This window comes from Scophthalmus maximus, chromosome 2 (assembly GCF_022379125.1).
Source record: "Scophthalmus maximus strain ysfricsl-2021 chromosome 2, ASM2237912v1, whole genome shotgun sequence".
Taxonomy (NCBI): domain Eukaryota; kingdom Metazoa; phylum Chordata; class Actinopteri; order Pleuronectiformes; family Scophthalmidae; genus Scophthalmus; species Scophthalmus maximus.
The window spans coordinates 10933848-11035431 of record NC_061516.1 but is presented as its reverse complement, the minus strand read 5'-3'; the positions used below and the strand labels follow the sequence as shown (position 1 = coordinate 11035431).

Genomic DNA, 101584 nt, shown 5'->3' with positions numbered 1-101584 from the left:
ACACTATTTTTGCCCGAGCAGCCTCGTCTGTAACAGCCTGACCTCAAATGCTCTCGGATACCAGTCAACAGCAACACAGGCAGCTCACCTCTCCCCCCCATTTTGGCTTTGCTTCTATTTGTACAGCGAGGGAAAAACACAATTCCCTTGATGGGAATGTTAGAGAGGTTCTTGAATTCACTGCAGTTGATGATTAGAGTCAGTTTTTTAGTCCTTTCAATGTGTGAATCCTCATGTAAAGGAGATTTTAAAGGCTCTTGATGAAATGTACACTAGTTTGTGATCATAATGGAAGTCTGTAATTCAACTGGTCTATATGCAGCAAGAAAGTTCTGGCTCTTGTACATTGTGATCTTACCTACTGTATTTCTGTTTAGGGGGTTTGTACTGTATCAGACGACGTTGCTCCCTCTGGTGGTGGAAATCAGAAACCAGCGATGAAGAAAGTCTGGGCTGATGCAGGGCACAGCTATCTGTCATTTTGTAGCCTCAACACCTCTAACTCTGAATTTTGATCAGTTCTTCACCACGTTTGCTTCATTCTTTTTCCACGCTGAGCCTCTTTTATATCACTTTTCTTTTTTTTTAAGTTCTTCACCTGAGCTTCATTGCATCTTCCCCTAATTCCTATTAAACATCTCAGGCAAGAGTAGTGTTGGTGTAGTGTCTGTATTTCATTACCTTCCCTAAGCTGAGGTTAATGTGTCTATGTTTCTATGAGGATGGAGGCCCCCCCTGAGGACGGATTAGACACTGGACCCAAGAAACACAACACAGGGGGCCACCGCCGTGGAGCTTTTTGAGCTCCAGTGCAGCAGGAAGCGAGGAGGTGGACAGGTGGGTGTAGATCCCAGAGGACCAATCACAGCTAGACATCAGGTCAGTACTTATCTGCACGCCGACAGGCCAGACACAGATTTTTGGTGCCTCTTTTTTCTCTGGACTGTGTCCCATCTGTGATCCAAGCATGGTAAGAGACTTCACTATGATTAGAGGCCGTGGTGATGAGCAGGTTCCCCCCAGACGTGGGACGTTAGACGGTGGATAATAACCAATTAACTCACATTAGTAATATGAGATCAATCGACAGCGGGTTAGTCCGAGCGCTTTGCTGATGAAGTTAGAATGATCTCTGTCTTTTTTTCCCCTTCCAGACGAGCTACACGGATAAAGGGGAGAAGGTAAGATTAAATTAGCCTCTGAAGATTGTTTCTTTCTTTTTTTAAACAGGACTCTGTGATAGTAGTTTAATGTTTCTGTAACCTTATCAGTTCCTTTTAGTTCTGCAGGAGAACAAATTTCTCTGAAACACAAAAAAAGTGATTCTCTTCAAAAGTTCTACACTGCCTTTTTTCCCCCTACTTACCATGAATATAATCCTTCTGTTGCACTTGTGCCTTTTAGCACACGAGGGGAAAGTTTGTGAGGTTTCATCATATCACCTTCTGGGTCGGCAATGCTAAACAGGTCCGTATGCAAACACTGACATGCCACTTGAACTTCACCTTGTGTGTCGTCGAGGGATTTGGCACATTCTTCATATTTGGATTGAGATGAACAGTTTATGAGACAAAATTGGATTTAAAAAAATATATTTAGAAGAATTATACAAATTCCAGAAACATCTACAGACGTATAACTACATAATAGTTATAGCTGTACATTTATTCTCCATGTTAAATGAGCACAAATTGTTTGAGCGTAAGCCTCTGGAACCCCCGGCCACCTGTGACATGTACACACAAATGACGACTTTAGAAAATAAACATCAAATCAATTGATCCTGATTGATTAGCTGCAGCCCTGCCAGACATAATATGGACAATATGGCAATTTACAAGGTAGGTTGGGTATCATAAACAACCTACGGACTCCTCAGACTACAGTTCAATTGATCACTCTGGCTCAGTACACGGGCCGGAGGACACACAGGTCGACTCACGGTCCGTACGTATGACGGCGCGTCTCACTTATTGTTATTAAAGTTCATGAGAAATGCTCTTCACGTTAAAGACAGTCGGCCCACTTTGCAGGCGGCCTCCTTCTACTGCAACAAGATGGGCTTTGAGCCTCACGCCTACAAGGGCCTGGAGACCGGCAGCCGGGAGGTGGTGTCTCATGTCATCCGACAGGATAAGGTTTGTCCCGAGTAATCCCTCACAAGCCATTGATTTGTTCAGTTTGTCTAAAAACCCTTCTCTCTCTCTCTCTCTCCTCACAGATTTTATTTGCGTTTGAATCGGCACTAAATCCTGGAAACGAAGGCAAGTGTTCTCATTGGAAAGCTCGAGGCTACACACGAACATGACACACAGCACATCATCGCATGTCTGCATTTCTGCATTATTGCGTTTCTGCATGGCTTTTCATCTTTTCCTCAGGGATGGGAGAACACTTGATGAAGCACGGAGATGGAGCCAAAGACATCGCTTTCCAGGTGGAGGACTGTGACTTCTTAATCAAGGTAACACTGATACTGTACAGGGGGCCGGGGTTTGACGCTCATGTGCTGCTGGATGTAGTTGCAGTTTGAGTTGAACTGGCCAACATGCTACCGGAAGTACAACTGGACTGAAATGTCATTGTGAGGGGCAGAAAGAAAAGTTTTTTATTGTTTGCTAGTTATGGCCAGTGTGTTGACCACTGTGTTTCTTTTTTAGAAAAAAATGTACTAAACAGTTTGTACCATTACACCCAGTTGTATATTTACAGTATACACAGGGGCAAAATAAACATACTAATATATACTATATACTAAGATATTTTACTTCAATAAAAGTAGTGATACAATAGGGTGGAAAAGCTCAAGTGGAAGTCCTACATTCAAAACTTCACGAAAGTAAAAGTATTTTAATCAATGAAACCTCAAAATAAAATCGTGCATTGTGCAGAATGACCTGTTCAGAATAATGTTAATTACCAAATCATGATTATTAATCCATACATGTGTACATTACTTTACTTTAATGTTGCATCTGGTGAACATGAGGCAATTTTTTTTATCATATCATAGTTTAATAATTATATTTTTTAATACTATATTATGTTATTATTGTTAGAGTTGTTAGTGTTATGAAATAAATGTAACAAGTAAAACCACAATACAATATTTTCCTCTGATTGGAGTCTCACTGCAGACAAATTCACATGCCTCTGTTGAATCTGTTAAAAATCTCAAAGTAAACTCTGATTCTGTTTCATGTAAACTTTTTCAATTGGATTTCAAAGCTGTACTTGCTCCAATGGGGTCAAAGTGTGTGTTGAAACAGGGGCAAACATCATATTGTGACAGGCTCCGCTGAAGTTCAGCCTTGATGTCAGCCTCAACTCCATTTCAGTCAAGGTCGGGCTGGAGGATCAACAGAACAAGATACAGTTCATAACGTGCACGGTGTAGAAAGATGTTCTGTCCTCCACCACTGGAGGGCTTCCAGGAGCTGTGCACTACAGACAGACAGAGACCATGTGTGGTATGTTGCTGCATTTCCCAACTGAACCCAGTGACCTCTCTGCTGACAGACAGCGAAAGAGCGGGGGGCCGTCATCGTCAGGGAGCCCTGGGTGGAGCAGGACGGCCTCGGGAGGGTCAAGTGTGCCGTGGTGCAGACGGTACGTGAAAGAGTGACGCACACGATGTGAGAGCCTTGTGGCACAATGAACTGCCAATGATTAATTGTGCGTGGTTCAATGTTTGGTCTACAGTACGGAGATACGACGCACACACTCATTGAATACCTGGGACCCTACAAAGGCCCTTTCCTGCCCGGCTACAGAGAGCCTCTGTTTAGGGATCCTCTCTTACCCACACTGTGAGGCTCCCACATTTTATTATAATACAAAATAATACAAAATACATGCTGTACATCCTCTTTTAGTCATACTGAACTTATAATGAAGCTTTTTACTTGAGTAAAAGTGGCAATAATACAGTGTAAAATACTCCACTACAAGTACATTTCAACTAATTAATATATTGGAATATTAGGTAAGCTTAACCCGCACCAAATGGCTAGACAACCATTCAATAATCAATCAAGGAGACGCCTGTAATTGAAAACAACACCAATCATTGAAAAACTTGTCCGGCATCCTGCTTTCGAAAGAAAGTTGCCAGATTTTAACCAAAAACACAAAATAAGGGAATTTTGTTCACATTTCTTGGCAAATATAAATGTACAAAAAGCATGGGAGGATTACCCAGTATGTAGCAGGTATTCAGAATTTTTCTTTCTATTCTTTTATGTGAGTACCATCTATTCAGTGTTATTTTTTTTCCAGTCCACCAGGGGGTTTGAATTTCATCGATCACATTGTGGGAAACCAGCCAGACGACCAAATGGTGCCAGTGTCGGACTGGTAAGACTCCTGTTTGAGCGCACGTAGGCACGGGACAGGCACTGCGGGACACGCGGGGCAAAAGGACAAGTAAACACTCCGCCTCTGTCCCAGGGTGAAAACTTAGTGCAGATGTTAAACTGCTGGAGAGTAGAGGAAGAATGCCGTAATTCATTTCCACATGGGTTTCTTGCTTGCTCATTTGGCTCATCGTCAAACCCTCTCTGTGTTTCTTTTCCAAAAAATGATTACAGGTATCAGAAGTGTCTGATGTTCCACCGGTTCTGGTCCATCGACGACAAGCAGATACACACAGAGTACAGCTCGCTGAGGTCCATAGTGATGGCCAACTACGAGGAGACCATCAAGATGCCCATCAATGAACCTGCCACGGGGAAGAAGAAGTCACAAATCCAGGTGACTTCAGCAGACCAAGTTACTAACAGGCCTCATAGGTGACACTAAAACTTGTGACGCCTCCTCGTATCATGCATCTCCCTCTGCACAGGAGTACGTGGACTACAACGGCGGAGCGGGTGTTCAGCACATCGCCCTCAACACGTCGAACATTATCCAAGCTGTGAGTCTCCCGGGTTTCATTATACCGTCCACAGACTCGGGGCTTCGTCTTTGCACGGCCTCCCTAAATCTACAGGTAGAGGCAAGTTTTGTTTAGATCCCGCTTTCTCACCCCCACCCCTCTTCTGTTTCCGTCTTCAAAACAGATCGTGAACCTGCGAGCCCGAGGGATGGAGTTCCTCTCCGCGCCTGACAAGTACTACGACACCCTGCGGGAGAACCTGAGAAATGCCAAGATCAAGGTGAAGGAGGACTTAGACCGTTTACAGGTGAGGAAGTGTCAAGCCGGCGATGATTTACAGCCTCTCTTCGCCCCGCGTGCTAAGATACAAACCATCTGTGTTTCCCCCTTTGAAGGAATTGAAAATCTTAGTTGACTTCGACGACAAGGGCTACCTCCTGCAAATCTTCTCCAAGCCCGTGCAGGACAGGCCGACCCTTTTCTTGGAGGTCATTCAGCGGAACAACCACTTTGTAAGTGACCAGTTGGGCGATCTACTTGTGTAAAACAGGGAGGGGAACTCTTTTAGCATTCATGCGTCTGCTACGTTCAGCCCCTCACTGATGGGACCCACAGGCCTGTGGTGTTGCTTAAGAAGCCGAGACGGAGCCGCCTGAACACCTGTTCACAGCTCCCACCCAGTGTGAACGGTGCGACAGTAGCCCACTTGTAAAAGCTCAGTAAATCTATCACAGGTACAGATTAAAAGGCTCCCTGCTCCCCGGCGAGGGGGATCTTTGGATTGTGTTGCACCCTGTGGCACTCAATTTAGAACAGCCGGCACCCACTCGGCCTGTCAGGACCTGCGCGTCTTGTCAATCTCCGGCATTTTTCGCCGAGTCTCCAGATGTGGATACAATGCATGAAAGTGAGAAGCTGAATCTGAACCTGCGAGCAAAGAAACCTCCCTCCCGGAGAAAACCGCCAACACTTGATCTTTTTTAGTAGCCGCGAAAAACATTTACACGATTCATTTCGCGGGCTGCCGGCGAGCGCGGCTCCCCGTCAGAGTCTGAGCCCCGTGAGAGTGTTCATCTGTGATCCGAACCTCAAAGTGGTGAGCACCCCGAACGGCGTCTGGCGAGGAGAATCCCCAGAGCCGCGGCGAACGACACAGAAGGAGGCAGATCTCCGGGTAATTAGCCATCTGTGTGTGTCTGTTCTCTCTCCAGGGCTTCGGGGCAGGGAACTTCAAGTCTCTCTTTGAGGCCATTGAGATGGACCAAGAGGCCCGGGGCAACCTCACGGTGCTGACGCCCGAGGGCCAGGCCCAACGCCTGTGCTGAGCCGCGCCCTGCCGCCCGCTGGGCCGCACTGAGACTGGCATATATGGACGCACACTTTCAGAGGCGATCAACCACGGCGGCAGCACATCAAACACATATGCAGTGTTAAATATCATATGTTATATATCAGAGAAGCTCTGAGCTGTCAGTAGATTGCTGTATGCCTAAATAAAGAAAGTCGTGTTCATGGCTGTTTGGCATGTCTGCTTGGGAAACAAGGGTTCAGAGTAGTTGGGGGGAAATTGAATATCTTTCTGAGTGTTGGTTGAGAAAATTAAAACCACTCATGTCTGCAAAGTAAATATGATTTATCATTTTAACACTACCTCACTTTTTTATATTTTATTGCTATAGAGTAGCTGGGTGGGCAGATCTGACCTTTGGAGAAAGCCAGACTAGCAGTTCTCCCCTTGTTTCCAAGGCTAAGCTAAGCTAACAGGCTTCAGGCAGGTGAGAGTGGTGTCACTCTTCCCATTTTACCCTCAGAAATAAAGTGAATTAATGGAATTTCCCAAAATGTGAAACTATTCCTCATACACAATGTTTTAAATGGAGGGATCTTTAGAACTGAAACGTAAGACTTTGAATAATATTTCAAGTCAAAATGTTGTTTTTTTCTACTCTCTATTATTGGCCAATTTACACACACACATATATATATATATATATATATATATATATATATATATATATTTAAAACTTTTTTTTTTACAGAACAAAATGCAGAAAGAGATGCTTGGGGTAATTGTGATGGTGAATGGTGAAACTTTCTAAGTAGATTCATCTCAAACAAGGAGAAAAGATGCTTTGTACCAAGTGTAGCTACTAACTTACTTTCACTTGTCGTCCCTGGGCAGGTGGACAGAAACAATAAAACACAGACCAAAATAACTCTACATCTATAATTAAAGGCAAAGTCTTATAACAAGTAAATAGACTATATTTATATAGCGCTCTTCTAGTCTTATTGACGCATTCACACACTTTCACACACAGCCGGAAGAGCGGTCAGAGGCAATTTAGGGTTAAGCGTCTTGCCCAAGGCCACATTGGCGTGCAGACTGGGGGAAAACTTGCCGACCTTCGGGTTAGTGGACGACCGACCCTTCCTCCCGAGCCACAGCCGCCCTCAGTTGAACACTATAATGTTCCGAACCACGTGAGTGTCATCTGAATGCATACTCCAGTGGAAGGGACACAATGAAGTACACTAGTCAATTCCCCAAATTTGCTTATATTTGATTTCGGAACTTCAAATATTTATACTTTATTTCACATGACATGACTTCTTGTGTTTTTAAATGTGGCGGAACTCTAAAGCTTTCTGATTATTTAAATATTACAGATATTTATCTCTTTGTATCTTCTCAGAACCCTGTAATATATAATCATGAAATGGCCCAGTTATCTTGAATAGTTTGAAATGCACTAATACATGAGGTCACTTTAAGGTGAACTATTCCTTGCTACACTGCCACACAAGCGCAAAACATTTGATACGATTGGATAATGATATAATAATTGTACGCCGCACAGTTTTTTTTTATTTCAAAATAATTTATTTGCATATATACTTGGAATGAAGACAGGTTGATACATCTGCGATGGCACTGGTCAGTTTCCATATAGGAACATTCAGTCTATACAGAAACCACTCTTTCAAACCTGGACAAAATGGATAAATATATTAGTAAATAAATATATTAGTGACGCGTCACTATATTGAAATGTTCTATTATATATAAAATACAACACTATTTCATTTCTGTTTTTCGTTGTTCTCTTTTTGTACACAAAGTATCCAAAATATACTGACACATCCCTTCAAGTTCTGGAGGGACTTTTTTTTTACTCTATTAGAAAAAGGCAGTTTCAGCTCATTATTCTCGCAAAAAAAAAAGAACATGACAAAACAAAAAGACATGAACAATGCAAAGAGAAAGATCTTGAACAGGATGAGATCACATCAGATATTTCGCGGCATTATTTTTTTTTTTTACGTGCTGATGGTTTTGGGATTGTTTAAAGGAGATTCATATTGTCGTCGTCCCCCGCCCCCCAAATCTGCTAAAGCCAAAGTGCTGCTTGAATTCAGTCAGTTCCATCTCAGAGACTTTGGGCGTGAAAAACGTCAGACAAGGAAACTTTGATACTTAAGCTAGAGGACGCCGTGTTGATTCATTCACAATGAGGTATAATTTCTAAGAGAAAGCGCAGGTGTAAAAGTTCTGTACGATTGTCCAAAAATGAGTTCCACTTCAATTCGAGCATATTCCCTTCTCCTCAGTGAAAGTACGTTTAACTCTGAGATTCAAGGACGGGGCTGAAGTCGGAAAAAGGAAGGCACAACACACTGTGTTCAGGATTTTTGCATCTTTGGTTAGACAGGATAAGAGCTTAGCGTGTTGGGAGTTTCCCAATTTTAGGATGAGAGTGAACAGTTTGAAAGAGTAAGGCACGTGGAAGTCTTTAGTATAAGTGCTACCGGTTACATTGCACGTTTGTGCTGCGCTAAACTGGAGCTGCAGTTGGACTGCGGAGAGAGAGAGAGAAAAAAAAGATCCTTTCACATTTTCACTGAGCCTTTAAGGGAAAGTCCACGACAAAGCAGGTTCCTATTCGTCTGATCTCGGATGATTTAGTCGAGAACATGCGTGCACGGAGACGTCTGTGGTGATGGCAAATGTATGGAGAGCCTATTTGATGGCCTGACAAGGCGGGACTTTTATCTACACTGTTTAAATGTTCACAGTCGTGAGCAACGTTTTCTGTCTGTCAGGATGCAAGATGCAAGAGAGGCTAAATGGGAACAGAGGGGCGTCTAGGTAGCAAAGATTTAAACATGGACTTCGAAATCAGAATGTAATAAAAAGCCCTAGCTCATTTCTCTATTTGATTTCTTGAGCTCAAAGGCACTGGAAGGACCGGAAGCGCACATTTACCACGGCAAAGGATTCTTCACCGATCTGGGTGTCAACGCTGTGACTAAGAGGAATCCTTCCCACTTCTCCAGTGTTTCGATTGTTCCTGAGGAAATCTCTCAGACTCTGCCCCATTGCAGTTTGAGATCATGGGACGAGCACGACCAGCTCGCATTAAACTGTTGCGAATGCAAAACAGACTCAGCCGATGCTCGGGGACTGTGAGGTCCACCTAGCACGGCTTTACTCCAGTTACAACATAATCACTATGTTTCTATTCTATGCAAGCAACGTTGAATATTTTTTGTAGAGCTTTACTTGCTGGAAGACGGTGGGAGGATAATGGGACAATGTGATGATTTGAGCAGGGAACATGGTGGTCGTCCTTCTGACGGGGGCCTGTTCACTCTGCACAGATTGGTGGGGGGGGGGGGGGGGGGGTTAACAGCACAGAAGTCACACCTGATGTCACCGACAGCAAAGAGAAATGATGAGAACAAGACAATAGCTTGTAATGACAACGACACAATTCAGTCAAAACGTTTCATTTTGAAAGGTGAAAAAAACAAAAAACAAAACAAATTACAGGCTACAAATGAAAGAAAAAACAAACGGAAAATGATCCAAAAACACAAACGGAAAAAAAAAAAAAGTGTTTTAAAACAGCTGCCATTATTGAAATAATGAAAAGAAAGGCCCATGCACAGCTCAGCAACCTCAGTGAATGCTCATTGTTTGAGGGGCTGAGCACAAACCGTTCTCTCCAAGTGGACAGGTCCGACTGCCGCCGGGACAACGTTTAAGTTGGGTTTACGGGAGCTACATGGATGTGACAAAGAAAAAATATTTGAAAAAAAATAATGATAGTCACTACAGCAGTACCTATAAAAACCTCCTGTGTGAGGCGTGTTTCGGAATCTGAGCTGAGGTAGGCCGGAGAGAAGAGCTTCTCTCAGCTGAGACTGGACTCAGCGAAGGAAGACGAAGAGGAGGAGGAGGAAGTGAAAGTTAAGTACCACTAAGAATAATCAAGTTATTCTGTAATAGAGTGAGCGATGCCGAGATGGAGTCTCACTTCCTGGGGGCTCAACACCCCTAAGCAAGGGTCATTCGTTAGCTGTCACCGAGGAGCATGGAACTTGTGATTTCATGTCAGAAATGAATATTCTTCCTATAACTGACGAGGAGAAACACAGGAAAAAAAAAAAAAACATGATTTCCCCTTTATGGTGTTTGAGTTGTTTCCCCAGCAACTCTCTCTTTCTAAACTTTTAAATCTTTCAAGGTTTTATTTTTGAAATAAAAACACAATCTTATCCCAATCATTTTCACTTTTAATCTTAACCCAGCTGACTCAGCTGGAAAGCGCACAAAGTACGTGTGCTCTGAATCCTGGCTGGGTGGGGGGGAAGCCGTGGCACCGTCTGAATGAAGGCATTGCTGGCGGAATCATGTGGAAGACATGAGAAGCGATTGGCCGATGAGCGGCTCGTCCATTCTGGCTCCTGTGTAGCAGCGTGATGATTGGGGGATGCGACGGAGTTCGTCACACACCGGACTCCTCTTCTGATCCTGTGGAGGCAGAAACAGCTCGAGTCAGACGGGTTTTTAGTAAACAACAGTGAACAAAACTTCTCTGGAAGAGAAAAGAAAAAGTGGACATCACCTCCCACCTGAAGACTATGCTGTGATTGTTGCTGCTATTCAAATAGCTGAATATCAAATGTTAATATTGCACATATTCTATAGCACATAATAATCCATTTGGTTAACTGAAGTGGTTTTGCATGTGGACAAAGTATTTTAGTTGATCTGCTAAATGTTGAGCTTCTTCACAATCACCCCGGTCGTCTGCCCACTTGTTGCCTGCCTGATCTGACTTTGTAAAGAATTCATCCTATATTTTAGTTACTTTAGTGACTGTAATATTATCATAACCAATAGGAACGATGGCCAGGTGGTAATAAATGAATAGATAAAAACCTGGTCATGTTATTTGAGATGAATAAGTGAGACACCCACCCTGATTGTGGTGTAACGTTTGGCAGTATAAACAAATGTCTGTGTTGCAGTCAGCAGCAGGCCCCTGGTGGAACCTGCAGGGTGGCCTGTCCTTAGCAGCCCCAGGCCCCAGGAGTTGGGGCTCTGATCGTGCCTGCGGCACCCGCTTTTGCCACACGACGTGGGCCCCGGCACAGCAAGGCCACTCCTCCATGCCCCCAGAGTCCAGGATGAGGGGCACGGGAAGCAATGCGGGGTGCAGCTCAGGGGGAGAGCAGCAGAAGCCCCCCCTGCCCTGGCCGTAGTGAATGTGGATGCTGCGGTCATCCTGCAGGTCCAGGCTCTGGTGGAAGCAAACGGAGGGGCCATCGAGCACACAGCCACCAACCCGCCCGAGGGGAGCGGAGGGGTGTCCGTGTGCCTGGTGGCAGCAGTGGGGCTGCAGCTGTAATGGGAGCGGGGACATCAGGACAGGAGGTCCCGTGGGACTGCTGCGCTCATGGCTCTGGAACTCGGCCTGTCCCGGGCCGGGCCGATCTGTGGGGTCTGGCTTTGGGCACTGGCAGGGGCTGTGCTTGGAAGGGCACACAGGTAAGTCTTTGTCCAGGACAAGAGCAGCCGGTGCTGCGGCAGCGGAGGCCCCCTGCTCCTCGTCCGAGCCTTTGCTCGGGCCCTGGCTGTGCTCCCCCTCCTCATAGTGGTGGTGTCTGTGGCGGTGGTAGTGGATGTGGCTGAACACAGTCTGTGGCTGCTCTTCAGGACAGCCCGGTTTGTTCACCACAGAATCCAGGGACCTGGGCCTGGCCTGGGCACCGGCCTCCAGGCTGTTTCTCCTGGGGCCCCGCCCAGCACCTGGCCCATAATAAACAAATGGATCGTAGTCACTACTCAGAGAGCTACGGAAGGTGGACCAGCTGCCATAGACTCCCTGCAGGGACACGTCCGTACAGTTGAGGACTGAGTCGCTGGAGGAGCCATGGCAGGGCCCCGAGCTGGAGTCACTTGCCGGCCCGTCAGCCAAGTATCCACTGCGTTCTGTGTGGTAGCTGCCGCCCGAGCAGCTGCCCTCGTCCTGCCGGCTGCGGGCAGCCGCCCCGCGGGTCTGTGGCATGACAGAGGCAGCGTGGTGCAGTCTCGAGCAGGACGCGCTTCGCTGCGTCGGACAGGACGAGCGATAGTTGTGGCAGGATCGACGAGGGGTGTAGTGGTGAGTGGACGTCCTGCAGTTACCTCCAATCCTGTGGGGCCTTCCGGGACCCTCTGCGGGGGGGCGGTACCCGCAGCCAGGGCCAAGTGGCCTGCTGCTGAGGAAACGTAACGTTTGGGCGTCCATGGGAGAAGAGCCGCCGTAGTGGCCCAGAGGCGGATATGGTCCGGAGGGTCCACGAGGATAGTGCGGCCTCATAGAGAAGGGGATGGCATGCTGAGGGAAGGGGTGGTTGTGCGGGCTGCTGTAAGGCTGAGGGTGCAGGAAGCCTTGACTTTGCTCTGAACTCTGCTGGAGTCTGCTCCTCGGAGGCTGCCGCTCGGCCCCTGTGGACCACAGCAGAAATTAGAATTCACACAGGACTGCAGGGTAGTAACAGCGACCTCTGCTTACACAGCATTTATCAAGAGTTAGATCAGAAAAGGGGTTAATCTTCAGGGTTATGTACAAAACACACACACTTTATTGTAGCAACAAAACTGTGAACATACGTCAAATTGAATTCCACATTCCTTTACATATTAGCGATCTTCACATGTTAATGCAGTCGAAGAACAAAAAAACTTAACTGTAACTATGCTTGTCCTCACCCATGATGTTGTGCATGCAGAGGGGACAGGTGCGGTGCTGCAACAGCCAGGGGTCCACGCAGTCTTTATGGAACTCATGAGCACAGGAGATGATCCTCAAATGCTGCGGAAGAAAAACGAGGGACAAGAAGGTAAGACTCGAGGAGAGGCGACAAAACAACGAGCACATTTCTTCAACTTGACTAACGACAGATCTGTTCCTCGCTCTGTCTCCTCTCACCTGCCCGTCCTGGAACTCCTCCAGGCAAATGGCGCAGACGGGGCTTGAGTTGGAGCTGCTGGCGGACCCCCAGGCCGCCCGGTGACGCTGTGAGCCCGAGCAGCCCTGAGAGCTGTAGGTTTTAGTCTCCAGGCGACTAATGGCCCGCATGGTCTGCTGATGGACGGAGTCCTACGCGCACGAGAAGGGGAGACTTTGAATAAAAAACGTTGGAAGACCTCCAAGTGAGCGGCGGTCTGTGCGTATGTTTATATATATTTATTCTCCCAGTGCTGTTGCTTTCACTCACCCAGGTCCTGTTGGACTTGCACTTGTAACGGAAGGCAAAGATTAAGACGATGGTCAGTATAGCCAGGATGATGGTGAGCAGGATACCCACATCATAATGTGGCTGACGGGGGAGAAAAGAAGATGGAAAGAGAGCATTTTTATTATATTTAAAAGCTTGGTATGAGGTTATTAAAGAATAAAATCATAGATCTTGCAAATTTACTCAATTTCCTTCATGGATTTTTATATCATGTCTCCTGTTCTCTCCTCTCTACGCTCGATGGTCCATTCGCATCCCAACTCTCAGCACACAATAGCGTCTGATGTATTTCACACCAACAACAACAACAACATTAAACGCGGAGCCTCGAGAGGCCCCTCCCCTAACATGACGTGTAATCTCCCGCAGCTTCATTTCTGTTCTGCTATATTCCCAGAGGATGTTTTTCTTATTCTCCCCCCAGCCATTAAGAGCAATGCCGCAAGGCGCATGAGAGCTCATGACCGACAGTGTGTGCTTACCCATCTGGACTGCTCCACCAGGATCTCAATAAGAACTTTGGCCTCCTCGTTCTTGTTGACCAAGCCCATCAGCTCCTCGGCGTCCTCGGCCTCCACCAGCACGACTGGTCGGGGAAGGGCGTCTGTTTCTCGCAGCTTTTTTTGTGTCGTGCCGACAGGTTGGTGACCAAAGAGGGAAGAGAGAACACACACAGCAATGTGAGCGTGGGGGGGATTTAAATGAGCGTCATCTGTATGCAAGTTCCCCTAACATATTTATTATTGGATAAAGGAGTAGCTGTGTGTGCGCACTCACCTCAGCAGCAGCATTAGCATCATCACTGACGTCAAAGATTACAGCCTGAGCTCCTTTATCCAGCGCCATGCGAGCCTGAGAGGAGGCAACACACAAGAAAGGGTTGGGGGTTTATTAACTTTTGCAAATGGACAAAAGCAAGTGACAGAAAACATTGCTTCCTTCCGTCAGTTATCTGTACAGTGGTACAGTTGATGAAAATTCACTGTCAGTGGTCTCAGAACCACCACCAGGTGGCGGTCGCGCTCCGAGCCTTGGGCCTCCTCTCAGCACAGAGCAAAGTACAGCTCCTCCTGCCACTTATAGCCACCTGACTCTGGAAGCCGGACAGCGCAGGCACACAAACAAGAAGAGATTGTATGTGTGTGAGTGGGAAGAAGGCCACGGCACAAATCTGCTTCCTCTCTCTAGTGTTGCAAAGATTTTGGCTAAACAAAAGTATAATTTGAGGGAGTCAAAGGAAGGGGGGGGGGATGCCAAGTGATAGAAAACGGGTGAGGCGTTTGCCTACTGTGCAAATAAGGAGCATTTTGTATTCAAACTATAGTCTCTGAAATGTCCTGCAGGTCTCCCCCTCGGTTTCTTTCATTATTTCACTAAGTCAGAAGTTACACAGTGTTACACAGTGTCACACATCCCCTAAAGAAATGGAATAATAACTAAATGGAATTTACTGGATATTTTTTACAACTGAAAGCTGCAAATTGCACATTTATAAAAAAAGTGTAAAAGATGAAGAAACAGAGCAGAGGTGGCTGTTGTTGATAAGCAGGTCAGCCAGTAATTCAAGGAAATTGCAGCGATGATAAAACAAAAAAAAGCTTGTCAGATCGTCAATTTTTATCTGAAAGACAAGAGTGAATTTGTCATGTTTTTATGAACACTTTATTGCGCTGGCTGTGAGTGAATAATACTGATACTGTAGACTGCAAACTGAGCCTGAGAACTTGAGTGAAGAGATTTTGTCATTCGTAAAAGCTGTGGTCCCTACATGCTTTGGTTCATCAGTGTGTATGTGTGCAGCCACTGCAACTCTGTTCAGTCGTTTCTGCGTTGGCGCTGGATGTTGTTTGCGTTGTCAGTGTGCTCTTACAAAAGCCCAGAAATGCTTTCCCCGGTGTTCGCCAGAGGACGGTGAGAAGACAAATAGCAGCCCTTTTCATCAGCGTCTCATCACATGCTCTCAAGCGTCTGGCATCTGCCATTGCCGACTGAGGAGGAGACACAAGTTTAAACACCTAATCACCCAGGTCAAACAGAACGCCAAACAGTGATTCCTGGCCTACTTCCCGCTGTGCACGCACTCAAGACACTGACAAAAGAAGATCAGGTTAAAGTAAAGCATCACTCACTTGATCCATTAATCAAAGTTAATGGGGAACACTCTTTGGGCGGAGTGGTGGCACTGACCTGGGATCCCTTTTTAACACTTCAAAAAGAGAAAGTCGGTGCACGACAAGGAAAAAACTGCCGTTTCCTTTGTATACATAAAATGTCAGAAGCGTAGCCCTGCGTCATTTATTCCCCGAAAGCGGAGTGTACTCTGAATTGCAACCTGTGAATGTGCACACGGTGTGCATGCGTGTTTTCTGCGTAGTTGTGAGTTTGAAATATTGTCCCGTACAACCGCAGTTGGTATTCAACTGTATCCACTGTATCATAGGTCAGGGAGAGGCCGTACGGAGATTTCAACATATCCCCGCTGATCTGGCTTCCAGCTCTCATGCAGAAGCCTTTTTTCCCCTCTGTTTCATCAGAACAGTAATTGTAGTACATGTGTAGGCCAAATGGGGTGTGGTCACATAGGAGAAGAAAAAAAACTAAAAACGAAGCTGCATCTTTGACATGTGGGATTTTGCTTTACCTGGGGTTCAAAAGTTCTTTGCGCTGCCCTGTGCCCATACGTCCTGTAATAAATGCAGAAAAGCCCGCTCTTGTGGTCCAGCACACGCACACGCACACGCACACGCACACACACACACACACACACACACACACACAATGCACCAGCGGAGAGTTTCAAACAGCCTCTACAGTTCAGACTAACAACAGCCAGTTCAAGAATATATCATACTATAACGACTGCTGCTGTGGTCTCATTATATCACAGTATTAGCAGTAGTGGTCGCGGGGACATACGCCTCGACTGGGCCGCAGGCCCGAGAGAGGCCTGGGAGATCTCATTACATGATTAATAGGTGATATATTAAACCTTTAATGCTGCAATGGAACGCACAGGTCGGACGCTCACAACACCGCCAGCTCGTGTTTCAACACCTGAAACACTGAAACAGACATGGCTGTGGTCCGGCAAGCGCCCATCCACCACGAGGTGCAACTCCACACACGTGACTAGTCAATACTTGGTGTTTGAGTTAAAACAATCGAAGCGTCCGGAAATGACGGTGGTCTGCCGAGTCACAAAACAACGCACACGCCGCAATAGGCGAGCTGCTACTTTTGACACGGTCGGGCTTCTGAAGGAGGGAACGTGGGCGAGCGCTCCGCTCGGGGGATTGTTTCAGATGGTGAGGAGGAGCAGCAGGTTCATGGAGAGCTGCTGACAAACATAAACACACCTGAGGGCAGAGAGCCAGGAAGAGGCACCGCGAGGAGGCACCGCAAGGTCACATGCGCGCACACGTTTCTATAATTGTGAGGACACAGACACACACACACACACACACACACACACACACACACACACACACACACACACACACACACACACACACACACACACACACAACACACACACACACAGGCAGATGTATTAACTCGTCAGTTAAAACAGTAGCATTAACAATGGTTCTGTTCCATTTAAGTTTCCCAGTAAGCGATGACATCGTGTTGGCCTGCACAACACCGGGACTCATGGAATTCAGCCATGATGCATTTTCATTCATCACGCGTTTTCTTTTCCTACTGTGACTCGTTACAATGTGTCAAACCTTAAAACCCCCCACTGTTGTATATCAGAAAAAAAAAACACCCTACAGTTTTGCACTTAGTAGAAATAAAGATATGTTTTCATGGTTTTCAAGGAAATAAATGAGCATGGACACAATCACATTTTTTGGAGAGCTATTCTCGGTAAAACTTTACAAACAGGATTTGTGAAAACTTTTTCCGAAGTACTAAAGACTTATTTTGGACTGCGTTGCCCCCATCTGTAATTTGTTTGACTGTAACTGTTTTGGGTTCTAGTACACAGTACACACACACTCAGAACACACGTGTTTTGTAATATGCATACTGACGTCTTTACATAGGCTGATCAGTTCCACTTTAAATCACAGCCCACAGCGTACAGCGTATTTCCTCCCAACTTAGTCGTTCTCCAACCAGTGGTTACATTATTTACAGTATAAGTTCTCTTTATGTTGCACTGTTTGCTCAGTAGGTCACAGTGTGCCCCCGCAATAATGGATTATTTATCTACAGAATAAATTCTTTATAAGTTTCCAGATTGTTATGTCCTCATTTCCTTACTTCACATCCTGTTCCTTGTACTTTACGTACAATGTTACACAAGCATGGAAGAACTATGCTGTAGGTTGTAGGGGATTTTCGAAAGGGTTATTCTTTCACTTTTCTTATTTCTCTCTTGATTTTGTTACTTTTTCAGTATGAGCACCGATCAAACTTCATCATCGATTAATCTGTCGATTATTTTCTCGATTAATTGATTAGTTGTTTGGTCCATTTAATGTCATAAAATGGTAAAAAATGTTGATTGTGTCTCCCAAAACTCCAAGATGATGTTTTCATTTGTCCACACACCAAAGACATTTTGTTTGAATTTATTTAGCTCCAGCTATACGTAAGCTTAACTAAACTCAATCTGCTGATGAAGACCATATGTACGGATCAAAACTCCAGTGGTGAAAACCAAGTGGTTCTCGTTCGTGTGATGTCTAGTTGCCTCAGTTCTCACCAATGGCATCTAAAAAACGTTTGCCATCAGGGTCATTTGGAATCGCATTAAAAACCCCTACTACAACATTTTTAAAAAAGGCCAGTCAAGCCTCTATGTACATCTCCACCTTAGTACAAGCAGCACAGCACGACTCCAGCCCTGTCCTGCAGTGGGTGGCCTGCTCGGGGGGACCAGTCAGCACTGTTTGTTTACAACCCTGTTGAAGTGTGGTGTGTGTGAGCCAGGCCTGGCATCATCACAGCGTGTTCCCCGAATGGACAGAAAGTAAACGACGCCACTGCTGTGATGTCTTTATTTCACATGATGGGATGGGCCAAGCCCCCCCCCCATCGCCTGACAAGATTCACTTTGCTGGGTAACGCCACAGTGTGTGTCGTGAGTTTTAATGCGGTGCGGATGGCACAGGCGGACCGAGCGGGCGGCCGACTGCCTTCATCTGCTGCCATGTTCCAACGTAAGGGAGAGAAACGGGGACGAGGCAATGATGATAATATTACACACACACACACACACACACACGCACACGCACACGCGCGCAGTCACTCTTGCCATGAGAGACACATCTCTTATATTAGTTGCACATCTATGATTACAGAACAAAGTGACCCAGTAGCTTCATAACCTTTGACAAGAGGTTTTATGTGAGTCTTGCACGAAAAAGGGAAAGTGATAGATCAAATCAAACAAATCAATTAAAATCTATAAATTATTCTCACATTGAGCCATTGGGATTTTTCATATCAACCCAGAGGGAAATCATTTAAATTCTTCCAGTGGATGGACTCCCAAGTTTGAAACCACACAGAACAAGATACGCAACATGAAAGTGACCGTGACTAGAAAACTCTTGAAATACTTGTTTTGAACTGAAACCACATAAAAGGCATTTTTTCAGATTTTCCCATAACAAAATTTTCCTTTTACTCTCATGACAAAATGACTTTGTTATGACAGATATCTTTAGCGATGTTACCAGCATGATGAGACATTTCAAACTCACTTTGTGCCAACTTGTGAGCACGGTTGTTTTTTGGTTTGAAAATGTTTATGGCAGTTAATTACAAACCATCACACACAATGACAGAAAATGTTCCTTTGCGCTCTGAAGACTCTTTAACCATCTGAAAACATGGTTGCCGAACTCTATTGAACTAGTTTTGTAGTACTTTTGGGGACCTGGTTGGTCTTATTTTTTTTTTACCCAGCATGACTCTCATTCAGTGCACGAGTAAATTATAGCATGGAATAATATGTGTGGGAATAATGAGTGAGAGTGAAAGAGGTAAAGAAAAAAAAAGAGAAGGACAGCGAGGGAGGGAGAGGAGGGAGAGGAGGGAGGCGAGCGCGCTGTGGTGCTGCTGCATTAAAGCGTGTAATGACAGAGTACAGAGCTCCGGGCCTACAGGTCTGAGGCCGAGACTCTGCTCTGTCATTTCTCCTGACCGGCCTGGCACACTGGAACCATTACTGAGGCACTGGGACAACACCACATGGTTAAATGAGGAGCAGGCTGGGGCGGGGGGGCCAGTGACAATGATTATGGGCACATACTGTAATGGCACATATCAGCTCAGAGCTCTGCCCCACTGTTCAGTTTAGTCGTTTAGTGATGAGAGCATTGACATCAGAGTCATCAGTCGGTGGTCCATTGTCGGCTCAACTCATGTAAACTTCACTCAGCGTTCACTGCCACAAAAAGTGACATGGAGGCAGTTTTCAAAGCTCGTCATTTCACGAGAATGAGCTGCTTTCAGACACTGCACTGAAGACTGATAACATTTTCCGGAACTTTCCCCGTGTGAGAACGCACTCAATGGACTTGAGTCAGGTAAGAACTGAGAGCCTGTGACCCATGATGACCCCTACCTCACATTTGCCTTCCTTACATATAAATAATAAAGCATTCACTCGATTGAGCATTGCGTTAGTTCAGGCAGGCCACGAAGTCGAGCACCGCCCCGATCCAGTGCATCAGCTGACAGCAGAGATCTCTGTCAGTTCACATCTACATATTTAATTGTCAAAGCTCATATTGCACGCTCTATTTAAGCTACTTCAATCTGCCTACTCTTCCTGACTTCACTGCAAGCCACTTCATAATCGTCCTCCACCCCAGCACCTCCTTTCATGTTGTATCTGACCTAATCAATGTCATGTGTTATCATCGATGCCTCTGCCTCACATTTCATGCAGGCTCATGAAAGGGTAGGGATGTGTGTTCTCCCTACCTCCGACTTTCCACCTATGCATGTGGAAAGGCAGGGAGGTCCCAGAACAGAGACATCCGGCCAAATATAACTTATTGCGATTATTTAATTGTATAATTTTGACTACAGTGATACTAGCACCCAACTCAACATTATACATGCTAAATTGACAACTCAAATAGACAACTGAGGACCCATGGATGATTTCGGTGTTTGTGTTTTAACGCTTCAAACCTGATGAACAATCCTGCTGGCGCCAACCAATTGTTTTCTGATACGTCAGTTAATTTGTGCAGTACAGACATGACTTTTTTTGTCAAATGTTGATTCCTATAAAAACCTTGAACCTCAGCCATGTGGATCATCACAGGTATCTTGACTAAAAGGCCAGTTTCAAAAGCAGTACTCGAGGTGTCTCTATTCATATTTGGAATATATTTAAAATGTTATTAGACAATTAACTGGTAAAGAACATAATGAGCAACATTAAATTATTAAGTAAAGTTTAAATTCTCCCAGTGACTATGTTCATTCTACCATTATATATGTTTCTATTCAAGTCCACTTGAAATGAAAAAATAAATGTTGAAATAGTTTGGTAGATAACATCAAAAATAACAAAGCCTTGCTTTAAAAATATTGTTTCCATATCTTTGAAGCTGTATATTTAGGTCTAATTGTGTGTGAATAATTGCTGTATGTGTGTGTGATTGCCGGGTGCTCGCCACTGGAGGAGGGAAGGGTGCGGCCCTGCTGGGTATCCATTACTCACAGGGGTTCTTTGATGTGGGGCCGCTGGAGGGGTGGGCAAGAGAGGGTGGGGGGTCGAGGAGGGGGGCAAACGAGTCAGGGCAGGTGAGCAGATTCTACACTCTCAGGAAAAGTATTGAGCCTGAGGGGGTGGGTCTGAATCACATTCTCCTACTCCTGCTGTCTCCCATTCATCCTGGCTTACACACACACACACACACACACACACACACACACACACACACACACACACACACACACACACACACACACACACACACACACACACACACACACACACACACACACACACACACACACACACACACACACACACACACACACACACACACAATGCACCAGCGGAGAGCACACACACTTGGCCACCTTTCTTGTGCAGAGGAGAGAGAGAGAGAGAGACATACTGGAAAAAGTTATGAACCTGATCTGCCTGTCTGGAGGTAAGAGAGGCCACATAGAGAACTCACAGTATTGAAGCTCACCCCTCCCTCCCTCCTCTCTTTCCCCCTGCACTTCCCTTGTCTCTTGCCCCCCGCCCACACTCTCTCCTTAGAGAGAGGCGCTGGCTGCACTGTGACACACATTTGAAACGCAAAGCACAAGTCGACAGAGGAAGACCAGTGCCATCTGATACGCTATCGTTTGCTAAACACATCCTCGAAACATCAAAGCGCTGCATGGGCAGCGAGCGCCCGCAGCCTGGGGGCACATGACACTGATGTGGCCGCTGGCGACGGTCGCGATGATGGAGCCGAGAGGCCCTCGATCACACACACACGCCAACATGCGACCTTGCGTGTCACTCTTTAAACCCAGCGAGCACAGTGCCCGGGCACCGTCTGAGAGTGTTCACATGTCGAGAAGAAGAAGAACATCCAGACTATAGCAATATGTCAACTATTCAGAGTGGTTTCATCAGTGTGTGAGCATCCTTAACTATCAGGCAAAAAACGAAACAAAAGTAATGCATAGCCTATGTGAACTATGTAGTATGACTGCAGGATAGAAAAAATAAAAAAAATGCAGTGAAGTTGTGTTGAACAGTTTTCAACATATTTCTATAAACAGGGACTAGGATATGAGAATATTATCATAAGAATGGTGATATTATTAACTGTTGGGCTGCAAATACTTTGTTTATTAATGTCATCTCAACATTTTTATCTTGTTTTGTCTGAACAAGAGCTTCATTTATCAAAGTCCGTACACCAATGCACATAATCCCCCACCTTTTTTTTTGCATGTTAATGAAAAATAAACCTGTTTACAGTTAAGTGTGAACTTCTAACACACTGTTTGATTTTGTTATGATATGTGAGACAGCTCTGTTTTAAATGTCTGGCACTGCAAGTGAGGATTTCCCACAACCACAGAGCTGCCTTCTCAAAAAAAAAAAAAAAGAAGAAAAAAAGCAGCTCTCTCCAGAAAGGAATGGATTTGAAAACACCAGCATCAGAGAATGTTTTTCTCATTGTCAGTCCGACAGCGCATTACCAACACCGTGCTGCTGCCTCACCGAGACACCACTATAAATAAACTGAAGCTGTTAAAGCATGTGAAATTGTTCTGAAAAATTAATGACAGTTGGTAACTATCGTGATATACTTTAATTATGGCGGTACTTGACTTTAATAAGTGTAATTAGGTAAACCACCTGGGTGTGATGGCAGGGAGGGAAATGTAAAGAGGGAGTTTGATGGCTGGATGTGAGGACTCTTCTGATCTAGGGCACACATCGAACCCCACCTCTTGACGCTTTCTTCTCACTTATGCAAACAGTGGGCCTTTTTTCTGTCTTCTTTTCTTTTTTTTCGATAAATAAACCGTCCGCTGTGAAAGTTGCCACATGAGAAAAAACCGCGCGATCCCGCCGAGCAGCCGCTATCTTTTTTATTGTTTGTATTGCACTCAATCAAGAGATTTAGCGAGTGGAACAAGACACCCTTTCTGTTGGCTTGGTGTCAGTGTGTCGATACATTCCGATAGTGCTGATGAGAGTACAACTTTAGAGGAGAAAGTGTCCTGAATTATTTCTCTGAGTTTGTGGCTGGCAGAGGATTTTTTCTCTCACCAACGGGCGGCAACACCGAGTCTCAGGGGAAGGCAATTAGAGGGCCTTTCCCGGCCTTTTAAGAGGCAGATAATGTTCTTGTTTTCATAAAGCATCCTGTTATTTAATCAGGCCTGTAAGTGAGAGCCTGACACCCCTCCTATCTTGTACAGCAGCCTCCCTCCTCTCCGTCCTCTCCCTCCCCGCCTCCCTGCCATCATTCCTGCCCTGAGCCCTCCATCTCATTCAACAGCTCTTGTAAGCCTCCAGGAATTCATTCTTGGAACAGGCCATGCAGTAAGCCATGTCTCTCTGCAGAGCAAACACACTACACTACACTACACTACACACACACACACACACACACACACACACACACACACACACACACACACACACACACACACACACACACACACACACACACACACACACACACACACACACACACACACACACACACACACACACACACACACACACACACACACACGTCTGCATGAGGGATAGAAAGATATACAGTTTAAAGACTTGGTTTTAGATGTTTCTACTGTTGCACAACTACAGCAAATCAGTGTAAGGCACATTTCACTTATATCAGAGGGATGTTGGTTTATGAAAATACGGCCTACCACATCTCCGACGTTCACCACCTCCAGGTGCTCCTTCTACATCCCAACTAAATTTTGGCACACAGGTGTGTTTTTATTCTCTCTATTCAAATCACTGAAGGAGCAGAAAGCAGCATGTAAATCGTTTACCGGCACTGGCGGAACACGTGTTCGCAGCCTTTACTTTTCTACACCACAGTGACTGCTGGGAGCAACTGGAAACTGGAAAAAGGATAAATAACTTTAAGAATTACTTCAGTTGGTAACACAATTGAATTAAGTTCTTTTTCAACTTAGCTATAACAAGTTAAGAAGTTTACAAGTTGACACAATTGATAACTATAATTTTCAAAAAAAACTAATTTATTTGTGTGTTTCTAATTGAAGTTGGTAAAATATTAAAGATGCTGCATTCAAGATGCTACTCAAACAAGTAAAACGTACTGAAGTATTTATAAAAACATACTTAAAATGGTACCAAAAATGAAAAGACTATTTACACAGAATCGCCTCAGATCATTATATGTTATTCTATCATTGTATAACCAGTTGATCAATTGAACAACATACACAGAATTATAACACTAAGTGTGACTTAAAAGGCTGATTGGTTACAAACTGGTCTGCTGGCTGTGCAACAGACAGGCCACATAATGTAGGCCTAATACATCAATCACCTTCCACACCATTATTCACAACATGAGGATTTCATTTTAGTTTGTCTGGTTGTTCCTTAGTAGGAATTACTCAAACAGGTATAGATGGATTTGCAAAGAAATTTAATCAAAGATTGATCTCGGGCATGGTAACGGGTGATTACATTTTCGGAGGGAATTTTTTGAAAGAGCTACAGCATACAGGTGGTGGATTGCTCGGCCTTGGTGGAGGTCTGCGCTCTTGTTTCGGACGTTTACTGTGTGTACAACCCACATGTACCCCAGTATAGTACAGGGCCAGAGATTGATTTGATTAATTCAACCTGGCCTCCAAAACACATGTCATTATAAATATCCTCACGAAATGTGGGTCAACAAAAAAATCATATAAAAAAATCTAAAAGTTTCCAATTAACCATACTTAATAGCCACTGGGCATAACACGCCTAAGCATGTCTAAATAGTCTCATTGTATCCTGGTGAATTGCATGGTGTGGAGCGACACTGTCTGCCCTGTGAATCTGTTTTGTCAAACCCCTGTTAAAAGCCAGAGAGGGGGCACTTGGCACAAACCAAACCTGAGTCAGAGTTAAACAGGTTCATACTGCAGAGGAAAAACAAGAACTCACTCCCTCCGCCTGCAGTGTCGGACTCACAAGACCTGTTTGCTGGTTTGCTTTAAACTCTGGGAGATGCCGTAGTGCTCACTTGCTTGCCCGGGGAAGTAGTTATTGGTAACACAAACCTGTCTTCTTTCCACTTCACTTTCAGCAGCGTGCCCTTGCCCAAGCCTGAGGCGAGCCAGAAAAAAGAAGAAAAAAAAGGGAAAGTAAAAGAGACAGATAAAGACAGAAAGAGAGAGAAGACAGAGAGAGAGAGTGAGATAGTGGAGGGTGAAGGGTGAAGGGACGGGGGGGTGAAATGTCTTTTTTTTATGGGAATGTTTCACTTAATCTCATAAAGGCAGCGTGAAAACCTCCATCTGTTTGCCGAGCAGTTCAAAAGAGACTCCACATGCCTCCGCTTGCTGCTATATAAAAACAACATTCTAATGCAGATCTTAAAGAGGGCCAGCGGCTCAGCCTGCACAATGAGAACTGGGATGTGCCAGACGAACCGATGGAGCACGGGAGGGTGGAAGGAGAGCTGGGTGGGTAAACTGTGTGTGTGTGTGTGTGTGTGTGTGTGTGTGTGTGTGTGTGTGTGTGTGTGTGTGGGGGGGGGGGGGGGGGGGGGGGGGGGTGTTGCAGCAGAGGGGGGACCGGCGACGACGAAAAAGGGAGGCGAGGGACGTGAAAGGGGTAAATCAAAGCAACAAATTCTCCTGTCAACAGTCCTGTGTCTGACCTGTAGACCTGACCTTGAAGCGACAGACAGACAGGGCCAGTGTGGGTCGCCCTCCGGCCTCGCCTGCCACTCCCACGAATCAACCCATTCACCTTTCCCACCTCTCCTCTGCCTTCTGTTCCCTTCTCTTCTCCCTCTTCATGTTTCACCACGAGGCTTACCATTCGCCTTTGTCATTAATAGAGGAATGTCCTGGCGCCGAGCAGCGGTTCAAGGGCAGCACCTTCACATTCAGGGTCTGTGAAGATGAAACTCTCCTTCTCAATAAAACCTTCTGCAGTAGGTGGACGGACCACTGATCTCCTTGGCTGGGGAAATGAATGGAAATCCTACACATTAGTTAATAAGTGATTTATTTGATGCTTTCCGAACACTGGGAACCAAGGGTCCGTGCGACGGCAGTGTGATGCTTCTGTAGTCAGGTTTTGCCTCTGCACACCTCCAGGCCACCTCTCCCCATAGCCAGGGCAAGACCAGGCCCGATCCCGTCTGCAGAGCAATTCCGACGAGCCAACCCTCTCAGAAAAACTCCAGGGTTCAAACTGCTGCGTGATCAAAGAAGTAATACTGCAGTAATAATACGTTACTGCCCTATGAACGTCTCATTCGTCAGTGGAAGGCAGTGATATAGTAAAGTTGTAACTGCAGGGCCATTAAGCACTCATCATTTGATTCTCTTTGCCATCCCCGTGTGGACAGGGAGTGAGAAGGAGGGACAGACCTCTTACCAGAAATGTCAAAAAAAAACCAACCTTTCCTGATAAGGCATCGCACAAATGTCCTCTCTGTGACTAACTCTCTCAACTGCTGTCAGAATTCTTCGTGCATCCTTCCCCACCCCACCTCACCGGCGAGGCTGCAACCACACCATCACCGTCCACCCCACACCCCTCCCCTCCCCTCCTGCGGCCTGCTCAGGGTGTCTCCAAACCCTTAGGAATGGCGGCATTTTAATAGCAGCAATTTGGCACAGAACTGTATCATCTGGACTCTGTCTCTATTCATGAGCATGACATGGCATTCTATTTTTAGGTCAGCATTTTCCTCAGATCATCTGCGGCGAGCGCCCGACAACAGTCTGATGAAACCCTGACCTCCGCACGCTCCCTTTGAAGTGACAAGTGAGAGATGTGCCGACCTAATATGAATGCCTGGAGATGCTTTCTTGAATACCACGAGCCGCTCTGCAAGAGGGCGGCGCGCTCACCCTCGGGGAGCAGATAAGCGGCCTAGCGTGCATAGACGCTCACAAATGTACAGTGCGTGTTTTATAGGTAGGTGTGCAAAAACCACAAACAGTTCAACTTTAAACATTTTAGACAATTTGAGTTTACTGAACTTAAAGGTGACATATAAGCTCATATTCAGATTCATGTTTTTAATTTGGGTTTCCACTTGAAAAGTTTGACATGCTCTAATGTTCAGGAAAGGCATCAGTGTTATCATACTGCCCATTCCTGAAGCTCCTCTTTTCACCCACTGTCTGAAACGCCTGGATTTCTTTTAAACCCCACCTCCCAATAAACCCAAGTCTGCTCTGATTGGTCAGCAGGCACAGTCTGTTGTGATTGGTCAGCCGATTTCAAAATGTGTAAGAAATGTCACGCCCCAGAAAAGTGGAGATTCTCAGATTGCAGACGAGGTTACCCCAAAGGAGCCTTTGTGTGGCATTACAGTTGTAGAGAAATCTGAAGCAGTTGTTCAGAGTCAGGCAGAAAGAGTTCAGCCAGCTCACAAAAAAATCCGAAAAACACCGAAAAAGAGATTTTTGCATAATATGTCAGCTTTAAGTTGAATAATTGGAACAAAGCCATCTCCTGAAAATTTAAAAACCTGCTGGGTTAGGTTCACTGATTTTGACAGAACAATGTTCATTGAACTTAAGACGGTTTAACAGCTGAATCATTAAATATTCAGCCACAGTGACAAATGTTACTATTGACTTTCTGCTCCAGTTAAGGAGCCAAGTGTATGCCGATTTGGAATTCATTTACCGCTAATCTTTTACTGTTAGTACTGCTTAATTATTATGAAAAAAAACAAAACTTAAAAAACAACATTTGCTGAAGAAACAAAGTTTCCGCCATCTCCAGGTGGTGCACAGGGCAGCTGAAGGGGATCCGGAGGGAGAGAGGAGAGGCAAAGATGCTGCGTGAGGTGAAAGAGGCAGGTTCACGCAGGTGTTCTAAAACAGGAAGTTAGTTGGATGTTGTCCCATTTACCTCCACAGCATCGTCAGTTGGAGCTTCAGCTCGAGGAGGCAATTAAGGTAATGTCATGTAAGGCAAAGATAATTTGAATTATGACTTCTTAGAGTCATAACTCAATTAAATCTAAATCTGAAGTTTTCTCCAGTATCAGAAAAATCCTGTGATAGCTGTCTGTACACGCATGAGTTCAGTGCAACCATGACCTACTCATACTGTAGCTCATTCATCACACTTATTATAATGGTCCTAGTTTGCCCAAATGCAAACAACACAAGGCTCAAGTTGTAGCCTGCAGCATCACTCAAGTCCAGAACTGATTATCCCCCAAGACAGAAGTAAGACAAAGGATGAAAAGTGTGATACACTACTGCAGACTAAAAAAAACCTTTTAATTAGCTTGCAGCAATAAATTCATTTGTCAGCATTTCAAGCCATCTGAACCCCTTTTTCTAAGTTCTGTTAATTGATTTACTGCAGATATTTAAAAGTCCTTTATGTTTAGAAAAACTACTGAGCGGATATTTGTGAAACTGCTTTGGAAACAATTGCACTTTCTTCGCTTATCATAAAAAAAAAAAAAGGCAAACATATTTTGCATCCGCACATCCGCACAAGCATGTGATATTCCGACAGCTTCTATTTTGGAGAGGTACTTCCCACCGAGTGGCACTGGAGACATCTCACTGTTTGTGTGTTGGATGTTTTTGTGGCGATGCTGCTCCCAAACTCAAAAACTGAGCCGCAGGATCAGAGAATGCTGTGTTCGCTCGCCATGCCTACGGTGGCCGCGCAGTGCCAGCAACAAGGAAGAGCAGGACAGTGAGAAAGGGAGAGCAACAAGCTGCTAATGGCCACCCTGGGAAAAGACTGCCAGCATCTGAAAACATCACCCCTCAGAGAAACACATCTCCCAGATTGTATGTACATGTGGGGAGGACTGTTTGCCCTCAACTCAGAGTCAATGTTTTGCTTAGCAACGCTGGCATCGGGCGAGAAACCGACAAGACATGCGGATGAGAACAGCAGCCGCAGCTAGGGCGTGTTATGCCGAGAATATCCTCAAGGAATAGCACTCTCACCTTTGGGCCAGAGAATTTTTCCACCTATTTAAAGTGACAGGATGAGTGGAGAGTGTGCACCAGAGAGCAGACCCCTATGCAATCACTCACACCTCATTGGTGGGAGTGACGACAGTGCTGAGCTGAGCTGAACGACAGCGGCGCTGCAGGTCAAGGTGACATCTGTTTAGCTGTGACCTGAAGGCCCTTTCCAACCCCTCACTTTCAAGTCTCACCGTGTTGATGAGCCTCTCAACTTGATAAGCCGCAGTCAAAAGGTCCCTTGTCAGCTGCAGGTGGAAATGTGTGTGACTGATTTTTGAGCAAACAGACAAACAGATGACTGCTCGCTTACACCTGTGTTTGCAGCCGCCTTGGGCCAGCAAGGGTGGTTTTAAAAAAATTTAAGGAATGCAGCGGCGAGACGGACCTACCTCAGTGGTAACATATGGCATGTGATGGATTTTAACAGCCTCCCCATTGGCATTAGGTGATTTAACCTGTAATTCTTCGTCTATCTATCTTTGTGTAGACTCACATTGTTGCTCCAAAGGTCAGAGATAACTCACCAAGCATCCCAACCCAATTTCCTTCCCCTCGGCGACAAAATAGGACCTAATACTTTCAATCCCCCGAGATTACTGTAACCACCTGTCTTTTTGTATCCCACCTGCTCACCTGAACAGACGCATTAAATTCTAAATACAACGCTTGTTTTGCCTAAGATAGGTCACCAAAACCTGCGAAATGTAAAGCACACAAAAAGAAAAATTGACTTCCCTGTTGAGGAAGGAAATCAGACCAAGTCCTGTAACAGTCAGGTAGACAAATCAAGTGAACAGACTGTGTTGACAATCCTGCCTACACATCCAAGTCTGTGACCTTGCTCCTTAACCAGCTGGTGACCTTAGCAGAAAACCAAGTTTCCCTTCTGATAACAAGAAAGGACAAGGCTCGACTCCTGACGACAACTAGAGCAAAACAGAACAGTATGAATAAAGCAACTATCTGTACCTAATGAGCAGAATATCATCTTGAACATGTGTACAAGACCTCCTACAAAAGCCAAACCGGACAAGCAGCAACCCAAGGTAATGTTGTCGGCTGGAATGTGCATAACATTCCTGTTGCTCAGGACTCTTGTCCAAAATATTATTTGGCCGAGTCCAATGGGAAAGCGCTCTCCTGCTTGTGTGACGGTAACAGACAAGACTTATCACCCTGTTTTCCTGTCCTTGGACTTTTGACACGGCAGATACTTCAAGAACGTTAGTGACAACAGGCTGCGGGTTTTCACTCTTAAACGTACTACAGTAGGCCACAGCTGCTCATCACGATAATATCTTACTTAGTCATTCTCGATGAATTCCACAAGTAAGAGAGGCCACAGACCAAAACAACTGCGCTTTGGATTTAAAATGAGGAGTGTCCGATTAAAAACATGGTATTGACCTCTAAGAGTAAGTTGACGTCTCAAACGGTGACACGTGGCCTGTTCAGTTCTGTCAGTGTCGGGTCCGTCGTCACACAATCAGATATTACACTGTCACACCTGCTGTGCTAAACAGGGTATTGTAGTATTGAGTATTAAGTAGATATTAACATGAAAGGTACAGGTTAACACTTTCCATACTTCTATTTTCCTAAAGAATTGCTGATACATACATTTCTATTAGACTAAATATATTATAATTTGAAACATAATGTAGAAGACTTCCCTCCAAAAGAGTCAGACTCTTTGAGCGTTTGCTGTGATTTTTAAAGGCTACTATTGATTGTTAACACGCTGAATAATTGATATAGCCTGCTGCTAATACACAGGTATACACACGCACACTTAGTACACATGCGTTGAAACATGTAATTACAGTACAAGAATGCAGCAACAACACTGTCACAACAAACAGTATAAAAGAAGACTGAAGCTGATGTGACCACTGTTTGCCGGGGGTGGGGGGTCGGGCATTCTGCTTGTGTAGGACAGTGTATAAGGGAGCAAACTTGACAATGGTGCCCAGTGTTTGGCTTTTATTGAGAATTCTATAAGTGTGCGTGGCTTCCTTTTTAATATCTGCAACGTCGTGAAAGGGGGCGGGAGAACACTCGAGGGCTAAGAAAAAATAAATCTTCAGTCAGAACATCATCTCGCAGACAAAATAAATAAGGCAGTCCTCAGAGATGGGCCATCAAACTACAAATTACATCATGGGTACAGTAAGAACCATAATGAGTGCACTGACTGAGAGGAGGCAGTCATTAGGGTGCTGGACTCAAAGCTAAGTACTTCCTACTGGGTTATCTTCACATTGTTATGGTGAGCTAAGACAGCGCCTAACTTTAGCAGCAGAGGAAGTGGGAGGGAACACACTTGAGTCGTCAGGGTCAAACAGGCCAAAACAGTGGAACGTGGTAAGTCAGTCCCGTCTTTTTCTGAAGAGAGACGGAATGATGCGGTGCTAAGGGAGGAAACGTGAAAGGCACTTTCCCTAAGCAGCTATAAGCTGGAGGGAAAAAAAATATTTGGGACACAGTGCTTGATGGAGAGGGATGCTTGACAAATTAAAGCCCCAAGCTACTTCTACATCACTTATTGAAGCAGTTGCATTCAAGATGAAATGATCAAAGCAGTGTAAACCGATCTGACAGGGAGCATAAAGAATATGACCCTTAGGATAACAGGAAGAAAGGGCTTGTACCTTTTTTCTTAGAGGAGTGAAAAACAGATTTTGAAATGTCCCCACGTGGTTTGCAAACTTTTCATCAAGTGATTTATGGTTTATCTCATATTGGAAACAGTAAAAAAAAAAAAAAAACACGCAATGGTGTGTGTGTGTTTTCTGTATACCTCAAAGATTAAAATAATAATCTAAGTTGCATGCAGTGGTTTAAGAGGTGCATGGTCATGGCCGGTCGATTAGCAAGGCAAGGCATGGCCGAGGTTGCAAATGTTCGTGTCCAGCTTTGACTCGCAGAAGAAAGACACAGAGAGTCATATTTTATCCTTTGAAGACAGCATGCAACTATCTGGCACAGACAAGCAAATAATGACTTTCCTTGGGAGAGAAATCAAAGTGAACCCAGAAGTCTTCTCACACTGAAGCATTTCATACAGGCCAAAATGTCCATTGTGTACCTGCTGCTTTTTGCATTTGCGCTTAAAAGCCGAAATATCCCCCCTTTTCCAGATGTTCCCCTGTGTTCCTCCTCCTCAACTTTTCTCCGATGAACTGGAGATGTTGGACTCGGCTACTGGAGGAAAAGAAGCCAAAGGCAGCTGCCATTGCATTTCCAGCCCCTGTCTTCGCTAAAAAACAGCAGGCAGGAATAGCCTGAGGTCAGTGTCACCCCCTGCACACAATCAGACATGAGAGGACAAAAACATTGTCATGAGGGCCATGATTTATTCTTCCCTAAATGGGCTTTCCTTGTTTTCAAGCACTTCCCGTCCCTGGGACTTGCACTCTTCCTGGCCTGAAAGTTAGGCCACATTGGATGACGGATTTGACCACAGTTGGACTCATTTTTATGAGTTGCACTGGACAAAGTATATCTATTGTTATTCATTCTTTAGTTACTCATACTGCAGCCTCAGATGGAAGCTTTTACATTTGCTGTTTTAATACTGGCGTCTGTTCCTCGGGAGAAAGCAGAACTCCAGTGGCCATTATAATTCAGATTATGGAGTGCTCTGGTGGCCAAATGGTCAGAGCGCATGCCACATTGCTGCGTGGTTGGATTGCGGCTGTGGACTATTGCTGCTTTGTCACAGTTGACTATCAAATAAAAGGCCAAAATGCCAAAAGAAAGACTCACAAATATAACAGAATACCTTACTGAATAAAGCTATTAAAATATACATAAAAAGTTGTACTTTTATTTTCCAGTTCAGTTTGATTGATTATGTTCATCAATACAATTTTCGTCATGCTTACTTTATAAGAGGGATCGGTCAAAAGTGGAGTGGATGATGTCGGATAAGATCTTATTGTGTTTTGTCATTTTCTGGGCTCCAGGTTTATATTATACATTCAGTACAATAACAAGCCTAGGAGCCTACAGCCATGCTGGTGGCTCTGTGCGGATGCACTTGGTGCAGTGCTTTGTGATACATGCTAACATCATCATGCTCTCAATGACAACGCTAACATGAGGGTACAATGTTTACCTCCAAACCTACAGAATCAGCCTACATCGTCCGCTCTTCCAAAAAAAATCCACATATGGTAATTCAACTTCACGGAGAAGAGATTTCAAGCTGCAGGCTGTTTGGCACAATATTAACAACTAGATCTCTTCCTTTCGTATTAGATGTATGCTGCCAGTCATCTTGTTGAAGAGCAATTACTCCGAGGTATTATATTCAATTTGACAAAACATCGAGCATCATGACGTAGCAAATACTAGACATGCACCGGTGGTGTTTGTTTGCGTCTTGGTCCCTGTGAATGACGCCGTCTTTGGATCGCCACGCTCGCTTCCTTACACTGTGGCCACCTTTCTAATGGCTCGAGAAAGATTTTGGAGATTTGACGTCATGTGATGCAACAACAAGACATACATATGCACACACGCACGCACATGAAAAACCAGAGTTAAAGAAAACAGGATTACTGCACAATTATGCCAAAACCCCTTTTTATCTGAGAGGAGTAGAATCAATAAGCGAGGCCTTCTGTGAGAGTCAACAAGTTTAGACATGGGCCAAAACTTCAATGACTGTAAAGGGCTGCTTTCACAAAACCATGGATTCTTCATGGACTGATGCCATTTCACAGCGCTGCAGTGTGAGTGGCAGAAAGTCGGTGCAGTGTCTCTAAAAGCACATACTTAGAAGTAAGCAAGCCTTGTGCGGAGTTTGGAGTAGCCCTCCTGGCACTGCTGCGATGCTGTTTCTCGTTGAGTCATGTGTCGCTGCGTGACTTAGCTTGAGAACCATTCCAGGGCTTTAGTGTAAACAGAAAAGCCAGGCCGGCTGGTGGAAAGCAGACGGATGGCTTCAACTGCAGCACAACTTGCTGGCAGAGAAGGCCTGTGGCCTCCGCTTGTGTTGTGTTGTGTAATGATGCAAAACCACTGGGGCGGCGGAGGGTTTTGATTCAGGCATTTGCACAGAGAGAGAGAGAGAGAGAGAGAGAGAGAGAGAGAGCTGTATCTGAAACAGAGATCGGTAGGAAGTAACTGTACGACACACAGATCGTTTTCGGATGCATTCCGATTTGAATTTCTTCGGGTTTTTAAATTTAAAAGTCATGTAAAAACTGAATTGACTCAACTTATTTTAGATTCATTAAAAACAAACAAAGATTACAGAGTGCTGCGTAGTTATTTGCAGACCTTTTTTTTGCCCGAGGTGTCACCTCTTAGGTTACTTATAAGCTACTCTACCTTATTGATGGAGGTTGTTTGGCTGTATGCCTGAAAGGAAGAAGACACCTGTAGACTCTGAAGGTGTAAAAAAAATATATATATCAGAAACTAAGATTTAATGTAAGTGAGGTTAATATACTTCTAAAATTGAATTCAACTTAGCAAGGGTAGCAATACTTCTCTTTGATGAAACTCACTTCATACAAATGTGTCAATCTGGGTGAGAGGTTTTCAGAAGAGCAGCGTGTGCCAGGAGGGGGCGACGCACAAATTCAATTTCAGGGTATCTTGAAAAAGTGTATCTTTTCACTTTAAATTTTTAGGATGCCCCGTGCAGTCAGAACCATGTTTAGAGGAGCAGCAGAGACGCCCTAAACCATCAACTCTACCTTCAACTGACCAAGGTTTCCAGAGATACTGGGAGATCCATCCAGTGAGACAAAGAGCATTTGCCAATCAGCAAAGGAATCTCCCTGCGATGCCGGGGGTAGGCACCTCGGAAAACCGAAATGAAAACGAAGGGGAACAATGAAACCTTATCCTTCAAGGTTTTGAGTTCCGCTTTGTTTGGTTTACAGTCTATTCTGAGTGTGCGCGGTGCAACACGAACCCTCTGTGGCCGTCGGAGTATCTATAGATCAGTGGGGCGGGCTGCAGTCAGACTAAACTGTAAACAAGACTCGTTCGGAGAGCACGGCTGACCCAGCACCGCACATCCCAGACCGTCTGATTCATCGTCTTCAAACGGCCAAGAGCAAACTCCTCAACAGCTGCATGCTGAAGTCCCAATAAATCCACCACGACCCGAAGCTTTGAATCTCACTGAGGAAGCAGGGATACAGGTGGCTGGTGTGGAGTTTATTGCAACACATACTTTCCAGGCAACTAAAACAACAAGAAGGACCCCCCCTCCCTCCCACCCGTCCTCCCACCCTCCTTCACTTCTCCTGATTTCAAAGGCGATCTGCAGGGAGGGAGAAAGCCCTCGGAAGCGACGGCCTTTTGTTGGTGGGTTCTTTTGCATGTGGGAGAGGCCGTGTTTTGTTTATGGGACAACACAGTGTTGCCATTAAGGCTTTAATCAAAACTGTTTTCTAGAGTCAGCCTTGAGTGACAGCCCTCTTCCCCTCGCTTGGCTCCCACTGAGGGAGCAACAGGAGGAGGAAGAAAGGAGCGGGGAAGTGTGGGAATGTCTCTACATCGTCGCCACGGCGGGCAGCTCCTAAACATGGCTTTAAATTAGGGGAAAAGAAAACACGGGCTAAAAAAAGCCAGTCGCCTAACTATACTCCTGCCTGCTAATTTGTCACCACTTGAAAAACGGGGAAAAAATAGCAACAGTTTTAAATCATACTACTTTAAAGTTAGGATATACCAGCCAATGTGTATGGTATAATACTTAAACATAAGGGGGGGATTTAGGTCAACTCTATTGCAGTTACATACATCTAAACCATTGTGGGTGGAATCTATGGAGCTCGGACTGCGCTCATATTAGAGGGAAGCAGAAATGGAGAGCACCAAGTGTCTGGTTCTGGCTGGCTGGCTGGCTGGCTGGCTGGCTGGGCTCGGACCAGTGACAGCTGCTGCTTGAAAGCCTCACATCCAAAGCCAGGGCTCACTGCCACTTGCTACATAGCAGCGCTGAGCTAAGCCCATCCCCTCCTGTCCAAGCCCTCACTCTAAAAGATCAGTGTCCCGAACAAAACATTAAGCTCTTGCCAAATAGTTCCCTCTAAAACCATCTTGTCTTTAAAGTCTAAATCCAAGAGCGGAAGGGATACTGGAGAGAAAGACAAGATGGCAAGATGGTTTATCTGTCTGCTGCCATGTCGGGGAGGGGGGAAGGGGTCACGGAAAGGGGAGGTTCCCAGAGAGTTTAATCAGGGAGAAATGCATGACGCAGTTGAAACGCCATGTCCGTGCATACCTTATCGAGCAGCGGCAGACAGCGGGGTACCCTGTGCTCCAGTTTGACGATGGTGATGAAGTCACTCTCTTGCCTTTCATCCTCGCTTGTGTTGCACAGAGACAAAGGGTGATACTGCAAAGAAAAGTGTCAGGGAGAGAGAGAGAGAGAGAGAACAAGGTTATGAAACGATAATGGGGAAAATAACAGATATTTAAAACAACACAAATGTTTCTGGTGGGATCATTTTTTCTGGCCGGGGGGTCGAGGGGGAACAGTGTCCACACTTTTAGGTGTGCAGTTTTTCAAAAGAAGTGCGAGAAGCACGAACACCAAGATACACAAACAGCACGTCTACGTCTCCCTCTACCACGTTACACTGACATATCACTGTGTTGTTCTTTGAAATGGTGAGCTGCTCTGTTCATACTGTCTTCTAATCAAATCAAACACATATGTTTGATTTATGTATAATCTTAAAAATACTGAAATCTTTTTTTACACTAACAGCAATGAAAAGTTATACAAAACCTTATTTTCAAAAGTTTATAATCTAAACCAGCTGACCAAAGTGATGGATCCTTAAGAACAAAAGAACCATAAAAAATAATTGTAGAAAAGTGTGAAGATATTTGTCCTCTGATGGCGGAAGGTAGAGGTGTGTTGAAAAACAAACTGCAGCTGCAAACCAATGAACCATTGAAAGCAGATGACTGACGGGTATCTGCTCAGTCTTTTTTCTTAAGGACATACAGGATATCCCATAGATTTGTACCAAAAAAGAATATATGATATTAAAGATTGGACCCTAACCAAGAATAATATTGGAGACAACTTTTGTAAAAGACAGTCTAGACGGAGAACCAAGAACTGGTTTTCATGCCATCAGAGCACAACATTTGCATTTGATAGCAGATTTTATGTGTTCAATTAAGGCGTTTCCTTCCCAGTCAAAATCAAGAGGAAAAACTTTTGGCACCCAACAAAATCAATTACATGGAAGGTGATGTTCACTCCCACTCGAGAGCCTGGAGGATCGAAAGAATGAGAGATAGTTTTTTGGTAGGAACATTTGATCCCTTCTGAAAGGCAGGAAATTCGTAGCTGCTGAAAGGCTGCATTTAAGAGCTCAAGGGATAGCAGCGGTGTTTGCAAGTCACAGACAAGCTGTCACGGGTAAGAGGGGTTGCACGGCAGTCAAGGGGGAAGCGGACCGCTCCTAGAACACCCCCGTGCATCGCTAATTTGCTCACATGACATCAGTGAGGGCAACCGCCAGTGCAGTGCTCCTGGATGACTCCTGGTTGCAGCTCACAGATTACCCTGCAGCGCCCAAGTCTCTAGGCTCACCCACACGCCAGCGGAGCGGTCCCACCCTGCCCTGCCCTGTGTAGGCCCGTCCTGGCCCGGTTCAGCCCCGGTGGGCCTCTTCATGTGGCTGTGGGCTGAGTTCGACCGGGGCTCCCCCTCATCTCACCCAGTGGAAATCCCTAAATTAAAAAGACCCAAGGGTGACATCAACAGCTGGCACCCCGGGGCCCGGGGAATTGACGTAATGTGCTGCAAAGGGCTGGTGCATGTCCGTCAGGAGGAGAGCGAGGACACAGGGGACCCTGGTGGGGCAGGGGACGTAAAGGCAAGTGAGAGATGTGGGGTCAGTGGGAGTGAAGAATGTGTAGGGTGATTAACAAATGTCGAGTAATTAATATGACAAGTAAAACCAAAACTAATGACGAATCGTAATAACCATGACGATGGTGTACAGGTGTTCATCTAAGAGAGAGGTGGGCGTACATCAGACAGAAAAAGTAGAGAGTATAAACTGGGTCATATGCACTCGAGGTTAAAACAGCTTGGAAACAAATCCAAAATACCTCTCTCTACCCACGGGAAAGGTGAACTAGAAAGCTAACACTTGATTGAGGATTGTGCCTTGAATAATGTTTTTAGACTGTAACGTCTGCTGAAAGGCAGCCCCTGTTCAAGGGGGAGGGCAGGCAGCACGAAAGCATGAACCCCTGGCCTGGGCTCCACGCTGCTCTGCCAGCTGCCTTTACCAGTCTGCATTTACTAGGCCCAAATTAGAGGCCTTCGGCTGAATTTGGCCCTTAACAAAAAGTAAGAGAAATAAAGTTTAAAAGAAAAGAAAGAAATCCTTTAATGACACTATTTCACTGATGCCATGACCTCTGCTCTCTTTTGCTGGAGGTTTACGGGAAATGTTGGGAAAGAGCTACATTCAGCAAGAGGAATCAGGTTTTTACGACACTTATTTGAGTCTTACTTGATTGTGTGCGGTTCCTGTTGCGATATGAAACATGTTGATGCATGGGGCTGTTCAATCATACCTAAAAAAGCAGATAATAATAATCCCAACACTGAGCCAAACAGGCGCAGGAGGAGCGGCTGCTTTTAGCTCCCTGTGGCTTCCAGTGTTTTGTACCATTGACAAGCCTTATCTTCTATTTTAGATATGCCCACACCACTTACAATCAGATGGCTGTGAACACTCTCCGTCAGTGCCATCTACCACTTAGAATCACGCTGCTGCTGGACTACAAACGGCAGCTAGGACAGACTGAAACGTCTTCATTCAATTTTTTTTGTATGGTCCTGAGAAAACGGGGGCCTGGGAAACCAAATCACTGAGTCTCCATTTCACAGGGACTAGTAACCACAGGGCACGCAAACAGTTCCCCACAGACTGTTAACAATGCTCACTCCTCCGTTCCGCCTCCTCCTGCTCATCTGTCTAGATCTGTTGCAAAACTGACGGGGACATGTCCCTCGGTTTCTTTGTAGCCACGATTAAAGACATTCCATTCCAGTTCAATCAGAGACTACCCCAAAAATATTCCGAGGCAAGAATCTAACAGCCTCAAAAACAAATACATGGACAGAAAAAGGGGAAAATAAATAGTAGCTGCGGTGAGAAGTCAATAATATTTTTTTCCCTTCGCTTAGCCCGGCAGATCTTCTTTTTTCATCTGCCAATAATCAGCAAGAGAGTTTTCTAGTTCATCTGCTGCCAGCAGGGAACCAGTCCCAGGCAGTTATGTCAGTGTGTTAGAGGGGCAAGCAAAAGGAGCTTGCACCTCTCATCAAGCTCCACCACTCAATTACCAGACACTCAGGACAGAAGGCCTTCGGTAGAACTATTGGCTGAATATGCAACATTATCATGAGGAAGCAGATTGGTTTAGGAGGAGATGAAAGAAATATATCAGTGTGTGATTATTCTATCATACAGTATAAATCAAGTCACAGAGTCACAGGGGCAGAAGGCTGCTTTAATGGTGCTCTGCCCCGAGGCCTGGAAGGCCTGCCAGGTTAGTGCACATCAGGGATGGATTGAATCAACCCGACCACATGTAAGCATGCAAGAAACACACACACACACACACACACACACACACACACACACACACACACACACACACACACACACACACACACACACACACACACACACACACACACACACACACACACACACACACACACACACACACACACACACACGTGAACTCACAAAAATGCATATACTGTCTGTGTTGCCTGGGCTCTGATTTACAGGGTGACTCAGCCTCCCACGTCTGGACTCTATATCTAATGAAATCTCTTTGTCTCTCTCACTCTTTTGAAACTCCACCATTAAAGACGCACCTGCTCAGCACGGCGCACACACACACGAACACACACACACACATATTGCACACATATTGCACAAAGAATAGTGTGAGAAAAGATATGCTCAAAGGGACGTTTAATATAATATTCTCATAATAGGCCCTGTATACTTATTCCATAATGTAAAACTCAATATTATGAAATACATTTATTTTGAGTCTCGAACAGACAAGTTTTGTCCATATCACATTTTACCGTCTCTGAGGGTGTAAACTTGGCCACAGATTCTGCAACAAGGGCAAGGGGTTTTTTTTAAGCGCAGGAAAAGTGGTTGACAAAATGAGCAACGGGACAGCATGTAATAGATGAAAGAGATTGGAATCTGGTTACCCAGGTTACTGGGCAACACTTAGTCCGGATCCCTGCTAAGATTTGGCCCTGTGTGTGTGTGTATTTGTTATGGGACGAGGGGGCCTGGGGTGAGGTTGAGATACTGACCCTTTGCACACATCAGGTAGCAGCTTCTGCCAGTGTGTGAGAGTTTGTGTAAAGGACGTGGGTTAATGAGTGAGAGCACAGCTATGTATTGTTGCTAGAGGTGCTTGAGCATGTGCTTGCATGTGGAAATACTGTATGTGTGCATGGTGAGCCCACATCTGCTGATCTGTCGGTGCAAAAAAGTCCCCTCTGTGGTCCCGCAGGGTACGGGAGTGTGTCTCTAAATCCTGGCGGTTACTTCAGGGGGGCGCTGAAAGCCAAGGCACCGAGCCTTTTCTCAAATATCATATCCGCTCTTGGACCAATTATTCAAGCAACGCTGGCTTCTGTACGCACATTGTGGTCCAGCTTGTGGTGCCACAGATGACACAGATACACACTCCTCATACCACACTCCTCAATCCAACAGGCTTGTATCTCAGGACCCTACACTAAGTAGATTTACATGAAAGGCTGCTACAGTGATGCCTGACTGCCCGGTGCCAAGGGAGTGGAGCGGAGGGTTTTTCTTCTGTCGGAGCATCTGGAAAAGTGGGCTCTGAGGCCGATCGCCTCTTCTCTCTTTGCAAATGCAAATGAACAGGACGCATTACTGCTTTAGTCCTGTCAAAACAAAAGGCGTGTCATCTTTCCCCCCCGCTTTATTGACAGTGTCAGCCCCATATCCAGTAACGGTTACCACAGAGAATGACTTGGGGAAACGTGATCCCATAATGAGGCCCAAATAATTACCACCAGCCCCAAATTTGCCCGGGTGCTTTCTTTAAGTAGCAGTGCCCCCCCCACCAACTTCAGGCCCGTCAGACTGTCTCTGTTCTATAAAAGGGATTAGACCGAGAGAAAGAACCTGGAGAGGGAAGAGGAGTTGTTCTTAAAGACAGGGGAAATGAGGAAAGAGCTGAGTACTTGTACTGGTGGAATACCACCAATGCGACATACATCAACTAGCCACAGTATTAAAACTAATAACAGGTTTTAACATTGTGGCTGATCAGTGTATTTCTGCAGACCCATATCTTTGATGCATTTCCTCAAATCCAGCTTTGCTTCATTTTTCTTTGCCTGTCTCACCAGCTACTTCCTTTGCTTTTAAGATATGTCAAACTCAGGATTTGTGGCCCAGATTCGGCTTGTGGCACAATTATACGCTGTCCGTGAGATGATTTTAGATTTTCTAATAACACTGGCCTAGTGCTATATTGCCCACAAAGATGATACTACAAGCACAAACAATCCACTGCAATGTCACGTGCTGTCAAAACTGCAGAACACTTGTGATGTCCCTCCTCCTGACAAGCTCATCAGCAGCCTGGACCACTTCCACAGGAGCAGAGTCAAAAACGAGCAGTAAACTGCTTTCAAGAGGTTGGATATAGATTTTTAGAAGTCCCAAGTCAACCCACCTCTATTTTGATGTTTGGCTTTTGAAATACTTCAGCACATTACTGGCTTAAAATGAGAATATTAGCTTTGCTTGGGTTTGCGTGCCAGTGATGCGCATGTATACCGCAGCACAAAAGTTCAAGTGGGAGTAACTTTGAGGACCAGGGCTGGATACAGCCACACCTATGCTTTGATCAGTGCAGCCAATTTTGTGTTATTGCCAGTATTGGAGTTTAGAGCTCAGGTAGTTATGATTGCCTAGGTGGGAAGAAAAAAAGCTTTACATATTTAAAATTGCCTCATCTGCATGTACTTGTCTCTTAAAGTTATTCTATTTCTGCAGGGGAGAGAAACCCTTTGATCTAGCCTGCGAGACAACTTATAAACACAAAATGGCAACTAGTTATTTTGTCATTGCCAATCGCAATCCAAGAGAAATGGACAAATGTTCATTGTTTTGTTGAAGTATAAATGACAAGCCAATGTGCCCAGTTTGAGGACAGACTGGATGAGTTACAAGAACAAATGTGCTTGGATAGTTGAAGCTCGACACCAGAGTTTGGTGCCCAACAAGCAGCTTTCATGAGACCACATTTTGACAGAGACACTGTTAACAAGGCAAATTTTGTGGCGAGCGAGCTGTTAGTTAAGAAGCTGAAACCTTATTCAGAAGATGATGTGAAGGAGCCTTGTTGCAACCGGACAAATTCAAATTGTCCCAATGTGTACATTTTTTTCAGTTGTTTTTGAAGCATCATCATCATTAATACCATCTGACATCAGCCCCCATCGCCAAAGAGAAGGAGTTCCAGTCATCTCATTAGAGAGGTTAGTGTGATATACAGTATGTGTAAAATAGGTTAGAATGGCCCTAGTAAAATAATATAAAAACTGTAATGGTCCCTGATGGGGTAAAGGTTCAGAAGTTCAGCTGCCATAAACATCTTTACCGTATGCTCTTTTATAGAATATTCAGCAAACACACAGTCGTGGAAACAGTCAAACAGGCTCTGAGTGCACCACTGACCTGTATTTAAAATAGTTAGCCCAAAGTTTGACGACACGCAGTAAAGAAACGGCTGAGCTAAACAAATAACTCCGCTTGAGGGCATTAGTACTTTCTCATTATCAGTGTGGCTGCCGCAGCGAGTCCGAGGAGACTGACCTCTCTCTGTGTCTGGTGACGAGGTATTCAGAGTCACTCAACAGGAGAAATGTACGAGCAGCACTGGGGTCGCCATGGAAACGGGTTAAAGATGGAGAACTGTGTGCTTTTCACATTCGCACACACACACACACACACACCTAAACATGCACACAACCAACAACTAGCGCCTCTCCATCAGCCTCGGGCCAGTGTTACACTATACATTTCAAAGCTCTGAGTTAAACATAAACACAGCACTTCCCTGTCAAAACAAGCCAGTGGGTTGGTAACCCAGCAGTTTGTTAGTATTGCAGTGATCCGTCTTCCCCGTCGACACGGGGGCCACATCCACACGTCCTCCAGGCTTCCTCCGGCCTGTCCCTGGCCCGCAGTGCGGCTCGCAACCTCTCTCAGGTTCCACAACATCAGTCAGGGAGAAAACCCACACTTTTCGACACGTCAATCACTTAGGGTCTGGAACTTTAGGTCAGCCACATGGAGCGAGATTAGCCGGGGGAATGAGGAAGGGCGTTCACAGAAGGGAACTCCAAATTAGAGAAGGAGAGACAGAGAGAAGAGACAACAGGGGAAGTGTGATGGGAACAAACAGAAGGGACGACCCGTGTGTCATGAGGTCATACTGTATGTGCCGTACGTACAGTACACACTGTACTAGAGAATTTTTTGGGTTGATGACAGCTACATTTTTTAATTGCACCTCCAGTATTTCAGAGACTAAAACAGAGCAGCTACATATCATGCGGACCATCACATCATATTAGTGACACATTTCAATGCGGGGAAACAAGGCATATCTCTGCCGTTATTCCTAATTCACTTTTCCTGCTCTACATATAAGCACATTTTCCTTCTTGGTCACAAGACTATGGTCAGTGACCAGAGGCACAACCCTGTACCTTGTGCAGTGACGAACAGTGGTTTGAGCTTACCGCTAACGTCGCGCTAAATATTCTTTCTTTTTCTTTCCCACCGTCACCATCTTAGTATAGGGTGACTTTCTTGACAAGTGCCTGCTCATTGTGGGAACTGTTGGGTTTCTCTGTACTCTCAAGTGCCTTGAGACAATGAATGTTGTGATTTGGCTTTATACAAATAAAAATTGTATTGAATTGAATTGACTAATCAGCACACGTTGATGGGACTGTCATTAGCTTTGCAGGTATCCTGTCAGTATTGAATTGTGTTGGGCGGCTGTGGCTAAGGAGGTAGAGATGGTTGTCCACCAACCACGAGTGTTCTCGGGCAAGACACTAACCCTAAATTGCCCCTGTGTATGAATGACGTGCAATAGAAAAAGCGCTGCGTGTATCAGCACTGTGTTAATTCTTTTGACTTCTACTAAAAAGCACTTTGAGTGGTGAATAAGACGAGAAAAGGGTGACCTAAGTGCAGTCCATTCTGATGATGTTGCTTGAGGAAAAGTTGGGGGGATCAACAAAGTCATCTGGATTCATCACCTGGGAACTATGGACATCTGTACAAAATGGCAATCCATCCTCTAGTTGGTGCAGCAATTCAGTCCAGACCAAAGTGGTGGATGGACAGACCACCCTCGAACCACGCTGCTACCATGGCTGAAAACACATGTGACCTACACCCCAAAGCTCATTTAAACCGATGCTGGAGCTGTTCAACATAAAACTACTGCATGAGACAGACGAGTCACGCTCTGCACAGACAGCGAGGGGCAACCAGAGGAGAGTTTCGCTGTGGTTCTATTTAACAAGAGACAGGTGCCTTTTCCTTGGGGGGGGGGTTAACACCCGTCTCTCATTTGGAAATGCAATCCCATGTTCCCCCCCAGGAACCCAACAACATGTCTCTTTTGTAGCTTTTGTAGTTCTCAAAAAAAGAGGCCAGACCTCATCTACGTTCATGAAGCTCTGCGTGAGACCGAAAGTCCTCACGTGGAAGTTTAACTGGGCCACACACCTGCCATTTCAAATCAATAAATTAACACAGAGCATAAATGTGTTTAGATTACTGTAGGCAACCAACATTCCTCTTTTTATCATCAGATTTTGATCTATCACCCTTCCCTTGAATTGTTGGTGACAGTTTATTCAGTTTTTGAAATTGATTTAACAGGCATGTTATATAAATGTTGTGTAATGATTATAATTTATATGAAATATAAACTTTGGCTCGAGGCTCTGTTAAATATACTGTATAATGTTTTGTTTTTATTGTTTTTCACCTCTTCTACAAGTTGGCAGCCGGTGTGGTTCACCTGTTTTGCTGCTGCACGCAATTCAAATCAAATCACTATAAAGGGCTGCAGAGGTTTACGCCGTACATCATTTTCCTGAAATGCCCCGCGAGGCATCCCCGTCCTCCCATCTGCACCGAAAACAAATGATAGGCAGAAACGGACTTCCTCTTTGCTCGCATTTGATTCCTTTAACATCTGTCCCCAAGTATGTACACTCACAATTCACTGCAAAAGATTTCCACACTAACGAGTCGTGTCGTTGCATGTTCCGCCTTGAATCTTGTTTTCCTGGAAAGAAGGATATCTGCCATAAAATAAATCAGATTACTCAACCGGTGTTTAGAAAATAAACACCCAGTGTTGCCCATAAAAGCTTAAAAACATTTTGGGGCAATGGGAGATTTTAGAGCACAAAAACATTATTTTAAATGGGTATTGCTAAGCTGGTGTCAGTACCTAGACTGTCATGGACGATCTCTAATTAAATCCAGAGGAGGAAGAAAAAAACCAGAAACACAGTGAGATATTTCCCCACAGAAGTCAGCGTCAGCCCCCATCCCGCCACTCCGTCCCACAGGGAATCCCATAATCACCTGTGGCCGATGTCGGAGAAATGTAGTCATAAAGGCAAAGAGCAAGTAAACACAACAGCCGAATTAAGGGCTTTCATGTGTTATTTTTACACTTTGCAAATGTTTATGTGACCTTATTGCCCGGGCGCACACACACATGTGGCATCCTTAGTAACCCCCGCCAGTAAACAGTCCAAAAAAACATCAGCAGAAGACTTGTCAGATGTGGCCGCTGACTGCTTGCGACACACCTTCAAATTGGCAGCATAATTGTTTTCTTTCTCGTTGCCATATTTCCCTTTGGCTCTGAGGCAGGCTTCGGAGCCGCCTGATTCATGGTCAGGGTCAAGGAACGCCGCGAGAGCTCTTCAAGATAAAGCAGCAGCGCATGTTTAGCTACAGAGGTTAGACGCAGACTGACATTTATGCGTCTGAATATCTCCAGATGTAGGCGTCCGTCCATCAGTGGATGGGGGGCGATAGGAAGGCTGCGAGGCTGAATCTCCTGCCCCCCTGCGGTGCTCCGGTGCTAGGATCCTTCCCCTCATCGCCTCCTTTTCCCCCAAAGGTACCCTGCATGCTCTAATCCCAGCTGGGTCTTGTGTTGTTTTAACAGTCAAACTGTGTACAGTTGTGTGTACAGAAGCATGTATGTATGGACAGGGGTGGCGGGCGGGGCGGTGGGGGTAAACGTTGGTGGGCACAAAGCCAGAAGCACGGAGCTCCTTGCGGAATGCCGCGGAAAAATGAGACAGTGGAATGCAGACTCCACAGAGCAGTGTAAACAGGCTGGGCTGAGAGAATGCTGCACGCCACTTTGAAGTCGCTTTATCTCCCTATCTCTCATACACACACACGCGCACACACACGTACACACGACCAACAAAGAAAGAATGATTTTTAAATTGTGAACAATAATTTCGGCTATGTTTGGGCGGTGGCATGAGCGCGACCTCAGAACGCAGCTTGTGCAGTAGGTGTGCTCTTCAGCCCTGCTCAATGTCTGCCAGGCCTGAACGTACACACACACACACACACACACACACACACACACACACACACTAACATATACAGGAGCTCACACCTGCTCTCCCTCTGCAAGCTCGACACTTCCAGCCCCGCTGACGACTGTGGATTTTACGAGGCGAGTCCGCCTCCTCGCTCCTCAATACTCCCACCCTCTCTCTCCCTCCTCTGTGCCATCCACTCCCGAGTCCTTACCTCTGCTACAATATGGCCTTTCAACATCTTTGTTGAGCATGCCGCAGTGATATCAGGCTAAGAATGCCTCCAGTGTAGACAGTAGACACACAGGCACCGGAGCCTCTACCTCAGCGTCTGAACCAGCAGGCTGAGGAATCCGCTCAAGTGGGCAGGTAAACAGGGCTGCCCTTTGGAACACCACTCTCCTTTACTACCAGTGTGTGTGTGTGTGTGTGTGTGTGTGTGTGTGTGTGTGTGAGAGAGTGTGAGAGACAGAAACTGTGAACAAAGCTTTATATCAAAACGAGTTTCCATTAGTGTGTGACGGAACAAAAAATTGAGTATTCAATACAGCCACAGCTTTGGGGTCATGGTCGATTTTCTCTCCAGCAAAAAAGCAAACAAACATTAATTTTATCTTATTTTGCAAGACATACATGGACTTTGGAAGGATTTTTTTTTTATGAGTATGCAGATGTAATGTGAAAAAAAGGACAATTTATAGGTCCAATTTAATTATATGAAGTAAATTTTGGTCGCACTGCTCAGAATATGCAACTGGATGAACATCCTTCACTTTGAGCATACTGTATACTGAGTATTGTCACACATGCACTGGGGCAGGTGATGAAGGGGGTGAAGCTTGTTTCAGGGCTTCACTATTTATATATCCTAATTTAAATGAGGGTGTACCACAGCACTGTCTTTGGAATTTGAACCCTTTGTGATTTCTGGCTTAGAAAACTTGAGTAACATTTTGTTTAGTTTTTTTGTTTTAAAAACTGCAGCAACATGAATACTGTCTTAAAAAAAAAAGATGATTTATCCAATGATCGAGAGAAAACATTTCTTTCCAGGAGCTTTTTCAAACCAACACAGTTTCACATGTTCTCACTGCCCAGCACAACCACAGTTTTCATTTCAAACTCAAGGGCAGAGGGGGGTAAGTGCAGCTCCCTGTCCAGATTGATCCTGCCAGTCTGGGGATTGAACCAGCAACCCTCCAAAGCACTGCCTCGTAGTGGTTCGGAGATGTTTCTAAAATATATCTATACCTTTCAGCCCTGTCCTGTCTCGGTCAAGTGCAGGGTGTTTACGGTCTTGGGCTGATTTCACTAAAGGACACCAAAAAACAAAGATATAACATATTACTTTATTATTATTACTATTATTTTAAGCATTGTTGTTGAGATGAATGTAGTGAACTACACGATATGTAATATATGTGCTTTTATTTGGTCTCTCTCTAATTTATTCTCTACTCTCTGTCTTCTCTCTTGCATTTGTCATAAAGCTGATTGCAGCCTGAGCTAACATGACTGATGAACCCTGTTGACCTCACAGCCACAAACCGACTGCCAAAACTTGTTTCTAATTCACTTCACTCAGCTCCTCACCTGTCAAACTCCCCACTGCAATTAAACTGCATTAGATTTGAAATACTGTTATCAGGCTGCTACTCTATCACTTATGGAACAAAGTCGAACTGGCGCGTAATTTGTTTGAACAAATCTGAGTGCATGGCCTTGCTCGCTGATGTTCTCCTCCATCTTTATTTAGTAGCTGCGTTTACTGATGTTAATGAGACAAAGTATTTGGCTCAAGTAGCTCAACGAGGTAGTGAACTTTAAGAATGCCCTCTGCTGGACCACAAGGCGAGCTACTTCAAATGGTCTGATGCACATACGAACTGTAAATTTTAAATTCAAACAGGTCATTAAAGTAAAAATTATTTTCTTTCCATATTTGAATGAATGTTTGAATTTTCTGAATTCATTAAAAGGAAATAGCCCTACTTAATATATGACAAAACACTGCTCATCTTCAGAGACAGCTCCAACAGCAGCACACACTCGACTCCACTACCACACAACACTCAACACATCCATATAAACAGTCATAAAAGTCTCCATAGTGCATATACACATAAATCACTTGTCCTACTTGGAAACAGTGTGTATACAGTACAAACACAGACACTAACAAAGTAAAGTTGAGCCGTGTCTGCTGCTGCTTCTGCTCTCTTGCTATCGGCAGGGATTTCATTTTCACAGAGCCGTGCCACCTCAGTAGTACGAGCCCGAAGGTCTTTGAACATCAGCACACAGTCCCGACTCCGATGAATGAACTCCGCGGCATTCACCTACTGCACTTCGGCCTGGGCGCCAGTGCAAAAGGAAACTATTTAGATAGAGCAACATCCAAAACATCCTCAGAAGGCTCAAAATGGCTCGGTAAAATGGCCCAAAACAAAATGGCTTTGCACAGATGACATTTATTTAGACATCACTCCTCATTAAAATATATTTGGCGCATAATTACAGAAGGGGAAGTGCATGGTGAGCGTATCGAGCCGCACTCAATCTGCCTCGGCCAACAAAACACAGGGCATCCTTCTACCGCAGCGGCGACATTATAGTGCTGTACTTCCTACTTTAAAGAGCAGTCTTCCACTCTCAGCTATGTTTTCTGCGGGATAAAAGGTAGGGGAGCGCGGAACAGAGCACGGCCTGTCATCACCGCTGTTCTGTCATATCATAGGGAAGCTTTTAAATTGGTACTTCTGCTGCCGGGCAGGGTAGGTCTGCCAGTGTTTGCTGGTAGCCGCTAGATAAATCTCTTCAGCAGGGACAGTGTGTCTGTGATTTAGGGGCCAGCCGACGCCACAAGTAGGCACTGCTCCTCCACTGAGAGACCTCATTCAGGTGGCTAAGGTACATAAAAGCCCAGCAGCCGCCCGTCTACCTCAGCCGTGCCTTGTGCTCTCCTCCTTTTGACCGGGAAGCTCTGGGGGCCTGCAAACAAAACATTCCTGTTTTTCTGCAGATTCTTGGCAGCGGTGAAGAAGGCCTCTCAACTTAGTCACAGGAAAACACAGACTGTACTGGAGTTTTGCGTGCATTTTTCCCCTTTTTACTATCATTGGCTGCAATTCATCATAAACAAGAGATTCGGAATCCTCAGTGTTGTGTGCCCCGTTGAAAAGAGAGGGATTTTCCCTCACAGAAAGTGTGCAGTCCTCACTTTGCTGTTGTATTTTAGCCTCTGGCCAATGACTAAACCAGTCTAGGATATGATACAGTGAGCTCCATATCTTTTTCTAAATGTTGCAGAGCAGAACAATGTGAGGCACACATCACAACTTGTTATTTTTTTTGAATACTATTAATCAAATAAAGAATGAAGAAGAAAAAAAATGCTATGATGAGGCTGTTCATAAGATCACGTCAATCTCATGTTTTTTTCTAAGTCCTAAGTGCTGACAGAGAGGACTTAAGAGCTGTTCCACTGTTGCTATAATTTACCTGGAGGCTATCGAGAGAATATTGTTGCATTGAAACAAAAATATATTGCAGCAGACCTGAAATGATTGGAAGGGTTTTAATTGATTGTCTTTAGGCTGTTAGTCAAAAGAAGACATTTGAAGTCTTCAGAGACTGCATAAATGGTAAATGCACTGTATTTATACAGCGCTTATAGACCATTCAAAGCGCTTTACAGTGGTGGTGGGTGGCCGTAAGTATGGATCAAAATTTAAATTCAGTCCAAAACTATGGTCACAAACCAAGTCCTCCAATGAAATTGTTCCTTTGTGTCTCATTTCATTTCACTCCATCATTAAATGCCAGGTATAGTCGGGTGATTTCAAGTGAAGTGGGACAGGTTTTGGCAAATGTCCCTTATATAACATTTAATCCAGTCCAACTAAACACATGTTTTTCTCATTTAATTAGCTGCTCAACATGCCTTCAGTGAATTAAAATTGTAGAAGGGACATCAAAGCTACATGAACGTTCATTCTCTTGTTTACGTAAGACTGGCTGAGCGGGACACTTTTGATAAGGCAGGACATGTACTTTAAACGTTTAAAATAAAAACTACAAAAATATTTCTTCAGACATCCGTGTTTAATCCAAATTACATTAATTTATATGATTCATAGTACTGAGTTGTCAAGTCCCTGCTACTGAATACTGTATAATAATGAATCAGTGGGAAGAAGGAATCATGAATCATCTTCCATATAATCAATCTCTCTCTTTTATTGTCAATTTCATCAGTTTGAATTCTATTTCAAAAACATGCATTTTGGCTTGATATTAGCAACCTCTCTTAGATCCAACTTCAAAGTTAAATCAACTCATCCTGGTTCATTGTCAAAAAATGTCAGACCATGGGGAAAAATTGACAATGTCGTGAATAATTTTGTCCAGTATCTTTTTTCAAGCCAAATATTCATGAATGACATTCCTTTGCAATACAAAGGAATTCAGATTTCCACTGATGCCTTCTGTGGTTAGTGCCCATGGCTAGGTCAGGAGGGTCTCCCACACAAACAAGGACCCTGCTAACCGAGACAAGCACATTCACCTAGACAGATTGACTCATCTTCACAATACAGACCTGGCCGGCCCTGCAACCTGATCTAATATCCTTCCAGAGTCACTCAGCAGCCTCATATTAGACCTTTACACTTCCTCTGCTGGGTCTCCTTCCTCTGGACCCTGGGGGAACGGGGACGGTGGGTATCTGTGAGTCTCTGTGACAGTCTGTGTGTGTGTGTGTGTGTGTGTGTGTTTGTGTGTGCACTAGACACAAAAGAGGGTGACCTCATGTGACATGAAAAGAGACTCGAGAATCCTGTCTGAACTGGAGTCAACTGGAGGGTCCACAATGCTGACACTCGCCTATCAACTGCCACCAGAGTCAAGTTCATCTACTGCCTGCCCGGCGTTCAAAAAAGAAAAAGAAAAAGTCTTGAATCTGGGGTTTTCCTGCATTCTGTCCGACTGAAATCCAATCATTAAAGTTTAGTGCTAACTGAAGGCTGCTGCTCTTAGCAGCAGGCAGGTGACAACAACAATGTGGTAATAACTTGTCATCACCTTTTCCCGCTGCTTGTGGGTTGGTTTGTGGCATTTACTGCCATGTGAGGGGAGGGACTGGAGTGCAAAGTGGAACCAGAATTTCCTGATCCATTTTTTTTCGTGTTGGAACCTTTGTTCGCCAGCCAACACATCTCCACGGTCGATTGCACACACACCTGCCCCAGACGGAAAGGAGGAGGAAAAAGAGAGGGGGGGGGGGGGGGGGGGGGGGGGGGCATGGAACTCAGCTGTAGACCGCAGTAAATAAACGCATAAAATTAAACTCCTGGCAGGGAAACGATAAAGACCGAGGGGAAAGCACAGCATTCCCTCACATAGGTCCATTCAAGCTGCACTGCTATGTGGGTGGGCTGCAAATCAGAACCAGCTTTTTACAGGCCGGTCCCATTGAGCAGGCGGTGCAGTGTGGCAAAGGCCAGCTGCCACTCTGCCAAACTGCATCGCGCTCCAGCTCTCCCCCTTGTTAACCACATCACAGCCAAACCGACAGCGACCATGACCTTCGAGATCACTCATCGCCTCCCAATTGTCACATCCCTCCCATTCCCATTCACACCTGCTTATCATTGCAGGATAATGGTAAAATAACAGAGCTGTGGATAAAGGGGCAGTGCATCAGCGACAACCTCTCTAGTTAAATAGTTCAAAACAACCCTCGTGTCCTGTGGGTGTTCTGCTGATGTTAATGCTAATGCTGGCCTGTCTAGTCTCTCTACTTTACTACTCTGTTGCAAATTATCCTATATTATTATAAAATTAACTGTCTTTAATCTTTTTTTAATCACACTTTCATTGCACTTTGTTGCATGCAAGTCAGAAGACTCCGTATAAAAATCACATGTTTGTTCTGCCATACTACCACATCCTGCATCTGAGGAGGCATTCAAGATGCTGATTTTACTACACACTGTGTGGGGGGAAAAAAACAATTATTGTAAAAATAACTCACAGAAACGCACAGAATTCCTCTAAGGTGACCAAAGGTTAATGCTCACGGTGCGAACATACTATGCCAGCGATTATTTCCTGCTCTACTCTCTATTAAGTTTAATTAACTTCATCTCCCTCTGTGAAGGTGTGACTCATGGGATTTTGGTAAGCTCTGTAATTGCAGAGGAATTAATTCTGTCAAATACTCATCAGGCATTAGGTAAACTGTAGGTGTGCCCCGCCATGTATTTCAGTATTCAGGACAGTCCTGTAGCCTAGAGTGAACTATTAAATCAGTACTATGAGCCGATGTGGATGATTCAGCTGATCTTTAGTCATCCTGACACTCTGCCAGCCTGTTACCACTGCAAGCTTGATGTGAATCATCCCAATAGCACAGACGTTTGTATTGTTTAAGCTAAAGCAGATTGACGATGAACTTATCCCTTCTCTCTCTGTGATTCTTGGTACACAAACACACTTACCAAGGTGCTGAAAGAACATGTTACCCAGGTTAACAAAACAATTATCGTTAGTCCTAATGTTCCTGTTTATTTATTAACAATAGCAACAACAGAATGATATTCTATCAACAGCTAGGTGCTGGATAGAAATTGATTTTAGAATGCTGACAAATTGGAGCCTGCTCTATATGCAAAATGATTTTAAATTTAGCTTTTATTTGAATTCTCTTTTTTCAAAACATATTTTGGAAAATTAATGGTGGACACTACAGAAAAGTGGGATGATGACAAAGACCAGTCTAAAAGAGGTTCTCACGTTGTGACACTCATTGCTGCGTCACCCCAGGGTGTCTTTCACGTGATGGCTGTTTTTATTGGCACCTCTAAATTCCTCAAAGCGGGACAATGGAGAGTTACCAGACACTGATTTATGCTGGAGTGAGGTCTCAACTCGGTCTCATGCTCCCTCTCATTTTAGAGTAATTCATTAATTATTTTTTTCTCTTCTCCTATAGCTCAGGGCAGAATATCAGCCCCACCACAGACCCCCCACACACTTGCCTTGAACGTACACCACTAAAACCACAGCTGCTCAAACTTAATACAGTAGCTCATCATTTAGCTGAATATTTGAAAAAAAAAAAAAAACATATCTGTTGGAAGGAGCCAGATTCAAAAAAAGAGAGGAAACTTTTATGACTGTTTCAAGCTGACAAATTATAAATAGCATGCTCATGTCTTTCTGTTTAATATGAGGCTGGAACTAGCACCTGTTTAGCTTAGCTTGGCGTAAAGACTTGAACTGGTTGGAGACAGCTAGCTGAGCTAGCACCTGTTTAGCTTAGCTTGGCGTAAAGACTTGAACTGGTTGGAGACAGCTAGCTGAGCTAGCACCTGTTTAGCTTAGCTTGGCGTAAAGACTTGAACTGGTTGGCGACAGCTAGCTGAGCTAGCACCTGCTTAGCTTAGCTTGGCGTAAAGACTTGAACCGGTTGGAGACAGCTAGCTGAGCAAGCACCTGTTTAGCTTAGCTTAGCATAAAGACTAGAAACAGGTGGTGACAGCTAGCCTGAAGGTAGCAGGCCAGCTGTCTCCATGTGGGGAGGTTGTTAGCTTCTACCAGAAGAGGAGAAATGCAACGTTATTTAACTCCAGAGCTGTCTGATGTACATTTTGTGTCTTATTATCTGTTTTTTTTTTAATGTTAGCTACTAGTAAGCCTGTATTCAGGTCTCCAATGTGAGGACAGAACTTCTGAAGAGCCGCTGCATGCCGTACAGTGGCGTTATCGTTGGGCTAACTGTTGGCGATCAGTAAACACCTCCAGACTGCTGGCTTTCTGCTTGTCCAACCACAATGTCTCATTATCTATTCCAAGTTTAAAATACAGCATATTTTTAATCTATGGTTGGCTTTAATAGACCTGGGCTCAGTAAAAGAAAAAAAAAAAGAAATGGTTGATGTAACTTACTCATTTTAGCTTTGAGTAATAAGTGAAGCAATCCAATTACTTTTGATGACATGAATTTGTGCTATTGATGCTACTTAGACTCCGACTTCACACTCTGTAGTGAGACACGGGACCATCCACCAATCAATGCTGAGATGTAAGCAAACATCTGTGCCTACAGAGAACTACAACAGCTGCCTACACCACTCTCTCTATTGGTGGTTTACTTTAAATATTCATATGATACGCACATTACACATTTACAGCCACACGGGTTTGAGCGAGCGGTGCATTGTTTTGGAGTGGTGAGGCCATGTTGGCAGTGTTTTATGGTGAGTGTGTGTTTGTCTCACTGTGTGGACCGACTGTCACCTCAGGAGAGATGGATGGGCTCGGAGATCAGTGCAAGGGGTGTGAAAGGAAGGCTGGAAGGGTAGTAGGGGAAGGAGGGAGGGGTGTGTTTCAACATGCAGCCCCTCAGTGCAGACGGGCACTGACATTCAAAGCACTTCCGACCTCGCACTCCCTCCAACGGAACATGTTGTGTTGTTAAATCAGTGGCCCTGAGGTAAACACGCTGGCGTGATTGTTGTTTACCGGGCCCCACCTACTTGGTCACCGAGTTGTTGAAGCAATCGTTTTATCAAACGCTTTCCAGTTTAACCACAGGTGCAAATTAAGTTGTTTCCTTTAAAGCATGTCCTGACTTTGGGCTTGAATGTTTTGAGAGTGCTCGAGAGCAAACCACTTAAAGGAGGCAGCGATTGGGAAATATTTAACATAGCTAAAGTTGAATTTAGTGGAATAAACCATAAATCTCGAGGGGATTATAAAAATCGACTGGCATGTGAAACCCCTGTCGTCTGAGGAGGAAATGGAGCCGGCCCGGGGTGTTTTCCACATTACATGCAGCCCTAATATCAAAGGAGATAACAATTCCAGCTGCATCGCTGTTGCTGCTATACACAGGATCATCTGGAAGAGTCATCCCCCACCGGTGGCTACAGCCCACCATCCACCACCATACAAAATCGCAAAAGCACGATCCGATCCACACGCTCGCATGTGTTCATGCAGAAATGTAACAACAATAAAACCTTTTTTCGGTAGCACCTCTATAAATCAGGTGCACGAAGCCACATAGAGGTTAAAACGGCCATCCTCGCAGCTGGGGTGTGGAACACGAAGGAGGGAAAAAGAGGAAAGAATTGTACACTGAGTTATATCTCTATTCTTAATAAAGGCTGTCGCTCCCTTCAGAAGCTTAATTAGAGGCTGAAGTGGTTGCACGCGATGGATCTGGCCCTTGGCATAGACCTGCGACAGCTGAGCTGCTGTGCTCTTTAGTGAGGATCTGCTAAGAAGCATGCTGTCTACTTGGCCCTCCAGGCCAATCAGGCAGAATGTGGGAGAGGAGTAGGAAGGTAGATCAGGTATGAATCAAAAAGCACGGCTGTCAAGGTGACAGACCCCCAAGGAGAACGAGATTGATGGTGGAAGCATCCTGTTTTCTCCTCACGCATCTGTGGTTCCGTGTACGCCGAATGGCACAGGAGTGATTCAACGCTTAGAAACACAATTAATTGCTTAATTCGTCAAGAGTTAGATGAGAGGATCAACGGCGCTCATGTCTGTGTAACGAGCTGCAGCCAGGAGACATGCCTAGTCTCAATTCACATACTTCCATGCTCACACTTGCTATTTTGAGTGCATAAGTGTGTACACACAAGTATGGTGACACGCAGTGCACTAGCAGTAACCAGATGGTGCAGATGCAGACAGGACCAACAACTTTTTTTTCAACTTTAGGAAAACGGAGGCAGAGGAAGGAGGACACGTCGTCTGAGTTGAGTCAAGCTGTGCAGCGATTTTTATGTGACACGACATATGGGACACACACAACAAACTAAAACATAAATTTTTAGGTCACGTCGTGAGGCAATATTTTGGTGGGCCACAACCACGTTCACGTGTTGCGATCGTCTTTTCCGATGAGTCCATAATGGCCGTGTTTGATTTGCGACGACACTACTCTGTCGTTGTGTACACAGTCCACTACATGTGAGTGCGCTGACTGAATATCCTATTTGAGACAGTGACCAGTGGTTTAGCTCAGCATAAAGACTGGAAACTGGGTGAAACCGATGGCCTGGCTCCTCATATTAAATTAGTCCTAATTATATGTGCGAGTTTAATCCATACGAAAAAGACAAGTTGCTGGGTGCAGTAACTTCCTGCAGTCTTGTCACCATGAAGCTGCAGAATGAATATATACGACATCATGTTTTCAAAAAATTATGTTAAAATGTTTTTCCTCCAGTTATTTTTAAGAGGCTATAAATCTGGCTGATAAAGTCATGAGGGAAATGATTGATTCCATTTCAATGTTGACTTATCAGACAGACCATTAACAGCGCAGGAAATCACATGTAATCACAAATAGTGCATCAAAAGTCTTCTTCGCGACAGGAGGCTGAATTGTGTCACAGAAACTGTACAGCAATTTTTGGGGGGGACTGAGATGGAAGTCAATCCAATTTTCACTTATTAAAAATGAAAACTCTTGGACTAATAAACAGATTTTTGATTGTGTCTGGATGGCTGTCCGATATATTACCTTTTATCAAATGTGGTTTTTGACAATCGAAAGGATTAAAACATGGAGACCAACTGGTCTACAGAGAGAGGGCACCAGAGATCATTCACACACTGTTGCAGGCAGTGCAACCTAAAACCCAGAGAAGAGTACTAGTGGATTTTTGGCCAATAAATGCCTCTGGTTTGCACACACTGCACTGCCGACTGAAGTCATGTTGTGAGAGACGAACAGTATTCTCTGTGAAGGGAACGGTTTAGTGTCAGAGTGTTACAGTACACACAATATGTTGAAGCAGTGTGAACACACATGTCTGTGTCATTTGAGTTGTTTGTAGATGTCTCACAAAAGAGATCTCTTCAAGCTGATCTCAGTTTATCATGAAAGAAAAAGGAAATGATGTAGAGAAAAAGTATGCAGAAAAAAATAATAATTTATATCACTGAAGTAACTTTCAGTAAGATTTTCAAGCCAACTCCTGAGCCACCAAACTTTCTCAAACGAAGTGCAACCCAACAAAACCCACTTTGATCTATATACTTAGATAAATAACATCCTCATTAAGAATTACATTTTGTGCAAAAACAAGGGGAAGGGGAACTCCAGTGATTGAACACATCAAAGTCTGGTTGGTGTTGGGGAGCACGACTGTGATAGAGTTGCATAAAGCCTTTTGTGGTTCCAGAGGGAGCTGTATAAAGTTAAGTTGCCTCAAGTGACATCACTTGAGTCACTGTCAGTGAGGTCCGAAGACTGCAAGTTTGAAAATGAAAATAAATCTCAGAGGGTAGAAAGCAGTGACCTTACTAGACCTCGATAATCTGCTCTTCATCTCTGCTCGACGCCAGCAGCCCGAGGCTACGTTAGGTGCTACAAGCATAACATATCAGAATATATGACCCAATTGTCAGCGGTCGAGTTGCACTGTGGGTATTGCAGGCACCCGGTTTTGGCAAGGGAGGAACATGCGTGGTAATTTAAAAAATGGCTTTCCACCATCAGTCTGACAATGATATAGGAGTGCAAATCAATTCAGTGGAGTATTGATGCAAAACTCCCTGCTATAACTTGTCTCTCAATACAATACAATGCACAATAAGAAAGCATTACAGAAAAGCTATGATTCATGCTGTTTATTTCAGCACAACTTTGATTAATTTAACTTATTATACATAAGTAAAAATGTTACAGGACTGTATTATTGCAGGTGTTTTTGTGCAAGTGCATAAAAGTACAAAGCAAAGAAATATCTGTCCACTTTATATCTGTAACTCTTGGCATCACTGTCCTCATTGTGCCCCTTCGGTTTCAAAGCGTCTCATCTCTCAGTGAGCAGAGAAACGTCACTAATCTTTGGAGCAGAACCTTCTCTCTATGAAGGACTTTATTATGAGGAGCTGTGGAAAAAATAAAAGCATGCCGACGATGGACGAGGGTAAAAAATGAAAGAAAAAAAAACCAACCTGCGCATAAAAGGGGACTGATAAGGCCGATTGCCGATAAGAGACAAATACTGTACATGCAGAAACGCGCCAAGACCAGGGAGATGAGGGCCAACGATAAAACACACCAAGCTGAAGGTGGCGAAACACAAGCGTCTGACACAGAGACGGGAAGGGAAAAAGACCAAGATATGGAGAACAGGAGAATGAGATTAGGGGTGAAGATGGAAGTGTATATGTGTGTGTGTGTGTGTGTGTGTGTGTGTGTCACAGTTGCACCTGTGAGCAATCTTGGATTTGTCAGTGTGCTTCAACAGGCATCTCTGTAGGCTTCACTTCCTCTAAATGGGCCAGATGAATATGTAATCTGTGCTCTTTCACTCTGATCCTTTATTTCCACTCTGGCTACTCACAGTAACCCACTCTCCTGCTGATCAGAGCAGTACAAAAAACTGCATAGACACAATATGCTGTACACGAGCCACACAAAAGACAGGTCGCATGGTCAAATCTCCTCCTGGAGCCAGACAACTGAGCATGATGACGATCTGAAGACTTGCTGGAATTTATGATGCCCATCCCTATATAAAAACTATACTATAAGTATTTGACAGTAAAGAAGAAATGACAAAAAAAAGTAAATTTTACAATTTTCAAAAACAACAAAACAATATCAATGCTGGTAAATACCAATGACTCAACAATTACTTCTCAAAGTGTTCAAATTTTCGTCTTTTAAAAACAACTTACTGTACATCCTGTACTCTGTTTTGGGACAAATAATAAACTCCCCTGCTATTGGAATTTTAAGACTCTCCTAACACACACACACACACAACACACACACACACACACAGACACAGACACACACACACACACACAAACACAAACACAAACACACCAACACTCAATCCATCTCCAACTCCATGAGCAGGAACATTTTTTTTTACAGAATAGTGACACAAGCGTCCAGTTTTGCACGAAATTGTAATAACAAATGTTTTAGATTCTCTGAGATAATGGCTGTTATGTTTTAATAATCAGTTATATGGCCCTGAACAATAAAGCACCTCTGGTTTAAGTCATAAAAAGAAATAGATGAATGTTTCAACAGGCCTCATGATGGAGTTTCGCCATATAAAAGCTGTTTTTGGTCAGTTACTGTCAAATCTCTTGTTTGAAAATACAGTATGACTCTATTGGATTAAATTCCAGAAAAATGTAACTCAAGAGGGGTGGAGGTTGTCCCCGAGGTCTAACAATGCTCCTCAGAGAGCTCAACGGAGCCCAACAAAAGACTCTGTAGATGACTTCACACATTACGTATAATCTGATTTGGGCAAAGTGTAACTTCCAAGACATCACCTTCATCCGGCTAAGCTTCAGATTTACCTGAAAGATGAAGACTGTGGAACCCTCAGATGATGTCAGAGATAGTTTATGTATAAAAATGCATTAAAATGCAACAGGGGCTTTAAATGATAAGAGATCTTAGTGTTATGACTCTCGGGGCATGTGCTGGGACACGATAATGACTGCGGGGACAGTGGAACCCACAGGTTAAGGTAGAGTTTACACTGCAGTTTGATGTTGTCACATATGGGGACTGAAGAAGAAGATTATATGGGCCATGGAAACAAGCAAATCATCATGGACAAAATCATCACGGACAAAATCATCACGGACAAAATGTCCACAAAAAATGTGGAAGAGCTACTAACATCAAATGACTGAAATATTTTAACAGAGTTACTTTCATTTTTGATGTAACTCCCTGTCTTTCAAGCAATTGGTTTCCATGGATTCCCATCCATGCAGATCAGGAGGGCACTCTTGTTTTTGTGGAGACATGGCAAGCTGTCTGCTGTCCATCAGTCCACATCATGCACATCCAATGTGCTGGCCCCTGCCTCCTCCTCCTCCTGTTACAATCCCAGTCCAAAGACGGGCGTCATGCCAAATACACCAGATAGTTTTATCCACAGCTGCAAGCAGGCGGCCAGCCCAAATAACAATGAAGTCCACTCATTAAAGCTAGCCCGACTCTGACAAAGACCCGCGGGAAGAGACAAGTGAATGGAAAAATTTATCAACAAACGGGTATTAAACAATATTCACTCGTGAAGTTATTAGTCTTCAAACACCAAGTGTGTTTCTGCAAGAAGGAAGGACCGAAATGCAGCCTGTGATAGACAAGACATAAGAACTAACATGAGCTGATATCAGATGCAAAAGATATCTGGATTTGTATCCCCGGGCTATGTAGAGCACGCCTCCCATGTGCAGAAATGAAACCAATCTCTCCTCTCATAAACACCGCCTCAACAGTGTGATATCAAAATGCTTGTCAAAACATTGATAACTTTGGAACACATGTCTTTTGTAGATTTATATCCCAAACTATCAAACGCTCAAATATAACATTTTTGAAAAAAACAATATAATAAAACGGTCTGCTGTCTAGCGACTGTGTGAAGCGAAGTGCCAAAGCTAACAAACAAATATTTATCAGGTATAGCGTATAGGTAAGTTTTTATTGTTTAATTGTATGTGAGTATCTAAGTATTTATCCATGATGTTACCATAGCTGAAAAGCAATACAAAAAAAACAAAATACAAAGACTGCTGTTTCAGTGTGGTTGTGGGTTAGGCTGTCAGACTGAAAATGAGAGTGAACAACACGGTTAACATCAGCTGTAATTATATTTTGTTTTCTTTAGGCTGTTATTCTGCACAGTAACATTCCTCCAAATCATGTTTGATTAGCCACGGCTTCAAAGCAGTCACTCGTCTCACAGTGAGAGAAGAGACTGTAACTGTAACATATGAGCCGGCCACATGAGCCTTTATATTATTCCGAGGGGTCCCACCAACAGCCTGTGTTTTCTCTGACATTAAAGACTGCAGCCTTCTATTTCTGTCATATGGTTAAGTTTTACAGAATTGCGCTCTGACAACCACGGGCCTTGGGAACTGTGTGTGCACACAGTGTGTGCGAAGGACAGAGTGCAGGCGACAGTGCAATGCAGGGAGTGCGGATAGCATGTAGCAGGAGCGTCTCAAAACATCCTCAGCGGGCACATAGCTTGGTGCTGTGCCGACGTAACCTGAAGCCTGCTGGTAAAGGCATTTTGTGCTTTCACACGAGCCTGGGATGTGTGTGTGCGTGTGCGTGTGTGTGTGCGTGAGATTTGGTTGTGTGTGTGTGTGTGTGGGGCGGGGGGGCTTCGAACATCGAGGCGAGCATCTAACAAAGGCCTGGGCAGGCCGGTACAGGGCGGGGAACAGCTGGCTTTTCATTGACAGGATTTGTGTGCTGGAAGTTAAGATTTCCCTCCAAAGTGGGGCGGCAGTGGTGGCAGGGGCTTGCAATTGTTCCAACTGTATATGAATATGTAAATATATGCAGGGGAATAGAGTTGCCTGGATGAGAGGTGGGTGTTTTATACTGTCCAGACGGAGGAGATGATCAATGCTTTAATGGACACAGAAAGCGATGACATGGGGAGCCCATGCCATCAAAAAATAAAAGGAATACACCCGAAATAAAATGTTGAATGAAAGGCCAACATCTTCTCATTAATATTAAAGAAGTGTATCAAATCAAATGTAATATGCTTTTTCAGATTTTTTCACACCGTTGCACCTTTTTCCCAACAGTTTGGACCTTCTGAATCCATATGCTCTGCATTGTCACTGGTAAGACATCAGATATGTGCTACCTCAGTGACATGAAGGAGGTTCACGCGTTGCCTTGCTTATTATATATTGCCTCTCCAGCTTCCCGCCTGCACATGCACAACTGCCAGGATTGAACCCCAGGTCTAAGGACTACGTCAAAATAAGTTTAAATTTAAATGCTTTCATTAACTGCCTGCATTATTTCAAAAATAGAATTATTGAATGAAAAACACGCACAACGACCGCTCAGTTCCTTCCACGTGCTACATGTTGATGGATTCAGTATTGAGTGAGGTACACATTTTGACACCCCGTGGAATGACTCCATCTTGTTATTTTTAGCAGCGAGCACAGCTCATCCATCATCCAGCAGGAGGGTGCCGTGTATCCCTGTCCATAGCTCCCTTCGCGCCGCGAGACCCAAGAGCAACCTGCTTCATCCTGTCGCCCCCCACAGAACTAGGCCACCCAGTGAAGACATCAACATGCCGATTGTTGGACTCCAGAACATTTACCTCATCTTTTGCCCCCACCCCCCATGCTCTGTGCACCAGCCAGTTGGTTCCCACACTCCCCCCTCTGTAGCAGGCATCACTGCTCCACAACCTTACCCCCACAAAGGGGCCAATGAGCAGTGATGTCACTTTGTAGAGGCTCATGCACGGCTTCACACGCACATTTTGTCACAAACATCTACATAAACACAATCGTGAACACACATACACACACCTACGACATCACTGCAACCATCCCCCCATCCCACAATAGCACTGTGATTTATCTGATATATTCTCCAACCAAAACTCATTTACTTTGGTTAAGTCACAACATGTCTCACATGTCAATGAGTAACAAGGTAAGTTAGAAGTTAAAAGAAAAATGTAATTTGTAACATGACGAGAAGAGAGTTGACCGTCAAGGCAGAGGACTTGGTGACAATGCCTATTTGGCAATATTATGGATTTGACCCGAATGTCAAAAGGGAAACTGACGACGTCAATGGTGCAATGTGAAAGCTTTGTCTGATGAAGGTGGCAGCATCTGGACACACGCTCACATGTGCTGCCGAAAGACAGGTGAAAGGGTGACACGCCGAGTTCTGTTTGCCGGCCAAGGATGGTAAAAACTAAAAGTCTAAATGTGACAGATGTGATGTGAGAGTGAAAGAGAGCCACAGCAGGGCAAAGAGCACCGCACACAGCTCTACTATGAAAAAATGGCACGGATGGGGGAGTTAGAGATATTTTGTCAAATTTAATGTTAAAGTGACATGGTGAGGATGATTTTTTTTTTCTGTAATGGCCGTTGTCGCTGTCATTTTGAAAAACCTGATTCTCTATTTAATTTCCCCAACATCACACATCTATCAGGTCAGACCATTATCAGATATTGTGTAGGCTGCTTCCTTGTCGTTCCAGCCCCCTCCCAGCTTTTCAAGCTTCTTGGCAAAATAAAAGGCCTCTCTGATCAAAGGACCCAGAGACAGGTTCCAACTGAGAAACCTGCAGCTATCAAAATGGTTTGTTTATTCTACATCGCCATGACAGTATCAGATAAGAAATCTAAAAATATAAGGGGCAAAGGAAGCGGGTAGACGATGACAGAGTGAAGCGTGCAGGTTACAATGAATGTGAATCTGAGTGGCGGAGGAAACAGAGGCAGATAAAGATGGGGGAAATGCCTGTTTCCATTGCTACTGGATACAAACAGTGGCAACAAACAACACAGGTCTGGGGTCAGCTCCTCAGTTAACTTTGCTCTGCTTATTCTTCTGTGAGCTGAAACTTCTGTATATAGTAGAGTGCCATATATAAATCATACCTAAATACCAATGAAATTTGTCTCTTTTCTCTCTTTTTTTTAAACGATGACATTGCGGACTATTTCCACTGCTGGAAAAACAAACTGACTGTGGGTTTTTTTTAAAAAGCTGATGTAAACAACATTTCATCTATTTGCATTAGATAAGCCATGTGAATAGCAACGTTTCCAAGCCATAACTCGAGTACAGTTATCAAAGGGCTGTTATCCTGCAATTATGCAATTCATAAACAATAATGAAATAATGTATTTGATTATGTTACACTATTTTGGCAGTATAATCTGTAGCTTCAACAGGCCGTACAGAAGGATACATCAACGCTCGTACAGAGCCACTGCTGTAAACCCCATTTCCATCATTCACTACATTCAAATGTATATTTCTCTCATTTCTCTCAGACTCGGACACAGGCAGGGAAACAGGCACAGCAGAAAAGCCGTATTTCCATGATACCAGGGCACCAAGTGTCCAAGAGTTAACCCAAGCAGTAGGTGGGGCTGAAAGGGAGAGCTTGCTGGGGGCTGTCCAGTGGCACACACCCCTGCCCCATGAGGCCAATGGTCGACAAGGAAAATGTCACCCTGAAAAAATGATTGACAGGCCACAGCTTTGACTGTTGGTGAATGCTAAGGAGGGAACAAGTGTTGCATAACCATGCAGCTAGGGAAACATAACTCACAGCTATGGTTGCCTCCCATGTCTCCAATGCCTCCCACTCAGACCACAGCCTTGCAATACTATACCTGCTAACAAGGCGGCCTGACATTCTGCCTCCACTATTTGCTTTCCACTGTATTTATGATCTCCTGTCTATTGTGGAGCCAGCCCTTCTTGTGTTCCCTTTGATTTGCCCGGCACAATTCCTTCCGTTAAAATGGTGTTGCCTTTCTGTGTCAATGATTGCCCGGCTCTGAATCTGAACTTTTGAACCTTCTGAGCGACTCTCTCTTGTACGCCGCATGGGAGGTGAGGCACGTAGAGAGCGGTCTCTGTGTTAGGGGGTAAACTCGTTTACGATTTGCACCATAAAACTTCCTGAAAGGTTGGATAAGTTAACCTTTCACCTTCCCACGCACCAACAGTGCAGAGTCTAAGGAAGCAAAGGTGTAGGTGTGTGTTTTTGTGAAACTGCGTACGTGGGACACAGTGTGCGTGAAACTCCTAAAGAGCAGGTGTTTGTGCAAGCTGTCCCACGAGAGGCACCCTGGCTACAGTGTTGTGAGATCGCTCCCACCTGTGAAGACCAAATATGAGACATTTATTATACAGGGGGGACTTATCTATTGCTCCCTATCAGACGGCTATGTAATGGAGAAGCCCTGGACAGATCTGCTTTCAATGCCCTGAAAGGCACCCAAAAGAAAATCATTATGCCAGAAAACAAAAGGCGTCGTAGGCGTGGAGGAGAAACCCTCTGATGGGTACTGCCCTCTCTCCTCCCTTCTTGCCATGCAGCCTGGAAACACTGGGTCGCTCCAGGGCATATTATGTCAGTGTGTTTGTGTAGTGGAAGTGTGTGGGTGGTGTGTTTGTGTGTGTGTGTGTGCGTGTGTGTGTTTGAGATCTTACTAGTCACCAATTTTCTAGTTGTGCCTAATTAGACTGTATAAAGCACTGACTGTGTACAGGGAGGTGGTGAGTAACTATATATTTTACACATAATTACGTACTGACAACGGCTGACATTTAACTGGGGAGTTGTAATTTAACCATACCGGGGCCTATATGCATCATTGTGCATATTCTATTATGAAGTCTTTAGTAATACCCAGCTGTAAAGTGCTGCCACTTTTTGTCCTCTGGGCACCAACCAAACACCAGTTAAATGACGCCGGCCCTCTGAAAGTCAAAGCTGGCTCACCACCTACCAGCCCTTCAGCAAAGGTCTCATGCAACCGACACTTGCCACAGTGCTGGATGTGAACTGTTATATAACAAACTACAAAAGAGCTATGCATCATAGCCAGAAAGAAAACAAACCAGCAGGTCATTTAACTGCAGTCGACACCCGTAAAATCTGTACACCTCTCATAACTTCCAGCTTGGATGAAGCTTAATAATTTAATTTCTTCAAGCACGATCATAAGGCTTACTAGTGTGACCATAAATGAAGTGTCTCAATAACTATCATATCATCCCATCATCCGCTTCTGGTGTAATATTTTGTGCTTTGTGAAAGAAAAAAATTTCATCAAACTAGAGTTGCCGCTCCATGAAACCAGGAGAGATGCTGGAGAACTTCAGGTGATCCATTATGAATAAACTTATTTCTTCAGGTCAAGGATTAAAAAAAGACAGTATGTGCAACTGTGTGCCTGACGATTGTTGCCCCATCAAATAAATGGCAGGGATGACAGAGCAGTCAATTAAAAGCTGCAGAGGTAAGGCTCAGATGGGAAGCTACTTGTCTCCGGTGTTTTGTCAGGGTGAACAAGGCCAGGACTTTCTGCTGGGGAGAGGAAGTGAGCTTGGGAGAGGGAAGGGGAGTTATCTCTCCACTTTAGCAGGCTCCAACAGAACAGAACAGAGCGGCGTACAGTACAGCCCGAGGAGATCTGACATTACAATTTTAGATACAGCCTGTGCCACACACACACACACATGCAAGCACGCACACACACTTCAAAGAGTTTTAATTTACATATCAATTATAAAGAATCAGATTCAACGTTCCACAATTCAAAGTATGATTATGTTTATATATCATCAAGAGTGCCATGGGCACAGACATTCAGCATAATATGGATGAACACCGTGTTCAGGTATAATGTGGCACCACCTGATGAAATAAGCAACATAATACATTATAATGGACACATATTCACAGTGTTCCTTTTCTTTCTTTTTTTAGAAGATCCTAAAAAATTCTAATAAAATTGTGCAGAATATATTGGGAATAATGTCAGTGTTCTTTCAAATGCACAGCTTTTATGCACATTAAATGAACAATATGGCAGCCACATATGAGTAGCAACCTCCAGGGGGCCTAGCAAATACATTATATTGTAATGTTCAAATGGGCATTTTATCCCTGTATCAGAAATAATCTCCTTCCATGAACCTGAAAACACAGACATGATCATTCAAGTACATTGGGCATGTGCATGCCCAATGTACAGGAAGTAGATTGAATGTTTGCAGTTGATTGCTTAGTTCCAGAAAATACTAGCAATCATTTCCGCCAATGACGAGGTGGATATGTTACAGTAAGTGTTAGCAACACTTTGCATTCAGGAAGTGAATGCCGGCGACTGCAAATTGTGTCTCCGAATGTCTGTTTCTGTCTCAGTTTCTCGAGATTTCAAACTAAAACAGGACCAACAGCTTTTCCAAAGTTCTCCGGAGTCATGTGGATAGCAGACTTATTACAACTGAAACATCGTGGTGTGGACTTTGCCTAAATCTGTTTGACGGTATTTGGTTCACGCGCCCAACATTACTGATTAGTTACAACCAAAATGTGTCACTTGTGACACGATGGCAGAGATATCAGTGAGACAAATTTTACATTGTAAAACTTGAAATTTTCAGTACTGTTTGTTAAGACTTTTCTACTAAAACTTGATGCAATCAATCTAATGGTGTGTTCTCACCAAAGGGGAAAAGTAAAACGGGCGATGCAAATGGTGCGAACGATGCAAACGCTTTGGTTCACTCTCTCTCTCTGATATATTTGAACTCGAGTGAGATATTTGCACGAAAGCGGGTTAGCGCTGAGAGTCTCTCTGACATTAGCGTCCGAAAGAGAAGGGTTTAATATTCACGGGTTGTGTTTACTCGTGGTACTTGCCACGCAAGAATTGACTTTCTGAGTCCAAAAGCAGATTCTTTTTCACGGTTCGCGCATTCTATCCAGTTTTTCGGGCCAGTTCTGTATTTTCATCGTCACTGACGGTCAGAATCAGCCACTTCCCTCGGCCCTGTTTCCCACCTGCAGGCCACTCCGCCCCTGCATACACCTGTTCCCAGTTGCCAACTCGTCCCCTCTGTACAGTATATGTACCTCCACGTTTACACACACCAGTTGTCAGATTGTCGTTGTGTTCATTACCAGGCTCTTAGTTTGCTTATCTACCTTATTCCTGTTCCAAACTGTTTGCCTTCCTGCCACCCCTTTGTACCACTGCCTGCCTGACTTGTTTGCCTTGTTTTGAACATTACAGTAAAGACTCTTTACCTGCCAGCATTGATTTGGTTGTGCTTTGGGGTTGTAATAATGATGAAATCTCAACTTAAAGCATATCTTCTTGTCTAAAAATATCTCTCTACCTTGTGCAAATTCGTGGCTTTGCCAGTGCCCAATCGATTGGATGTGTACTGCTCACTTTTTGGTCATTTGACTTTTGAGTCAATAAACTGATTGATATAAGATTTGATTAGTCAATCAGCGTTGCTCTCTCCTGTCTACTTCCCTCGCGGATAGATTCTTTCAAAGTCAATTGGGCAGTGGGACTGGACCTTGCCCAACCATGATAATTGTCATCTTGTGATAACGAGATGATGAAGTCATGATCATCATAAGATATTAATGTTTGATATTTCAAGATTGGAATACAATTGATTTCTTATCTCAGAATAATGGGATAACATAATTAGTTAAACATGCACAAAATTGTAATTTCTTTTCAAGAAATAACAATTTCTGTCACTTGCAGCTTCCAGTCTTGTGTTTTGTTTTTAGGAGGTGAGCTAATGCTTTTCCATTTTAGATCAGGGATGGTGCTTTTATAATGTGATATAACTGGCAACAAAAGAGCAATTACATCCTCTCTCTCTCAGAGAGTAGGAACATTAACACTGTTATTAATCTGATAACATTTTTGGTTTATTTAACGCTACCTCTGACTTCACAATTGACACACAAATCTTGTGTAACCATTTTCTCAGTTGAGGAATTGGAAAGAAGAAGAAAAAAAAGAACCTCTTGCAGGTTTGACAAACTCTCAATACAATCGATTAGTTGATCATTATACTAAATATCAGTCAGGTTAAAGTATTTTGAAGCACTTTGTAACTTGCTTTTGAACAAAGAAACAAAAATCATTCAGAATCCATTAATGTCTGCTCTGTGAAATTGTAATGGTTAATTCTTGGATTGTATAGAAAAGATTTGACTGGTTAATCGACAAAATAATTGCCAGATAAATCCAAAATAACAACAATCACCAGCTGCAGCCATATTTGTTACAACAGCCAAAAGCCTCTCCTGTGTGAGATGTTGAGTTTCCAACTCTGGAAAGAGAAGAATGAAAGAAGACTCATTGTGGCTGTTATAACTCTATATGTATCATTAATAGCTCATTTAAATCCTAAAAACAGTGGTTTGAGGTGAAACCATGTTTTTTTTGCTCTTTCAGTGTTTTATACTGTGACCACACCAAAGAAAATTAATCCAAACATGAAAAGGATCATGAAAACAAGTGTGAGTGGGTGAGGAACCTGCCAAGGAGAGTTTAACCAACATGTGCATGTTCAAGCATGGGGATTAGGACATAGAGAGAGAGAATGTGAAGAGGGGCGAGAGAGAGGGAGGGAGGGAGGGAGGGAGGGAGAGAGAGAGAGGAGGCGACAAAGCAGGAGGGAGTGCTGAGATAGTGCTGCAGAGCTGGGATAGGTTTTGAAGCAGAAACTGTGGCTGTGGCCTTTTTGGAAGGACTCCAGGGCTTGTAGTGCAGGTCTCCTTTGATAATGGGCCACAGTATGTGTAAGAGTGTTGGGCTCCAGCCAAGGTACACAGCTTTTTGCTAATAGTTAACAGAGTGGGCAAACAGTGGAAGTCAGCGGCATGGAGGTAGGTCAGGGAACTGCAGAGGTGTATACCCCCCCCCCCCTCTGCTCTCTGATAGATCTCGGCTCAGTTCCCGGCTCTTAGGTTTGGACTGAAGCTTCATAAACATGCTGTTGACTCATATAGGACAAAATGTTGTAACGAGCACTCAACAGGACTTTTTTCATAAATTACTGACGAATTGTGAAAAGTCCTCTGACAGGGTCAGAGCCCGATCGAGCTGCTTTGAAAGCTTTTTTCACTTCCATTGTCATGTGAAGCAAATCCATGTCTGGAATTCAGAAAAAGGACCAGGACTCTGTGATACTGTATGATACCTATGTGGCGTTTCTGCTGTGATTTTTGAGGGGAAAGGATCAGATTTGGAATTAGACCTATAAAACTGACAACTAACAACCAATATGCTTTCCTGTCCACTGTTAAGTGCAGTAAATATGCAGATATAAAAGTGATAGAATACAAGGCGATGGGGATCAAATGCCTGAAATTGAGGTGGCTGTAAGCAATTTGAATCCAATACACTTTTTGTCCTGTATGTGCACTGAAAACACAGCCCTGGCTCTGTAAATTGAAAACAAAACAAATGGTGCGGGCCACGCTATGTGTGCAGTGTGTGAACATCGCTCCCAGACACCTTAAGAGACGTGCGAGCGATAGATGCTACGACGCAGGGGCTTTGGCCTCGGGGTAGGTGCGTCAGTCTGAAAAATCTTTCTACAAATTCGCTTACAGCCCCCTTTAACGCATTGCATATTATTTTCTTTACATAACTTTAGCCATGGCACCGTGAAGTTACTTATGGTAACATTTTATTGGCGATCACACATTTCCCTCCTGTGTTCTACTTCTTTATTAGTCTTTCTGTAATACACGTTAACAGTGACTGGAAGGTTGTGTATACAAGATTTTTGATATCATTTTTCGCCTCTTGTCCGCACACTTCGGCTACACCATATTTTTATACGGTCCATGGGCTACATGCAGCACCGATGCTGGCTGCCATCCAGGCCCACTGAGAGTGCGTTGCACAAACTTTTGCAGCCCTCACACGGAGGATCATACACTGCCAGGAGCACCAACCCACTAAACAAAAATGATCTATCTTATCAGTCTGCACAGCAACTAGCAGGATTGGTTTTCTTTGTGTGTTTGTGTGTGCTCTCCTGTACAAGGGTCACTTCACTTTGTACGTCTGGTTGTGTTTAGGTGCCCGACTTTCATTTGGCAGAGATCACAAATGTTATGTTGTTCCTTTTACTACAATGTTAGCCTGTCTTTGTGATTCTTCATGGTCATATTTACTCTGGTGGTAGAAGATGTGCTATGATTATGTGTGTGTGTGTGTGTGTGTGTGTGTGTGTGTGTGTGTGTGTGTGTGTGTGTGTGTGTGTGTATGTGTGTGTGTGTGTGTGTGTGTGTGTGTGCGCGCGCATGCTTGCGCATTGCAGTCCCAGACAGTCGAAGGACTCAAGAGTGGTAGACGTGTCATTACCCAATCCTCTGCCGAGCTGCTGCTCTAATCTCAGAATGAGCAGACCAAACACCACAACCACACACAGTTCTGCTTTAGTCTTTAGAGCTGGCTAATGCTGTGCTAACCCTGACCTAGGGGCCCCGAACAAAGCGCGACACCATGCTCCACCCCACTTCCCCAGAGCAATCTGGGGGTTTAAATAGCAGCATGTGCGGGAATGAGGCTTGGCAGCTCAAGTCACCAACGGATTCTCTCAAAGTAGAAAAAGAGCCGATATAACTCCAGACACTCCTAAAAGCATGCCTTGCAAGCTGTCAAGCACTACTCTGTTTTGGAGCGGGTCCCACACAGGAGGTTATCAGATGACCGGCCCTGATGAGACGGCCCTGCTCTCTCAAACACAGACTGCCTTTTGATCCTCCCACCTGATTCCAAACTGCGGCTCACTAAGGGCAGCTGACCTTGAAACAGCAAGAATCTGTTTGTTTTGGGTTTTTTTACTTGGAGGCTGCAGGAAGCATAATTATGGACTAAATGTACATACATACGGGTTATGTAACCCAGATGTAGATGATATTCCACTGCTCTATCACTTCCCTACAAAGTCCCAGTCTTGTGGTCAAGGCTATTTGCAGGGAATAATCGGAACGTATTGCAAGTGGAAAACCAGCACAGCGTGTTGGCATGAAAATGCCAAGATAGTAATGCATATTTTGAGAGAGTTCAACAATGAGGTAATTTGTGTGTCCGCTGCTGACTGGCGTTAGCTGTTAGCGTTGGTTGACCCACACTCCAGGGGGTTAAACAAAGGGGAGCGTGTGACTGTGCGAGCCTCTCTCGGAGCAACCTAAACGGCAGTGTGTCAGCATTCCTTCCAGGTGCCAAGGTATTCACTTTGGACAAGAGATGAAGGCACCGTTTGGGACAGATTCTAATTGGGAGCAGCCAGTCAGGAGGTCATGTTGAATTGGATTGGGTCTCCTAGATACGCTGTAATTTCCTCAGGATTGTTGGATAGTACACGAGGCACAGTCTAGCTCGACTTTGGTTGTTTTTGGAGTGTGCGACAAGGGCATGGCTGTGATGAATCATGTATTCCACATGGGGTAAGACTCATAAACTGCTGGTGGCATCATTGTTGTCCCATACATAAAGGAAAGGTATTGATTCATTGACGGTTACCGGCCTTGACCTGTATTCTGAGGGTACCAAAGGTGTCTCTGTGATTGGCTCATCAAAGTCAAAGGAGGAATTTAACCACGGTGTTTAATTGAAGTTGGCTATTTGGTGATATTATCATTCAGATCCCCTTGTCACCAATTTGATGTTTGTTTTTTATTTTATTTTTGCAAATCAACTGAATTTACTGTGCTTTTGGACAGTCCAATTTTATCAGTGATTGAATTAGTTGCAAGCTTTGATGAGGACTCTGCCTCTCGGCCGTCTTTTTGAGGACATGTCCTCTAAGATGCTAATTGGTTCCTCACGCCTCCACTTGTCCTGAGTACCAAAATAATCCAGAATGACGTGATCCAAAGTGGACCCAAACTTACCCAAATACAGACGGTCACTAATACCATAAACAATCTGTAGGAAACTGGGTGATAGACAGAACTAATACATAAGTTAATAGTTCAATAGTAAGCAAATCTAGATGGTTATAGATTGAGACTCTCCTTGACCTCAAGCAGTCTGAGTCTAATTTGGACGTGGTCTAACCTGGTCCTGGACTGGGTCTCTGTTCCTTCGAAACAAGAAGGCCCATATACTGTACATGTCTACCACTCATTCACACTAAGTGCCTGAATAGCTCTCCTCTGATAAGACTTATCTAGCAAGTTGGATTTGTGTGACTTGGATTTGCACCACTGTGCTGTAGTGTAACATTCACTCAAATGAGAAGTAGGAGCAGGCTGAGAAATAGTACTAATGGTAGTGGACGGGGAAAAAATGTGTTAAAAATGTATTTGTGAGAACTTGCATATGTGCATATACATATACAAGGACTTTTTCTCCGCAACCCTTGGGAGTGCATTTTCATCAAAAACTCACTGGAGGAGAAGAGGAAAAACTCTCCCTCCCCACAGGTGAACGGATATGAACTCATCAGTTAAACACACTTCTCTGGCAGATATACTAACCCCTTGTCTAATTGAAAAGCATGCACCATTCATTGGGTCCAACCGAGTGAACAGCCATCTATCATGCTGGCAGGCATGTGACAGGATGTATGATGATCAGTCATGTTCACAGAGAGCAATCATTCACCTCCTGCTCACAGAGCAGTCATTAGAAGAAGGCTACAAAGGGCAAAAACAGGCCTCATACACAACGTGAAAAAGTTTTTTTTCCATTTACGGTTTATTCTGCACAAAAAACTGAGCTAGCTATTGGGAAGTTAGCTCATTGATTGCATCAGGCCCTTATATATCGGGGGGAAAGAAACGACAAAGCGACACAAAGCGAAAGCGACAACTCGCGTGTTAACACTGTAACCAAGTTCCAATGAGGTGTTCACCAAGCGAAATAAGGGCGGCTTTTATCGTGCATGGCTTCATAAACAATCAGATACACCAGTTGCTCTTCAGTTGTAATTCCAGCAAAGCAGGTGCTTTCCATTGACAGTTTGACAAAACACACTTGGAAAATACTCAAAATGCAGCGAATTTGAGGGAACACATAAAATGTTAATTTCAAAAATTTCTCACATAAAAATTGAGACAATTTTGTACATTGACCTCTAGTGAGCAGGCCATTACTGCAATAGTGTATTACACTAATGCAGGGCCATAGTGGAAAGGTTTGAAACAACATTTTTTTTGCTGTATGATAATCGTCACCATAATGATAATATCAAGATATGTATAGAAAGTTTGATTTGCAATAATAATGTTATAGGTCATTTAATTTTGGCAATTTAATTCTAATATCCTACCTACTAGGGTTGTGCGGATAGAAGATGTTCTTGGTGATCAAAGATGGTCAGAGTGATCATAGACAGCCCAGTTTCAAGACAATATTGTTTTTAACTTCTTTTTTATCATGGCAATAGTATTGAATTTGGCTCGCTAATTAATGTCTGCATTACCCCAATGTAATCAACACTTGCAAAAACATCACATTCACACAAGCGCGCACACACGCACACACAAAGTTTCTTAGTCTGCTTGCTTCTCATTTTTCATTTCCTGATTGTAAATTTCAGTCAATGAGAGGGGGGGGGGGCGCTGTAGGCAATAAGCAGCTGTTTCTACGACGCTCGTCCTCCGCTTCCAGAGTGTGAGAGAGGATCTTGGGGTAGAAAATAATCACTATAAGAGATAACTTATATGCTATGATGGTGTGTGAAACAAATGGAGATGGAAATAATTTTAAAAAGGCACTGGATTATATACACGATATAATAACGTGTGTTATCAACACAATATCAACATTTCCTTTTATAACTATTACCTCCAGTTCTGGTATATCATGACAGCCCTAGTCTCAAACCACTTGTCTGATTTTTGGCACTGAGACTAAATTAGGCCGTGTTGCTGTCACAGTGAAATTTGTGTTTAGCATTTCTAAAAAAGTAAATCAAACTTAATACTAAGCAGGAAAGTATGAGGCCCATTAACGCAACTAACACTGAAGGCTTCCTGAGAAGGAGGCAGAAAAAGGTCAGAAGGGGAAATGCTGTTTGTTGTTCCGAAGTGACCATGTGACTTTAAGAGACATAAAGAATTTTTTGTCAACAGTTATCTCCCTGGTTTTGGGGTTACAATATGGCTTTTGTAGTTGAGCAGCACCGAAAGATCTAAGTCACTTTGATCCCGCTTAATAGCGTTTGGTAAATGATCTCAGTATGGGAGCTCCGCCTCCTGCGGCAAACACACACACACACACACACACACACACACTCACACACACACACAAAGAATCAGACAGGTGAAAGCTCTTCTTCTTGTGGATCATTGAGCCAAGCGTTCAAGCAGAAAAGTAGAAAATTTGCTTCCACTCACAAGACAGCTCTGTGCTCCCTGCAAATCCTGCTTTCTGACAACACCACTGTGCAGCGCTGGCACAAATGTATCGACCTTTACAAGTAGCACAAAAACATTTTCAACTCGTCACCTAGGAATCAAGCAAAGTATGGCAATTTATAAGGGATGAATTTACATTGCTGTTTGATTGCTATTGCTACATTTGCCAGAGCAGTGGGCACAAAGCCATACAAATAAATTGTCTGAGAGTGACTGGGGGAGCCACAGGGAGCCGAAGAGAGGGAGGGCATTTGTCAGAGAGCATTTATCTGTGGTATGATGATGACTCTTTTCCTCCAACCTCTCAGCTCAACTAAGCGCTTCCTGCCTTTTGAGTACATGTAGCCAATTGTGTCCTCGACACTAAACCACATGCGATGAATTACAACCATTTTAAAGAGCTATCAAGAAACAAGAGAGGCCTGGTTAGAGGAGAGGAGGAGGAATTTGAAGCTTGCGCTGCTGGGGAGGAAGAGGAGCGAGACAAGCAGAGAATTGAGAAACTGCAGAGAAGCGTCTGAGCCTTTGATGTTAGAGGGAGCAGAAAAAGGGCGGCTCGTGGCATAACAGGCAGAGCATAAGTTAATGGTGACTGACTACACTTACACTATCTGTGAAGACGTTTGGCTGAAATGAGCAGAACTATCTCTAATATGACATCAAGCAGAAATGAGGTCCCAAATGATGAACAGTGGGGAGTTGATTTCAACACCACATCTCAGCTCCAAACACAGGAGAGCCAAAACAAACCATTAGTACAAAGTCTGCAAAAGTTGAGTTTTTATTTAACTTTGGAAAAAAACAAAACGTTGGAAAATATTTTGTCAAGTCCAAAATTTGGGACAGGTCTGCTTATTAAACAGAAGTTTGACCATGAATCGTTTAAAATCACATCCATCTAGAAGCCAAAGATTTATAGTTGCACTTGACGAGAGTGGTTCTTCCTGCTCTGGCCAGTGAAGTTTTCAGTTTCAAGGACTACAGGTGGTTTGATTTGGGGAAAGAGGAAAAAGAGGCCCATTCTCTTTTGTAATATGAATAGTATGACGATTTAAAAAAACAAAACCTCCATGAAACTATAATACAAACTCATTCAAATTCTGGTGTCGAGATAATAAACAAGACCAGGAGTCTACAGCCATGCTGGCAGCTCTGTGAGGCGGTACTTAGGCATAGTCGTGCTCATAATGACACAGCTAGCATGCTGATGTTCAGCTGCTATAATGTTTACCATTTGGGTTTATCGTGTCCGTCAGCATGGTAACATAATGCGATATAAATACAAAGCTCAACTGAGGCTTAGGAGAATGTTTGAAGTGATGATGGTGCGAGACGAAAAAGTTCAGAGATCACCAGAGTTATTACACTTCATCCTGGGTGTGACGTGAATGTTTGTAACCAAATTTCATCAGGATACAATCAGTAGTTGTGACACGTAAAGTAAGAGAATCACAAAAGCCCTAAGGATACTTTGTCTAGGAAACACAAATGTCTTTACAAAAGTCTGTGCCCTTCGGTCAATTAGATTTGAATAGGTATTTCAGAGGACAAGTGAAAACTTTGGCCTGCTGGTGGTGGAATTCCAAAGATGGGTTAGGGTCAGGGTTCATTGTCATTGCAGACTAAGGTGAACAAAGAAATGACAACTTTTTTATAGCCTATCAAAATGAAGAATATTTTGGTTTTAAAACCAAATGATCTAAAGATCTAACTACTTCATTATTATCAACATTATCCTTGTGATCAAACCTTTCACCTGAATGAGAACACAGAACAGACTTGCCAACTTTCCCACCAGGAGCATCTGCACTCCGCTGCCATGTGGAGCAATTGTCATCTGTTGCAAAACGGTTCTCTGTAAATCTCCATAAATGTGGCCTTGATCCCCGGGGAAGGGACAGCTTGGCCTCCACACCCGCTATGGATCAGCAAGCTTTTCCTATGTGCTCCCAGTGGATCCATTTCAGCTGGAAAGGGACAGGTGCTTCACTTGACCTGCACTGTCAGGACAGATTCAGAAAAGGTCACACGAGATACCCATCTCCCGGGAATACAAAAATGCATGGGTACTCTCAACTGTTTATCGACAGACATTTTACATAATTGAATTCGACTGAACCTGAAAGCACCCCGGGCCCTGGCTGGTCCCAACTGGTCCTATGTCAGGTATGGTGCCAAAAAAGAAAAATATAAGGCATGTGTGTGTGTATGTGTGAACGTGTGCGTGTGCGTGTGCGTGTGCTCTTTTATAGTCAGCGGTGACTCATTCCTCTCCATTGTGATGGATGCGTGGCCACATAATGGCCAAACTTAAAAGAGCTGAGTACATTGCTGCTCCTGCAGTGCTCCGCTGGTTTCTCAGAGGGATGGACAATATAAAGGCGCTCAGAAAGAAGACATGAACAAAGCCTGGATCATTAACGTTCCATTCAAGTGTGTGATATTATGTGTGTATGCGAGTTCTCAACACTCAATGTGAGACCAATGAATATGACAGCGCGCGCGCACACACACACACACCATGGTGAGGACAAGCTCTCACTTTAATGTGAAATTTTATAATGCTTGTTTCTGCTCTGATGTTCTCTTTTTATTCTTCTGTCCTCTCCAACTCAGCCTTTCTGTGGGCCGGTTCAAGGATAAGTCCAGCAGTAATGCCTTTACCATACTGCATTGTGCACATGTGTGCACTTAGTATGTGTGTGTGTGTGTGAGTGTTTGCATGCTGTACATGTATGTGCTACAAAAAAAACAGGAAATTAAGTATGTGACTCTTTAGCATAAATGAAGGGGTGAGTGGATGAGTGAAACGGTGATAGTGTCAGCATGTACACAGAAGTAGCAGAGACCTTTCCTGGTCATTTGCACGAGGAGAGCTATGAAACTTAGACAAGAATGTGTTGTATAACGTTCAAGAATTCCAGACCTGGTCTAATGACTTAAAAAGAAGGGGGCCGGCAGGATTGAGAGACTTGCCATGTTTCCCTGACCTGCCTCTCCCGTCCTCCCGGTGCTGCAGAGATGGTGAGAAACATCTCAACAGCCATCTCTTGTGGAAGAGGATGGGCAAGACAGCACTAGCCCCCCGCTTCCTGTGCTGCAGGCCAGAGCTTTTGTCAGATGCCTGCCCAGGAGAAACCATTAGTCCAGAGCTCGTCTGATAGCTTGGACACACATGGGGTGTGTTCGAGGCAAGTGCCAGAGGCAACACAGACCAGTGGTCTCACATCGCTGGAGGAAGGAGACGCAGATAGGAAAGCAACAGCAGACGGTTTGAGCTGATGAACATATGGAAATATAGAGGACAAACATGTCTCGACAGCGGATCTGTGCGAGCCGGCCACATAAAGGAATGAACACAATCTCAATGTCAACACACCGAGCATGTTTCAGATGTTATACCTTGTATTTTAAGGACGACTGACCCCGAACGTCCTCCCTTTCTACATAAACAACACTTAATCAATGTTTTTTTTTTAACCGTCACTGTGGCAAAGCAGGCGGAAATTGTGAGCTTTTACAGCCATTTCATTCATTCCTCTATGTAACTGCCAATGTCGCTGGGCGCCAGAGGGGATCATGGATGGAGACGTGACTCTACCGCTGTGTGTGTGTCTCAAGGTCTCATATGGTGTCCATACCAGTGGACATAGCGGAGCTTCGCATGCTGGACAGAGTTCCTGTGAATGTTAACTGGTGATTGCAGCAAAATATCAGAGCAGGCCCCTTCCAGCCTACTGCAACTCTGTGTTACCATATTGTGAGGAGATTTAAGAACAAGACCTCAACCTCTTTGCCAAATGAAATGAGATTCATAAGCAGGGAAATAACTGGAGAAAATAAAAGTGACAGCAAATCACTAAATTGAACGTGAAAAAGTAGCACTGGTCATTCGCACCAATCCTATATTCAGCCATTTTACTGAGATGTCCCTTTCAACATTGCAGATCATCCACATGCCAACTGATTCATGCTATATATCAAACCCTTTATGGAAAAAGAGTAAAAAAAACAAGAAATGTGCGTGAAATTTTCCTTATTTTCAAGTTACATTGAATCTTCAGCTTTCTTATCAAGAGCCCTCACACAACAACAGGTTAAGAGAGCCAATGAGAAACCAAAAAGCTCCACGCTCCTGCACACACTTCAGGAAAAACCTTCAGAATCCACGTCACATTTACAAACTGTGCAGAGAGCAGCGACCTCAGCAATGTAAAGCAGCGAGGAGCCCCAAGGAGGCCTGGACAGGATGTTATCTCATCCAGGGCGATAGGAAGTATGGACAAGAAATCTAGAGGGAGGGGGAGGAGAGGGCCCATATGGGAAGTGCAGTGTAAACAGTCTCGGTTTTTAATCACCCCGGCTCACGTTCCGAACTGGACTTGCTTTGATGTTCTCCCTCAGCGCACCCCTCCGCCCTCCCGCCCCTCGATCCCAAACGGCTGTGCTGAGGGCCAGCCGGGGGGAAATGTGCAGATAGTGTCCTCGAACGGTCGAGGGAGGCGCTCGGTGCCTTGGGGGACACCGAGAAGGGAGATGAAAGAATGCGAAGTGCAGAGTTAACTTGTGTTAACTCAATTGCCTGGCCTGCCTTAATTACAGCTGGTGTATAAAAGTGAGCTCTCAAAGGTCAGTGCAAAATTTCAAAGAAGAAAGATCCAAAAATACAGCGTGAGGGGAAAAAAGAGAGCCAGGGAGGCTATAAATGAAAATAGGTGGAATTTTTATGATGTCATTTGATCGAGTACAATGCCTGTTGGAAGATAAACTTCTCCAAACAGAGGCCTGAAGACAGTTGACGATCCTTTCGGGTTTTGAGTTATCCCTTAAGCCTTTGCACTTCTCCTAGGGTCACTGTGCAAGATGAATTCTGGAAGGGGGGAGAGAGAGAGTCAAAATTCCTCTGCACTTGTATTTGTCCAAATAGAGCTGGCCAGACCCCAGCCAGTGTTCCAATGAACGTGTTCATTCAGAGGACAGGGCACACTTCCAGGGAGATCACAGTTTTAATAGATCAGAGGGAGACGCGCACCAAAGCAAAGTCTCATGGCCTGAATACACAGACGACTGGGAACTTTCCCTACACCCTGTACTTTGAGTTTGTTCCTCACACGCATTAGCAGACAGGTTCAAAACAGGATCTTGTGGTATTTAAAAGCAACAAACTCCTGCTACACCTACAAAAAGTAAAAGGCTGCAAAATGTGATTCTCTACTGCTTTTTTACGAGCACAGTTAAGGTGGATTTTATTCTAACGTCATACAACTTGTGCAAAACTCCTTTGGTTTTCAAATCAAAAATTACCTTAAGCTTTTAATACTTTGCTTTCCTAAATATCAACCTAAAAAAGATTAAATAGTTAGCACTTGCTGGACTAACTGACCAGAATTTAGGCTCATTGAAGACATCCACCAATTTGGTTGTGGTTATTATGAGACGTTAATCGGCCGGACAGTTTAATCACAGTGGCGAGATCGTAATCGGTGATAGAAAGGGGACATTGGGAGGCAGCGAATCCATCTATGGAACTCCACCTCCCCTTTCCGGCCTTCATCCCCCTCGTCCACTGGAAGGCGAGAACATAAAGCGGGAACTGCAAAGCCGCCTGCAAAGGCAACGAGGACCTGTTGGAACAGGCCTGCGCTGCCACAAAGAGCATCCTGCCTCAAAACACCACCTCTTCGGGAACAGCCTAGGAAGAGAGAGTCCAACAATGACTTCAGAGCGTTGGACAGAACCACAAGCAATGGTCAGACATAGAGAAACAAGAAAAGGTCCATAGAAAAGCAACTCTGCCTGCAAAAAAGGGAGGGAAAAAAAAAGAGAAAACTAGGGATCTTATCAGCAGAGGATTAGGCTGTCGCCATTCTGACTGTGTCAGAGATGAAAGTATTAGCTGGATAATGGCACTGGTGCACTTTCTTTCACACCTCGGGGGGAAATATGTGCAGCGATCATTTCTACAATCTTGGCCCCATCAGCCATGTGCCAGCTTAATATGCACTGTACCTTAGTATGTACACTGTGTCGCTGGAGCTCTTTGCTGAGACCTGGTGACAGGGGGTTAATATCTTTTAGTGCATTTACCGTAAATGTATATTTTGTCCAACGGATCTGTACAAAAAAACCCAACATGTGCAAGGTTTTATAGGTGGGGGGGAAAATAAAGAAAGCTGGAAATCCCAGAAAAGTGTTTGATCTCAGCTGCACTGTATTTTGCCTCAATAACATGTTGCAAGCGAGCCACACAGGCAGATTTAAGTCACATTGTTTTAACTGAAGCGGAGAGCAGCGCTGGCTTTTCACCATCCCTAATGCAGGGCTTTCTCCGGCGGAGAAGCTGCGTAAATCCTGATCAATTATGGCGAAGTGAGGCATCTGGCTCGCCAGTCACGAAACCTCCCACACCTGGTGAGTGAGGAGAGACAAGATCCTACAGTGCCGCATATCTGTCGTCCCGTTTCTCTGGAAACGGCAAATAAATTGACGCAGCCGGGGCTTTATGGCCCCCGGGACCCTTAATCCACTCCTGAATCCGAAAAATGCACACTGAATAGACTACGTGCTTTACATTACATGGTGGAAAAAAGCACTCACTTTTGTGGAAGTTATAGGTTTACATGGGTCTTGACATGATTTGTGGGGTTGTTTAATAGTCTTCAACCACACATTGACCTTAAGAAATGTCAGAAGAAAATTAGATGTCTTTTACACTAAGTGCCTCAGAAAAGATACACCTACCCACGAAAGTTGGCAACCCTAACCAAACCACTGTTGTTGCTTTTTTTTTCAGGGATGTAAAAATAGACTGAAAACAAACCAACCTGGGTGTCATTGCTGTTGTTCAAGGAATTTAGATACTCTGTCATCACACGCCGAGTAGAAAGTATAGCATTTTGTGTACTGTCTACAACCCACGGTCACTACGGTGTTTTGACGGCGTAGTACGGCAGCAACAAGTTCAGGTGTTCACCGGACAGCGGATGCTGTGCACTCTTTTGTCAGATTATGGAAGCATGTGGGGTCAAGGGTCGGTGCACCGGAAGACACGGGACAGTGTGTCAGTAGGAAACCTAACTGTCAGATTCATGTTTGTACATAGATCCCATTTCTTATGAGCTGTTAGTGAGGAATTATTCCTCTCATGTTGTCATGATGAGTCCAGTGGATATGAAGAGGGCTCCAAAAACACAAGAGCCATCTATTTAACTTTACAATAGGAAACTATAAGATGGGAGCCTGCTGACCGAAGCTCTGACTGCAGACTCCGGTTTCCTTTTCTTTCTTTCTGTGTTTCGCCTGCTGCTCGGGGGTAAAGGGAGAGTGAGGATGGGGAGTGTGACAGTGTGGCTGCTCCCTCACCTGCATCAGTTTCCCCTCCGCGTAGCCGGCGCTCCCTCCCACGAACAGCCCCTCCAGGGTGATGGGCTGCCCCGCGGGCTCGCTCCTCAGCAGGGTCACCCTGATGACCGCTCGCAGGGCCGGCCGCTCGGGCTCCAGGCCCGGCTGGCCCAGCACCACCTGCAGGGCCGCCATGAACAGCCACGGCCAGAGCCCGGCCAGGCGCCGCTGGGGGACGGTCATGGCCTCGGCGGTAGCGGCGGTGCCCGGCCGCACATGGTGGACTTCAAAGCAGGCAAGCGCCGCGGGCGAACACGAGAAACGCCGTTTGACGCGCGTCCCCTGCGTCTTCTCCCCCTCTGTCTCCCCTCGGGCGACTACTGCGAAATGGATACAATCCAAGTGTTCAACGCTGGAGGACGGCCAGCATAGCTCGCACTCATAACTCAAAAGTTGCGCTCAGCACCCGCGTGAATATTCAGACTACACACGTTATGGAAATGCGCGTCACTCGGTGCCCGCGTGGAGCCGGGCGCGCCGCTGCGGGGGAACCGACACCGCTCCAGGGATCTAATGGGGAACCCTTTTCTTTTTTCACACTTAATCCAGTGTCGTTAATGCGGGCGGCGACACACGCACGCGCACACGCACACACACACACACACACGTCACGCTGTGACAGAGCGTGAAGTGGTCTTCACGGGACACGCAGCGCAGGTCCTCCCGTGTGTAACGCGTGTTGCCTTCAGGTGTCCTGTCCCAGATGAAGCGCAGGTCCGGACAGCGCAGTGTCGATCTTCCTCCGCGGGCCCCGGCTACTACAGCTTGCTGCTCGTATTGTTGTTGTTGTTGTTGTTGTTATTGTTGTTGTTGTTGTTGTTATTGTTGTTGTTGTTGATGTGTATTGTTGTGACTCCGGTCCCCGTGCGGCGCAATCACGTCTTGTGGCCGAACACGAGTTGACAGACGGCGTCAGAAGGCAGCTCGTCCCGTCGGCGCCACATTTTTTTCTTTCTTTTTTGGGGGGGACTTAAATCCACCGAAAACTTCGCGGAGCGCCGACTTGAACTTCAAAGGGCTCGGCTGCAGGTTGCCGCCGGAAGCTCACAAGGCATGTCGACCCGCAGCGAAGAGCCGAGAGTGTCGGGTCGAGTTTTAACAACCGTGGGGTTGGGAGAAGAGGAGAAGGGGGAAATCCTCGAAGGAGTTGTTCAATTCAGTCCATGTCGTTTTCGTATTATGACCCACAGAGATCGGACCGCTGCAGTGCTCCGCTCGTGTCCCGGCGATCACACTGGCTCCGAAGGCGAAACGAGCTCCGCAACGTGCCCATCTACTCCCTCGCTACACTCGGCTCTCCTTCAAACCTGCTCGCTGCAAACAGGGAGAAAAAAAGGAGGAGAGAAGGAGAAGAAAGAATGAAACGAGTGTAGGGGGGTGGGGGGGGCATTCCCGAGTTCAGAGGCTCCGCTGCGCTGTGAGAAGTTAGATAAGATCCCCCTGAGAACGAGGACAGCGTGGACCGTCTATCAAAGAAACAGTAAAGTGGGATAAAAAAAAAAAGGTGCTCGAAAATCCTTGTAGTTCCCGTGTGATGTTGGTGAAGTGCAGAGACAGTGTGCAGTTATGACACCGTCTCTACATGAGTCTACCTCCCGGACTCTCTCCCTCTCCCCCGGGATCTCATTGACGGCCTCTACCTGCTCACTGTCTTGCTGCCTTCGCTTGCCGTCGGAGTTTGGGGTTTCTCTAAAAGCTCTGCACACGAACGTCCCCCCCCCCCAAAAAAAGTACAAATGGTAGTTTATTAAGATGAAAGAGAAGCCATGTAAGCTAATTGTCCTGCAGCAGTTACATGTTATACTCATTATAATGGTTATGTTACTGACATTAATTATTATTTTTGTCTTAATTCGCACAGGCTTCGATTTGTGCACCAAAAAGCACCCACAACTTACAAGGAGGGTGGGGGAAAAAAGTTTAATGAATAAAGTAACAGGAGCTTCCGAGGCGCACGTGAAGGCAACATTAGATGCTGAGGGAGGAGCAGCCGCACAAGCAGCAGCGCTGATCAAAAACCGATTGAGTGGCGCCCTCTAGTGTACAAAATCACCATCATCGTCGTCGTCAGCAGGCGCCTCCTGCAGCCAGCTGTCAACGACACAAATGAATACACACAAAAACAACGCATCCAGATAATTATCTCAAATATATATTTATGTTCAATAACAATGCATTTACACATGTGCCATCAAAACACACGGATTACATGTTTACAAACACTGCAGCTACGAAAAGATAATGTGTATATAATGAGGTGGGGGAAATACCACAAAAATTTCGTCACTACTGCAAAGCAAACAATCACTGGTAGATGACATAATAACAATGCCATTCAGTTATTCATGTATACCCCACTTCAGAAGTTTGTTACAACTTATTACAAACAGGATATGTTATTGAAATGTAAGTAAAAAAAATGTGCATATTAAAATGGGGAGGTGAGTTAAAGTAGGCTCCCTGCAAAAATATATATTAATATTTTAAAATTACAGCTCTTTCAAAACATCACAAATTAGTAAAACACTTAAGATTACAACACATTTTGCTGATGCTTTTGTCCAAAGCGACTTACAAGATAGGACTGTGTAAACATGTAGGTAAAATCTAGCTTTTTACACCAAAAGACTAAAAATGTACCAAAGTACAATAAGAATCTATAGAGAAGCAAAATATGAAACTTAAATTGATTGATTTCACAACAACAACAACTGGTTGCAGGAGGACTGGTCAGACACAGGTACGGTCTTCTCTGGGCTCACAACAAAGCCGTTACCGGTTTGCGCTGGCATCACTTCATCCGGAATCTGCAAAATGTTGTCCACATTAATGTCGAATTTTTTTCCCACCTCCTGGTTTTACTTATTTTGTGAGTCCTGATTGTGTTTCACAAAACACAGCACAGCGAAATAAAATGAATCTTTTAGACACAGTTACATGTTAAAAAATACCTGTCTTTCCAGCGAGTAACACGACAGTTACAACACATTAATTACCTACCAGGTAATAACCATGGGGGGAGAATGGTCCTGTCTGAAGCCCAATCTCTGTCATATGAGATGCCACAAAGTTTGGATAGTAGCATGGCACATCTTCAAGAAAAAACAAAAACCAAAAATAAATAATAATTGCGTTTTGGTTTAGCCTGTTACTGTTGGAATGCATAATTAAAAATTGTTTACTAAACATACAGATCAATTAAAGCTGAACAATCGTGTGCAATTTACGAGAAGTGTGGTTTGTAACTCGTTTCCAAACAGGTTCACTCACATTGGGAATAGAAGCCAGGCGGATACTGTGCAGTACAAGCATGAAAACTCGCATGGTGTGCGTAGGCCATCTGATCCTGCAGGACGTGCATGGCAGCTGGCCTCGGGGCCACTGCTGTGTAGTAGGGGCTTAGAGATACTGGTACGTCTGACAGAGGTGCGCCATGAACACGGGCCCTTCTCCGGCATCGTGGCGGGGCTGGGGTGCCGTTGAGTGCGGTCCTGGTCCGAGCTTTGTCTGGATAGAGAAGAGCGGACTCCTGTTGTGTGGGGCCAAGTGGTGAAGTGACTGCAGGAACAGGAAAAAAAAAATAATGTATGAAGCAACGCTACCTTTCAGACAGTGATATTGAAACTTAAGAACACAGGACTGTGGCGTCAAAATTTATTACATTCTTGGTACGAATGAAAAGTCACACAGGATTGTGATTCTCAAAGCGGGGGTTTGGTTGGTGGGTCCTTCTCACACTGCTTCCCACACGTGTGTACGGTCGAATTGTCAAATTGGCTTTGGAAGTTTCCTAAATCTTGACGTGACCAGGAAGTGTTTGATCAGCAGCCATGATAAGAGCTGTTCGGATTCTCTAAATACATAGTTTCCTATGTCCTTTAGCATAGGGTACACTGGACCTTCCTATGTGAGAGTATGGGGATATAGAAGTCCCAGAATTCATCGCGGCAGCGATATTTAACGTGACGTGCCATGCATTTATGTAAAAGATTCAATCCGAAGTAGAAGAAGTAGAGGAGTATGAATGTGACCCAGAAGAGATGCACGTCATCATGTAAGTTACTGTTACATATGAATCATTTACATCTGATGTCATAAGGTGGTAAAACACTGAAACATGCTGATGGAGCTGCTGCGTTTTTTGTAGTTCATCTTTGGAAATTTGTAGTTTCACCACAGCAGACGCACGTCAATAACATCCACCGTTGCATGATGACGTACTGTAGAGAAAGTCGAGTCGGATTCTCTGAGCAGCGCTGTCTGCTTTTCCTGAGTCCTATCAGTCCTCCTTTACACCTTTTTCCTTGACCTCGGGACATTTTCCACTGAGGTCACGGAATAGTAGACAGGAAGGACATTTCCCCCGCACCCATGACTCGCACTAATACTTGCCTTTTTTCACATGTTTCTGGTACTGACCCGGAGGCCGACATGCCACATCCAGTCCAGCCTTGAGCTTGGCCTTGTTGTCGGCAGTGAGTCTCCTCAGAGTCGCAACAAGTTCCGGGTGGTTTCGCTTGAAGTTCGGGTTGTAGAAATAATGACAGGTCCCAGTGACCCTGGTGGGATAAGGGCAGTTTTTGACAGGCGGATCGCCTTTCCTGAAGCCGTACAGGTTGAGCTGACGGACAAAGCTGGTGAAGTTGCTGGTTTTGAAGGCGTCGCGGTTGTCCGAGGTGGAGCTGGAGGGGGGCGACAGGACCTGCTTCTCGAAGAGCCGCTGATTGATGATGAGCACCTCGCCGAGGCTGTCCCAGCAGATGGCTTCGTAGGCCGGGTTGTTCACCAGACGCCACAGCTTGGCGGGGAAGTTAATAGGGTTGATGCTCTCCGGGAGTGAGCTCTCACCGACAGACATGCTTCAGTATGTACAACTAGAAACAAGGGGAAGTAGTAGCAGTGAGAACGGATGTGACCTCTCCTGAATACCAGGTCAACGGTCAACACGTTTACCTCCATATCAAAGTTAACTGTGACGTAGCGTGACGTGACTAACATGGGACCCGTATGGACGACGACGTCAACTTCGAGTGGTTAAAGTTTAAAAAAAAAGTAAAAACCCATATTCCCTCAATTAATAACAAAATGGAAACCCGCACCAAGTTATCCCAACAGTGTTCTTAAAACGTATATTAATCAAATAAAATGGTTTATTTCTAGCTGTACTCGACGACACACTATATAAAATTGCTAGCTTTGAACGTTAGCTTGACTCAGCTAGCATTAGCATTAGCTAGCAACACGCAAACGTTAGCTCGTGGTCAAACTGCTCTGCATAGTAACGTTAGTCAAAGTGACAGGCCTTTTTCTCTCTCGATATTGTCTTGCATTTTCGGGGTCATATTGTACGGAATTCAAATTTTTAAAACATTATACTACCATAACCGTACCTGTGACACCACAGAAGAAGACCGGCCCTGTCCGTCAGAACCGAGGGGGGTTCAATGAACCGTTGAAACAGTCCGAACGTCTAGTGCGACTCTGATTGTGGATTCAACAGCCAGGATCCTACGAGCTGTTTCTCCTAACGCTTTGTCTCTGTCCATTTGCATTAGGACAATTAATGTAAGTTCAATAATGCTGCAATTTGACAGTACTCTACAACAGCAAGTAGTAACAAAAGTCAAATTGCTCCGGATCGGATTAGTTTACCTTGAATTATACGCTTTCTGTTTTTTAAATACGTTTTATAAAGACAGCAAAAACAGATGATAATAATAATAATAATAATAATAATAATAATAATAATAATAAATTTCATTTATAGAGCACTTTTCATTGCTAAAAGCAATCAGATAGATAAATAACAGTAGATGCAATATATGATAGATAGATAGATAAATAAATAGGTAGATAGATAACAGTAGATAAGATAGATAAATAGATAAATACAAATATAACAGTAGATAAGATATATAGATAAGATAGATAGATCATAAGACGGAATTATCGTCTATTGAAATCCTATCGCACAATACCGTTGATGCAAGGATCCAAGGCATACACACACTCCTGTGATCTGGAATGCACACTCCTATGATCCGACAAACACACTCTTGTGATCAAAGGCACAAACACTCCTGTGATCTCATGGCAAATAACAGGAAGTGAATCCTCTCAGAATCCTACCTCTTTTGTATTGCAGCAGACAAACAGAGGCGAGTCACTGAGTTACTTGTTGACCCCATTTGAAAATACAAAACCAGACTGAGACCACCATCTTGAAAGTCAAGAAGAATTTCAGGGAAAAACCACATACAGACACCGAAAGAAATAATAAAGGAACTCTCGGTTATTTGAACCATTCTCTGTAAAGGCAAACCCAGAGTTCTTACCGGACTCTCCACAGCGATTCAAACTATCCAAAGTACACGGCGACTCATGCACTATTTTTCAAGTTTCTCCTGTGAAGAAATCTGTTTACCAGTTAGAAATAGGTATGGAGAGATGGCCACAAAGACCAGTTCCTTTCTAAAATTGAACTCACGAGAAATACAGTAACTGTAGCCGAAATGTTCCGGAGTAAATTCAACTAAATGTATTTGGGTAACACTACAGATTTAACAAAAACACAACAAATAGGTCAATAATGTAAAACATCAATAAACAAAGAACAACATGAATTTACAGCAGCTATATGAGTTGGTCATTTGTCTTTACCCTCGACCTCGCTTATGGATTCCCAAGCTGTAAATCTAAACAGGCCAGAATCTGCAAAATTTTGAAACGGTTGAAATTTCACGTGTGGTTAAAATATAGCAAAAATTTGTGACACAGTACAGTAATAGTATGATACAGTAGAATAATAATTATTTGTTTTCGAGTCCAAAGATTGAGTTGATTTTATGCATGACAGTAAGTTATCTGGAGAAAGCTTGTGAAATGAGGAAAAATAACTCTTTATTGAGTCAATTTATAGAAATGCAATAGTTCTGTACGCGATATTGTTTGGATTTCTTTTGATTTTCTTTTCCTTTTTTCAGTGTGTCTTTTTTACATTTGTAAACCGGAAAAAGATTGTAAATTAGGGGCGTCTTGTAATCCCAAGAAGCGATGGGCCAAATGTTGGCATGACACAGAAATACAAAATATATATATGTATATATGGTTAAGAGTAATAAAATATCATCTAAAAATAATCAAAAAGGAAAACAAAGCATACGAGAAAATTCATTGAAAATGCATAAAGGTATAGAACCAAACGCCAGTAACAGGGTTAGTGGGGTGGTACACAAGTTTAATTTAATATATGTTTAAAATAAAGATTAATAAGGAATCTCCAAACCAGAAGGCTTCTTTTTTCTGTACAGACATCAGCACTCATCGGTCCGAGCTTGAGCAGTCACTACAGCTGTGAGCCTGATTCTGAGCGTGTCACAGTCGTCCCAGCAATCACCATTATCACCTTCTTCAGGCTGCATAATGTAATTAAGGCAGTCAAAATTGCCCTCAGACACAAACTCCCCCTTCAACTGTTGTGCCTTCAAAAAGATGAAGCGCCACCGGGTCTTCAGCCCAAACTCCCTCTCTACCACACACCTTTCCCTGGACAGCCTTGAATTGTACCTGCTCTCAACAGCATCCTGAGCAGGCTCGTGGAACGAGGTCATCAGGCAGATGGGTTGTGCCAAACAGGGATACCCCTCCCTCACCAATAAGGCACCATCCTGGAGGTGGGTACAGCTGGTGCACACAGACCCTTGCATCGTGCACACGGCCAGGGAAGCTCACACTAACGTCCAGGAAGCGACCCATGTGGTCACAGACGACTTGGAACCGGATTGAGTTGAGCAGAAGTAGCCCGCTGCAAACCATGCAGGTGGTTCAATTCAGACATCACACCCATCTGTGCTCCTTGCCACATAAAGCTGAAAGCTGGGGAACCAGAAAGGGGCCCTGTTGGGGGTGCGGATGAAGCCCTGGACGTCCCAGCTGATGTGGTGAACCAAGTTCAGGGAATGTCAAAGGCCTCTGACGCAACCCTGTAAGATGTGCCACAAGCCAACCAGTTCACAAATACAAGGACCTCAATTCCCTCCCCCATCCTTGGTTGGTGTCACCCAGGAGACTTAGGATGTTCTCCATTGTCGGCCTTGACAGACGAAAGTCCTTCCTAGTAAGGCCCTCTTGCACTGACCTGTAAAGGCTATTTATGATATTTTAGCAACTATTGACAATCTATTTATTTATTTATTACTGTTGACTATGCTAATAAATTGTCTATTTAATGATTTGAAACAACTTTATTGTAATTTTCAAATCATTACAATGTTTTTTCTGATGATCAAATTTTCTATGATCATGAAACAAGGCCTTTTTCAAACTTGTTTGATGCATAGGCTACTTTTAAAATTAACCAATAAGAAATCTATCAGACAAATGGAATATCTACAAGATATTGCAGATTAAGGGAGTAGCTTTCACTTTCTTCCATCTCAACTGTTGACATAACATTAACATACTGGGAGATTGCAAGCTGATTGATATTAGATTAGCTTTATGATCTGGCTGGTGCAAAATGCATTTTTAGCTTTTGTAATTGAACATTTTAGTATTATTGCACTGGGATGTTTCAAGTATTTAAGATAAACTGCGCAGTATAATCAGCACACGATTTCTAAAATAAGTAAAACAAATAATTATACAAAACACTTCAAGCACTATCTGTAACCAAGCTGAGATTTTCCGACAGGCGCGCTACACAGACACCTCTGTGCCGATGCTCAACTCGGACCCCGCGCATGACGTATTTCCTGGGCGACAGCGATACATCGAAGAACAACAGTTTTGTTCGTTCGGCTTTTCTGTCGTAAGTTTCCCTCAAGGAATTGAACAGAATGGCTTTGGAAACTGTCCCGAAGGACCTGCGCCACCTACGAGCGTGTCTTCTGTGCTCGCTGGTGAAGGTAAACGTTGGGCCGCGAGAAAGTAACGATCGACCGAGCTTCTCCGCTAACGTGGAGCCTAGCCGCTCTCCGCGCAGTGTCTCACGCAAGAGTCATGTTTGAAGTGATGATCTCACGATGGATTTGATGTACTGTATTACTGAGCGGTAGAATGAGACCGTTGGAACAATTGAATGCGGTTAGACGAGGGTGTGTTGGTCGGGCAACAAGCTACACGTGTATAGCTAAACACATCCGAACCACGCTTGTACACAAACAAATGTTTACTTCCCCTTTGAACAGGTAGTGACTGTAGTAGACCTGATGGAGAATATTTGTGATCAACTATGTTTCCTGCTATCTGAAGTATTCATCGATCATTGTTCCGGGCTCATGACACATTATCCACTCACCCAATCCCCCCCCCGTCTTCCTCAGACCATTGACCAGTTCGAATATGACGGCTGCGACAACTGCGAGTCCTACCTGCAGATGAAGGGGAACCGAGAGATGGTCTATGAATGCACAAGTTCCTCGTTTGACGGGTAAACGATCCACGTTGTACTGATCTCCCCCAGAAACGTTCACAGTGTTGTTTTCTTAGTGTTTACCACCAACCACGTCTGTCTGTCTGTCTGTGTGTGTGTGTGTGTGTGTGTGTGTTTTCACAGCGTGATCGCCATGATGAGTCCCGAGGACAGCTGGGTGGCAAAATGGCAGCGGATAGGTGAGGATGTGGGCCTGTACTTAAAGCGCACGTGCACACACACGCGCGCACACACACACACACACACACACACACACACACACACAGCTAGCTTTACAGTTGGTATACCCCAACGCTTTAGAGAACAATCTAAATCATGCTTTTATTCAAACAAAAAAGTATTGTCTGAAGTCATTTTTTAAAAATTAAATTCATAACTGTCGTGTTTATATCATGCTCTTTCATCTCACAGGAAACTTCAAGCCTGGTGTATATGCAGTGTCAGTGACAGGCAGACTTCCTCCAGGTATCTAAATTATCCTATGTAACAAATCATACACACCCAGAAAGTACATCTTTGACTGTCTTCTTGACTGGAGTTTCTCATTGTTTATTTTGCTTATTTCCCCCTTATTTTTTGTCTCATTTCTGAAGGCGTGGTGCGAGAGTTGAAAAGCAGAGGAGTGATTTACAAGTCCAGAGACACGGCGGTGAAGACGTAAACCTCGACTGCGTCCAGTTTGCACCGTGGGACTCCAATTCTTGTTTTATGTTTGTGATTAGGAATGTTAGCATAGGGGAGGGACGTTTCTTATTTCTTTGAATAATTGAGGGAAAACAAATAAAGTGTTTTATTAGAATTTGTCATATCACTGTTTATTTTTGTTTCTGTAAACTGTACAAAGTCAGATTAATTTATTCAAGGACAGGAATGTACCACGGAGGGGCACAATTCTCCATTTTCCCAATTTAAGAAAATACTAAGTGAGAGCAGAGCAGACACTTATTTTTTTCCAAGTCATTCTAGGTAGAATGTGTCAAACACATGCAGAACAATTTCCCATGGAACAGGCTAGTTAAAAAATGTATGTAAATAATAATACTGTGTATACTGGACATGTAACCCGGATAACAGATTAGAGTCATCAACTGTTTTCCATCTGCTCTTAAATTTTTCTTCAGCTCGTGGCATCATGTGTTACTTTTTGAGGCATTATAGCTTAAAAACCACATTCCCACTCAGGTTTCAGTGAGGTTCAGATTGAGCAGGTCCGTTTGTATTCTAAGGTAATGTAATCAACCCAGTTCAAGTCAAGTAAACTTAATTGACAATTCCTGGAGTATTGTTCCAGACATATACAGAGGAATTGAAAAACCGTTTGTCTCGGAGCCACGGTGCAATAGTACAAACCCAAAAAACAAAACAGAAAATAAGATATGTAATATATACAATAAATAAAATTCTAAATAGTGTAAAAGTAAGAGTAAGGCAAAAACACAGGATAGAAAAGCTAAAGAATCTGTGCAATAGAAAGGAAATAAAGTACAGTATGTGTAATATACAGGAAACTAAATTATAGAAGAAATTGAAAATGCCCAATATAAAGAATATGGAGTGCAGATTAAATGTAATAAATGTAGAGGGCACTGATGAAAGTGACAAGTGTTCCTCAGAGTCTGTGTAAATGACTGGTGCAGTTCCTGATGGGGGGGTTCAGAGTCCAGAGTTCTTGGGGGCGGAGGGGAGGGAGGGGAGAGTTATCAATTCAATGTGGCGAATTGGCCAATTTAGAAACTTGAGGGTACCGTTTTCTTTTTCACATTGGGTGAAGTAGGCTTGTATAGCTTTTTTTCCTTCAGTAAATCATTTAAAAACTTCATTTTGTGTTCACTTGGGCTGCCTTTGGCCAACATTAACGCTAGTTAGTTGATCTGAAACTTAAGAGGCACAAAAAAATAAAAATGGAAGAAATCAAGAGCACTTTGTTCAGCGTGAAATCACTGACGTCTCTACTGACTGATAAAGTGAGCAATTTAAGGGTACGGACTAAGTAGTGATGTCATTTTTGGTTTGAACAAATATGTCATGTTTCCTGTACATATTTATTTGGGTCACAAGATGATTGTTAATGTGACGATGATTCGTGTGCAGAGCCACTTGCTGCCAGTAGTGGGAACTAGAAGACAAACTATTAGTGGAGTAAGAACATTCTTGTCTCCTCTCAGTCAAAAACTGTCCCCAGTTAAACTTGAGAGCTCTCTTCGGTTCCAGTTACTTCTGCATCATTGTACAGTAGCATGTCAGTTATAGGCTGTCATCCTGTTATCCCTTGTACAGTATATCAGGTGTCGCACTCTGCTGTCGGCTTACGCTACGATTTAGGGAGAACATCTTTATTCCCAGAGGAGCCATGCTTAGTAGCCTAGTCGTACCAACGGAGGATGTGAGCACAGTTAAAGCTCTCGCTGGTCATATTACATGTGAAGAACTGCGAAATGTCACCTGGTGCTTTTGTTACAAAGGCGTGGTAAGTGAAACCACTCTGATTAAAAAAAAAACACAGGTGCTAAGGTTATGGTTTAGTGAAGTGAAGCAGGTGGCTTTATCTCAGGATCCTCATCATACTACCGGGTCTCAACCCACTGGGTACTCTAAAGTAAAGAAAAATAAATCCATATTTGCTGCTAGCGGGGATTTTATATTCAGCAAAGACATGCAAAATAACACAAGGATAAAGCAGCATAATAAGTTCCTGTATCTGTATAGTCAGGTCAAACTGCGACTCAAGAAAAATAACAGGCCATGACTACGGTCGCTGTGCCTCACCGCCTCTCTGCCTGTGGTGGTGTCGCGCTCTGCAGGATATGAACGACCGGGCCCCACACTGCGACCTGGCCTCGTGTGGGCCTCCACACTGCGACCTGGCCTCGTGTGGGCCTCCACACTGAGACCGGGCCTCGTGTGGGCCTCCACACTGAGACCGGGCCTTGTGTGGGCCTCGTGTGGGCCTCCACACTGAGACCGGGCCTCCATTGGAAGCAGGTCACCGCCGTGCGTCTCTCTACGACCACTGAGCAGTTGTTCTGTTTCTGTCTCTTCATCCTCCTCAGTTTGCACTGAGCTATACAAAGTTACCTGCGCTAAATGACGGTGGTTATGAGAAGAGGTTCAGAAGTATCACATGGTTAAAATAGGGACTTCCTTTCGAATACAAGTCCTGCGTTCGAAAAGCTTCCTTCGATAAAAGGATTTCAGAACGAGAAGTCAAATCCACCTCAAGTATCAAAAGTTAAAAAAAAAATAGCAGAAATCCAGCAGAAAAGCTTCACCTAAGTGTTATTATTATTAATCATATAGAATGTTTTATAGTTGTCAAATGATCAATTGGTCTGTCAAGATGGAACATGGGAAGAAACTGTAGCTGTCAAATAAACGTAATGGATCAAAAATTACATTATTTCCGTCTGAACTGAAAATATAGAAAATTTAATAAGTAGGTCAAAAGTGCACTTGAGTAAATCTACTTGTGTTGCTGTGTAGCTACAGAGTAAATCCCTGACAGAGCCAGATCAATCTAGAAAAATTATAAGTTGGTGTCTATAAGTTATAACACGGAAAATAATGCAATGATTTCTGTTGTTGTTGATGATGCTCTCATTAATATTCACCCTCGCCTCGAGTCCTTTCGTTGTTTTTACATTTGTCCTATTTTATTTTTTCACCTCCTTCCTCCGCTCTTTGCAACTATGACGACCACAATGGAAACACATCTTTTGAAAAGTCTGTGTTATCACCAAACAGCATTGTGTGTGATTGTTAACATAAAAAAAAAGAAAGAAGAATGATCTTAGCTCAAACTGGTCATCATCAAGTCGTCATGCCGTCTGTCAGGTGCCCGCATATCTGACACTTCCTGAGAAAAGAAACAAGCCATGACGAAATATCTCACAAACACAGAACCTCAATGACACTCTCATTCATCTGACCGGGGACCCATGCTTCCTCTTTTATTTTGAAATACAGGATCGTGATTTGTTTTTGTTTTTAAATTAAAAAACTAAATGAAGACATGAGAATCATACATCTCTGTCCCTCAAATGTACAGTGTGGTGAATACGTCTCATCCGCTCCATCACCAGTGGGACAGAGACTCTTTGAACACAGATCGTACAGCGTGGGTGGAGACGGTTGATAATCAAATCAGAAATAAACCACAAGTTTCTGCACTTCCATTTGGGTTGTTTTTTTTTAAACTCTGAGCAGAACTGAGTCCAGCCATCTTTTAAAATAATTTTTGTATTACTTCTTTCCTGCTTGGTAACATAAAACAAGTCCACACTAAAAGGTGTTGTTTCTATCACTTGTCCTCGTGTTCTCTTACGAATATGCTGAAGTCATTTCACAAAAGCTGCAAAGTAAAAGCAAAACTGAGAACTCGGCTGGCTGCTGCAAAACTTCCACGACCACAGGAAGACTTTCTGCACCGCCCAGCAAGTACCGGCATTTTCTCACACTCTCTCTCTCTCACACACACACACACACACACACACACACACACACACACACACACACACACACACACACACACACACACACACACACACACACACACACACACACACACACACACACACACACACACACACACACACACACACACACACACACACACACACACACACACACACACACACACGGCCTCATTGGTGCTTGCAACTACAGTACACTGTGGGTTTTGCCCTTATTTGGATGTCAGTGCTTTGAGCCGAAGGGAAAGTACCAGACGACAATCTGAGGTGTTGACTCAAGGTTTATTCTAATTAGCCAGTGGATGTGTATTTTATTTTATTTATATTTTTCGTTGCGAGTAAAAATGCTGCATACAAAGAAAAGAATTATTCGCTGGCAAAAGAAAAAAAACTTCAAATATTAAACATGTAGGTACTTATGCTGCAATAAAACTTCCCCCTGATACTGACATGTTATTATCTACTATATATTATCAGATTGTCAGACTTTTAATGCAACAACTTTAATCTGAAGAATCATCAGACAATTAGGAGATAAAATATCATTTACAAATCTTTAATTACTCTTTTGGGCTTGTTGGATAATTTCACCTCTTCTGGGCCCCTATCAATTTTCTAATAGGAGTCAGTCTTGACTATTAAGCATATTCTATTTCTAATATCATAACTTTATCTGTTCGTGTGTGTACAGGCTGAGAAAAACGGTTGAATGAAAGTGCCTGAATGATTTTGAAAGGACAATTTTAAATGGTCATGGATCAATATTTTCATGGATTTGAAGGCCGAACATTCAGTGGGAAGGAGTTGGGATAAACCCTGTGAATAGACTGTTAAGAGGTTTTATTTCTGCTGCATCTGTGTGAATGATAAGCAAGACAGGTTGGGAATCACTGGTTTGATGATGAACAATTTGTTGTATTTTAGAAGCGTATCAAAGTGACAAGTGAATTTGTGACGCTTGAAAGGAGCACTGTAGTTTCCCCTTTGAGTGTGATGTAGTATAAAGATGTATATAAAGGAAGTGCTCGAGTTAAGCATAAGCACCTCAAAATGTGACTCGGGCACAGTTGTTAAGGTAAATCTACTTTGCAGAAACCGGTTTAGAGCGGCTCAGGTCTCCGGGGAGGTCGCCGGCCTGGGAGGCACCTAAGCCTCTGGGCGGCTCGGTGGTGTCGACACCCCCGGGGCCGCGGGTGAGGAGGAGGCCCGGGGAGCGCAGGCGGGCAGGCGGGCGGGCAGGGAGGGGGAAATGGCTGCCGGCCCAGATAAGGTCTATCACCAGCAGCAGCGTGGGCCCAGGAAGACCCCTGCAGGGAGTGAGGATCACTTCCTCACTGGCACATGCAAGGACGGCCGAGGGCCGGTGTGTTTGAGGCCGCTGACACAATTAGCTGGAGAGGGTTAGGGATTAGCCACACGCAGGGCAGGGGTCAGGAGCTTGGGAGGGTTAAAAAAAGAAAGAAAAAAAGTGTGGCTTTCAAAGACACCATATGCTGGAGCTTCATTCTCATTAACATGTTATATCTGTAATCGGAGCATCATCAGTGACGTTTGTATTCAATATGAAAAAATAAATCCTCATACATAGTCTCAAAGAGTAACAACTCCTTATTTTCCCAACATCATACTGGTACAGACTGTCCACCCACTGACGCCACCCTTCCCCACGTTTTTGTATGAATCATAACTGTGGCGTTTCCTATGCCTTTGTCAAGTGCTACACACACACACGTTCACCTGCTGCAGGTGGAGGGCCTGTTTCCCCACATCCACTTACCCTCCAAGGTTATCCATGTCAGAATGACGCCCGCCCCCACGCTAATGTCATGAGAGTCAAGTTATACTCTCCCGTAACCATGTCACACACACACACACACACACACACACACACACGTTGTTCTCGGTTCACAGTGGGACAGTGTGTGAGGCCTCGCGTACAGAGAGAGAATGCAGAGGCTCGACCACTGAGGTATTTCAGAGGGAAGCGTTCTACGTGTCCATGACTGAGCTGCTGTATATTCACTGGTGAGTGAGAACATCAGCAGAAGCTTTATGAAACACAACACTCAAAAGGGAAAATGCAGCTTTCACACACACGCAGCAGCATTAAGAATCGTGTAATGTCATATGTATTAACATACGGTATCATTCACAGGGACGACACAAACACTTTGACACTTACAGTGCGCGTTGCCGCTCTTACTTCAGTCAGATTTTGCGTAACAAAGGACTTTCAGTATTTTGTGTGTGGTGATGGTGCTTTTACTTACCGCACGTAAAGAGATCTGAATTCTTTCTCCGCCACATTGAAACTGCACATGGTGGATTCCAAAAAAACATTCATCTTTTACATTTCTCAAACATTAACAGAAACACACAGCTCACGGGACCGAAAGCCACCAATGGAATAACAGGTACAAGTATGTAAGAGTTGGCATTAGATACAAATAAAGGAATGCAACCATTAATAAAAAAAACTTGAATGTCGCTGTAAACAGATTTGCAACACTTTGAAGTGTTCATTAATGTCCAGTATTTGTTAACCAATTATAGCTTCTCCTATGAACACATATTTTCTATTATAACAACTGTGTTGTACCTTATTGTCCTTTTCTATCTGTATTTATGTTAATAAACACTATATTTTCTTCTTATTATGATGCATTATGAATATTTTATTCATGGTCCACCTGTTTTAACTTCTCCTCAACACTAACTAGAGACTCGGTGTAAAGTGAGGTGCCGCCCCTCAGCACCAGTGTCAGTTCATTCCTCTCTTACAGTACATGAGTATATGAGCAAAGACTTGTTGTAGAATTCACCAGATAGAGCTCTTTTTTCTTCACGGCCGTGTGTCACAGTTGTGCGACTCAAACTTTTTTAGTGACCGTTACTGTGAAACTACCAGAGGGGAGAGAAACGTGAACCGGGAGTTGGTTGAGGCATTTACACTCAGCGGAGGAGGAAGTGTGCAGAGCCTACACATGGGTTAAAAATATCATGACCACACTGTAAAAAATGATTCTGTTACGAGTGAAGGGCCTTTTTTACTGACATATAGGCTCAAGTGAAGTAAATGTGCTCATGCAGAAATAGCCGTTGTGTATTATATAATACATTGTTGTTTTTGATTACTAATACATCAAGATGTGAGAAGCATCTGAATATTGCACTGCGATGTTGTAGTTTTCCCTATGTAAAGCATCACATTCTGTAGGTTCATGAAGTAAGAGATGTTAAAGTCGATGGTAACTACATCTGTCAAATAAAATAAATGTAGTAGTAAAATATTTCCCTCTGAAATGTAGTAAAAGTAAAATGCCGCACAATGTGGAATGGAAATAATCGAATATAGTTAAAGAACTTAAAGTGAATTGTATTCAAGTACAGTATTTGAGAGAGTGTACGTTCCTCCCCCGCCTGGTGCTCGACATGCGGTTCACTCCGTTAAGTGAACACACGCCGACGCTTCCACATTGCTAAATGTCACCGGTGCAGATCTGCGTTGCGTCCTGACGTCCTGTTGACCTGACGTGGGGGGGGGGGCATTAACATTGTGAGAATTGAACACACGGTCAGAGTTGGTTATTTACATTGAGGAGGAATCGAAACCTGCTTTCACTGGTAATGGTAGCCATGGTGACGACAGTGCCGCTCCGCATGCCAACAGATCGTCCTCTGAACGAGAGGATGCAGCTGAGTTACACATGCCCATATCTAGAGAGTAATTGTTTTATTAATTGCTAATGTGTATACACTGGCCTCAAAGAAATCCCCTCATAAAGGTAATCTTAATGTAAGAGGGACAGGGGAGAAAATCTATAGTCTCCTCTGTGTAAAAATTAAACATATGAGGATGAGGATACACTTCAGATGCTCAGCTCATCTGTCAGGCCGTTATACTTTGGCAGACTTTGCTGTTTCTAGTAAAAGGAAGTCAGATTATCTGTGAAACCGTCTCCACGCAGGAAACGTTCCTCTGCGCTCATCAGGTTCTTCAGCGATACGTAATAGTTAACCGAGCGTTTCTGACGACGTCTGAGCACTAACTCCGTGAACATGCACTGATGATCTCAGGGTGTGTACACGCACACGAAACTATCGATAAACTGAAGTTAATGTGGAATATAAAAGTAAAGTTCCCCGTGGACGGTTCACATTTGTCTCGTAATCTCTCCCCTCCTCGTTCTGGGCTTATTACCCAACTTCACATTGCACTGTGCTCTGGAGAAAACCGCATGGAGCTGCAGCTCACAGGTCTACGAGAGTATAAATGATACAGACGCGGAGAAATTGAGCCTTAAATTTGAAATTGATAAACCAAGCGACGAAAAAGTCAGAAAAAGGTTTCTAGTTGTGGCAAAGCGGCGTCTTTCTGTCTGCGTTTAAAAGGGCGCCTGCAGAAAGCAGCGGGGGAGTGGAGGCGGAAGAGGAGAGCGAGAGCGGCTGTGACTGTTGGACCTCTTCCTGTGGTTGCGTCACGTGGTCGTGGAGGGTTCAAAAGGAGACGGCCCCTTCTTCTTCTTCTTCATCCTCTCCCCGGACCCACGGAGGACACCTGTGAGGCGGCCGCACCAGCTCCACTTAAAACAGAGAAAAACAGAAAGAGGCATGAAGGTTTGAGGTGAGGTATGATCGAGGGCATCGTCTGGTTAAAGACAGAATTATTTCGGTTAAAAATGACAAAACGCATTTCACGTG

General features: G+C 44.2%; 4 protein-coding genes across 8 annotated transcripts; 2 read left to right on the top strand and 2 right to left on the bottom strand.

Annotated features, from left to right (window-relative positions):
* The first annotated feature begins 838 nt into the window (after positions 1–838).
* Positions 839–6388, top strand: hpda (4-hydroxyphenylpyruvate dioxygenase a). 2 transcript variants are annotated; one of them, XM_035625034.2, is made up of 14 exons: positions 839–879; positions 1155–1181; positions 1405–1467; positions 2034–2138; positions 2222–2264; positions 2382–2464; positions 3520–3609; positions 3703–3809; positions 4279–4356; positions 4590–4752; positions 4844–4915; positions 5061–5183; positions 5272–5388; positions 6088–6388. In XM_035625034.2, the coding sequence occupies exons 4-14, from the start codon at positions 2058–2060 to the stop codon at positions 6199–6201; spliced, it is 1071 nt and encodes a 356-aa protein (XP_035480927.1). In that variant the 5' UTR covers positions 839–879; positions 1155–1181; positions 1405–1467; positions 2034–2057; the 3' UTR covers positions 6202–6388. The 2 variants fall into 2 exon arrangements, with proteins under 2 accessions (XP_035480927.1, XP_035480926.1); XM_035625033.2 differs by having other exon boundaries at positions 842–970.
* A 1355-nt stretch (positions 6389–7743) lies between these two features.
* On the bottom strand, positions 7744–92320 carry LOC118300548 (E3 ubiquitin-protein ligase RNF43). 4 transcript variants are annotated; one of them, XM_035625041.2, is made up of 10 exons: positions 88960–92320; positions 82943–84295; positions 36375–36488; positions 14228–14302; positions 13933–14067; positions 13430–13531; positions 13141–13311; positions 12900–13023; positions 11145–12656; positions 7744–10694 (listed from the first exon to the last, which is right to left on the bottom strand). In XM_035625041.2, exons 2-10 carry the CDS (start codon positions 83162–83164, stop codon positions 10669–10671), a joined length of 2481 nt encoding a protein of 826 aa, XP_035480934.1. In that variant the 5' UTR covers positions 83165–84295; positions 88960–92320; the 3' UTR covers positions 7744–10668. The 4 variants fall into 4 exon arrangements, with proteins under 4 accessions (XP_035480934.1, XP_035480935.1, XP_035480937.1 ...); XM_035625042.2 differs by having other exon boundaries at positions 12921–13023; XM_035625044.2 differs by lacking the exon at positions 88960–92320 and adding an exon at positions 48075–48134 and having other exon boundaries at positions 82943–83054.
* On the bottom strand, positions 85121–88734 carry hsf5 (heat shock transcription factor family member 5). Its single transcript, XM_035625046.2, has 5 exons — positions 88372–88734; positions 87374–87855; positions 86252–86539; positions 85982–86073; positions 85121–85788 (listed from the first exon to the last, which is right to left on the bottom strand). Exons 2-5 carry the CDS (start codon positions 87837–87839, stop codon positions 85678–85680), a joined length of 957 nt encoding a protein of 318 aa, XP_035480939.1. The 5' UTR covers positions 87840–87855; positions 88372–88734; the 3' UTR covers positions 85121–85677.
* supt4h1 (SPT4 homolog, DSIF elongation factor subunit) lies at positions 91716–93213 on the top strand. The gene is made up of 5 exons (XM_035625047.2): positions 91716–91887; positions 92305–92411; positions 92538–92593; positions 92826–92879; positions 93008–93213. Exons 1-5 carry the CDS (start codon positions 91819–91821, stop codon positions 93073–93075), a joined length of 354 nt encoding a protein of 117 aa, XP_035480940.1. The 5' UTR covers positions 91716–91818; the 3' UTR covers positions 93076–93213.
* The last annotated feature ends 8371 nt before the right edge of the window (positions 93214–101584 follow it).

Excerpts from the sequence above, each read along its gene's own strand:
- hpda (XM_035625033.2), top strand. Across the intron at positions 2,465-3,519 it reads ACTGTGACTTCTTAATCAAG|ACAGCGAAAGAGCGGGGGGC; the intron begins GTAACACTGATA and ends CTCTGCTGACAG. Across the intron at positions 4,357-4,589 it reads ATGGTGCCAGTGTCGGACTG|GTATCAGAAGTGTCTGATGT; the intron begins GTAAGACTCCTG and ends AAATGATTACAG.
- LOC118300548 (XM_035625041.2), bottom strand. The coding sequence starts at position 83,164 with ATGACCGTCCCCCAGCGGCGCCTGGCCGGGCTCTGGCCGTGGCTGTTC. Across the intron at positions 14,068-14,227 it reads ATGCTAATGCTGCTGCTGAG|CTGCGAGAAACAGACGCCCT; the intron begins GTGAGTGCGCAC and ends ACACAAAAAAAG. Across the intron at positions 10,695-11,144 it reads AACGTTACACCACAATCAGG|GATCAGAAGAGGAGTCCGGT; the intron begins GTGGGTGTCTCA and ends CTGCCTCCACAG.
- hsf5 (XM_035625046.2), bottom strand. The coding sequence starts at position 87,839 with ATGTCTGTCGGTGAGAGCTCACTCCCGGAGAGCATCAACCCTATTAAC. Across the intron at positions 86,074-86,251 it reads GCCTGGCTTCTATTCCCAAT|ATGTGCCATGCTACTATCCA; the intron begins GTGAGTGAACCT and ends TTTTTCTTGAAG. Across the intron at positions 85,789-85,981 it reads CCCCCCATGGTTATTACCTG|ATTCCGGATGAAGTGATGCC; the intron begins GTAGGTAATTAA and ends AACATTTTGCAG.
- supt4h1 (XM_035625047.2), top strand. The coding sequence starts at position 91,819 with ATGGCTTTGGAAACTGTCCCGAAGGACCTGCGCCACCTACGAGCGTGT. Across the intron at positions 92,412-92,537 it reads ACAAGTTCCTCGTTTGACGG|CGTGATCGCCATGATGAGTC; the intron begins GTAAACGATCCA and ends GTGTTTTCACAG. Across the intron at positions 92,880-93,007 it reads GACAGGCAGACTTCCTCCAG|GCGTGGTGCGAGAGTTGAAA; the intron begins GTATCTAAATTA and ends TCATTTCTGAAG.